Source organism: Micrasema longulum, unplaced genomic scaffold (genome assembly GCF_059751315.1).
Source record: "Micrasema longulum isolate JH-2025_06_02 unplaced genomic scaffold, ASM5975131v1 h1tg000624l, whole genome shotgun sequence".
NCBI lineage: Eukaryota > Metazoa > Arthropoda > Insecta > Trichoptera > Brachycentridae > Micrasema > Micrasema longulum.
This window is the reverse complement of record NW_028277820.1, coordinates 1-105,199: the sequence shown is the minus strand read 5'-3', so window position 1 is coordinate 105,199 and position 105,199 is coordinate 1. Positions and strand designations below refer to the sequence as shown.

General features: G+C 34.4%; 4 protein-coding genes and 1 long non-coding RNA gene across 9 annotated transcripts; 2 read left to right on the top strand and 3 right to left on the bottom strand.

Annotated features, from left to right (window-relative positions):
* Positions 1-3,352: 3,352 nt before the first annotated feature.
* Pp2C1 (protein phosphatase 2C) lies at positions 3,353-17,871 on the bottom strand. Its single transcript, XM_088228991.1, has 7 exons — positions 17,346-17,871; positions 13,746-13,880; positions 13,074-13,165; positions 11,005-11,210; positions 8,217-8,384; positions 6,385-6,509; positions 3,353-6,307 (listed from the first exon to the last, which is right to left on the bottom strand). The coding sequence occupies exons 1-7, from the start codon at positions 17,647-17,649 to the stop codon at positions 4,392-4,394; spliced, it is 2,946 nt and encodes a 981-aa protein (XP_088085117.1). The 5' UTR covers positions 17,650-17,871; the 3' UTR covers positions 3,353-4,391.
* A 79-nt stretch (positions 17,872-17,950) lies between these two features.
* Positions 17,951-33,878, top strand: Prp4k (Pre-mRNA processing factor 4 kinase). 2 transcript variants are annotated; one of them, XR_015822719.1, is made up of 12 exons: positions 17,951-18,439; positions 18,645-19,766; positions 21,100-21,240; positions 22,945-23,250; positions 23,991-24,085; positions 25,787-25,933; positions 26,255-26,523; positions 29,044-29,420; positions 31,373-31,601; positions 32,382-32,494; positions 33,022-33,159; positions 33,739-33,878. XR_015822719.1 is itself a non-coding variant. In XM_088228992.1 (9 exons), exons 2-9 carry the CDS (start codon positions 18,669-18,671, stop codon positions 31,586-31,588), a joined length of 2,649 nt encoding a protein of 882 aa, XP_088085118.1. In that variant the 5' UTR covers positions 17,951-18,439; positions 18,645-18,668; the 3' UTR covers positions 31,589-32,067. The 2 variants fall into 2 exon arrangements, 1 of the variants encoding a protein (XP_088085118.1); XM_088228992.1 differs by lacking the exons at positions 32,382-32,494; positions 33,022-33,159; positions 33,739-33,878 and having other exon boundaries at positions 31,373-32,067.
* Positions 33,879-34,666: 788 nt separating this feature from the next.
* On the bottom strand, positions 34,667-36,669 carry LOC148280052 (solute carrier family 35 member G1). Its single transcript, XM_088228993.1, has 2 exons — positions 36,497-36,669; positions 34,667-36,407 (listed from the first exon to the last, which is right to left on the bottom strand). The coding sequence occupies exon 2, from the start codon at positions 36,396-36,398 to the stop codon at positions 35,352-35,354; it is 1,047 nt and encodes a 348-aa protein (XP_088085119.1). The 5' UTR covers positions 36,399-36,407; positions 36,497-36,669; the 3' UTR covers positions 34,667-35,351.
* Positions 36,670-42,697: 6,028 nt separating this feature from the next.
* On the bottom strand, positions 42,698-84,447 carry sno (Protein strawberry notch). 3 transcript variants are annotated; one of them, XM_088228984.1, is made up of 27 exons: positions 84,235-84,447; positions 80,695-80,803; positions 78,516-78,623; positions 76,895-77,002; positions 75,137-75,178; positions 69,457-69,606; positions 67,470-67,642; positions 66,426-66,504; positions 65,188-65,397; positions 63,851-64,026; positions 62,365-62,529; positions 61,035-61,276; positions 59,195-59,348; positions 58,342-58,476; positions 56,815-56,960; positions 55,664-55,824; positions 54,256-54,489; positions 51,994-52,328; positions 50,874-51,064; positions 50,017-50,093; positions 49,594-49,770; positions 48,286-48,470; positions 47,110-47,364; positions 46,636-46,817; positions 43,552-43,735; positions 43,172-43,319; positions 42,698-42,942 (listed from the first exon to the last, which is right to left on the bottom strand). In XM_088228984.1, the coding sequence occupies exons 1-27, from the start codon at positions 84,235-84,237 to the stop codon at positions 42,839-42,841; spliced, it is 4,233 nt and encodes a 1,410-aa protein (XP_088085110.1). In that variant the 5' UTR covers positions 84,238-84,447; the 3' UTR covers positions 42,698-42,838. The 3 variants fall into 3 exon arrangements, with proteins under 3 accessions (XP_088085110.1, XP_088085111.1, XP_088085112.1); XM_088228985.1 differs by lacking the exon at positions 75,137-75,178; XM_088228986.1 differs by lacking the exons at positions 69,457-69,606; positions 75,137-75,178.
* Positions 84,448-93,450: 9,003 nt separating this feature from the next.
* Positions 93,451-102,692, top strand: LOC148280050 (uncharacterized). 2 transcript variants are annotated; one of them, XR_015822713.1, is made up of 4 exons: positions 93,451-93,755; positions 101,035-101,242; positions 101,479-101,545; positions 101,667-102,692. It is a non-coding gene; the product is annotated as an uncharacterized LOC148280050 (long non-coding RNA). The 2 variants fall into 2 exon arrangements; XR_015822714.1 differs by having other exon boundaries at positions 93,491-94,141.
* The last annotated feature ends 2,507 nt before the right edge of the window (positions 102,693-105,199 follow it).

The following is a 105,199-nucleotide window of genomic DNA, read 5'->3' as shown; positions in this document are numbered from 1 at the left end:
TTAACAATCTTCATTCGATACACGCAATACAGGGTCGCAATTTTCAGTAGCAAAACCAGTGGCGTAGGATATTTTTGCCTATTTTATATCACAAGATTTTGATGATAAATTATATTTTAAATTCTTTAAAAAAGCACATGTTCTAAAGAGGACACACCCCATTCATACTGATGAAATTGTGTAGTTTTAGTGCTACGAAATATACCGTATTTCCTAGATTATAAGACCTACCCTTATTTTTAGAAACCAATAAAAATGCCATCTAAAAAAAAAGTTTATTATTAACAAAGTCATACAATCATAATGAAAGGATTTAAAAATAGGCATATTATTTATGTACTAGCTAAAATTTCTTCAGATTCAGTATTGGTTTTTCAATATCACTTTTCAGTGAGTCATTGTTCGTATCTTCCCACAAAATGTCATAGAATATTCAAATTTATGTCCTGCAGCTCTGTGTTGGTGCCTTTTCTTATGCACAATAACTTTTCTTTTCAATGAAACATCAGAATGTAGTCTTCTTGCCAACATTTTTAACGGTAATTAGAGACAATTATTTGTACAGAATTTTACAGCGATTATAAGACGCCATCGATTATAAGATACGCCCCGAATTCAATGTATTATAATCGAGGAAATACGGTATATATTAAAAACAAATACAGGACAATACTAGCTTATTTATATCTGTTTTTTAACGCTCAATATCATGTGCATCTATTCAAGATTATTCGACTCGTGTTTTTTTACAATGTTATATGTGAAAAATATGCAAAAACTAGTTCTGTTATTAAAAATTCAGGCCCAAATAATTGTGGTTTTTCATATATACTTCCAAATTAAATTTGCCGAATAAAAAGGTTACAAACCACATTACATATTCAGTTAATAATACGCATAACACAGTGAAATGCATTCATAAATATCTCTTTTTAACATTCAAAATATTGTAGAGGAATATATTGATTAAATATTTTAATTTTTAAACATAATTAAAACACCAGCCATATTCGATATAAGAATGCGACGCAATATTTTTTTTCTATAAGGCAAAAGGGGGTAATTAAAATACGTATATTTACTTCGAGAAATATTTTAAAAATATTATTTCAATTTGTTCTCTGGTTGAATCAACGATGGATTAGAATTTATCCTCTCCTGACATAGAAGTAAGTATCATAACCTACTCGGCTTTTAATCTTTATAAAAATGTTTGGTATAATCGAGGTCTTAAGTTTAATAAGATATACAAATCGTACTGCTTGAATAAAAAAGTTAAGAAATGTGTATTTATGTATAATAAAATGTTTGGTCCATGATCAACGATCATCTTAAAAATCATTACAAATTTAAATAACATCAAAATAATTTTGGAAGGATTTTGTGATTGAGAATGTGTCGAATAAAAAACATGCACTTTTTGATCAACTTTTACATTTATGTATGTATTATACATTGCGGTTGACTCCAGGTCATCAAATCATCATTCAAACAAGGCATTATTGACAATATGGCGATTTAACACGTTCGCGGTTACGCTGGTTCTTTCATTTAGGAAATGGCAGCAATAGCTGTCAGTCCAAGACATTGGTAGTGAAAAGACAGTTATAGCCTTTGGAAACTAAAGTAATTATGTGTTAAGAGATATTGTGTCCCTATAAAAAATAAAAAAACACTCGGTGTAATGGTCAGTGCATTTGCCTTAAGACAGCGGTGCCCGTATTTTAACGGCCGTAGTGAACGGTGATGCGGTGGACAGCCGTCGTAACGATGACTAGAGTGTGGTTTCCTAGGAAAACGGTGTTATCAACACCATTTAACACCATTTCCCTATGAAACCACTCTCTAGACGACGTTACGACGGCTTCCCACCGCATCACCGTTCACTACGGCCGTTAAGATACGGGCACCGCTGTCCTAGGAAACCCTAGCTTTACATGCAAAAGGTCATGGGTTCGATTCCCGGCATACGACACATATCCAGAAAGTAAGAGTATTGTTTGGCTCTCGTGCTGCGAGAATGTTTTTTGTTGGCAACACTGATTAGTAGTGGGGGGTCTCCTGAACACAACGAGCATCGGCGACCCTCGTTAGTACAAAACTTGCCTCGTAGTGTCCATTTCTGTGAAAGATGTCAAGAAATCCCGCCAAGTGTGAGGTGCGCGATGTCATAAGGTTCCTTCTTGCGGAAGGAAAAACTCCGACTGAAATTTTTGCACGGATCAAAACTGTTTAAGGCGAAGGTGCTATGAACCGAACAAACGTATTTAAGTGGTGTCGTGAGTTATGAAGGAAGAACAAATATTCATGACAAGCAAAGGAGTGGAAGACCTTTAATTGTGACGGATGAGCTGGTGCAAAAATTCGACAAAACTGTTCGTGAAGACTGCCGATTGACGGTAAATGAAATTTCTGTGACTGTTCTCGATAACACCACACGGCTAACGCCACCAAGGAGCGTTTGAATTCGTTTGATCGGGACATTTTGAACCCCCTGCATACCCCCTGACTTTGAGCACCTTCAGATTTTCATCTTTTCACCTTCCTGAAGACTCACATGGGTGGAAAAAAATTCTAACCGCTGAGGAGGTGAAACAAGGGGTCTTGAAGTGGACGAAGGAGATGACGGGAGTTCTATGAGAGCATCAAAAAACTTGCGCCACGACTTACAACCTGCATAGAACGAGAAGGCGACTATGTGGAAAAATAAGTAATATCAATACAAACAATGTACTGTAATTTTTTTGAAAATGCAAAAATTGAGTACTCTTACTTTCTGGATATGCCTCGAAGAATATAGACATAAAATATTTATTTAAAAGTGTTTTTACACTAGAATATTTGATAGTCCCTGGACTGGCACCTGGAATGTAAGACTGATCATTTTACCTTCAAGTAACAAAAAATATGACTAAGATTCGCTGTGATTGGTGTACCAATGCAGTGCCCTTTGCACCTTCGGGTGCAGAAAGGGGATGATGATAAAAACACAGTCAGCAATAAGTGTCCCAGTATGCTAGTCAAATAAGATTTACTTGAAACCATCAATTATGGTCCAATCGGAAGTGAAATATCAACAACAAAAAAAACAAATATGATGAGTCCATATGGGCGGATCCTATGAGAATGGTGTCCACGAACGTGTTACAAGTTAAATAAGGTAATAACTGACTAATTTGATACATATTCTCTATGCTAAAAAAAATTATTTGTCAATACCTACAACAAAAAGTAACTATTTAAATGAATGTCAAATGGGCCATCATTTTGAAAGTCAAGCTGATTTATTGAATGTTGATTCAGATAAAACATACATAATGTAATAATGTGCAGTTGGAGATTTTGTATTTAATTTTTGGTTACAACAATGAAATAATAGTAAAAACTAGCCAAGTTATTCAAAACAAGATTAACAATTAAAATAAAATACAAAACAGGTAGTTATCTCATCACTAAGACTTTGAAAGCCTTTACAATATTAACAAATAACTATTTTACGAGTGAAAGAAAATAATATGAATCGCCAAAAAAGAGGGCTAAATAATGTATATATATTAAATTGGACAGTAGCGTATTGCGATGTTTTATTTATAAAATATATGATTATAAAACAATTAATTTCCATTTCATTATTGTGACCTATCGTAATGTTAAATTAAAAGTATATTTGTTAAAAAATATGCATGTTCCGATTTTTGCTACGCCAATTCCTGCAGCTTCTAGAACACGCTACCGTCCTATTCTTAGCTCTAATTAATTAACGAAGTTGAACAGAAACGTATAATTATGAAATAAAATGGAATAGTTTCCAAAACGCTCAGAACCGCCTCTCCAGAAAACGCCCCATTAACATCGCGCTAAAAGAACTCTTAGTATAAAAGGTAAATATGTAAACTCTCGTAATAATAGTGCTATCTAAACACAACTGCAATAGTCCATGGTCAAAATATTAAATAATTTATCTCGCCTTTATATGAAAATAATCTCTCTTTCTCCCCCTTTCTCTAGCCAATAAAGGTACACATATTCATTTTGACACAAAGTCACAAGACACTTGAAGAAATTCATTTTTTTAATCCGTTTCTCGGACAATTCCCTACGTAAATGCGTACGCGTTCTCCACGAGGTTACTGCAACTCTACTGTTGCGAGGACACAACGGTACAAATAGAATATTATTAAAAACTCTACCGAACGTCTATATTTTTCCAAAGCTATTTGTATATAAATTAATAAGGCGACAAATTTGCGCAAGGTGTTCGGATTTGATTCTAGGTGAAATGTCAGGTCGAGAAGATGAGTGCGCAGTTTAATTTCTCGTACTATTAAGTGGAGGTATTTCACTTATTTAACACGAAAAAAACAGTACGAACTAATTTTAGCGTTCGGTGGTTACTTGGTATAACGCTTGCGTAGGCTAGGGCGCTGGGCGGCACCCCAAGGGGCTCTCACCCGACGCGGTGTGATCCGGGGAGTGAGGGCCGTCACGCTATTCCTCGATCGCAAAACGGGCCGAGTTTCTTTGTCTCCGACACTACCTTCATTCGCGCGTTCCCCTCCGCAGTTTGTGGACCTCAGCGACCTCTTGTCCGTCGTCCCGTCGTCTGTCTTCTTGTTCTGAGAATTGTCTTGCGTGGAGCGCAGGGCTCTGGAGGTTAAGGCGGCGTTTACTTTTGGTCGTAGAGGTTCATTTTCGAGGTTTACAGTGGTGGAGTGGACTTCCCCGGGTGCCCCATCATCAGGAGTCAGCCCGGGGGTCTTTTTATCCTTTTTGTTTCGCAACTTGGATTTAGGAGAGTCGTTTCCGTCTACGGGATCCTCTGCGCTCCGCAGTCCCCTTCTGGCGGGAGTTTCGGAGTGGGAATGCAACTCGGCACTGGAGATCCGCAGGCCGAGCATGAATGCGGCGTCTTTGAACTGCTGAGTAGAAGACACATCTTGATGCTGTTCCTCCACCGGTTTACTGGTATCCACTTTCTTCTTGTCGTCGAGCCGCGTCCGGCGTTTTTCTTTGGGTTCTAGATCGTTTAGGCCTCCCCCGCTGTTGCGTCTCTTGGCCGACTTTAAAGGGGCGGCGGGGCTGGAGCGGATGTTCTCCTTGGAGCTCTCTTGATGGCGGAGGGGGGCGGGAGGGCGCGGGGGGCGCGCAGGCCCCGCGGCCCGGCCCCCCTCCCCTTCCCCCTGCCCCTTCCTGGCCGCTGTGTCCCTGACGGCCTTCAGCAAAATATCTGCACTAGTGGGAGGATTATCCTTAGACCTGGTGACCCTGATGTTCGCGGGTTCCTGATCGCCATCCACTTTCGGGGCGGCGACTTTTGGTTTTGACTCTCCTGATTTCACTTTGGAGATGACCGGGTGTTTTAGAATTTTGGAAACACTAGGTTTCGGTTCCTCCGGACGCTCGATGGGTCTGAGCGCAGAGGGAGATACGGACAACTTGGGCCTGTGGAGGATGACGACTTTCTCAAAATGCGGGTTGGTTTTCACAGGCTGCACCGGGACTGGGACTTTGGAGTCGGGGGGGCGGAGGCGGGGCTGGGGCGGCGCGGGGGCGGGGCGCGCCTGGCGGGCCAGCCGGGTCTGGGGACGCGGGGGGGCGGCCGGGGCGGAGGGGGCGGCGAGGGCGGGCGCGTCGTGCGAGCGCAGGTTGCGCGGGGGCGCCTGCCCTCCCACCGCTCCTTTAGACTTTCGATTCCTTTTAGGTGGAGAATCTACGGGAGAACTAGAAGACACCTCGTTGATTTGTATTCGTTCTTCGGATACCGATGTATCGGCAACATTTTCACTATCATCAGAGGAAGGGGAATCCTCCGGCTCTGACGCTTGATCTTCGGCAGTGGGAAGTGGTTCCTCGGGAGAGGGTATCGCTTCTACGTGCGGTGAGGGTGCCGGCGGTCGCTGAAGAATAGTCTTCCTAAACGGGTTTTCTTCTATATTATTATTAGTGACGCTGAAAACTTCCTGATCCTCTGACTGAGTGTTTTCTATGGTTAAGATTTCCTCATACACCGTCTGCAAGCTGTTGCGTATCTGCGTTTTGTTGAGCAGGCGAGCGATGAAGTAGGACTCGGCCGGGTTCCCATAGTTGGTGATGAAGGCCTCCTCCTCACGGTGGGGGGTGTAGGCGTAGAGGCCCGGTGGGGCAGGAGGCGGGGGCGGCGGGGGAGGGCGTGGATCGGGGAAGCGCGTCACGATGGAGAGCCCCCGCGAGGGGGCGGCGGCGGCGGCCGGTGGCGCTGGGGACGGACGCCGGGGGGAGGATGGAGGGGCGGGAGATGTCGGGCAAGGTTCTTCCGCTTCGGGCAATCCTAAAATAACATTTATGAGTGATAATAATGAAGTGACATAATATCATAAATATGTAGGATTTTTAATAATGTTATACCGATTGGAGGAGAGCACGGGTGAGGAGCGGGAGGTTCTGAAGCGCGGTGTCGTGGGGGCCCAGGGGGATCCATCATGAGGGTCACTACGGATGTGTTGTCAGCTCTCATCTTTGTGGATGACCATCTGACAAAAAAAAACAAAAATTTAATTGATAAAAGAGTTGAAAACTACAACATATAACACATGTTTTGGACAAGCGCAAATAGAAACCCTAGTTAGGAACCCCGGTATTTGTAAGCTAAGTGCTAGACCATGGGTGGCCAACCTTTCCAGCGGCCGGGCCAGATTTTGGAAATGAGATTTCCTACCGGGCCGTACAACAAAATTTCTTCTATTATTCAATGCAAATAAGAAATATGTACATTTTTTAAGAAGATATAAAAAAAATGAGAGTCAAACATATTTATTAGATTAGAGTTACAATACAAAAAATAGCAATCCAAAAAATTATCATAAAAAATAAACAAAATATAATAAATTTTATATACCGTAGGTATGTAAGATTATAGCAAATGGAGACAGATTAAAGCAGGTTGAAGAATATTTATAATTGGGAAGTATGTTTACAAGAGACGGAAATGTGGATAAGTACATTGAGAGAAGGGTTAGTGCCGGAAACATAGTTAATGGTGCCTTAAAATCAATAGTGGCAAATAAGAACTTATCGAAAGAAGCAAAATTGGCAGTACATAACGGAGTTCTGGTACCAACCCTTATGAATGGTAGTGAAGCGTGGTGTTGAAAAAAGAAGGATGAAAGTAGACTGAATGTTGTCGAAATGCGATCTCTCAGGCGAATGTGTGGTAAGATTATGATAGGTGTACAAATGTCGAAATTAGAGCAGAGTGCAAGGCTGAGATAAGCATTATCGACAAAATTAAGAAAAGGCTCTTACGATAATTTGGTCGTGCGGAGCGGATGAGTGATGAGAGAACGGTTAAAAGATGTTATAGTACAAGTGTGCCTGGATGTAGAAGCCGAGGGAGGCCGAGAAAGATACTTCCATAATATGGGATATGATACAAACTATGCACGATGGAATGTTCTTATGGTGGTTTTATGTACACCATTAAATCGCCCTTGGTGTATATTTATGCCAAAACGGTGCTTCATACATTATCCATAGTAATAACATTTTTTTTTTTTTTGCATAATATGCCCCGCGGGCAATTAGCAGACACCCAGGTTGCCGCAGGTTGCGCGTTGGCCACCCTTGTGCTAGACCCTCTGTTGCTATAAATGTTCATTGTGCACTATTTACCAGCCCTCCCCTTTGTCTCACTTGGCGCTGAGTACGGAGCGTTGTGCATTAAACCCCGGTAATAAATCAATCGAGGGAACATTATCTTTATTAGAAAAACGAAATACATAAATTGTAAAAGAATAAATAAATAAATAAATTGAGCTGTGATCTCCGACAAGTCAACATCGCCTTTTATTCTGTATCCGCCCTGGGTGCTTTCTGCTCTTCCGTTTTTCGTCTTCGCTCTGTCCGCCGACTGCCTTCGCCTTTCAACACGACTCGGACCGGGTAGAAAGTCCTTTTCAGGGCTATCGATTTGACTCGTAGTCAGTATAGTCGCGCTCCCACCTTTCCTTATGGCCCTGGCCGGGAGGGAGGCCTCCTGTTTACCTGTTAGGAAGGAACCAGCGCACACTCGTGGTTACGCGTATTTTACAACACAGATAAACATAATAAGAAATGTGTTAAACAATGAACAAGCTTCTGCTCTAAATTGGTAGCGTACAATGATGAACAGTAAAATTACTAATGAGGCTGACAGATTTACCTATTATTTAACATTATTACAGAGATCTTTGTATGTATACCTTTGAAGAGCACTATCTACTAATATTTTAGAGGGGTTGAGCCAAGCGTCGGGGGGCGGAGCGCCCGGTGGGGCTCTTTCGTTGTGTTTCTCCGCGGTCTGCACGAGCTGAACAGCCGCCTCAGCTGATACCATGTTCCAGAGGCCATCGGTGCCAAATATCAGACATCTGGAATCAAGCGTTCGTATTAGAGATTATAGTCCAAGTACCCACTGACAAAATCCCAATACAAAAATCTCTAAATATGTAAATACTTGCAGATACATGACACATATTTTATTAAACATTATGAATTTGTGTGGTTCAAGAGCCTCTTATCTGATGCCAATGTATTTGTACATAATTAATTTTTCTCAAGTTGGTTGCAGGTATGGCATTTCAATCTCTAGATTTTTGCCTTCATCCTCTAACGGACTATTGTCGAGATCAGACGTGAGGTACGTATCGTCACTGAAACTGTGAAAGACAGAACTACAGATAATCCAATTTATTGAATAAGTAGATACATTGGACATAACATTATCACCAAACACCTCCTTCAACATTTGTGGACAACGGCAATTGATTTTATAAATTTCAGGTTAATTCGCTGCCGGATTATTACGTCAACCGACGCTCGGAGCAGACAGAAAGACTAAACTACGGGTCGTTGCTTCGGAAGTATCAAGATCAACAACATTCCAATTACAACCTCGCCTAATGTGGCTGCACAGTGGAAGGTGCACAGCATAATAATAATAATAGTTTATAACAAAAATAACAATTACTTTATCTACTACATACACACTTAGGTAATAGATTTATCTGGATCATGTCTAGTCTGCCCAACTAGGTACAACCTGTTTTAAGGCAGACATTTTTATGCAAAAATAAACATTAACATTACTACCTACTGGTTAATTTGCTATACAGTTATAATATTAATTGATTATTTAAGAATGTATTGTATCGTTATTTAATTGCCACACTTCATATAACAAAATTAAATGTCTTTCTATTATACACAATTGCTTGAAGCCAACATGTTAATTGGCTTATAATTCTACCAGTAAAGCAATAAATAAAATATAACGCAACAATTTTTAAGTTATAAAATAATTATTAAGGGGTGAATTCAAAATGGGTGGAGTTTATAAGTGTTGATTTTATACCCTCCTTTACAGTCCATTTGCAATTTAGTATGTCGATTGCAATCAGGTATTGCATAGTGCTGTGGATGTAGATGATCGAAGTGTGGGATGTCTTCGACCAATGAGTAAGTTCACTGGTTTTTAAAAAAATAATAATTTGCTATATCCCCACCGAAACCTCGAACTAACACCGCTCGCGACGTCACGAGTTCAGGTCGGTAAGAGTGACATTAAAAAGTTGAACCCTGTACAATTATAAAAACAAATTATTTGCACCCGCTAAATGTTAAACCACGCTAAAATTAAAAAAAAAACATGGCACTAGAGGTGGGCATTTCAGTTTTTTTATAAAAATAGCAATAACAGTTACCGTTTCACAAATTAACTGTGTATGTGAATTCTGACATTATTGTATGGAGTTGGGATGAATGAAGCAAAAACGTTTCAACAGTTTCTTTGAAACGCAGTTGTTTGAAAGCAGTAAAAAAAACTCGCAGTTTATTTAAAATGATAAGTTGAACGCAGATAGCAGCCAGCCCACAATTTAGAATAAATGAGATATTTGTGTTATCGGGTGCAGTAAGGTCGATTCTATGTTCTGCTAAAAACAGCCAGACCGCTTTCATACAAAAACCTGTAATAATCACCTACTCAAAATAGTGTCGATCACAAAAACGGCATTTCTCGATTTGCAAAACACCTACAGCACTAAAAAGATCTTACGGTACTTTAAAAATTAATTAAACTGGTCTTGTAAATAAGATTCTTGTTTTTCATACAGTTAAAAACTAATTTATTAATTATTTATTATTTGTCAAAGTCAAAAACATTCTAACTGTTGTGTAAATTCGATTTTTGACTCTTTTCATAAAAGTGCTATTATCTCAGTTTCACATATCTATGGCTGGCTGCTTTCTGCATAACTACGTTCAGTTGTCCCGTTCTTTTTAAATGTCTTAAAGGTTACAACACTTTTAAGACACTGTATCAGTTTAATATGCTTCTCCGTTGTGGAAACACCTTCAGTTTTTGGTGTTATTTGTATAACGGTAACGACAAACGACTTCGTGCTGTTTAAATTTAGAATATTTTAAGAAACAGAAAAAGGATGCCCAAGGTCATGGGACTGCGTGGGTGAGGGGCGGAGTGAAGATGAGCCGGGGAGATTTCACGCGTATATGTGTATGTACTTCTTCCTTGAGATATTATGGATAAAGATTTGAAGTTAGGGAAAAGCACGGTACGGAGTGCGGCGGGGCGTTGAATTGTACGCACTAAGCGAAATGTATTTTTGTATTTACTTCTGCGCTTGGTAATTTAGTTTTTGTTTTTTTTAAACGATTTAATTTATTTTTGTGAAACTGTTTAAGTGTTTCGGAAAGGTAACTGTTTGAAAACAGCAGTTACAATTTTTTTTACCACCTCTAATGGCTACCACGGAAACTGGAAATCTGTTGCGATCTGCCAAAATGCTATAATTTATTGGCTATTTTAAACACATGATCACATGAACCTGTGATGTTGCAAAGTAATAAAACCTTTTTTATTATTTTTTTCGTACAACTTCGCCGTACAATTACCACAAGTGAGACAACATTTTTGTATCCAACATTCCGTAGCTCTGAACTTCCTCGCTGTTCCAAATGAGCGCCACCGACCTGAACTTGGCGGGGTCGATGGCCAGCACGCCGACATCGGGGTCCGGACTGACCACGAACTCGTCCGTACTCGGGTTGTAGCTCCACAGGTCCCCGAGGCTGCGCGCCACGGCGAGGAAGGGAATCTCGTCACAGCGTGCCGCACCGTTGGGGTCGATGGCTGGCCGGTTCCAAACTACGCGGTGTACTCCAGCCTTGGCTATCACCTAGAAATAAACATTTTAAAATTATGTGTCATAATATGCTAGGTATTAACATACGTTGTCCGTGTCCGTTTTTTAAAAACGAGTAAAACGAGCCCCGAACCAAAAAATCAAAAAAAGCAGATTGAAAATCAAGGTCATGCTGTTGGTTTTTTTTTATGTGCAAGGTGTTGTTCATCGTGAACTTGTTCCTCAAGGGCAAACAGTAAATGCTGCCTTCTACATCACGGTTCTCAAGCACTTGAGAGATTGCGTGCATCGTAAGCGACCAAATTTGGTTCAAGGAGATGGGTGGATTCTCCACCATAAAAACGCACTTGCCCATTCAGCATTTGGGACTATCCTTGAACATCCTCCTTATTCACCAGATCTCGCACCCTCTGTCTTTTTCCTTTTCCCGAAATACAAAATGGCGATGAGGGGACACCACTGAGAGGATGTGGAAACAATAAAACAAGAAACGACCAGAAAACTAAAAAGCCTAACCGCCCAGGACTTTCAGGGGTGCTTTGAACAGTGGAAAAGAAGGTGGGACAAGTGCCTAGTGTGGAATGGAGAGTATTTTGAAGGAGACAAAATTAATGTAGAAATATTTTATGACCCTAGTTTGCATATTTATTGGACACACCTCGTACATATCTAATTTTGGACTAAATACAATAATTGATATCAAACTTTCGATTGTGTTTATTTAATCTACATACAAGTGTGTACTCAAATCTAGCAATAGCAAAGCATTGCCGGGTTCAGCTTGTATTAAATATTTAAAAAAAGATAATTTTACATAGGTGGCAAAATATAAATTACAGCTGTACCCAAATACAAACAAAAATTGCTATTTTTACATAGTAGGAAATAACTGAGGAATAGCTATACAGAAATAATAATAATTTTGCTAAATAACATATTTTTAATGCACTATTTGCATTTTTATTTAACTACGTGTCATCAGAAAACTTACACTTCAAAAGAAAGGATATGTACAATGGCCTGTTTATAAACATGCATTTGACATTGGAAATTCACTAGAGAATCTGAATTATAATTATCGTATTCTACAGATACCCTGCTGTATGCAATAAATGGTGACTCGTATTAAACAGGTCAATTTTTCGTATGATTTCTTCCAGGTGTAGCCTTCATTTACTTACACCGCAGCTTATTACTGCTTCCAGATTTGACTCAAATAAGACCGAGGACTAGGTCAAAAAGTTTGATAGTTGTTAAGGAATTTGCTTGAGATGTTTTGACCTTTTTTACTGATTAGTCATTTTATTGTTTTTTGTATCTACCAGGCGAAGGCGGTGGACTACAATCGGTGTCTATAATCAGACTATTATTGGGATGCTGACAAAAATATATGATTTTTTTCTTACTTTTAAATGGTTTTAGATAGGTGTAAGTATGTTATAGTCCTTAAAATATGGCTTAATAAGAATGACATTTGTCAGAAAAAGTGATGATATAACTTTGTAGTAACGTCAAAAGAGTTATTTAAATTGACACACGAAAAATCGCTCACTAGCCTAACATTTTGATATACATATATAAATATTCTTCTTTATTACATTTCGAATAACAAAAAATATAATGTGGGGCCCAAAGAGTTGATATTTCCGGGTGACTGAGATCTCTCCTAACCGAGATCCGAAGGGCTGATAAAATAAGGCCCAAAGTGGCATGAACTTTCATAGATACAAACAATGTTATTACCATTTTTTACTTGCAATGATTCATTGTATTTTTGCTACAAACAACTTTAACATAAAACAAAACAAATAACATATCAAGCAAACCTATCATATATTTCAAGCTTTGAGATAATTTTCACAAAAACGGTGCGAGATAAATTATCCAAAATAATACCTTTCCACCACTGGAATGTATTCTAGACATTTCTGGTGAAGATTCGGGTTTGTGGTCCATAGTTAAGGGTTTTGCACTCCAATTTTCTTTACCTATAAATGATAAACAGCAATTTTAAATCAGTACATTAACTAATCAAATTCCCAATTTCAAGGATGTGGTTTGATTTAGAAGGGAATGAATATAATAATAAAATGAATAAAAACAACTTTGTTTTTAAACACTTATCTTTTATTTTTTCTACCGACTGGTTTCAAAGCTAAACAAGCTTCTTTATCAAGGTATACTTAACTAATTCGCTAGTATACCTTAATAAAGAAGCTTGTATAGCTTTGAAACCGGTCGGTAGAAAAAAATAAGTGGTTAAAAACAAAGTTGTTTTTACCACAAAGTTAGTGCTTCAAATATAAAATTGATGAAATATAATATTTCGTTTTAGACATACATTAAATGATTAAGTCATAGTTAGTTAATCTAACAAACTATTTTTCTGAGTTATGACATTTTGCAAGATGATGAGTGACCACCAATACGCCGAGAAGAAATAAATAAATATATATTTATGCGGTGGCTTAAGACATTACAAGCATTACGGTTGCATGGACGATACTGTAATCGCGAGTGTGGTTTGGATTAGTTTTGTTAACAAATTCGTGTGATAATATTACCCACCATCTACTTGGTAGCCTAAGACGATGGCGGAGTCGCCAACATGACCTATATATATCTTTCCTCCTCTGATGAATGCAACACTAGCGGTAGTTCCTGCCGTGCTTGGCAACCCGGACACTGTTTTAGGCCATTTATCTGCAATAAGAATCTCACATAAACAGACATGCTACAGAATAAATGGTCGAGTCTTTTTTAAAAAATAATCATAATTCGATATGTAGTATTTACAAAGGGGTAGTTTAGATTGTTTCGGATAAGTCATAACCCTTGGAAGTCCTTTGGTGGGAATCGCCTGCCCGAAATAAAAAATACACCACAGCTCCCATGGCGGGATCACCCGGGCGAGTGAATTATCATATAAGAAACGCTGTAACTTCCTTAGTTTTTGACATAAAATGATACTATTACATTAGAGAAAAAAAACTTTCATATACACAAATAAAAAAAGACTTGATAAAACAGATTTATATTTGAAAATACGGAACCAAATAAATAAAATTCTTGCAACTCTACAATTTTTTACAAATGTTTGAAAAATTGCCAGCCTGTCGGTAATCATTTTGATGACACACTTCTTAGCCAATAGAGAAAAGTGGATCCAAGGACTTGCGGTGTTCAGTGACCGAAATAAAAAGAGAGGGAGAAGAGAAACGATGTGGCTGTGCGAAACATGTTCATGGAAACCTGGTCTGCACTGACTGCACCCAGGATTGTGTTTAAAAATTACGATACAGAGAAAAAAAAAGTTTTTTTTGTAAATTGATATTCGTTCTATTCGAGCTAGCTTAAACAGCAAATGTAAAATAAATAGAGTTCAAAGGGTTAATTTTTCAAAAAACATCGCCATATAAATTAGTCAACTATAGTAGAATTCCGTTTATCCGAACTCCAGTCATCCTGATTACCAAATATCCAGATCGTTATCAGGAAAAAAGAAAAAAAAATTAGAAGTTTTTATTTTATTTTAACTGTGCCATCAGCTTTGCTGGACATGTTTAAGTGAGTTTTCAATGTGATTCCAATTCACCGTATTATTTCAAAAGCAATAAAATCTGGCACTCATTAATCCAGATAATTGGAGTTTTACTATATTTTATTATTATAATTAGAGTATTCTTTCAGTAATTCGCCACCCTAAAAACCAGCCAATTTTATGAGCATTGCATTGAGCATTTGACTATATGAGCCAGAGTTTATTGACAATTATTATCTTCATACTCAGAATCCAAGCCTCGTGATATATTTATGAGCTCGACTTTAGTAAGGAGGTTCTCAGATTTATGATTTCTGTTGTCTATTCTTTATTTATTTACTATTATTCAGTCCATGAACCGACAGTAATTACATTTTCTCTTTTTTTAAATAATATATACTGGTACAATTCAAATAAAATACAACTAAAGAAAACTAAAGCTTGGGTGAAAAAAATATATAATCATTACTACATCAAGACAAGATCTGGTCTATCTTAAAGATAGTATAAATTTAGAAAGACTTATTGCCAAAGGAGTCCAGATCCTGTCTCGAGTTTAAAATACGACACAATCAGTACATAGGTGCATGCAAGCCATAGTTTGTGCTGTGCTGACCAAAGAAAAGCACATTATTATTTCACAACTGGGGGATCGGAACATTGAACGCCACTAGTTCCAGTAATGATGGTACATCGATTAAGCCATTTAGTAAATTAAATATGAAAATGGAGCCAATGACTCAATTTCTCCGTAAGTGTAGTCTCCCCTCTCGAGGCCAATCATCCATGCTAATTTTCTTTCGCGTTAGTTCTGAGTTTTCAGTTACCCTCTGAATCAATTCTTCTATAGAAACTAAGTCAAATCTATAAGCACACATAGGACTACCGGCGTATTATATAGTCTGATTTTGTGCTTTCAACTAGTAAAAATAATGGCAGATTATAGTAGTTGTCGGATATAAGGGAGCGGCAGATTACTGAAAGGACTGTACATTTCATATTATCAACAATATAATGTCTTATAAACATAATGTGGCCTTGGTAGTGAAATAGAAAGTAGAAATTAACTACAATATCACAGTTTTGAGAAAAATGACTTTTGAATTGACTATCAAAAAATACATCTTTCTGTTTACATTCATTTAGCTTGGTTAGTGAAACCTTAAGGAAATGTTAATTACTAGATATATTAATAATTTTAAAAACAGTTTTGTCACAAGAGATATGAGGACAGGCGGGTTAGCTAGCGTTGCGGGTTCGATTCCCGCCAGTTGTAACAAAAAAAATCCAAGAATTTATTTTTCTCAATAAGGAAGTTCAGTGCTACGGGAAATTTGATGTAAAAAGATTTCTTATACGTGGTAAAAATTAGAGCATTTAATTGTACAGCAAATTTTCTTAAAAATCCAAAATTAACTACTTTGAATGATGTTATAAATTTTGTGAATCAACCAATGATAAAAGCGTTGTGATATATTTTCAGTTTACGGGAAACCATTTCACCAATCAGCAGAACTCAATATGGAGAACTTGTCGCAGGCAGAGTAATTTTAAAATTGCAAAATTTAAAAAATAATAGAGCTGATAATACGATACATAAAAATATTTTTTGAAAACCACTGAACTTCCTCATTGCTCTGGGTATTATGATGGTTTTCACAACTTCCGTCCATATTCTCCCGTCCCACCTGCTGACAAGCCTCTAAAACAGATGCTTAGCGGGTTATTCCTTTTAAAAAATGAATGTCTTTTCACCACCAAAACAATAGATACCTAATATTTTATAGTTATATTTAATAATACAGTTGACTTCCGACTCCTGTCTATCTTTGCACTAGATTTTCAAGCAAGGACTATGAAACCTAATGTCTTATTAGTTAAATAGTCGATTATATTTAACTGTGAAAAAATGTTAATTAATTAGCAGCAGGAACTAATGTTAGCATGTGGGTAACATTGATCATAAATTTCCTTAAATTAAATAATAATCCAATAAATTTAAGTAAATTGGAAAATATTACGAAAGCTCAATTTAGGCTAAAATTGGACAGACGGTATTTGCACACAAACTTATGGACATGCATTTACTGTGTGTATTATGATAATATACATATATCATAATCAAAGAAGTCAACCGTTCGTTGAATACAATCAACATGTAAACATAAATTTATATAGATCGATAGGTCACTAAAATACTGTACTTGAAACATTGATAATGCAGTTGATGCAAGATCTTTCTGCATGTGTTATACATTATTTTAATCTTTATAAACAAAAACAACTGAACATCATAATATTAAAATGTATTTTCAACCATCTATAGAAAAATACCATTTACTTTCTGTGCAGTTATAGATGGACACATTGGACTGGAGTTCAGTTGTACCAATGGGTTGATAAGTGGTCAAAGTTACAAAATATGTGACAGCGAATTGAGATTGTAAATTTGCCCAGTTTGAAAGGTAGGAAAGAGGGGGAAATTTACAATAAAGAAATGGGTGTTTTGAAAACAAACAAGTTTTGAAAGATACGGAAAACAAAAACGGCCTTTCCCCTAATCACTTCGAAGTTATCTAACCTTAAAGGTGCAAGAGGCCATAACCTAATTAAGTTTCATTGTTTACCTAGTTCCTTCCACATATGCATATGTGTCATCATGTATCCGTTGCGGATCGCCCGCAGCACATCGTCGTCATTATCAGACCAAAACTGTCTCTGTTTAACTATGGAGTCCATCAAATGTTCTTTGGCGAAATCTGCAGCCTCGCTTCCTCCGTGGCCGTCAAAAATGCCAAAGTAGGCATACTCCAAATCTCTTTCGTCCTCCGTTTGCTGATATGCTACGGAGAATTTGTCCTCCATATATTTCCTTCCGCCCTGGCTGTAATGCCCCGTCACACGCATATTCACTCCGATGGACGCGGGCATTTTTAACAGTATATTTATTAAATTCTGTTCACAATTTCACCTTTACACAGTGTCTTCTGGACATTTTAAACGACTACTTGACCGTTCTTGACTACGTAGGTATCACACGCGCTGCTGCTACGACATACTTTTAAGAGAAAGTAATATTATGACGCCCGACCGCAGTACATTTCCAAGAGATAAAAAAAGACAAAAGTAATAAAGGTTGTCCTAGCCTTTACTAACGAACGTCTAAAAACATTAATTTTTGTATTGAGTAACACTAAACATTAAATTGGACAACAGTTGATTATATCTTTCTCTTTTTATTTCAAGCAGTCGCCAGAAAAAACAATATATAACGCTTGTCTAAACAGTCTCAACACAATTGTGACGTATGGACGCCATCTTGACACCGCTTGTCAAGATACAATTTTTTATTATTTATCAGATTTATAGATTTGTTTTAGCAATCGTTTGTTAAAAATAAAAACTCTTAAAAATTAATCAGTGCAAGTTACTCAATACATTCTTTTTTAAAAGATTTGAATATTTTATTTTGATCCGAGTAGTTCCTATCTTGGCTGCATTTGTCATATAATTCTATGGATTCTATGGCAAAATATAAACGAACATAAAAACCAGGAATATACGATTTGTCAGATATATTTAATTGATAAATTATTGCGTATTCACATAAGTCAAAGTTATTTCACCTGGTTTTATCTCTGTTTATTTGTTAGAATAAAAACTAAAAACGTTTGTTGTGTTTTTTGGAGGTTAACTTTTGAGTGATTAATTCCTTGAAAACGTAAGTATACGACCACTTATTAATATATCTTTTTCTCGGATTATTTATGCATTCATTAAACATTTTCGCAATCTAATATCACATTAGTGATATTTTTCTGAACAGGCATCTTACCCGCGAGTGTAATCAAAAATCAATCGTTTTGTCAACTTGTACGTTTTTAAATCAAATCATTATAATAATTGAGAATGCTCGGTTGTTTCAGAATAATTATCAAATAATCCGCAAAATGCCAGAAGTTTTGTACGAAAATGGAGACAAAAAGAAAAAACGACACAAACATAAGAAGCACTCTACCAAATCCGATCATACGGAAAAGGCAAAAAAGCACAAGAAACACAAACATAAGAAAAAGGAAAGTAGTTCAAGATCCTCCTCCCCGGAATCGGTCAAAGTGTCGCAACCCAGAGAGAGGGACGTGCAGGCTGAATCAGGAACACTTCTTATTAAATGCAATAATTCAGAACCCAAGATGCAAACATACACGAGGCAAGTCCACATCACACCCCTTGCAGAAGAGAAAAGCAGGAGGACAATGTCCACTCACACTCTGGAAGTTGTTTCCTCAGAGTCAGAAAGCGAGCCGGCGCAAGAAGACTGCCCCAGTCCGGATGTTACTATATTAGATGACGAAATGAATCTCGACGAGTTAATGAAACAAAAAGAACTTCTACAGGCCCATTTAGGAGCTTACTTATCAGAATCTAGCGATGACGCCACCACCCCGCCTATTAATGTCGACTCCGTCAAAAGCTCCCCAGACGTAATAATGCTAGATGACTTCAGCAATGACGAATCAAAAAAACAAAAACGCCAACTCTCTCACGGGAGCACTGACCGCCGAGATTCAAAACGGAAACACCACGAATCCAGTCGACAATCCATCCGGAAATCCAGCGAAGACGACAAGTCCAGGCTCTCCTCCAAAAAATCAAAAAGAGAAAATGAGGACCTGCGCTCTGTTTTGGATAGGGAGGACCGGAGAAAACAAGTCGAAAGAGAGAAGCGGCTCATGGAGCGAGAAAAGGAACAGCGCGAAAAGAGGGAACTAGAGAGAAAGCGGCAGAGAGAGCAAGAGCGGGAACGGGAAAAGGAGAGAGAGAGGGAACGGGCCAGAGACAGAGATAGGCGTAGGTCCAGAGAGCGAAGGATAGAGAGAGAGCGAGATAATAGACATTCCCAAAGTAGAAATAACAGAGACAACGATAGGCGTAGAGAATCATCCAGGGATAGATCTAATAGACACGGAAATAATCTAGATAGAAATAGCAAAAGTTATAGTTCTAGAAGTTATCGACAAGGAAAGAAAGATTCTGATCAGTACAAGGTATGTAAATAGTTTTTTTTTCTTCTGATTTTTAATAATTTTATAGTAAAATATACATATATTTCATGCCAACCATGCCGGGAATCGAACTCGAGACCTTTTGCATGGCAGGCAAACGCTCTGACTGCGATGCGGATTGGCACCTGAAGCGAAAGAGTGATCATCTTACCTTCATGTAACAAAAATGGTCATGATAAGCTGTAGTTGGTATACCAATGTAATGTCCTATACACCATTAGGTGCGGAAAGGGAATATGTATATTTGATAAAATATGAATGTTTGCTTTCTTATGGTTTACCCAAGTATTTAAATATTGGGGGCCATTTTCAACGAGTCGTAAATAACTCACTATTAGGAAATAAGAACCAAATTGTGGTAGAGTGGGGTTCGAACCTGGACCTATATCCGTGAGTCCACAACACTAGCCACGAGCTTTCGACCCGGTTCAAATCTTTTGTTTACAAATTTAAAAAAAAATGTTACTGGTGTAACGGGTAACCATCAGGGGCGAATCGTCCATATAAGCGATTATGCCCAGCTTACCATCGTATTTAACTATCGATAATGATGTTTTATAGTAATTGAATTTATGAAAGAATAAATAAAATAACTATCATTTATTGTCAAGCACCGCCACCATTTATATGTTCCTCCAAAAATAAATACAAATATTGATAAAGCACGCCCAGCGCCAACCCGTTCCCAGTGAATGAAGAATCTAGCCAATTATTCAAGCTTATTCCGTCATACAAATATATAAGCTTTATTTTGTATCTTAACTCAGTTGCGGTATTTTTGTACAAAACAAACTTGCAGATTACAAATATTATTTGAAGATTCTCTTTTTGGAAAACAGTAATGATAATTATTCTTGATAATTATTTCTTTCCAGTCTTGATAATTATTTCTTAAAGACTATTTTCCGTTGATATGATACAGTTACATAATGATAATCTTATAATAGTCAAAGGATAGGAAATTTATAAGAGTTAAAATGGATCTGCATTTTAATAGGAAAGGGAATATGTTTAGATGAGTCAGATAAAAAAGAAGGGAATTTTTTAATTGTAGCGCTTTAAGTAGGCAAATATGTTATATTATTATAATATTTAAAGTAGCTTAAAACTGATATGCTTTAATCTATTTTAACCTTTTCCGAAACAAATTGGGCCATTTTTCAACCCGTTAAGACTACAGATTGAGATCAGCTCCTGTGGCAGCTTATTCCAACCATCAACAACCCTTTTGCTCAGAAAATGCTTGCGTGGATTTAGATTGAATCTCTTTCGATGTATGCAGTTATGTTTACTTAAAATCTTTTTATTTTTTAAGGATTCCTTGAGTGAGGGTATCAAACCATATGCAGAAAGTTCCAGCGATAATGAAATAGATATAACATATGATACTGACGATGAAGAAACTGAAGAGCAAATTATTGAGAGAAGGAGAAAACAGAGGGAACAGCTTCTAAAGGTTTGTAGAACGTTCACAAATTATTATAAAGCACCCTTAATAATACTTACTTATCAGGTCCGGACTTCAGACCTTGCCACTCCAATGTGCAGCGATATATAGATATCGCCTTGTCAGTGGCCATCCTCAAATTAGCCTCTCCACAAGGTAGCCGCATGTGTGGGCACCGCAGCAGACAGGGATTATCCGGCACCTCTCCACAATCGCGGCTCGTGTCATCTCCCTTGAGAAAACCTCACCTCTGTTGATTATATTTGCATCTAGTTACCCTTAGTTTGTTGAGAACTTTCCATATACGGATGTCCAAACCGTGGGCCGTGTTTGTGCTTCGGCCTATCGCCGAGTTCCCCTCTCCACAGATCCTCACTCCTTTTTTCTGCATAGGTTTCCAAGTCAGCTGTGACTTTGAGTAAACTCCTCGATCCCAGTCTCTGAGAAGGCATTCGATGGTCATATGAAGGGGGTGTCTAGGGTCATGGATCTGTTTGTGTCTCTCGGTGTCCGCTGTTACATTTCTCCTGATGTTGGGTGGAGCGATTCCTATTATGGCACCCTTATTTGGCTGATTCATACAGCACTATTTTCATGAAAAATCCCCTCAAGGCACTACAATTCTATTCTTACATTCTAACTAAGCTAACACTGCACATTAAACTTTATGTTTTTAAATTTGACGGTATGGAAAACGAAAGAAGTGAGATTTCAGTTGATCTGAACTGACTAGGACTGTCAATAATTCGCAAGAGTGAAAGCAAATGGTTCCAGACAGAGGGACCGGCTACGGCAAAAGCACTTCTCCGAACATAGTGTTTGGGCAACGCCGAAGTTCGACATGTTTCCTCTTCCTGAATCAAATGCTGACCTAAGAGTAGATTTTTTTGACATGTATTTTCCCTAATATAGAAGTCCAATAGGTACTTGTAGCCATTTGATAAAGGGATTTGAATACTGTCCAGTATTTTTAAAATGATTATTGATAATCATAATGGCAAATTCTAAACTTGGAGAAATTGCAAATAATTCTAATCTAATTTTGTGTAACTTAATAAAGCAAAAATAAAAATTATGTTTCAAAACTTGTGTTTATAACTAGATGTAATTAACTATTACACCTAAATAAATGAACTAAAAAAAATGGTCATCAAACATTTTAATATTGATACTGTGGTGCCTCAGAGCAGGTACTGACCAGAGACAAGGGACCCGCAAAGTTGCTAGCCCTGAAGACCATTGACGTAAACCAAACTATATACAGGCCTACGCACTGGTCCCGCTCTCTCTTTTCTTCAAATCTCTTCCCGACTCATCGGGATCCACGATCCTCGTTACAGAACTTTTATTGTAACAATTATAGCGTATATTTGTAAATCTAGTTTTTGTGTAATTTTATTAATTTTAAAATTTAGTTAGATTATAATTTGTTTGCATGTATATATTCATGGAAGTACTGTCTTTGTATTTCTTTATTACTGATATTTTGTTTAGCAACTTTCTGAAGTGTATGCAGTGGGAATACGCGCTAGATATAGATAAGAGATTTTGATTGAACTATTGTATCGAGTTCAATAAAATCGACTAAACGTTTCTGCGCGTGTATGTAACACACACAACAAATGGTGTACCTACAAAATGTGCGGTATCCCCGCAAAACAGGTGACACCACAATACTAATTGAGTGACCTCACTCATCATTATAAATTTCAGCGTTTGGGAGGACCGAGTGATGACAGTGGCACCCAACCTGATAAAGAAAAGAGCTCACCCTCCATTCAAATCGACGACGAATCTACCACACCACCTCGCTCCATGAAAAATGCGGAACTGTTGCCAGAAGCGCCCAGTAGCAAGCAACCCGATGGCGATCTTACTCCCGTGCTGCCAACCAAAACAATACCCGACCCCGCAAATAGTAAAGAGGTCCCTACCTCAAAGGCCCCAAAGAAAGAACCCACCAAACCGAATGATATGGATATGTTTGCCGAACAGGATAACTTTGATGAAAATTATGATGTAAGTATTAAAAACTCTGAACTCTGTCCCGTGGATGAAGAATACAGTTTTGTGTGTGAAATATAACCAAAACCCTGGACGAGTGTTTTTGACTCATTAACTGCACTTCGGTAAAAATCCTGAATAAGGTAATCGAGTGGAGTTAAGTTCACCTCTATGTGTAGTGGTTGGTGCGTTTGCCTACCATTCTTGAGGTTCCGGGTTCTATTCCTGGCAGGGTAAATTTGAAATATTTATTTCGAGGGTTGTTTAAACTACAATATTTCATTATTCTGGATGTGAAGCATACGACTGATTACCTTATCTTCATGTAAAAGATTATCAAGATACGCAGCATTTGGTTTACCAATGCAGTCCACCATTTACCACGGGTGCGGAAAGGGAAGTTCAATGCCTTTTTATTTGTTATTAGACTATCAAACTAAGCCGCAAGTCTAGTTTGACACAAAATATTTACGAGTAATTAAATGGTTTTAATTCACATTACTATTTCATACTCTTCGAGCTAAGATTTTAATTCACAACACTATTTCATATTCTTTGAGCTAGCATATAGGGTGTAAAACTCATCACCTAGTCTTTGTTTAGGAATCAATCGATATATGCTGCAATAATTATGTGTGAGAAAGGATAAAGAGGATCAAAATGTATGTGTACTTAATTATTGACTTGCTGTCATTAATTAAAACTAGTTTTAATGAGCCCTAATTTTCCCACTTAAAATATGATTTTCTTTACAGTCACCTGCGAGTGGCGTAGTTGCTGATTCTAAAAAGAACCAATCGGAAAATCCCGCCCTTACAGATAACTGGGATGATGCTGAAGGGTATTACAGGTAAATTTTATTATTTTAAAAAGGTCCTAGCTAGAGACACGAAAAATCTTAACCCTCACTCATTAGCCAAGTTCTTTCTTTCCTTTAAGGCCGTAGTCTGATAAAAAGTATCGAAATCATACCAGTTGGCCATTTTAAAACGCGTTTCAAAATCGCACAATCAAAAAAATATAATAAGTAAACCTTAGATAAATAAAACTGTGTTTTATGTTAAGTTTTTAAAAAATTTACTTAAAAGATTTATGTAATTGTAATTGAAATATAATTACTGCCTTTTGAAATTTAGAGTAAACTTAAGTGCATTGGTACTCATAAAAAAATAAACATTGTAGCAAAATTTTATTAAATATAATTTATAAATAGATTGGACAAGAAAGTTGTGGAAAAAAGAACTTAAATTCAGGTATTTAAAAAGAAATACAACCACACAAATTTTGTGCTATTTTTTTCTTAAATTTTGGGTTAAACTATAATAACTGTTTTAAAAAAATAAAACATTTAAAATATTTTAGTTCATACCCTTTTTTATTTATTAATTTATTTATTAATGAAATCATAGTCTTTATATAAAACAAGGTACAAAAGAACAATTTTAAAAAGTAAGACCAATTACAGATTTCACACTAATGAATGCAGGAGGAGAGGGGAAAAATAATTTAATTCTAAAAAAGTAAAAATAAAAATATTACATAAAAAGTTCCTAAAATGGAATTATGTATTTATATATTTTTTTTAAGTAGAAAGTTTTGGTTGTAAATATTTATTTTCTACAGTACGCCATTCGATGACCAACATGAGCGTTAATATTTTGCTAAAACATGCTGTAGAAATTAAAACTTTCTGCCAAAATAGTTTTCTTAAAATTTGTTTATATTTCTGTGAGAAAATGTATGAACTTAAATATTTTAGCTGTTTTGTTTTTTTAAAACGATTATTGAAGGTATAATTCAACGCAGAATTTAAGAAAAATAGGCACACAATTTGTGTGGTTTTAAATGCTAGTATTTCTTTTAAAATCTATAAATTATTAAACAGATTTAACCTCAATATAATTTTTTTACGACTACCAATTTACTCCTAGCCTAGTATGATTAATCCTTCAGCTTTAAACTAAATTAATTTATTCTTTATAGTTTGAAAATTTTTAAATTTTATTTTATTTATTCGTGTAACTCATTGTGCAATTTTGAGCCTTTAGACAGTGAATTTTCAGTCTCTGTTTTTCTCATTTTGGTAGTCTTTTCTTTTTTTTATTTCTGGTTTTAATATGTATGCCGTTGTTTGTTAAATTTCTATTTAATTTAACCTTCAAATAATTTTACAAATGCAAATTGCAACATTATATTTTATTTGTTGTTTTTCTCTGAGAAAGCCATTTTTTACATTTATGCATATTCTGCGGCTTTGAAAATTATCTTAATTGCCGTATTCTGTAGGATTAGAATGTTTTTGATTTTCCGTTTAGATTTATAATATGAGCCAAACAATCGGCTTTGACTTCAACCAAAAATTAATCTTATGAATATTTGTCATTTAAAAAGAGAAGATTAAAATATACATTGTTTTAGTTATTTAATCCCATTTATAAAAAAAACCTCCTGCAATCATCACTTCAACTGTAAATAAGGAATAGAACTCCAGCAAAACAACGCTACTTAAATTATCCTAACCTTTATTATGAACGTCTTACCATGTTTACAGAGTACGCATCGGTGAGGTACTAGACACAAGATACATTGTATACGGCTACACAGGACAAGGAGTGTTTTCCAATGTAATACGTGCTCGAGATCAAGCCAGATCTAATCAAGATGTGGCCATAAAAATTATCCGTAACAATGAAGTCATGTAAGTTTATTATTTTGTCATTTAGAAACCTATCAAAATATTTTTAGTTCCTTCGCATGGTGCTGACCAGGTACTATTCACCAGAGCATTACTCTCTGCTTCCTGGCCCATGACCTAAGTTCGTTACGAGGAGGACATTTGGACAATCCATAGTAGGGCTCAGGGCATATCGGGGCTGTCTTAGCTCCCAGCCTTGCCAATTCGTCAGCTGCCTCGTTACTGTCGATGTTTGAGTGTCCTGGTACCCAAATTAATGTCGCACTGTTACTTGATTTACTGTAAGTCTGAAAATATAGTTTATCTGTAATTTTTCCGATCCAGGCACAAGACGGGCCTGCGCGAGCTGGAGACTCTTCGGGTGCTGAACGACGCGGACCCCGAGGACCGCATGCACTGCGTCCGTCTGCGGCGACAGTTCTTCCACCGCCAGCACCTGTGCCTGGTGCTGGAGCCGCTGTCCATGAACTTGCGCGAGGTGCTCAAGAAGTACGGCGGCGGCTGCGGGCTGCACATCAAGGCCGTGCAGAGTTATGCGCAGCAGCTGCTGCTCGCCCTCAAGCTGATGAAGAAGACCGGCATTTTGCACGCAGGTGAATATTTACTTGCAGTACTTATGATACGACCTATCTATAGAATTTTAATTTTTTCATGAAAACAGCGCATATCGAGATACAGGACTCTTGAAAACTACCAAAAACGAGCACTGGTTTTGGCGACATCTATAGACATTTCCCAAATTCAGAAGGATAACTTATAGTAATCTTATTCCAAAACATAATTTCAAAAGTTCAGTTTCGATATTATAATTTGTTTTAGTAATATTTTTACCCTTAAGTGTCGGAGTTCTTTAACTCTCCCTTCCCGGTGATGTGTAGCCAGTACACTAGAGATTTTACGGTATTCCTTCGTTATACATTTACATATCGGTAAAAATGTTTTTTTTATTAAATAATTCATGCTTATTGGGAACATAAAAAGCGTTTTATCAAAAATCTGAGATATTATCGATATAATAAAAAGTTTACCAATGTGTCGCATGTTGCGTTCGTAGTAAAAAAGTAATCCTAATATATAATTGTCTCGCACACTCTTTACGTCTCACTCTTGATAATACGGGTATATTTGGGAGCGAGAGAGACATTTTGTATACGTCACATGCCCGAACAGCAAATTTTTTTGTACTTCTCCCAGACGCCCGTTAGCTGCGTTAGTAGTTCCCCAGCTTTCGTTGGGGGCGATTCTTTTGCGCGCATTGAGAGCATGAATTAATGTTTTTAGCAATTAGATTAAAAATATCATCACTTTTGACTTCAACTATAAATAATTGATGAATATTACACTTTTACGATTTAAAATCTCTCATTTTTTGCATGCGTAGTGACTACACAGCACCGTAATGCGCCGATGTTTAACAGTAAGGGAAAGGTTAAAGTGTAAGCTCTTTCACAGTTTATTTCACAAGAATGTAAGTAGCTTTGTATTGTCAGTAGGCTAATCATAGAGTGACTCCTAACATGTCTGATGTGAGAGACAGTGCTCGCAAAAGCAAGGTTGCTCATAGTAGAGAATAATTCTTAAGGTGGGCCGACTTAAAATCTTACAGTTATGTAACATAATTTTGTGGTGGTCAGCGCATTTGTGTACCATGCAAGAGGCCTCGGGTTTGATTCCCGACATGGGTGGCATGAAATATTATATATTTTATTTTATATTTCATAATCCCTGGACTGGCACCTGAAGCGTAAGACTGATCTTCTTACCTTCATATAACAAAAATTATCAAGGTACGCTGCGATTGGTATACCGATGCAGTGCCCTATGCACCATTAGATACGGAAAGAGAATGATGATGATGAATGTACCATAATGTATGATTGAACTTTTTTAAATATTTTTTTTTTATGGGGTTAAATAAATTTGAATTAATTTAAATATATTATGTACATTATTGTACTTAGCCAATAAACTACAGTAATTATTTATTTTTTCGAAGTAAAGTGGCCAGGCGCTTTTAGGGGTGACTTAATGGATCACTAAGTTTTCTTCTTACAAGAATTTGTTATTTTCAATAAATAATAAAATGATTAGGAACTTTACTATTTACAAGCGAAACATGGTTTTTATATCCTCTAAATAAATATGACTTTTTGCTTCACTAGCAACACTGTATGTCAACTTTCGCAGTGTTATAAGACAGTCCTGTAATCGCAATAAAAGCCTTTATGACGGTTCGGTAGATAGAGGTAGTATAAAAGTTAAGAACAGCATTTCTGTACCCACCGATGAAACTAGCGATTGCAATCAGGACCCAGTTTTAATCTTTTAACCAAAATATTTCACATTTATGTTTTTGCATATTTGTTGTTTCGACATTGATCCAATGATATGTAATTTGTTACATTTTAGTATCATTATAGTATTACGACATAACATCGGCAGCACCAACTTTCAAGGTAAGAACTGAAAAATTGTCAAGGCATTTTAATGTTTTCACGGGCATCATGTAAAAGTTACAATCTACTTTTTTTATGCCATTTAAATATCATTATTGTTTCTTTGCTGACTCTTTATTTAGATAATAAAACATCATAATTTTTGGTAGAATTTCAGATATGATAAATAATATAAAGAAGAAATGCATACTTGCTTATGTATTTTTTTTTGCTTGATACGTATCACGTGGTATTACGATCGACGTGTAGGTGTAATGGAGATTATTTTTCTGTATGTTCCTAATGACTACCTTTGACATCGGCGGCTTAAGCTGTTTTATCTTCCTGCTTACAGAACCAGCCTGCTGATGGTAATGCCAGTAGGAAGAGCAATGTCTTTACTCAACCGTATATTTTCAGATATCGACATCTTTCATGTTACTTAAAGAAAGTTCAGAGAATATACGATAATAACTGAGTATTTTTATTTTACCATATTCACATTCGATTGGTATTGTTCTATTTTCTCGTGTTTAAAATATGAAAATTAAATCAGAAACATTGGTTTAAATAAAATTTAAAATTTTCACAGTTCTTACTTTATTAGTTGGGGGTGTCGTCGAGGTATTGGATATTAGGTTATTATGATTATAAACAAATTGATTTTGAATGATACAGACATAAAGCCTGACAACATTCTGGTGAACGAGAGTAAAGTAAACCTGAAACTGTGCGATTTCGGGTCCTCCATAAACGTAAACGACCAGGACTTGACGCCGTACCTCGTGTCGCGCTTCTACCGTGCGCCCGAGATCATCCTCGGTATCCCGTACGACCACGGTATAGACATGTGGTCTGCCGCCTGCACTATATACGAGATCTCCACCGGCAAGATCCTGTTCAGCGGCCAGTCCAACAACCAGATGCTCAAGTACTTCATGGACGTCAAGGGCAAGATGCCCAATAAGTTGATAAGGAAGAGCCAATTTAGGGACCAGCACTTTGATCAGAATTGCAATTTCCTCTATCACGAGGTAGACAAGGTCACAGAGAGGGTGAGTCACATTTTTATATTTATTTTTTATTTATAGTCTAAGGTTAATTTTAAAGGAAATAATATAAAAATATAATTCCTATGTATAAAAAACACTTTTGAAGAAAATAAACATTCAGTACCAAAAAAGAAGCAAGCTCTTGCGTTCAAATGCGCTTCAAAATGTGTATATGTATATGAAGCAGTGATTATTACTACTTTGAAGGGCAGTTTTTTTTTTATTTAACTTTTTTACTACTGTCTCAGAAAATGTTGTCATAGAAATATGTTTAATTTGCCATTTTGGATTTACAAAAAAATGTTTAAATATCTTGCGAAATTAATTTCCAGAACAATGATATAGTACATCTCCAATAATGTGCAATCTCAATAACTTTTGGCTGGACATAACAATATCATGCATACATCATAGCAGTGATAAAAGGCACCCATATGTTACTGATTTTTTTTTTAAAAATCAATAAAATAAAGTACATATTGTGTACATGCTTTAATAGCACATTTGGCTCAAATCAATTTATTTTTTTAGATGCATTTATAGTATGTATATATTACCTTAAAGGCACTGTTTTTATAGTTCTTTACGTGTAAATAATTGAATTATCCACTTACCATGTGTTTTAGTTGATTGTTACGTGGGAAGTGAGGTTGCGCGTTTATATGAACAAAAGATATCACTAACATAATCAAATATTTAAGTCTATTAAATCTAATGTTTAAATATTGAATGTACTAATATATTGAACTTAGAATTAAATAGTTAGACAGTTTTGTTAAATAAGTTTAGCCACAGGAAAGGGAATTTAAATGTGCGTGCGCAACCAACAGAGATCGTAAGAGTTCTGTGGTGTTGACTGCCTGTGCGTTGGTCCACGTTTTTCTCTGGTTTGCCTGGTGGTTGTTTGAGATTTCAAGTTACTGGCCAGGCAGTCTCATAGCACTTTACGGCATACTAATGTGTGCATTTCAAGCTACGCATACTTACACAAACTAACTTACTAAATTAACCTACTCTTAGATTCCATTAGCCAGACATCTCTACATCATCTCTACAGTAAAAAAACTAATTTGTCTTTCGTTATTACTGCGTTTTTCGGATCGTAAGATGCAATTTTTTGCTCCGAAAATTCAACCAAAAATTGGGGTGCGTCTTATGGTCCATGTATGTTAATTTTAAGTTTGAACAAATACATATAAATCTTACGACAATTTTTGAAATACTGGAAAATAGTTTCAATTCATTTCTCATCAACCTATGTGTTATTGAATACGAGTAACATGTTATAAAACAGTCCACAGCTACATAAAAGTAGTGGAGTACCTACTGGAAAAGTAATGTCGTCTACAATGTTTGTATTTATCAAATCTTTTACCAGTTAGAATGCAGGACTTAAAGAAATGTGTATTAGTTAGTAGCAGGAAGAATGACTATAATTTTTCAGTACTCGGCTGCCTTGTATCCTCATGGTGCTGATATTAAGGAAAATGTTAACATTTCATCCAGAGGTAAATATCGTGTGCATTATATTCACCTCAACTTAACTCTTTACAAGTACCATAAATAAAAAACTGGAAGTCCTAAAGAACATAATAGTTAGTGATCAATAATTCTCTTTACTATATCCCACACCAGCATAATATATTTTTCTCGCATGTATTTTTTTTTTAGAAAAGTAATTGCCCTACCAATCATAAATATTTAGTTTTAATGATACATAAACTACATACCAATTGCATTACAAATTACATTTCGAGTTGAGTTTTAAAATATTATCAACTGCCTTTATTATTGTATTAGTACCGTTTTACTTCATTGTTATGCCATATTATACGTCAATGGCACTTCGTAACAACCCAAAAACTCTACTCGTTTCCATTCGGTGGATACTCAATCAAGTCCTTGCTGAGTTTGAATCCACAGGATATAAAGTAATTAATACTTAATAATTTTAGGAAAAAGTAGTGGTTATCTCGAGTGTGGTAGTGAGCCGCGACCTCGGCGCGGAGCTGACCGGGCGAGGAAGTGTTCCGCCGGCGCACGCTCGCAAGGCCACCCAGCTCAAACAACTCCTGGAGAGGATGTTGGCTTTGGACACCACCAAGAGGGCCACCCTCAACCAGACCCTGCAACATCCCTTCCTAAGGGAGCCCATGCCAAGCACTACCTAATCTACGATGATGTGTAACATACATTTTTTCAATCCGCTTAATATGGTTTACCCCCCTTTATCGATAAGATTCACTAATGTTTCGAGGCCTACTTTTAGTAATTTTGAGAAGTCGGAGTAGACGTAAATAAAATAAGACAAATTTAGGGTCAATTATAAAATAATACACGGGCATTGTGGTGCCTTTGTTTTCCACAATTTGCTAAATTATAACATTTCTTTTTTTATGAAGCTATTAGATTATTAGATAGTTGATTCTACGACATTTTTCTTTTATATTTATTTGAATACTAACTTTTTTGACTCCCAAGATATTAAATTTAATGTAAATTTTGATGAATTTATTACATTTACAGCTAAGCGATTAAAGCACTTAATTTAACTCATGAAATAAAGTACAATAACAACATAATGTTCCATCTAATATGCACCTATGTTAATGGTGCTTGGTGTGAGTGAATTCATAGCAATAAAAAGAAATACAAATTGACTTTAAATATATTTTTATTGTTAATGTAATATATTATAAAATTATGTTATTTACATTAAATTAAAACGAGTGTCTCACTCTTATTTACTAGATCGAGCTCTCTTTAACAAAACCAAACCTTTTGTTTATTTTTCCTAGAATAATTTTGTTATAATCCTTCATTTGTAATGAATGTATTCATTTATTTGGTCCCTTCTAAAGAAACCATTTCTTAATTAATTTACATTGAATATTTGCATTGTATGTGTATTTTACTTGTGACTTTTACTGATTCATAAAAACTAATTGAATTTGATCATACAAGACGTAAAATCCTGCTTGGAATATATTGAAGTGGAAGCCACAAATGGACAGAATGGAGTCGCCAATTCTGACTGCAACAAATCAGAATTCCCGCTGTTGTCGCATCCTTTTAAGGTAATAAACATTTACTTGTTCTGACTAATATTGTTATTTTCTTTAAGACAATTTATGAACCTCATAATGAACGTTTCACCCCCTTCCTAATGTATGTGCATTATAATATTTCCAAACTAAAAATTCTTACTCTCTAAATTATTACTATTTCAGAAGAGCAGCTTAAAACTGACATGCTTAAATCTGTTTTAGTGAAAATAAGTTGTTGGCATATTTTAACTTTTCCAAAACAAATCTAGCCCATTTTTTAAGTTATTGAGACCAGCTCTTGTGGCAACTTATTCCAACCATCAACCTTATTGCTCAGGAAATGTTTGTGTTTATTAGTTTCAATTCAATTCATTTTTATGATATTACATAATATAATATCATTGTTTTCCCAAATAACATGTCAATTTGGAGTCGACGCATCATGGATTCTTCCATTCATCTAATATTTTCTTTAACGTTGAGTTTAAAATTATGATATCTTAACAAAATAAACTATCTTTCCATATTTGAATATGAATCTTTTCTTTTGTCCGCAGACGTCTGCTTGGAAAGCGTTGGATATGGACTAAGTGGTCTCTGAATGATACAGAAATAGAGCTCTGTGATAAATGTCTTAACCAAAGCATTGACAAACCTGCAGATCCGTATACGAAAACTGCAGTATTATTTTATATGTATGCGTAAGAATTTTTTATAAAATAAGGTTACAGGGAAAAATTTCATGCCTATTTTGAAAGTAAAATTATATTGAAGTTTAGTTTTTAAACTACAAAGAATGTATTGTGAGAACACACAAATATTTACGACTGTTTTGTGGAAATTTTAAATGGATCTTTCTCATTTGAATACCTCGCAACATATTTTTTAACAATTAAAACACCGGTTGTGACCCCTAACAATTCTCATACGCGGCGTACAAAAAATAATTGTAGAGCTGTAGTTTGTTATTTAAAAAACATTAATATTATTTTGATTTAATTTGTGTAGCTTATTTTTGATGAATTCATTTATTTCAACATCATTTCTCTTTAAAAAAGAACAATATTGTTCATATTATAGTGATTCTGGTAATCTTAAGGATTAAATAAATAAATATGTTTTTTGTCACAGTAAAATCCGATTATAAACAAGCATGTTTTCCTCTAATCTTAAGGCTATATTTTATAATTACCATGTAAATGTAGTTTAATGCAAAGTAATTTACATTTCTAAGGTATAGATTAATTATCACTTTCTGTTTTGTGATATTTCAGATATCGTTTTTAAGAAAGGATAATGTTGAGAATATTATGCTGAGTTATGATGGAGTAAACGGACGAGAGGCAAGAAGATGAGAAATGTATCGATACATGTCATGTTTATACATTATGTGATCATTAAAGATTTAAGTTTATAGCCCTGTTTTTATTATTACTAAATTCCTATTCTTAATTTTAAAACCTGTATCACGTAATGACATCACTTGAAATAAGAAACATTTGTGGTTTCATGATAGACAATTTTGTTGCCATTTTCAATTTGTAAATAACTACGTTAGAAAACAGGAATCGAGTTGTGCTTGAATGGGGTTAGAACCTCGAACCTGTGAGTCAGCGATACTACCACGGTACCACACCCCGTTCAGAAACTAATTAAAACCCAAGTGTTTGAAAATACATTAGGTTTTAAAGGGTGTTTTTTTATTAATATGAGAAATAAATACCATTTGCTGAAATCCATTTTATTAAATTAAAAATAATAATTATAATGAAAACATTTATAAAAAATCCATAAACCAAAAGTATATTAGGTTACAGGCCAGTTATTATTTGACCTTAAATAATGCGAATAATAACCGAATCAAACTCAAATGTGAATGCCATTTTAGGTGGAGTTACGGATTTCAACCTAGGGGACAAAAATAGATCCGTTAGACAAGATTGCCAGGAATTAGAAAATAAAAGCCTGACTTTATTATTTGATTTATTAGGGGAAAAATTAAATTGCAAAGTTAATGTTCGTTTAAACATACATATGGTCTCAAATAGTTAGAAAAACTCCGGATTTAACAAATACTTGTTTAATTATCAAACTCGTAAAACCTCCACTTCCACCAATTTTCATTGAATGACGAGTTAAGACTTATGAAATTGATAATTATGAAAAATATGATCAACAGTTGTAACATAAAAGTCCATAATATTGATAATGTGTTTATTTCATATTCACTTAACAATAAACAAGTACACAATGATATAAATATGCGAGATCATTAATGGCAACAATATATTATCACACGGCAAATTAAAATAAATATTTAATGACTAGAAAACTTTCATCACAATCTCTTAATATTATGTAATATATAAAACACAAAAGATGTTTCATAATACATGTATAAATATTTGAACTACGCAAAATTTAACAACAGTAAAAATTTTACTAAAATGTAAAATCTTAACAAAACATTCTTATATCGAAATGTGAGAATACAAAGGATATTATGACCAAACACTAATTCTATCAAATCGGTTATACCGATTAATAAGTGCTTCATATGAAAAAATTCTCATATCACAAAAATGACTAGTCTCAGCATTCATTAGAAATAACGTAAACTTTAACGAAGCATTCGATGTTGAATTAAAATACATTGTCGCAAAATGAGCATCCGTGAATAATACTATAATGGTATATGGATGTGATTCAATGTGGTATAAATGTGACTAGGTTACGATTTAATTGTTCAAGGTAAACCTAATAATGTAAATGGACAGTATTCGAAGATGCTTTCACTAATATTACAGTTTAAAAATTTATAAAACGCTTACAATATGGATGAATTGGTGAACCTCAAAATGACTTGGGAATGAATTATACAATTATTTTATCTAGCCAAAACACCGAGAGATGCTTTAGTGGTAGAATCATCCGGTAAAGACAGTGCCCATTTACGCAATCCGACCAGAAGTACCGAAGATAAAACCAGAATGGCTCCCAGTACAGAATACTTGTTGGGAACCTCATCGAAAAACATTATTTGCCAAATGAAAGCGAACACAATGTCCGCAGAACGAGCTATGGCTATCGGTCCGGCCTGCTCTAACTGCAGCGACATGGTGAGGAGAATCTGCCCACTGAAACTAAAGAGAGCCAAACACACGACCAGCAGTCTGTCCAACCCACACGCCGGTATGCACAGAGCGCCGATCAGCCAACTCACAAACACCGTCTGCACGAGCGCCAGGCATCCGAAGTTGGTCATTATAACGGAGAAGTGCAGGCCTTTTAGGGCGCGGAGAAGAATATAAACATTCGCCCCGAACAGTGTGGACCCAAAAGCCGCAGCCGCCCCCCACGGATTCGAACTGCCCTCTTCTATGTTAAGTAAACTCTTGGCCACGCTGCCAAAAATAAAAGCGGGACGGGTAATCAGTATAACGCCGATTAAAGTCAAAATTATAGAAATAACGTTGAATATTCCGCAGGGCTCTTTTAGAAATATTCTTGCGAATATCGAAACAAATACGGGAACTGAAAATACTATCACCGAAGCATCAGCCAATGGCATATTCCGGAAAGCGTAAAAACTTAACATAAGGCCGCTGGTCCCGACGAAGGAACGAACCATTAGCATAATTCTCCTCCCCTCGGGAAATATGGGTTCTCCTTTCCATATTACAACTGGTATAGCGGGTAGAAGTACCCCCACGAACCGGAAAGCCGCCAACTCCATAGGATCTACATTTACCAAACCTTTTACGATAACAGAACAGAGAGAGAAAAATAAAGACGAAAGTGTGGCAAGCATGAGGCCCAAAAATGGACATCTTTTAAGTAAAGGTCTTCTGTTTTCATATAGATTGGGAGAGGCTTCATCGCCACTTCCCGTAGAAAGCTCGACGAGATGTTGAAGTTCTAAATGTTCAGGCATAGCGAATACCTAAAAAAATATATCGACTTAACTAAACTGGTTAAAAGGTAAATGTGCGTTATATAAATAGATAATGTAGAAAAATAATCAATACATGCCTTATTTAGATAGAAATTGCAAAACACGTTTCAAAGTTTGCATTTGGTCTGTTACATTTTTCCACCAAAACACAACATCATACCTATTGCACTAATAACAATATTATTATTTTACGAAATTTGACAGGCTAGACCTTTTCCTGTCATTAAACCATTTTACCATAAACAACGGGAAAGAACACATTTGTTTACTATTTGCGTGGCAAGCCATAGACTGAAAAAATATTTTGAAGTACTTACCTACTTTTTTGTATTCTTCTTCATCTTTTTCAATGGCTTCACCCCCGAGATTTATGACAATAAATACAGGTATTTTTAGTCAAATAATTATTTCCTTTCGTCTATCAACCGCACAAATTATGCATATGGCACTGCACTCGCTAACGAATTGTTGCTTATAATATTTGGACCCCGATCACAATATAAAGTAACACATTCATCTTCAATTTTATCTACTAAGATTTAGTTTTCTCTATGAAAAGCAGAATATGCATACAATTGTTTCTTCTAAACATGTTCAATTATTGGTTACCAACGAAGATACTAAAATGTTCATGCAAATATACTAATTTTTACACAAATATCGGTTTTTCTTTATAGACAGTCGAAGATAGCTCTGTTAACTTCCCATTGTAATTGGGACCCCGAAGTCAACATAAAAACAGTCGCAATTTATCGTCAATGAAATATTGTAGCAAAATACGTATCACTTATAAATAACATATTTCCTGTCAGCGATGAAATGAAGCCGGACCCTTAGGCATGATAGTCAAATACTCACCACCGACACGGGAAAAAATATGGCTCGATTCACACAGCAACTGCATTATTAAAATCTTACTTAAACCTTTTTTAACGACTTCCAAAATTAGGAAATTAATGAAAAGACAAAGTTTCATTATGTTAAGGAATTACGATTTATTTCAAGACACGGTATTTACAGATGCTCAGTTCATATTTAAAAAAAAATTATATCAAGCAATCAAAGTGTAGTGTACAAGTTCTTATTTTTTGGTGCATACATTTTATAGATTTTGTTACATTGCAACACGTTATGCTCATATTATACAAAGTATTCATTATACCCTCGACTGACTGCGTAATACAAAAATACGATCAATTCTGATTTCTAAACATAAGATTTTAACATACATAATATAGAGATCATAAAGCCAGAGTTTGCTGCCGATATGATTGTATTATACAGTCCTGCTCCTGTAATAGTTTGCAAGTAAAACTAAGTAAAAGAAATGCCGGAGTTCAGAATATACTTTCTTGTTATTAAAGAAAACTTCCAAATTAATATTGTGTTTCGGAGAACACTGTACTGCACACTCATACTTTATTGTAACCAGCATTTTCTTTCTTTATGCAATCTCAATATAACGTTCCCCTAACTGCAAAATATCATAACCCGCAATTTTACTAAACACATTTTGTTTTTTATTCCGATGGGAAAATTGTAAATTTTATAATTTGCAGATTACATCTTGCAGTCAGGCAAAGGTAAATTTTAAAGTATACAGAATGTTTTTAATATAAATTATAATATTGTAATTTAAGAATAAAACACAAAATTGGACATAAATAAATATTTTTATATTTGTTTTTTTTTAAATATTTAAATAACTTCTTAAAAAAACTAATTGAATTACAAGCTAAGTGAATATTTCAACAATGATTTAAATGGGGAAAATAATATATTTGTGCAATATTTTAATTGAATTTGTTTGTTATTGCGAAGCTTGGTTTTGTTTTTATTCATTAAGAGATATAATTTCTAACAAATTGAAGAGATATGAATTACACATCTTCAGTACAGTTAAAAAGAGCCACTGAGGACCATGTAAGACACTGGCAGACTGTAAGAATAAATTTGAATATATATAAACTTCAAAAACTAAAAATTGAAAATAAATTTCAACACTTGAATTTAAAACATAGGTTTTTTGTACACCGAGGAAATTTTAGTAATAACTGTTTTTGACAATTTATTATAATATGCACGACATCTCTTTTTACTACTCTATGTGCAGTTCAAATATATTATTTTCAAAACTAGCAGGCTCTTGGTACAGATGCCGGGGGCGATTACAAACGCTACCTTCATTGCTATGTATCGAGACAGTATACTAACTTTTCTACTATCCCTGTCTACTTCGGTATTACAAAGCCGGCTCTACTGACATGTATGTTCGATACGGCTGTAGAAACGTCGGAAAGAATTTAACCTACACGGGACCACTCAAAAAGAACATACACATTAAAAGCAGTGACTGACGCACTTATGTCGATACGTGTTTTCGGGAAGATATAGATATCGATGAATAAGAACTAAATGGTTATATGTATTTATTTTTCATAGGGCCACATTTCTTCGGAAGTGTTGCCATTGCACTTGACAATGTATGCACATTATGTAAATCTCAAACGTTATCTGATGCGTGCGCTGTAACTACTTCAAATTTTAAAATCTTAACCGCTAGGCGGCACTGTCACTGCTGTCTTAACTGCAAAAACCTTACTCAATGTCAAATTTAAGTTTACTTATTCCTCTTTCGTATTTTAGGTAGGTTTCTGTGATAAGAAGTATCCACCTCAAAATGATTTTTTTTTTAAATTGCTATTAAAGCAAAAACACTCACATAAACATGATTTTTGTCACTTTAAGTGTGTAGATAAGTGTACCGTGGGGCACAGGTGAACTCGATGGCCATGAATATATTTACCTCAAAACTCGAGGATACCGAGTCAATAGTGTATCTTTGTAATTGCCAAGGAGAAATGATCTTAAACTATACCGTCATAGTGAAGGTATGGCTTCCGTACCTTGCAATTGTAATCGCCCCCCAGGAACAGTATTTTCTGCTGTAATTGTTCGAGATAATAGAATGCTATGAGTCATAGAAAATAGTTTTATATGCTGAAATAAAAATAATTTTAAAGCTAAAGATGACAAACATGATACAAGAGATCTCAAACACTCAATATTTAAGTGAATCGGACAAGTAATATTATTTGACCCAACGTCATAAATACAGAGTAAAGTATGCATATTCTGCCAATAAGATTAAGTTTTATGATTTAAAAATACAATAACCTTCCTTCTTTCATTTTTGAACAAATGACATTTAGAAAAGTATAAAATCTACTGTTCAAAGAACCATTTGATTCCATTAAATTGATTAGTAGAAATAATAGTGAAATTCTTTAAAATAATAACCAACTCGACGATGTAAATTCAGTAATTTTTTTAAAATTATTTATTTCATTATTTTCTTCAATTACTGACACATGTAATGTTAAATCTAATGCTTAAATTAAAATTATAAACAGCCAATAAACTTTTATCACACAGCCAAAATAGTCGACACATACTTTCGGTCAAAATTATAAAATTTATAATATTTTCATTTTTCGATACCATGTTGCGACTTGAACCAGACAGTTTTAAAACCAAACTGAACATAAAAATGCAGAAAACAATACAACTGTTATTTTTTATTAGCCACAGAGATGCATAGTATATTTTATATGTTCAACAGCAAATAGGACATAATTAATATCAATACGCCGTGCTTAAGAAATAATTATTTTTCGAGGAATACACTGCTAAGACTATTTTGGAGGCTTGTCAGCAGGTGAAAGAGAGGATATTGAAGGTACAAAGTTATAAAAATTCACCATAATACCCAGACCACACCTCTGCCACTCGATATACCCAGGTGGTTTACTCCCCACTCCTCTCTCTACTCCCTAGAGGAGTGGGGGGAATAATTCCCATAATTATTTCAAATTGGCGCTGCTGTAGCCAGAATTTTCAGATTAGAACTGTCATGGCACCTTCTTTTTGTTTCTAGAACAACGACCAAACAATTGTGTCAAATTTTCATCATTTTGCGTGAGTTTTGCCATTGAAATGTCTAAAAATCTAACACATCTAAGCGAGAAATTTTGAGTGTGCGCTAAAAAAAAGGACTTAATTTTGATAGTGAACTTCTATAAGTGTGGACATTTTGCTAAAAAAATAATGAGTCTTTTTAAAAACTAAAATATACTGTATTTCTACTAAAATATGTGTTGTTTTCAAGTTAAAATATAGTTTTATAAATTATTGTCACCTTAACATGATATTATTTTGTATTGTGCTTGGACAAACAACAACAAAAGATGCCATGACAGCTCGCTCGTTAGTGTTTATTTTTATTTTTAATAATCTATATATAAACTACATGATTAAAAAAGCATGTTCTACCTGAATAGTGTCTTTTTTATTTTGTCTCGTTTATATCAGATTTATATCCGTAGCGAAAAGGAACATACATGTAATTTATTATTAAAAGCCTCTTCACCATTAATGATTTGTGTTAGGACGATTTTAATTTGACTTCAAAAGTTCGTTGTTCAAAGTGGTAAATTCGATTTTAAAAAAAGTTGACTAATTTTTTTTATTAGATTTCATGTGTTTGCACAATCAATTACCAAAAGTTATATTTCTGTATTTTCAAAATGCAACATCATTAATGGATAGAGAAGCTTAAATTCTTTCATAATAAAAACTTGTGGTTTAATCAGTAGTAATGTTTTAAAAAAAGTGGTAAAAGTAACAATTCAAAAAAAAGTCAATTAAATTTAAAATATTACTTAAAACTGATTTTTAATTATTGCTAATGATTAATGAAAAGGCGTAAAAAACTTTAAATGAAAGTTTTGAATCTCCCACGGCTTTTTGTTTCGACCGATATTAGCGCCAACGCGAAATGTCGCAAACTAAAAGTGTTGATGTTTAGGTATATATTATTACATACCTAAATGTCAAAATTTCGAAATGGCACCGTCATTCTGAGCGGCACTTGTTATAGTTCTGCATTACCTCTGACCCAGACCGGTTGAGTTAAAATCTCTCTTGGATTATTTTCTTGCAACTGGCGTGTATCAAACGCGTGTTTCACGGTTGGCCACCTAACCAACTGTGCCACGGCGCCTGCCATTTTCATATTTCAGATAGAATTCTACAGTGGCAGTATGTGTTCATTTAATCTTAGCACCATGTCCGCATTTGACTGTCATTTGTTTACCCTTGTTTACATGTAACAAATGTGCAAAAAAAACTTCATTTTAATTTGAAAACCCTCAGAAGTGTGGCCACGATTATAAAAATATTTAAAACTTTAATAAATGTCGGTAATTAACACTACCGTCTTTAATAATAATTCAGAACATGATTCGATTTACTGTTGGTACATACACCGGGACACGCATTTTGCGCGAATAAGCAAAAAGCTATTTTAAAAAAATTATAGTAATTTTAAAAAGTTTCGAGGATTAATGACTTTTCTGATTCTTTGAAAACAATATATTTACATTATGTATCATATTAAGCGTTCAAATAAATAAATAAAAAATGAGTGCACAAATGTACATATACAAAACAGACAAAATACAGATTTACAAGATCTATTTATGAATTTTTACTATCGAGTGGTTTGGGCATTTTTCGCTGATTTAATGATGTAATTATCATGTCCTTTTGTGCATGCCGAGTTCCGCATATCTAAAACTTACTTTCCGTATTAAAGTAGGCCGAATATTTTTTCATTAATCTAATTAAAATAATAGACAATATCACTAGGCTCAAAGTTAAGCATAAATAAATTGATATTGATTTTCATGAGATGCGATTTTAAAACTATCAAACAATATTTTGAATATAAAATAATCTAAATTATTTACACACAAATAAGATAAACTTAAACATAAATTATTCATTGTGTAGGCTGGGTGTTATTTGCTTATAAACTACATGTAGTAAAAAACACAGTTATTTAAATTAAGCATTCGTAAGAACATTAACGGTCGAGAGAGAATATTCCACTATAGCGATCAGGTCACAGGATTGTAAGAAATTCACATTGGAATTCTTACACAATGCGTATCACGCACACGCATGTAATCAAAAATCTTCATTTCTAAAATGAGGAATTTCTCCATCCGAGATTGTCAAAATAAGAGCGGAATGATCTTATTTCACTTTCAGAGGTATAAATTTTGACACGTAATCAAAAAGAAAATCTCAAATAAACAAAAGTTTATGATACTTTTACATAATATTATAAAAATATCAGAGTTCGATATGTCACTTTGTAAATAAATCCGTAAGATTTTTTCCAATTTGAAAGAATTGTACTGCAGTCATACCGTCTAATTTTAATGGGAAAACTAGTCATCGCTCCGGCAATATAAAAAAGCACTATTATTAGGAGGAACTTTTCTACATTCTTTAGTGAAGAATGCGCCCATCGGGATGGGGAGAGCTGGGGCCGAGTGAGGGGACTCGGAGGCTCACTTCAGGTCGGTCACTTCGAACGACTCCTCGTCGACTTTCTCCGCGTCGGATGAGAGCGCTTCCCTCAGGGGGTCAACACAGTTTTTGGGTATGAGGGTTCCTGTAAGAAATTGAGATGAACAAGTTTACGAACTACAACTCTAAATACAGAAGTCTCTATAATTTGAACAATGACAAACCTTGCCTGTTTGGTTTAATGAATTTTCAGATTCCCGAATTTGACTGAAATTTGACTGAATTTGACCAGAAATGATTGGTGGACACAAGGTAAAAAGATTTAAGGTAAGTTTTTTAAATGTATAAAATTATAAATAAAATAATATACTCACCGACAATCTTGAGTCCTTCGGTTGTCTTGAGCCTGATAACTTGCATCTTGTTGAGAGAAGATCGTGAGCTGAGAACATGTTCCACGCGCGCCCATACCGACAGTACTGAACCAGACAATACGTGATAACTACGGCGCCTTAAACCAACCTGAAACAGAAACAGAAACATCAGTTCACAAATAAATACATTTGCTATTTTTGTTTCATTTTGTGTTTTGACATTTCACTTTGAGAGACAAAATAAAAGGCAGAAATGAATGAAAAGTTAACTATTGTTTTAAAATCCAAAAAAACAGTTTTGAAATCCAATTTTGGGAAAGGGCAAACTTCCTCATTTGAAGGAAAAAAGCATTTACTTTTCGGACTCCTTCATTCCTTACCTCACAGTCTTGTCCCATGGCAACATTCCTACAGTTGGCGCGCCAGTACGCGTGTGAGCACGTTGTCACACTGGCTGCGTGCTGTGCACTCCACGGCTGCTCAGCCTCTGTGGATGAGGCCTTCTTGTATTTCTTCTCTATCTCAGCGAGGGATTCGTTTCGCACCTGCAGACCCGTGTTTGGTCTGTAAAAATAAAACAATTGTATTATTGATTGAATTTGCATTAACTTTCTGGAATAAAATGATTAAATATATAATTAATAAAACACTTGAGTTTAAGAAATAATAGTTTTGGAAAGCACAGATCAGTAGATGGAAGGATCTGTGTTTTTCGAAACTAGCAGTGCTTCAAAATAAACTGAAGTGGTGTTCCGGACGCGCGGGCAAATGATTAAGATTTATAAATGTAAATTAATTATGTATTTTATAAAGATTTAACTAAGTATGGGGCCTCGGTGTATGTAAGAAAGTCAAGTGCCAAATCCCCAATAAAGACGAGTTGTTTCACTTTCGGATTCGGCCTTGACAAACACCGAGGGCAAAATATAGCTTAGAAAAGGAATTTATTTGTATCATATAAAATATTGGATAGTTTTATGTTGAATGTATGTATTTTGTATGTTTATTATATTGTATATTCATTGTTCATTCTTGTATGTTGCTCGCCGCGCGGCATACGAGGCCGTCCGTCGGGCAGAGTGAGTGGGGGAGGCCGGGCGAGTGGTCGCCGGTACCCCCACTCCCCGGCGGTGGCTCGCGTACACGGCGGCGGCCGCGCGCTCGGGCGTCGGGCGGTTCGCCGCGAGGGCCTTATAATGGGTGCACTTTAAAATAAACGTGAGTTCGCTCAAGGCAGTTGTATTGTGTTTTACTCTCCGCCTCCTCGCCCTCTGCTTTCCGCTGGACTTCGTGCTTCGCTGCTGGCTTCCGCCGTGACTGCCCAGACTGCGCTCGCCTCTTTACATCAACAGGGCCCGTTGGAAAGCCCTTTTCAGGGCTACTGAGGTTGACTTAGCGGTCAGTGCTTTCTCACGGTGCTCATTTACGCCAGGTGGGCCGATTGAGTGGAACCGGGGAGACGAAGCCGCCACCCCCCCCTGTAACGGGTCGGTTACAAGAGGTATAAGAGCAAAGTGTTTTATTAACCTAGCCGTACCGAAGGGGGGGATTTTAATCTTCCATAGACCGATTTGGTCAATTTCACTTTATGTACATAAGCATTCGGCAAACAAACAAAAAAGAATAAAATACACAGATGAGTAAAATATGTGTACGCGAAAACATGAATAAATTATTGCACGATCATAAACACTTCCAACGTTTTATTCTCCTGATTTTATTAGCTGGAGTCATTTGGTCCCCCCGTTCGGATGATGTGTAATTTTTGGATGCTTAGTGGGGGAAAGGTTCATTATATATAGCAATTACTTGCAATAGTCACATAATATAGTCCAGTAAATAGTTAAATAAGTATTTGATGTAATTGTGGCGTACAACATGCTCAACAAAATACACACACAGGTCAATTGAAAAATTACAAATCTTAACACGTTCGAGGTTATGCCAGCTATAACCGTCGGTCCTAAAGATATTGTTAGTGAATAGGGGGCTATAACGAATAATAGAGGAGATAGAAAGGGGTGACCTGATAGAGACATACAAGATACTCAACAGTCACTATAGCTGCCCAAATTTGGATCCCATGTTCGAGCTTAAACAAGATGCTCGTCTTCGAGGCCACAGTCTTAGGCTGGAGAAAACGAGATTCAATCTAAATCCCCGGAAGCATTTTCTGAGCAATAGAGCTGTTGATGGTTGGAATAAGCTGCCACAAGAGCTGATCTCAATGTGTAGTCTCAATGGGTTCAAAAATGGACTAGATTTGTTTTCGGAAAAGTTTAAGTGCGCCAACAACTAACTTTCGTTTAAATAGATTTAAGCATATCAGCTTTAAGCTGCTCACTTAAAATTAATAATAATAATAATAAAAAAATTAAAAAAAATATTGTGTCTATAAAAAACAGTCGGCAACGAGTGTCTCAGTACATTAGTCAAATAAGATTTACACATTTTATGTTTGAAGCAGTAACGTTGTGATTATTCATTATAGTAAAATAAATGTATATATTTTAAATTCTGTAGTGTCCTGCCGGCAAAACAACTTTGTGACTACAAATTGATTGTAGATCACTTTGTTGATCCTGAATATAAAAAAAGAGTTTCCCACACTCACAACACTAGATTAAAAACTAAGGGCTCCCTGTTTGTTCCCCGAATTACAAATTACTTCGGAGAGCGAACATTAAATTGCGTTGTTCCAAGATTGTTCAATGATCTCCCATAAACCATCATTGATATGAAAGATCTTCAAATGAAAAAAAAAGAGCTGAAGAAATATCTTCTAGATACTTTATAGTGCCTGTTTATAAATAAATTTGTAAAATATAAATAAAATAAATGTAATATAAACCTGTCATAAAAAAAAAATGTGTCCCACCGAAAAGTCTTTAGACTTAGTTGGTAACAAATTCTTGTAAGTATTTTTTTTTAATTATAAAATAAACGCTGCTCTGCAGCACTGGAACTGAAATAAAAACAACTTTGTTTTTAGCCACAATTTTTTTCTACCGAGCGGTTTCAAAGCTATAAAAGCTTCTTTATCAAGGTATACTAGGGCATTAGTTAAGTCAAAAATAAGTGGTTAAAAACAAAGTTGTTTTTATTTATTTAATTAAATAAAATTTACTTCAAATTTTCAACTATAGTAGGAAGTGAAATATTCCAAAAATAAAAAAGTTATGTGTCCATACGAGTGGATCCTATGATAAAAAAAGGGCCTGCTGAGTGGATCGTATGAGAAAAAAGTGTCCGCGAATGTGTTAATAAAAATCTTAAATTATTCTGCCTAACAACATGATCAATAAACACAGGTAAATTGTAAAATTACAAATCTCTAAAATCATCATCTTGAGAAATTAAAGAGATAATATAAACCTACAATATTCAAATAAACCCGCCAATGTGACAAATGTAATAAAATTGACAGTTAGTATAGGCAAATAAACCAAAAGGGCAATTCTGACCTGTAGATGTGGTACATCTGGTCCTTCTTGGAGACCTTCTCCCCCTTGTGAGGTGCCTCCAGTCCAACAGCCAGCATGGCGGTCTGCTTCCCGTTGCGGACCTGGTGCGAGAGGTAGAATCCCTCCTTGGCCCCTATCAGCCCCGACCACTTGTCCAGAGCGTCCTGCCAGCTCATGCCGCGCTGAAATTACCGATTTGTCAATTTAATTCCCAGTCAAAAAAAGTTCCCGTGAGGTCAGTTATTGTCCTTCTGGTGGTGGACATCGGGCATCAAAGTTTGGAAGCAAATTTCATGTAAAGGTGAATGCACATTTCTTCTGAAAATTCAGGGTTCTAAACACACTTTTTGCACCACAGTAAGGGGCCCAATCAGAGTGATGAATCATGGCATCGAACACCCAGGCTTGAGAAAAATAATGTTAAATTATTGTGATCTTACGGTGAATGGATACTACTGGAGAATATCTTCTTACCTCTACGTGTACGAGGTGCAGCTCAGTGGGTGCGACACCCGTGGCGTGCTTCCTCATGAAGCGAACCCGTTTGACGCGCCTCACGCTCTCCCCGTGCGCCCCCAAGTCCAGAATGCCGAGGTCGAAGCGCCCGGACCTTCGCGCCGAAGCGATGATGGCTTGCAGCGTGTCCGTGAAGTACTTGAACAGACGGTTCTGGAGCTCCACCGGCATGCCCAGTATGCGATTCAGGAATTTCGACATGTTGTTGTAGTCCTATGGGAAGATAAGCTGGCTTATATTCGTATTTCTTTTACATATTTAAACAATCATCATCATTCCATGTCCGCTCCCTAGTTGGAGCATATGGTGTCCACAGAGATCCTTCAAGCATCTCTGTCAGCTGCCAGCTCCTGTGAATCCTCCCAAGTCAGGTTCGAATCCCGTAGTTCTGACACGAACTGCCGACAAACAGTCAGCAGTGGACGTCCAGGACATCGAGAACCTGATACCTTGTAAAGTAGGCAAGTGTGGTTAAGGCTCTCGGGAGGCATCCGCAGGACATAGCCAAGCCGACTGTATCGCCTCTGCTTAGTGACAGTTGTCACCGGAGTTTGCTGCGTCCGTCCTCTTATTGCTTCATTCCTTACGAAGTCAAATCACCACACACCTAAGATTCTTCTGAGACACCTAATCTTAAAACTCAGAATTTTGCTGTTTCGGGCCCTAGTGAGGTGCCACGATTTGCATCCGTAGAGGAGCATTGATGTTATGCAGGCGTTATGTAGGCAGCATTTGGTTTTCAATGAGTAAATATCCGATCTCCAGACAGCCTTCATACTGTTGAATGTGGCGCCTGCTATTCCTAGCCGCACTCCTAGTTCTTTTGAAAGCTGTCATTTTCCGTAACATATACTCCCAGGTATTTGAAACTCTCGACCCTTTCGATGACATGGTTTGACGAAGTCAGGAAATTTTGGGCATCGAGGCATTTAAAACAAACAAATCAAAGCAAACACAAATGCCGTTTCTCCGTAGAAGTAGGCAGAAAGGATAGAACGCCATATCACTCTGTCTTCCTAAACATTCATATTTTCACATGTTTATTCCGACATTTGACATGTCAATTTGTATCAATACCTTTGGACACAGTTCAACCGTGATATGTCCCGAGTCGCATTCACATAGTGTTCTCACCTTATCTAGCGACAGCACCCCTGGCATGGCCTCGCTGTTGACGATGATGCCCACCCCCACGAGGGCGCTGGCCACGTCCTGGAAGAAGTCCCCCCTGTAGTCTTGCGGGGGCGGCACCAGCGGCGGCTCGTACTTCATTATGGTTTTCATGGTCGCCTCCAGAGCACTGCGGCCGTATTTGTTATCTATGAAAAATCACACAACATCCGTCAGGAAAAGTGCGCAGAAGGGTGACAAATACATTATTATTGTCAAACCATTATCCGCACCAGATGGAGCATAGGGCACTGTATTGTTAATGTAATGTATATGAAGGTAAGGAATGTCAGTCTTATGCTTCAGGTGCTAGTCCAGGGACAATGAAATATTTCATCTTTAAGCAACAACATTAAGTAGGCTAAAACTAAAGAAAAAAAATATTTTTTCACAGTGAAATTATATTTTTTTTTTTTTTAAGAAAAAAAAATATTAGCGTTCTTATGATTTACCCAAATATTTAATTTTGAGGGCCATTTTCAACGAGTTGCAAATAACTCGCTATTAGAAAATGGAATCAAGTTGGGGTAGAGTGAGATTCGAACCGCAGACCTTTGGTCCGTGAGTCCGAGACACTAGCCACAGGACCACAACCCGAATTTAAGAAAAAAGTTTTTTTTACATGAAATATAATTTCAATAATTTGTTTTTGAACGGTTTCTAAAGGCTTGATTTGATTATTATAGGCTCCACCCCATCCAATTATTCCATAAGAGAAGACTGCAAGAAAATGAAAAAGCATTTTGCCATAGTGATGAACATACCTTGTTTGAGAACATAGATCAAATATCTCAGTGTGTTAACAAGTTTTTTCAATATGATCATCAGCTCACCTCCTTGATTAGACTGATTACGAAACCTTCACAATATGCTTCCAACACAAACCTGACATAAATTTCCTAGATTTTCACAGTCCTTCAGATGCACAATGAGTTTTTATGGATTATTATGACGTGTTGTTCGCCCTCTTTTCCGACGTTTCAAATCGCATTAACTCAGGGTTGAAATTATTTGTGTCAATATAATATGTAATGTTATGTAGTTGTAATGTGATCCGAAACGTCAAAAGAGAGTAAAAAAGAGTGCAAACAACCCAGAAAAACTCACTAAGCTGACTCGTTATGTTCTAAAAGAACCTTGAGAGAATTTGTAGATACCATAATATGCATTGTGGAGCATAAATGGAACTATGCGATAACTTAAGGTAGTTTTTACATATTAAATGTGGGCATTACTGTATATCAGTTTTTTTCACTGAAGATTAATCCTTACCAATATTAAACTGCGAGAGATCTCTGGTCTCCGTGGCTCTCCTGTCACCGTGGGTGAGGGCACCGAGTGACTCGAGTCGCTTGGCAACAGTAGAGGCGAACCTCCTCTCTCCAGCAAGGTCGGATATGAGGAACATGTATTCGGGAGCGTTCACCTGGTTAGATCTGTGGGTTCGACCTGTAAAACAACACATGTTTAGTTGATCATTCATCAAGAACCTAACTTCTGTTACTGAAAAGAAAATGTGTAAAAATGTACAATTTTTCTCTACGGCGTTTTAAAGATTTTTATTGAAAGTGCATTTCATGAGAAAAATATAGTAACAGTGGCCATTCCATACAATTTATTATCAAAATGGTGACTTCTCCTACTACGTAGTTAGTTGGTCGTGGAGTATATAAAACTATAATAGAAAATATTTACCAAACTGTTGTACAGCTCTGTCAGCGGACCAAGGTAATTCTAGTGTAATGTGTACCCTTCTCCTTTGATTTCTCACTCTGTAAAAAAAAAAATATATATTATTAATTCAACAAACAATAATAAAATATTTGTCTGGTTTTGCTGTCGTTGGAGACACATCCAATAATTACACGATCATTTATAGCTATTCACAGTTGAAAATAACAAAAAGTGTCTTAAGCATTTTGTTTCAGATATGGAATCTCCATTTCCCAGAAAGAGTCCAGAGGTGAGCCACAGAGCTATCGCCAAGCCTGAAACGACTTCCTTATGAGCAGACTGGAGATTTAGGGTCTCACAACGCTGCAGGTACGATAAGAAAGGGGTGACTTGATATGTATTAAAGTCAACAGTTGCCCAAATTTGCCGTCTCAGGGTGGAGAATAACAGACTTAACTTAAACTCACTGAAGCAGTTTTACAAGAGCTGGTCTCAATGACTTCACGGCTATATCTGTTTTGGATAAAAAACCCACCAACTACTATTCAATAAAATAGCTGCTTGCTTAAAACTTAATAATAATAATAATAAAATCGGTATTGGTTGACCACAGTGGAATCAACAAATACGTTAAGATTACATAAACTAAGAAATTGCATGTGTTGAGGAAACTTTTTGTAATATAAGTTTACCAAAAACAATACACAGAACTTGTTAAAAAATGATGCTGCGGGAGTTTGTAAAATTGAGTTTGCCCAATGACCATCCATTTCATTTCTACCTATTTCCATGATCCATCTTTTCATATTTTTGTTAGTGATTTCTTTAAAAGTTATAGGTTTTTAATGATGTATTTTTATACATGTCCGAGTTTATACCTTCGATCGCTCTGTAGGGAGATACCACTGCTAGCTGCTTCAGAAATGATAGCCACATCCTTGTCTCCGTCCATGAACCTCTTTTTCTCCGTAAGGTTGAGGGTCTCCAGTGGAACATCAGCCTCAGATCGACTCTCGTACATGATCTGTCCATCTTCAGTCTGAATAACTCGTCCTTTCCTACCCGTCATCTGAACACAAAAATAATATAAATCTTTATCAAGCTCTATCGGATGGAACTATAATCCCACCCTTACTGTTGGATTTTTAATTATCGTATCTTTTGCAATCCTCAGTACTTAATGAAATGTACATCATTTATTTTTTAATATTTATTTATTATGTATACGGCCTAAGCCAGTTGTTTTTAATTAACACCTAGTTGTTTTTAATATTTATAAAAACCACATATTATTCACATTAATTATTGAAAAAGAAGTAAAACATTTATATTTAACTTGTTCACTTTTTCAATGAGATAGTTCAGTGCTACAAGAAATTATTTATAAAAAATGTTTTCATACACGTGGTAAAAATAGAGCATTTAATTGTACAGCAGAGTTTCTCAAAAATGTGTAAAAACATTAAAAAAATGGACTGCTTCGCAATGTCGCGGGTTTGTGTGACCTTGTGTTTGCAGTAGCCAATAAATTATAGTGTTTTTGTGGCAACCATGGGCGATCATGATTGCAACTGGCAAAATATTCTGGTTCCCGGGGTAGCAGTTTTTTTTACATTTAGCGTGTTTGGGGTAAAAATTATAACTGAACATAGGTCAACTTTTAAATGTCAGAAAAATAAAAAATAAAACTGTCATTCCTACAAAGTAATCCGATCATGTCAAACAATGTCGTAGAATGCCCGCAGGTTAGTGGTTTATACAGCGAACGACAGTTAAACCCATGTTTTCTTTGCTTCTTGTCAGTTATGTTTTACCATTCAGATGTGTGTTTTGATCACTCACTGACCAGAACTTGTGACGTTGCGGGCGGTGTGATTTCGATGTTTTAGTGGGGATTTTCAAAATTACTAAAACATTGCGATCGTCTATTGATGAAAAAAAAATTAAAAACCACTAAACATCCTCATCACTGGTTCTAGTAAATAAAGATTCACTCACCTCCGCAACATTCTCGGGCCCGCCCAGCTCGTCGATGAGCTGGTCCAGGGTGTTGGCGGGCAGCCGCTCCCCGAGACGCTCGATGGCCTCCAGCAGCTGCTCCTTCATGGTGCAGGCGCGCTCGATGGCGTCGCGCGGCGGCCCGAGGTGCAGCCCGTTGGTTCCCACGCCCATCCCACCCACACCGTGCACGACAGCCGCGTCATTGCTCTTCCTCTGTATCAGCTCTTGGATCTTGTCCTGTGTTGAAGTGGGTTTTTTCTTTGGTGGGGTCACTTTTTTAGGTTTCTTCTTTTCTATTGTCGTTTGCTTTTTCTTTCTTCCTACCCATGGATCTGAAAATTTTTAAGCATTATTTATTTATTTTACATGTTTTTTTGTTATGTACACCTTACTGGGCACAACCCGTGTCGAGGCATTCATTTATTGTGTTCCTAGTTATAATGTATGCATAAACATAATAAATAAATGGAAAAAAAAAAAAAACCGTAATAAAAATATTACATCTAAATTATGTTATTTTATTAACCCTTTCCAGCCCAAGTTATCAAAAAAACTTAGTTCCATGAGTTTTGTTAATTAATAAGGTTTAGTTAGGGGCCAATTAAGACAACAATATTTTCTTTTTTTTGTATATATTTTATTAATGTTTTATGAGAGTGGGACTCACAGGTCCCTTCAGGCAGCAAGTACATAAAAAAATAAGCAATATTATGATATTTATTCATGCAATTCTTCCTATTATTGCAACACAGGCACACTTTACAATGTGAACACAGAGTATGGCCTCGACTCTATTTTTTAAAGTAAACATTTTACATCGACCTCTTTTCTTCTCAAAAATAGGCTGATGTATGCCTCTGTTCCCTAGGCGAACGGTTCGTATTTGTATGAATGCCGCCATTTTTAAAATGAACACAAAAAACAGCTTCTTTATTTTGCCGCTAGGTGTGTAAGTTAACCTATAAGTCCCATCAGGCAGAAAAGGTTAAAAAATGCTAACTTAGATATAGGGCTGATCAGTTGCGTACACAGAGATTTCAACTAGGGTAGGCAGTAAAAAAAAAAGTACATTTTATATAGTATAAGTACCTAATCAATCTTACCAAACAGTTTCCTTCACTAGTCACATTAGTTTGAATCACTATGCTGTAGGTAGTTAATATAGAAATTACCTAAGCTACATCAAATATCCAAATAAATGCTAAATTTATATGATAAATTTCTTATTTTTAATATAATTTATTTAATATATTGCTACGAAATCCTTCTTTTAAATATTTTTATATCTTCATTTATTACGGTTGCTACACTCGAAATTAAATCATTTTGGGCTCTATTTGATATTCTAGTAAATGCACTACTAGATAATTGCAAGTGATTTTCCAAGATACCGACATATTTAGCTAGCAAATCAATAATTTCCAAAAAATTACCTTTTTTTTTTAAATGAACGCGAAACAAAAATACTCTCGATGGTATAATTTTAAATCAGATACCAATTTGAGGTTATTTATTCGACATGACTGTCTTTTATTAAATAATAATTGAAAAAAACGCTAGATGTTAGTAATGTATTTGTTTGTTCTTTCTAAAACAATGTACCTACCAACGTTCAAAAAGCACAGCCTACTAGCTTACATACACGCGTAATTACAAAAGAAATAAAACCCACACACATATCGTTTCCGCATCGCGTTATGTTCATATGGAAGAAAAAGGCATTTGTAGTTCGTGCTTCTCCCGACCCAGGCCGATAGCGGCGCGCTGATCGGTACAATATATTACTTAACCGAATTATCTCGGGCGCGTTTTTCAAATTTTAAAAATAGTTACTAATATTTTTGATATTATTTTAATGAAATTCTAGTAGGGTAGGCACTGCTTATATGCCTTTATGGAACGCACGCCACTGGGGCTGATAACTTGGCAGGACTCACAAGTCCCGTCAGACGGGAAAGGCTTAAAACATCAGTGAACAGAGCCTGAAATCTTGAAAAACAATATCAGTATCCAAAGGCTGTGAAATCATACTAGTCCTGAAATAATAATTGATTCGGGTCAATCATGGCAACGCGTATATTACAGATGTCACGTTCTATTAAAAATATTAAATTTGGATTACAAACCATTACAGGTGGCTGGTTAGTAAGTGATTTTTGTGTAAAGAATATGCATTTAGTAGTCCCACAAATCGACAATGAAACAGTCGTGTCCTGAGACCGGTTAATATTATTATTTAATGATGCAAAATAATCTTACCATCATCGCTGTCACTGCCACTGTAGAAAGGATTGAAATCGCTACTTCTGTCCGTTCCCGAAGCGTTTTCCTCATCGTCCATCTCCAGGGTGCTGTTGTTGCCTTCGTCGGAGTCACTGATGGCCACAGGCGGGGGAGGGGAGGGGGAGCGTTCGGAGCCCGAGGACGAGGAGTACCGCCGCGGCCGCTTGACAGCTCGGCCAGATGACCGGCTGCTGGCCATAGTGGCTGGGGCTGGAATTACAATAATCAAATAAATTACCTTAAGGGCCAAGACACAAACTAGCCGGCCACCGACGCTAGATATTTTAAGTATTTAGTTACACATCCTGCCTAATATTGTCTAAAATATTTACAATTCAAACAGAGCTCAAAGTTGTAACTGACAAATAAATGCATGCATTGATAGAATTGATCGGGTTGTGGTCCTGTGGCTAGTGTCTCGGACTCACGGACCAAAGGTCTGTGGTTCGAATCCCACTATACTCCAACTTGATTCCATTTTCTAATAGTGAGTTATTTACAACTCGTTGAAAATGGCTCTCAAAATTAAATATTTGGGTAAATCATAAGAACGCAAATATTTCTTTTTTTTTTTTAAAAAAAAAATTATTTTCAAACACCATGGCGCGCTGTAAGTAAAAACTTGCAATATAAATTTGTATGGAGAAAGGCGGCTTGGGTATTTTAAAATATTCCCAAAGTCTGATTGAATCACAGAGAAAATGTAATTACTTTGCAGTGGTTTTAATGCATTTAATAAAAAATCCTTTCATAATCTCTCATAAAAGAAAATAAATAATACTTTAATGGTACAATGTTTTGAGTATGTCCAAATGCTTACAGACTGGCTGGATTTTCTCCCTAAGGAGTTGTTCATATTTAAATTTGTTGCAACAGAGAGGGAAAACATTTTTGAGAAGGGAATATGGGAATCTAGGTATTTACAGGGCTTATGACCTGTCGTTGGCTGGTTTATTTCCCTCTCTGTTGCAACAAATTTAAATATGAACAACTCCTTAGGGAGAAAATCCAGCCAGTCTGAAAGCATTTAGACATACTCAAAACATTGTACCATTAAAGTATTATTTATTTTCTTTTATGAGAGATTATGAAAGGAATTTTTAATAAAATATCTGTTACAGAAGCACGGAGTATGACAAAGACATTTTGATTTAAGATTTCCATCCTATATACCTTAGATATTAACCTAACTATCCGCATAGAATTAACAATTCAATAATCAGTTATTATTTCTGTTGGAATGAAGCCAATTGTTCCAACGAAAGAATTATAAGTGTAGTAGAAAAACAGAGGTAAAGATCTTCTTAACTTGGCACTACAATGCAGTTAGAAGAACAAATAACAGACATCATATTTAAATCAGATTTTTTCAAAGGCAACTCACGTGCTTTCCTCTTCGGCACAGTATGCTTTCCATTCTTGGGCTTTTCTATGGCGGGAACGGTAGAACTGGCCTTCTTGGGAGGCTCCAGACCTAACAATCGGTGTATCCGATTCCGATCTGGAGCTGGGAAATGTTTTTCTACCAGTGTCTGCATTACGCCCCTGGAAATCAATCATTTTATTTAGGAACACATTCAAATTAGTTGTGTAATTTATTTGCGGATGTTTGTTGTAATCAACTATCAAATAAAAAAATTAACCAACTGGTTACACTTTAAACTTACTCTTATTTTATTTATTTATTGAAACCAACACAGCCATACAAGCTGTATCAGTCCTTTAAATGATGTTCAGTGAGTTTTTTAAAATATCAATTTGTTATTGGACTATCAAACTAAGTCATAAAATTATGTATCTTATTATCATAACTACGATTTTTTAAAGTTTTTTAATTTTGAAAATGCCCACTGAAACATCAAAATTACACCACCCAAGATGTCAGGAGTTCAAGTCAGTGAATTTTTATGACATTTAAAAGTAGAACCCCATACCATAAAAACAAATTATCTGTACCCGCTAAATGTCAAAAAACGTGGCAACTCCGGAAACCGAAAATCTGTTGTCGGTTGCCACAAAAACATAACAACCGACGGCATGGAATGCTCTCCCAGCAGAAGTCCGAAACTGTGAGAGTGAAGTGATGTTTCGGAAGAAACTTAAAACCCACTTGTTCTCTAAATCATTTGAATAAATTCTTAGCATGTGGTGACAAAGTAAATTATTTTTCTTAAATTAAAAAGTTAAAATTACATTTATATATTTATATAATCACTTTGTAAAGCGCCCTTGAGGTATTATATTACGAAAATGGCGCTATATAAGTTATCCATAATTATTATTATTATTACGATGTTTCAAAGAAGTTAGAAACTTGGCCCAACAACTAAATGCTCCAATTTTTACTGCGAGAAAAAAAACATTTTTTATGTCCAATTTCCCTTAGCACAAAACAAATGTTTTTATAAATATTTTTTTTTTATTATGACATTTTTTTTTGACCAGTCTCTTTTTTGGTTGGCTGGAAGATATTCCTTTTACCAATAGCCCGATAAAGTGGATAAATTTTTGTAATTAAAAAAAGAATAAACTAACTTGGCTGTTGATACGAAATCATTGAGTTCCCCATCATCCCTCTCCAACTGCTCCAGAGTACGTGCCTCTCCTGTGCTCTGTAGACCGATGACTACACACTTGCCACACTTCACAGCCTCTCGCGCCACTACCACTGCGTGATTTACCTGCAAGCGACAATCAAATCTAATTTCACTAACCCCTAAAGAAGATAGGAAATACTATGAAAAATCTATGCATTTCGTTGCCTTAATTTGAATACAATATAAGTCACTAATATCCGTATGCAGAGACAAAACTTAAGGCGAGGAAAGTACATTCTAATTTCAAATACAGAGAATAACCCGAAGGTGAAGACAATAGAATGTACTTTCCTCACCTTAAGGTTTGTCCCTGCATACGGGTATAAATGATCCTTTACAGGAGACAACACAAACTTCATAAATCAGTAATTTTGTATGAAACATTAGTGGTTTTTTTTTTAACCAAATATTTTGTTTTTAAGGTATACATGATTTTTAATTGTTTTATCTATTTAAAAAAAAACAAGTAAACTACTGTGCTACTGACCACCAACTGACTTAAGCTGTATTTCAATGAATATGTATACATCTTTTTTGAGATATGCATTATTTTATTATTAATTGAATTGACATTCACTTTGTAACACTTCATTGTAAATTATTATGAAAATAAAACTTTGTTTTACACAATTTTTATTCGTTAACAATCATATTACAGATTTAATATTGAATCTTAGGCTTAATTATTGTAACTTCTACTTATGTGCTAAATTTTAAGAAATAAATTCTACTTAACGTTCTTTCCCTCATTGATCATGTTTTCATATCTGTACTTTAGATAACTATCCATATATATGCTAACACCTTAGATAAGTGGAATAAACCCCCTTGCTTTAAGTTTCACTGATTAATTTGTTTAAATTCTATGACATTGTGAACAATGTTCTGTGTTTACTTTATTAGTTTTATATCATCCGTCAATGGAAGGAGTTCTCTCCCGAAACTGTAGTAGTGTTCTTGTAAAGGAATAAAAATTGTGTAACACTAATAACAAAGTTTTATTTTCATAATAATTTATGCGTTATTACATTACCCACTACAACATTTTTCGCGCCGTATTTCACGAATAATTGCCACTTTTTCTTATTACTTATTAGTAGACATCACCCATTCGTCGCGTTCATTATGCATTGAACATAGAACATGAATAAATATGAAAAAACATAGTAAAAATCCCCAAAACAAGGATGTAATCTGATCCTAGTGCCCTTCAGCATCAGTCCTTTACGTTAGCCACCTATTTGGATTTTATTACTTAAGTTCTTATTTCAAAAACAATATTTTTCATGATTGAAGAGTTTTTGCCCAATTGTTGACAATATTTTTGTTCGGTATGTCCAAAAAATAGCTCGTTATAAAAGTGAATAAATGTATGGGGAAAACCATAAACTAAAATGTCAACAAATGTTTCCTCACTACATCCGAGAAATGTGTCACTTTTGAGAAAGAGAAGCCATTATGTTACCTTTGAAGCGATGCAGAGGTACTTAAAGAATCGCTGATGAGCCGACCAGAACTGTCCCCACATGGTTTTTTTCATTCTGTTCTCCGCGTCTATTAGTTCTGCAGCTTCTGTGAATTTTTGCATAGCTTCGACCCACTGCAAATAATTTAATAAAAATAACAATTAACAGGTAGGTAGCCTAGAAAACACAATTCATTTAAAAACCTCGACAAATTTGATTATTATTTATCCATCCACATCATATACAAATATAATGACTTCAGATTATTCTAATCAATTAATAAAAGAGAATACACGATAGTAAAAAAGACCAATAAATAATATGAGCCGATTTTTTGTTCAGTGCAATGTATGCATATGTAATTCATCGAATATAAGCAAATATTTTTTTTTGTTTGTTTTCAGTTGACTATGCTCTATATTATAAACTATACTTTAAACCAACACTAAGTACGCTATTCTAGAAAGTATGAATATTTTTTTTAAAGACTTAGAAGCTTTGTATATCAGGTAAGAATTGCATAAATTAAGCATATTATTTATTAAATACTTAGTATAAAAAATACTTAATTTTTACTCTCTTATTAATATTTAAAAAATATTTAATTTAAACTCTTTTATTTCCATAATTATATAAAATCATGATTTACAACCCCTGCTTGCACTCGTATATAACATAGGAATTAGTTTAGTCTCCCACCAGTCTGACGATGTCGGTCACGACGAAACTCGGTCGCTGGTAAAAATTTATAAATAAAAGTGGAATAAAACTATCTACGTATTTTTATTATTACAAGTATAAAAGATACATGAAAATTTAAAACAAATTCCCGATGAATATAGGAACACTTACCAAAGCAACAGATCTATCGTATGTCTCTTTGAATTCCTTAGTAAGAGGCACTTCTTCAATTTTAAAAGCCACTCCGTGAAATGATAACTGTCGGGCGATGTACATTCCTCTGAGCTTCATGTCCATGGCCACGATCTCCATAGCACCAACGCCTCTGAAATTATTTATAGAGATTAGAGAGATTAAATTATTAGAGAGTTCATAAGGATCATAAAAATTACTAATTTAAAAATACTTTTTTGACGAGATTTTTGTCATTTTGAACAAAACAATGAAGAATTCTACGATACATGAAACAATTTGTTTCAAAACAATAGTATAAAAATTTTGACGCTTGTGGTAGGAAAAATAAACATTTGACTCAAATGCTTGTAAAATACTCCGCTGACTTTTCTTGAACAGAATACGTCAAGTCAACCGGATATTTTGAATAAACAAATTGCATAATAAAGCTTCAGCACTATACTGTTGCTCAACAGCTATGCAGACGTATTGAAGAAAGGCTATTTTATTTACAGAACTAAAAAAGTGTGAAATGTTAAGTTGGCTAGAATGCTGCGGATACCATGAACATCCCATAGGACTAATGTTTCTATAATCCGAGAATTGGGTATTGAACAGCGTCTTTCTTCCATTATGCATATCTGTGTTCTCAGATACTTTTGCCGCATTACGAGGCGAAGATTCGGATACATGGAAAAATTGGCGGTGCACGAACAAGTAGCTGGAAGTTGATTTTGCGGAAGAAGTCCTACAAGACGGATAGACTTGGTGACAGAAACTGGTGGAGGCGGACCCTAATGACATGCCTCCCTCCTGTCAACTCTGACAAGAGCGAAGGACTAAAAAGAAGAAGAGTTGCGGGAAAATTTACATAAATGTTGAGAGACAAAAAACTACACACTCATCTTAAAGTGAAATCATTAATATTTCAAATGAATGAAGAAATTCAGTGCTCCAGGAAATTGGATACAAAAAATGATTTTTTACAAGCGGTAAAAAATGGAACATTTAATTGTACGGCAAATTTAATTAATTTTATTTATTTTAATAGTATAATTATACATTTTTACAATTTAAAAAAAAAATTCACTTGTTATATTTTTAGTAAAACTAAAATCCCACCAAGCCACTTTCTGTAGCTTGTTATCTAAAGTATCTCAAAATAGTGTGAAAAAGTTAATAAAAATGAACTACTTTGAATTACATCACAAGTTCTTCCGAATCAGCCAATGATGGTGTTGTGATAGATTTCCGGGAAGCCAACTCACCAATCAGCAGAACTCACTGACTAAGATTGGTTACGTCACTGGCGGAGTAATTACAAAACTTGAAAAAATTAAAGCGCTGATAAAATAATAGATAAAAATATTTTTAGCTTAGTTTGATAACAAATATTAAAAAAAAAAATTAAAAAAAACACTGAATTTCCTCATTGCATTTACAATAAGGACCTATATTACAAAACACCAAGGTGACTCTAGCGGTCAATGGCATATTTTAGTTTTACAATGATAAATAAAATTTAACATTATAGACTATATAAAAATATTTGAGCACTTGAGAACTCTCAAAAGAGTGGATCGCTTTGATGTCACCTCTTGAAGTGCTGTTTATGAGTGTCATACCCTGCCTATACCCCACACATCATACAACTTGTATCTATCTTGGAAAGGGTTTATCTACGGAGATAGAATGTATAAAAACAAACATGGAAAAACATAGTTTATTATATTATTTAAAGTAACAGATAAATATGAAAAAATGTAATATGTGTATATATTATGTAAATGTGACCTTTTTTAAAGCAAATAAAGATATTATATTTATTATTACTAACCTCTTTTCTACCGCAGATATGAAGTCATTGAATGTAGGGAAAGGAGTGCCCTCCCCCCACATGCCGAGCCTGACCATGTACGCCATGTTTCTGGGCTCCGACGCCCCTGTGGCTGATGCGTAAACGACTCTGGCATTGGGGAGCCTCTTCTGGAGCTCCAAGGCTGTGAGGCCGGTCTTGGTGGGCTTGGAAGACCCCACAGGGCATAAGTTCTTAGCTTTGTGGCACTCGTCAAAAACAATCTGTATTTTATTTGGTCAAGGTAGAATATCGGTGTTTTTCGTGGACGTTAAGAAATAGCATTTTAACCATACCAATACAAAGTTAAATTAATTTTAAAACACAATTAATCGCTGATATCTTAAAAAGTAAATTAACGGAGGTCATAATCGGGTGTACATTTTTCTGTGCGGGTAATGTGATGTCTTAATTTTAGCGCAATATTGTTATTCTTCAGATTGCAAATCACTAACTAATACAAAGAAATAATTTCAGTAATTATCTCAAAACTGGTTATTTTACCTAAGCTATCTAGCAACTTTATTGCTTCTTAACGAGCCCGTTTTCTCCGTGCAGTGGCAACGAAGCGTGGATTGGCACCTGGCGTGGTTTTCAAATGAGCACCTTTTGAAATAAAACAACAAATACTTACTCAACGTGCTTACGCGACTTTATTTTACTAAAATATTCAATAACATGGTCAAAGTTGACCTTTCTTTCCCTTTCAATTGACAAAACAGAGATCGGATAGCTGCGCTTGGCTCATAGATGATCTTAAATACGATTTAATTAACTTTAATTTTGAAAAGCCTCTTTCACACGAAGCCACCGAAACGCAAATAGTTAGGAAGAATCTGAGACACAGCGCTAGATTCGGAACGGAAGAATAGTCCCATTTTACAATGAATCTCAGAACCTGCGGGGTAGTCTACTGGACTGCCACTTGGCAAGAAATGCCGGCAGATATTGATATATTTAATGGTTTCTAAAACATAACAAACAAAGAACATATTCACGTTATTAGCTTTATTAACAATTTCCTGCGTGTTAACATACGACAATTACTTACAATCGCGCTTCAAAATATACAAATTTGTGTCTTATATGGATAGGTGAATGAAGAATTCGCTCGCCCCCCGCGCTCACCCCACTTGTCGCGCGTGCTCGTGATTGTGAGAGTATTTTTTCTGCGCTGCACTGCGGACGGTGTCACCCCGTGGTCACGCTGCCACTGTCCCCATGTACCCCCTTTAAATCTTTGATTAAGACAAATTGTCACCGGCCTTAGAATAGACGTCCATCTAGTAATAAACACATTATTTAAGGATACACATCCGTCGAAGTCTTCACCACACCACTGAAGCAGTTGCTTCAGTCTGGATTTATATTTCCCTATTGAAGATTGGGATTCCCCAATGAGGGCCGAGTAGGTGGAGAACACGACTCCCTTCTTCACATTTCCATTCACCGCAGATGATATTTTAGCATACTTAAACTGAAACAGATGAGAGATATTTTGAGTACTTTTTTAAATATTATTTATTTCTTTTTTTATTAATTTATTATCATATTATATACGTATATGTTAGTTTGCCTTAGCACGGGTCTTCCCCTACTAGGCTTTATATATAGTTATATAGTTGGATAATTTATATAGCGCCATTTTTGTGAAAATCACCTCAAGGGCACTGACTGCTTTATAATATTATTAATAAAAATTAACAAACTTGAAAATAGACGAACTATATCTGAATTATGCTATTTATATAAATTATTAAATAATAAAGTAGACTCTTTTAATCTACTCTCCAAAATTAATCTTAGTGTCCCCTTTCGCGTGACAAGAAATAAGCTTTTATTCCATCTGCCCGTCTGTAGGACTAACTATGCACAACACTCTTTCCTCTATCGTTCTTGCTCTAACTATGAGGTTTTTTTTTCATCTATTGATATATTTAACACGCCCCTTTATTTATTTAAAAATAAATTAAGACTGACTTTTTCTGGCTGCGATAAGGTCCCACTTGCTATTTACTGATGTTCACACTTACACACACCTGAACACTTACTCCCATATACACACCTATACACATAAACACACACTTATTTTGTACCACAATTTAGTATGTATGATTTTTATTTCGAAACTTCGCTGGTCTGTCCTTAAACCGTATCTTTTTTATCTTTATATATATAATTCCTCTGTACGTGTGTGTGATGTCACCGTACTCCTCCTAAACCGCTTAACCGATTTACGTGCGGTTTTCAGATAAATATAGATCTTTGCGCTATGCATGTTTGTAGATATTAAAATCTTCAATCGAATATGTAAAAAAGAAGTTAGGAGCATAAATGTTTTATTCATCGATCTACCAGGGTTGCATTCGAGGAGAATGCATTTGCAAACAAGATGGAAAGATGTTGTTTTTTTGTGTATAAAAAAAGTTTGTTTTTGAATGTTTACAAACAGCATTTGTTTTTTTTTTTTTAAATATAAATTTTATATTTGAAGCACTAACTTTGTGGTTATTCATTATAATAAAATAAATAAAACGACTTTGTTTTAACCACAATTTTTTTTAGCACTAGGTTTTTAGCTTTGAAACCGGTCGGTGGAAAAAATTTAGTGGTTAAAAACAAAATTGTTTTATTTATTTTGTTTAGAATATTTTTTTTTTTTTAATTTTGCCGAGATAAGGCTCAACTAGATAGTGCGAAACTTCTAACGAGTGGAGACGATTCCTACTTATCACCCTGGCCAACTTCACGAGGAGCGATCATGGATCAAGTATTTTTAATTTAGTAATATAATGTACCTTATTGAGTGGATGTACATCTATTTTAGAGGCGCCTATGTCTTTGAGATCTCTCTCTGCATCATACTTGAGATCATTAGATACGGATACCCAGATGGCTCTCTTCCTTCCCTTCAGATAATTTTCAAATATTATTCCGGCTATCGTTCTGCCTTTTCCCACTCCGGCACCATCGCCTGTAACCATAAGATTTATTGTATATAATATAAACTAAATTGCAAGAACGAAGAACATCGATCGATCTTACGACTTTATATAAAATAATAAAACCAATGTTTGATACCCCTGATCTACTGAAATTGATTTCATTCTATGTACCACCTAGATTAAGCAGAACATCTACAATATTTTATTGTCAAAATTCTCGAACGGTAGCTCAATATAACTCACCTATTGTTAGATTACAGAATACCGGGAATGAATATGCATCACATTTTGATATATTTAGTTTATCCCTGCCTAACTTAAAAAATAAAATGACCAACATATTTTTATCAAAAAGAGCAAATCATCTTCAGAAGATTGGGTTGGAATAGTTATAATTTGATTGATTAATGTATTTTGTTATTGTATAATTTCTTTAAAATATATATGTATTTCAAGTAATTCATAATGTGTACAGTACGAGTATATTAATATTTCATACTCAATTATTTTTTTTTAATATTTTTATTTTTAAGCACTCTTTATACCACACTTATGTAAATGGCAGAAATGCCATATCTAAATAAATAAATAAATAAATAATATATAATAACAAATTTTAGCAATCTCGCCTCATTAAAAACCTTCCAGATACAATAATATGCACCATGAAGAAAGAGTGAGTAATAAAATTAATTCAAAAGACGTTAAGGAATAATGTTGTGTACATAAAACCTCCAAAATACAAAAGTTTGATTTTTCCTTGTTCTTCAAAATTCCAAATCGTTTTTTTGGGTTAGTGACTTTTGCCTGAACGGCGACAATGTGAACCTATGTCCCAAAAGATAATAATATTGTTGAGTTTCCGACGCAAGTTGGCAACTACAAATTTTCAAAAAATGGGATTTCTTCATAAATGGCATCAAATAATCTTTATCTAAAAAATAAATATCTCAAATTATATAGATACAAAAAAGAATATTTTATAATATTCAGCTTGCAATTTTATTTGAATCGCTGATTTGGGATGAGCTTTTAACTTTAAAAGTGCAATATCTCACAACTAGAAAAACATCGTTTTTGCAAAAAACTAGACGATTATGTAACTGCTGAAACTGATCGGTTTATTGAAAACATACTATGTTTTGTTTAAATTTATTTTAAGATTATAGAGCCTTTAGTAGTGCACTTACCAATGAGGAAGCCAGCTCTGGATTTGTCAGGGAGCAGATGTGAGTGCGCTTGTGCCGCGTACACTACGGCCTCCAGCTGCAGAGCGCTGAGCCTACCCGTGTTGATCGTGTCATCGGGGAGGACCGTTCGGTACCAAACATCGGCGGCCTCGACTGAAGACAGCGACGCCGTCTCTACCACGGGATCGGGGTGCTTCTTGCCCAGTTTTACTGGAATATTATACATCCATATATAAATAATTGACCGTCAATACTTTTTCTATGCAAAGGTAAATCAAAAGCATTTAAATTCTACAGAATGATAGTGATAAGGATGTCAAAGTCAACATGTATTAAAATGTACAAAAATGCATAAATAAATTTGTTTTCTCACAGTTGAGTAACAAAATGAAATGTTTTTGTTTTGAAACTAGACATAGGAAAATATAGAATGTGGAGAAAAACAGTCTTAATACTCCTACTATACAAGAATTGTAAAATGAGTTACTCGAGGAACAAAAGAAATAACCTAGGAATATTTCATTCCAATCTTAAAAAATATATTATCGGTGAATTTTGATATGACACGATAGCATAAATAAATCAATTCTTATTACCAAACATATCATTCAGCAAGCAAGAAAAGAATTTTAGTTTAACCGTACTTTTTTACTGTCTGTTTCATATAAAATAATGATAAAAAAATATTATTCAAATATATGTATCCGACCTCTCACTCGCTATATTAGAGACCCAATATTTGTTTGTAAATAAGGTCACATCCTGTCAGTCATTAGTGATGAGAATTCTAAAGAAATATTGTATGATTTTCATAAATAGACACAAGGTAAGAATGAAAGAATCAGAATTTTTCCATTCATAAATTAATCATTTATTCATATTTCCTCTGAATCTTGAATCGATAATTTAGTTTGAGAAAGGTTCGTAAGTTATACTTGTATCTATTATTGTAATAATAAGCTACTCTTCCTTAAGAGAATTTTCAATGAAAAGTTAAAACAAAACGTCTTGACTTAGTCCAGTGATTGGATTAAGAAATTGTATCTGTTTATCTGGTAAATTTTTAGTTGATTTACGATACAAAGCACCTATCAATCAAGTTCAGGAATGGAAACTAAACTAAGGCATTAGTACGGAAAAAAGTATTTACAATAATTTTTTTTTTTAAATACCAATTTTATTTACAATTCAATAACTATTTATTGAACGGTAAGCAAAATAAAAACGGAAAAACTAACATTTTGAAGGCATGTAGTCGGCGTAGGTTTCCGCTACACCCATTTCTTCATCATCTACCTCTTCTTCTTCACCGACCATCTGAGGGAAAAAAAAGACATAATTTTAATCAACACTGCTTTGAGTATGTCAAAATCTTTACTTGGTAGTTAATAAAACTCTCGGGGGATTTTATGAAGACATATAAATACATGGCAACAGAGGAAACATTGGTCTCAAATTTTTCAGGCATTTTCTGGTAATTAAGTGGAAGAATTTTACCTGCATCAAAAACTCTTTTTCTTCCTATACTTCAGGTGCCAGTTAAGAAACAGTGAAATATAGACCTCCCGGGAATCAAACATGGTGGGCTAACACGCCAACCGCTAAACTATGAGGTTGACTTATCTCCACTATATTTCTTTTCCGGAATTTCCACCCGAATAATCATCAAATCAAAAACGCTCGTCCAGGATTCTGGTTCTATTCCACACACGAAACTGTATTATTCATCCGCCCGGACACAAATAAAAACACTATTGAACTAGCCAATATCATGTCAGCCCCGAAAATAGCAATATTTATTTTAATTGACATAAATGGAATAAATAAAAGACCACACAAAATTCAAAATTATTATTTTAAAAATACAATTGTGTAACTATAACAATAGTAAGCAAGTAAATACACATGAGTTCTTTTTTAAATATATAATAAAACATTTTCAAACATTAAGAAATGTCTAAGAATTATATTGTAAGTTAAAAATGAGATTCAACTCGATTTATAATTGGTCCAGAACCAAATATATTAGCCTTATCTTCATACTCATTACCATATCTATGGAGTCCGGGGATAGGCGAGTACATGTGATAGTTGGTTTTAGAGCTCGTGAAATAAAAAGGAGATCTACGGTGGGTATGTCAGCCGGGTACATGGATACACACCAACTCCAGTAAATCTTGACAGTCAATAAATGTGTTGATTACTTTATAAGGAGTAAAAGGTATGTTAAACTTTGTCTATCTTAAGATTGTAAAACAATATTTTCCCAAGTTGTAAGTTACCTTTTGCTGTTCTCCCCACATACTGGAGACCGGCATCCCCCCCTGGCCTCCCCAGCCCGCCCCCATTCCCCCCAGCATGCCCGCCAGGGGTCCTCCCATGCCCCCGGCCAGGATCTGGTTCAAGTTCTGCAGCAAGAAAGGGTTCATTGTAAGCCCCATTCCCGCCATCTCCACTGGAAGGGAAATAAGACGATAAGATAACTGGCATATTTGATGAGATTAAATCGTAGATAACCATGAAAAAATGCATAGATCAACCAGAGAAAGTACTAATACATAAACATCACTAAAATGTTCCAATAATGAAGAGGAAACTCTTTCTCTTAGATGCAATTTGACACACATATATAACAAGCACTAATCTACGCGCATAAAACTAATGTGGAAACACTAATATTTTTCATTATTTATTGTGTAAAATAACATACACAGTATGCCTCGTTTTATACTAAAATTTTATAATATTACTAATCATGTACACTATTTGATTTACAAATAAAACGAGACAAAAATTCAATCAGGCTGTCAATAAAATTTTTATGTTTGAGCATGCAGTGAATGAATTAAATGTGAAAATAAGCACATAAAACACAGTGATATGTTAGAAACACAATATTTAACAACACAGAATTTTATTTTGACTAACAAAAGCATACAAAAAAAATGCATCAAGCAAAAAATAAATAGATGTGTGCGAACACTAAAATGTGTGGAATGTAAATTAAACAGTTGATACAACTAGTCAAGCAACAATTAATGAGTAATAAATAACAGTCTTTCTTTAAATGTCACACTTCTCAATGCTCTAAGCACTACATTACAATCAGACACAAATATCTCATCACCTCAATACTAAAAAATAGTAAACGAACTGTAATACTGTGTACTGAGTGTAAATTAAAAAAATTGTGTTTTAAAAATGCATATGTTTATTCAGATTAAGTATTTCATACTACATTGTACAATTCGTACAATGCTTCAATCAAATTTCCAAACATTTCGCACATTATATAATAAATAAATGATATAAAAAATATTTTAAGCAAAACTTGCAGCATACGTATTGTTACAAGTTAAAAATTTGTGTTAAACTTCAAAAGCATGTATATTATCAAAACTTTTACAGCTACTGTATTCGTCGAACTGGGCTGAAAAAACTATATTACAAAATAGAGGTGAAAGTTTGAGTTTTGCTAATTAAAAAATGAGATATTATAGGAATTAGCGGAGCATCAGTATTGGCAAAATGTGTGAATCATTTAGATACGAAATTTCAAAACTATTCACATATTTTACACATTTAACTTATCGTTTTAATTTAATTTTCTTTGTTGACCATAGGGCATTTTCTCCTAAGGATGCATCTTCAAAAACAGATGCCTTGACTGAGTATATTTTAGATTTGTAACTTAATAATAATTAACAAAAAATAAGTACCTTAGAGTCGAAACTCACATTTGGAAATTTTGCATAAATATAAAATAATGTGTAACCTATTCTATGTAACTTTTCATCTACCAACCTTTTTTGGAGTCGAAACTCAACTCAAATTCCTTATATTTTTAATGAACTCGACGTAACACTTATTTTTTAGTGAGAGGGTTGTCTTAAGTGTTACTTCACCTTATTTATTTAAAATATTATATTTGAGTTCTAATAAATAATTAGGCTTTGACTTTATATTTTAATCGTTTATTGTATTTTTACCTCTATTTGTGTTAATGTAAGAACATTTTTTATGCCAATTTGTACCTTGTATGATTTTGAAATAAATTAATGAATGAGAAAAGGCAGAGGTATTTGCAATTTTTCTACACTTATTTTTTTTTAATAAAATGCGCATTTTCATTCTAGGTTTAATCAAAAGACATCTTCCAAAAAATGGATTTTTAACAGCTACGGAAACTAAGGATAAATATAATTCTATAAAACTGACTACACGAATACGGCTTTGTAGTAAGGTAAAAGCTCAGCGTGCGTAACTCACTCTGGGCGAGCAGAGAGGCGGCGTTGTACGCAGCGGCGGTGGGGCTCGGCTGCATGGAGGCTGCGCCCTTGTGCATCATAGTGCCCCGCATGGAGGGCGGGACTCCGCTGGTCGGAGGCAGGTAGCCCATCATGCCGGCTCCCATAGCGGCTGACACATACACACATTGTTACATCCCTATCCGCATTTTCCACTACTCGACACTATTCGAAGGACGAGTCTAAAAATATTTTATCTGAAGAGACGGAGAAATTTTAGACAAAGAATCTTATGTACTTATATTCGAGTATATGTTTCATCATCATAATGATCATTCCCTTTCCGAACCTAATGGTGCATAGGACACTGCATTGGTACACCGGTCGCAGTGTATCTTTATCATTTTTGTTGCATGAAGGTAAGATGATCAGTCTTACGCTTCAGGTACCAACCAGTCCAGGGACTATGAAATATTCTATGTATATATGTTTACGGGTTTTTTTTCACCACAACAGGCCAGGTGGCCCCAGGCTTGAGAAAAATCACATTCTAATTTTTGTTCTCACCGGGAATCGAACCCGGACTTAACCACTACACCACGGGGGCCACGTGTTATAGTAGGTTAAATAATATAGAAGAATTCATCAACATTAATTAAAATTTCCTTCACAAAAATCAATAGAATTATAATATTTAAAGGGTACGCGACTAAAACAGGCGCATTATTGCATTTTCAAAATTTTTGAGATATTCAAAAAAGGAGTTTATTTTTTAATATAAAGTACACGATTTTTATTATTTTTTTCTGTGATTGTATGTAAAAATATATATTACATTAATCGAAAACCTATTTTATTAAATCCGTGAACCCGGTGTATCACAAATCAGGTTTTTATTCTATTTTTTGTTTTCTCCTGTAAACTTAGTTATTTGTTAAATTACCCTTTATTTGAATTCCAAACATTAAACTGAATATAGTTGTTTCATCATGAGCAGAAAAATGAATGGAGCAAAGTGTATATACTTCTATATCCCTTTCTCAGAAAAACTGTCTGTCTCTTATAGATTGTCTCTTATAGATACATAATTTTCTTAGCTATAGCACTATTGAAAAAAAAAACTTAAGAATTACAAAACTTTAAATATATATACAGGGTGTTCTTTAAACCCTGTCACATCCGAAACCACGATGATCAGTATGAGCAAGAAGACATATTGGCACATTAATATAAATTTTCAGAATGAATAAAGTTTAAAAAAATTAAATATTAAAAAAAACAAATAGTTGCTAACTTCTGCAGAAGAGAAACGAGGGGGAAGAGGGGAGTCTGACACACCGTTATCCGCGCGTCCGCGCCCCCCTCGCTTCTCCCCTGCAGAAGTTAGCAACCATTTGTTCTTTTTGATATTTAATTTTTACAAATTTTCTTCGTTCTAAATATTTTTTCAAATATGCCAATATGTATTGTTGCCCATACTGATCATCGTGGTTTCGGATGTGACAGGGTTTAAAGAACACTCTGTATATATATTTAACTTAAGGACCATTTTTTATTTATTTTATATAAAATTTAACTGTATAACATTGTTCACATGTTTCAACTCCATTTTATTTAAATGTATAGAAAATAAAAATATCTTTAAATGTGTTAAAATACGTACAATTGAACACAACTTGAGATCCCAAAAAGGTTACTTTAAAATTTGCTGCTAAAAACAGAAGTTGTGATTTCATATAACTAATAATATGCCTAAAGTGTCATGTTACATTAAAATAAATTGTTTTTAGGGATGATTGTAATTGTTATACTTTTTAGAGAATAAATGTGTTTTTTGTTGGCATGTTGTGATGTTGTGGATTCTGCACCGAATTTGACGTCAATAAGATATTTATTTTAAACTTTTTGTCCAAAAATGTACATTAGTGGGCTTACTGCCATAATCAATATCTTCCAACAAACCGGCATAACTAGGTCAAAATTTGTAATTTACAAGGCAAGATTTAGAGGCAGTACGCCCGTATTATGGCAATACTCTGTATCTTTAGATACCGCATTTTGGCTTAACAACGCTCAATCAATTTCATTTGTTGACTTATATCATGTTTACTAACTCATATTTTTAAAATTTATTTACTTCCCAAGGAATTGCCGAAAAACATTTTTTTTAAATGCTCCGCGAGAACGTTTTTTACTAAATTTTATTAAAAATACAAAATATTTTTTTTATTCCTTTATTTTAAAAATAATGTTTTGAACCATGGGTCAATCTAACTACTTAATAAATTTACAATTATTTCTACCATTAGTTTGCGAAGAACATAACAAAATGTCTTAAGAACTTTAAAAACATTTACCTCAATCAAAACCAGCTTTTTTAAGATACAGCATATTGCCATAACACGGGAGAGTAGAATCTATTATAACTCGTTTTACATATTTAGTAATTGGTTTGAGTCAGCAGTGAATGTGTTAGAATAAGATTGATTAGTATAACGTTTTAATCAGAATCTCATCTAAGATATCTAAGAGGTATACATATAATTATAAATAAGGTAAATTAATAAAGAACACAGATTTTTTTATATAATATATGAAACACCACCAGATATTGTTTTATATTACGAGAAGCTTATTTTGCATATGAAAAAAAAATATATTAACAAGGGTAAGCAATAAGATACATGTAAATATTCCTCAAAAGGCGGAAGAATTATTTCTCCGCTAAATTGTTAAATATTCTTCCCTAAAACATAAATTAAGTATAGCAAAAAAAACTTTTTAAAAAAGAAATAAAAATATGTTTTGAATTAGTTTGTGGTCGCGTGGACTCGCGGATCAAAGGTCCGAGTTTCAAATCTGACTCTACCACAACTCGGTTCCTATGTTCCAGCACACATTTTATATTCGCTGCTTTTATAATATATATTTGGGTGAAAAATGATAACTAAAATATTTCTTTGTTAAAAAAAAAAAGAGGCTGCATTTACAAGTGACATGTGAACAAAAAAATAACACTACAGTAAAAACGTCTAAATCACAAGTAACATATTTATTCATGAACAAAACAAAAAAAAAATAACACAGTACATTCCTCTAAGAACAGTTTATCATAGTGAGAAGGGATTTTAAAATCGATTATTTTATATATATTTTAAAACATAATTATTATAATGATGTACATCGAGTGTTTAGGATCTAATTAAAATATTGTTAAATCATAGGAGGATGCCGAATGGATATTGACGTTAGTGAGCGGAACAAATTCAGAGCCCTGGAAAAGCAAGTGATTATTTAATGACATGATACTTATTTTATCAGACCCACCTTCACCCGTTTAAAGCCACTACTTCATATACAATAAATAATAATTTACCATTTAAGATTGGAATAAATAACATGAAAAACGTTATTTAGTTCTAAGTATCAAGAAGTAGCAATTTGTTAATAAAATGAGAATACACTAAAGAGTAAAATTTACACCTAGTTAATCGATAATACCTTTTTACTTTACAGTATCAAAATTTTTACTAAACTAGAAAATACACCTTATAATATTATTATTTATGTTATTGGAAATTTTCATCTAAGCTATACATAAACAATAGGGTATTTTCACAAATCATGAATAACATAAAAAATATGTTAAATATTTAGAGTGGATTTTAATGATTCTAATGATATAGCTATCAATGTATAAAAATCGAGTTTTCATGAATAATTTTCGGGTTTAAAAACGAATACATGCAAAACAGCTGGCAGTTGACATCACACGTGATGCCCGCCGAGTGCACTCACAAACATTTTGTACAAGTATGACGAGGCAGTGTAATACGTGTAGTTTGTCATATAGGCTGAGAAACGTCTCATTTTCAGGTAATTTAAAATATGCATATTTTAATCCATTGTACGAAATTTATCCGATGTCACACGGAAAAAATAATACCATCACTATTGTAATTTTTTTGTTTATTTAAAAATAATAATACTAAAAATATATGAAAAGACCTTATATTTTTCAATTTTCCACCCAATTAAATATAAGATTTTTCATAACAATTAATACAATTATTAAAAAAACATTATATTCATTTAATATTTTTTTATACATCAAATGATTTGAACGGGCATATTCAGCTTTTAAATCCAATTATGAGCTAAACATTTATTTTACAACCCATATATAAAACATCCGCATGCAAAAGATCCATTAGTGGTTAATAATATTATTTTTGTCACCAAATAGTAATGGCTGAAGATAGTAACATGAATATGAGAGATGAAATTGCGTTCATAATACAAATACATAGTAAGCATAGTTATAAAAATAAATGTTTGTGGACAGGCTGGATTTTCTCCCTAAGGAGTTGAGGAAATGTGGATGTTTAAATATATGCAGAATGATGAATGTTACACAGTGTATGAAATGGCCACTTAAACCAGCCAATGACAGATCATAAGCCCTGTAAATGCCTAGACTTCCATGGTCCCTTCTCAAAGATGTTTTCCCTCCCTGTTATAACTAATTTAGGTTATAACAATGGTTGATTATTTGTAAATTATTTAAATTTAATTATTAAATATATTTACAATGGCAAATCAGCTAATGAGTCATAGTGTTAAAATTAACCAATGAAGTTGTAACAAATAATTTAGATTGGGTACTTTCCTACATTATTGTAAAATAATATACTTTGAATATTTTTTTTAAATGGCGCTGTTTAACATATTTTAGTTTTTTAATCAGTGCAACAAAATTTTACCATATTTTAACTATTACAAAACTACAGTTTCAGGAGAGTACTCTCCGTCAAAGGTGTTACAAGTGCTGAATGCAAATTCAATTAATAAAACAAGAATTTCAGAACATTAAGAATTTTAGAACATTAAAACCAGACAGTGATCCCGTGGTAGTCACGAGGACTCGCGGATCAGAGATCCGAGGTTCGAACCCCGCTTGAATCCCGTTTTCTGGCAGTTATTTACAACTCTTTAAAATTGGCCCCGAAAATAAAATATTTAGTGACCGCTGTGGATAAATCTTCTGTCAAAAATAAATAAAAAATATTTAGAATATGCATTTAGGCTACCCATTTAGTGTAATGGCTAAGACTTTTTGGTTTTAATTTTAACTTTTGATTTCAACTCTTAATTTATACTTATTCATATGTACATCTACTACCTGCATCTAATGAATTATTGTTGGTTGTGAATTTTTACAAAGAAATATAAATGTTCATGGAAGCAGAGAGAGAGGGAGGAAAGTAGAGTTGGAGCTATACAATGTCTTCTCCCTTTTATGTACTTTTTATTTAATATTCATATTTTTACTTTTTTAGAATTTAATTATTTTTCCCCTCTCCTCCTGCATTCATAATAAATTAGTGTGAAATCTGTAATTGGTCTTACTTTTTTTAATTGTTCTTTTGTACCTTGTTTTATATAAAGACTGTATGATTTCCTTAATAAATAAAATAAAATTAATAAGATGCTTGCTTCAAGCACATGTATTCCGAGTTCGATTCCCAGTGTAACTACAATATTATTTTCTCTAGTCTGGGTGTTTTGTGTTATGTATAATTTATTGCTGTTATTGTGGACCTCGTGGTCTGTTATGAGGAAATGAAAAAATCCACAAACATCAGCTTAGTGAGAGGCCATAAGGGTAATAATTTCTGAGAGGAAGTTGATAAAATACATACCGGACTTCCATTTCACCATGTTTTTTAACACAGGGAAAAAAACTGAAAACAATTTTTCATACATTAATTGAACAATGCGTAAGAGTAATCCTATTTGTCCTATTTTAACTATAACCTCCGGTTCGCGCGTAACTGTGCTGGAGAAAGGTTGCGCGTGGGATTTGCCATAATGTATTAATGAATGAATATCAAACCAATCGCAAATCACTTCAATTAACAATATATATGTATATTTTTTTTCATTTGTTTTTAATTCATTATTAAAAAGATCAGTTAACTTATAGCTGATTTCATAAAATAAAAAATTAGGGACAGATTATGTAGATTGGTCGCAGGATTCAAATGGCTAAAGAAGCAATGAACCATTTGGAGAAGATTTGGCTAGATCGAGGTATATCAATAAACACAAAAAAGCGGTTGATGGAAGCCCTGGTATTTTCCGTTTTCCTATATGGGGCTGAAACGTGGACAATACATGCATACGAGAAGTAGAGGATCGATGCATTCGAGATGTGGTGTTGGAGAAGGCTGCTGCATGTGCCTTGGACAGCCAGAAGGACGAATGCATCGATACTGGAAGAGCTCCATATTACAACTCGTCTGTCAGTGGTGTGTTTGAGAAGGATACTGTCTTTCTTTGGGTATATTGCTAGACGTGAGCCAGACAATCTAGAAAGGGAAATAATGTCTGGCCGAGTTGAAGGTAGGAGAAGCCGGGGTATAATCCCATATAGATGGACTGACATACTGACAATAAAGGTGGCTACGGGGCTAAAATTTGATGAGTCAGTTCGTCGGGCTGAGGACAGACTGGAGTGAAACAGACTAATCAGAAGTGTTCATGGTGATCAGGATCCTCAGCATTAAGGGACCGATTTGGAAGAGAGATGTAGCAAAATTTTTAGGAAAGCATTGATACCATCAAATCTATGGGCCAGAATGGTTTTTTTTTTCAAATTGGAGTTGTTTATTATGTACAAGGCTTTTACCAAAATCCAAAAGAAGTTTCTGAGATATCTCTGCATGAGAGAGTACGAGTATTATCCTCGGCTCTACCCGACTGAGTTTCTTCAGGGTATGCTTGGCTACAACAGCTTAGAGACTAGAAGGAATGTGTATTTGACTGGAATTTTTATCAATTATTGCGCGGTATGGTCGATAATTCTGAGATTATGGTGAGCATTGGTTTGTATGTTCCTGATAATTATCTAAGACAGCGTCAGCATAGATTGTTTCATATTCCATAGGACCAACCTACCGATGATTATGCCTGTTGGAAGGGCTACTGCTATGCTGAACAACATCGCTCTGGATGTTGATCTGTTTCATGTATCCAAACGGATTTTCCAGAGCAGGCTTCTCCTACTATTTTTAAGAGTTTCTTTATGTATTTTTTTATTTTTATAATATGTATGTCTTGAACTTTAGTTTGTAAAGTATATGTTATTTTAAATAAATTAGTTGAATTGAATACTGAATTTTTTTATTTTTTTAATACTGCTAAAGTTCCTTCTAACTGCTCTAACAATTGTGTGAGGGTCTGTCGGGATAGTTGGCTGTGGCCTTGTTAAGGAAACTATGAGCAAACTGTGCATGCTATCCACCATTATTCGTTATTTTAGCATATTTTTTACTGTTCTTTTTTGCATGGAACGTGTTCGCAAAACATTTTTTTTTTTTAAACAGATACATATTACTTATTGTTAGTTGTGATTTTATAAGAGGACTTAAATAAATAATTATAATGAAATGACTTACCTTGATTCATTCTGACCATTTCATATCCGGGAGTGACATTTCCCTTAGTGACAAGTCCTCCCGGTATTTTAAAGTTTTTATTTATTGGCATACCAACTGGTAAGTTACCTAAAAAAATAATTCAGGATATGAGGCATGAAAAAGACAATGTCGGTGATCCAATCACAAAGTATTTCTATAATTTATTTGTTAGGTGAAGGGAAGAGGAAGTCCTCTTAAGCTCTGGGAATTAAGAAATATTTAAATTAACAAACAAACATTTGATTATATTTTAATCGATTCCGAGACCTCTTTGCAGGGTAGGCAAATGCGCTGACCAACTAGGCCACAGAGTAGATAACAACATTAATTTGTCATAAATAGTAGGATTCTTGTTTTGTTGAACTTATAGCACATCCGATAAGATAGTCATAACTCGAAAAGGTACAATTTCCAAGAGAACGTGTCTTAATGCCATGTTTTTTCACTGAGGTTTTTTGTTTTTCTTTTCACCCTTTAAAGCAATGCTAGTTTGTCTTAAAAAATGCTGTTACATTTTTAACTCTGCCTTCCCGTTGATGTGTAACTAGTACACATTGCATTTAATAACTTTAATATCTCTATAAATATAATAAAAACTAGGTTAAGATTTTTTATACGCATCGATGGATATAATTTATTATTAAATAATTATTGGGTGCAGAAAAAGCATTATGTAACAAATCAGAGATAAATCACTAATACATTCTAATGTTTAACAATGTGTCGTATGTTGCATAATAATAATACCGAATATACGGTTGTCTCAAACACTCCTTACGTCTCACTCTCGATGCTATATATATATTTGTGAAAGAGAGACAAATCCACGCCTCACGCAGGCCAGTAGCAAAGTAACATGTACCACTGCTTCAGTACGCCAATTGAGCAGTTACTTTCGAACCTTTGTTAAAGGCGGTCTCTTCATAGAGCTGTGAACGTCAGCGAATGATTTTTTTTATGTTTTTAGCAATTAGATTGAAAATATTATCGTTTTTGACTTCTTGACATATGATGCCAACATCACATTTCAAAAGCATCAATTCTAGCACGGTCACGGGATTTTGTTTCAGAGTACTTAATGTAGGAATACGATTTTCAAAAATGCATTAAATGTTATTTTAGTACTATCGGAAATCCAGTAAAAAGAAACAAATGGGTAGAAATTATAAGGAAATTGATGAAAACATCTGATTGGGAGCCATAGAAAACTAATGTTGTTTGTAAACATTCAAATACAAACTTTTTCCAAAAATAACAACTACTCAATTTTTTAGTATATACATTCTCCTCAAATGCAGCCCTAGTTAATGAAGAATAAAACATTTACGCTCCTAACTTTTTTTTTACAAAACCGATTAAAGATTTTAAGAGTTATAAATATACCCAAGGCAAAGCCTATCATTTTGATAAAAACCACATGTAAATCAGGGTCCAGTAGTTATTTAGTCTATCAAGGACACACATATGAACATTGCCTTTTATATATATAGATTCTAATACAACCCAAAATCGGATTTTTTGAGTTATGACTATTTCATCAGAGGTGTGTTATGTTGAAATGGTACCGTGCAGAGAAAAAAAAATGTGAAAGAATAAATACCAGTTGACAGTAATGAATTAGGATTTTTAGGTTTAGTCTCCACTATGACGGGTTCCTTCTTGGGTTTCTCAGGAAGTCCAGCTGCGGCAGCGAGAGTCTTCCCTCCTCCTAAAAAAAATTAACAAAATATATCTACATATCGTCAATTCAATTCTGAACTATCCTAAATGTGTAAGAGAGGAATTTTTCCGACTTCACAAACAGTACGTTCAAGAGTTATTGTAAACTAGAGATATAGAGTTATTGTAAACGCCACGTAAAATTGTTAAAAGCGAGAAAATCCTGTGAAGAATTCAAATTAAAATTCCCGTTCACGAGTATTCTAGGGGTTTAGGATAGTTAAAAAGTATGATCTCGAGTGTTCGGCGTTTAGGATAAACGGAAATTATTTAATCATTTTAAAAGTACTGCATTTTTGGCATTTAAGATTACACAGAAAGGAAGAGAATTTCAGAGAATTATATTCAGTAAAAAGAAGCGTTTTGAAAAATTGGCATCGAGGACAGAATTGAATAGACGATATACAGATTAGCATTATATTTAAAGGAAAAGTTAAAGAGATCATAAACAACAGATATGTTACAAAATTAATACGGCAACATTTTTTTATTTATTTATTTTCTTTAAACTTTCTATTATATTCAAATATTTACGTACTTCAATTCAAATAAAGGAAGGTTTAATCGCTGTTGGCTTTGCTAATAAATTTACTTATTATAATAAAAGAAAAATTATAGAAACATAAATTGGAATAACCCTACAATAATAAATATTTAATACCTACCTTTTAAGGAAATTAATACATAGGATACATCAAAAGTATTTTTTTATTATTTTTTTTTTTTACTTTAATAATATAATTATACATTTTAACAATTTAAAAAAAAAATCACTTTTTATATTTTTACTAAAACTAAAATCCCACCAAGCCACTTTTTGTAGCTTGTTGGTGAAATTACAATGCAAATTGCAGTAAAACCCCTGTTTTACGTTTTTCTAAGGAGCAATAACAAAAAAGTGTAAAACTGAGTAAACTGCTAGTGAGGAAATAAAAAATTGTATGGAAAAAATTAAATTACATCAAAATATATTTATTGTACTAGACTATACTAAATATACTGCAGAAAAATTGTAAAAAGTGCCATAATTAGGGATCAAAAATATTTTGTATTTTTTCAATCAATACTAGTAGTTTTTTTTTATTGAATTGAAAAAAAACATGTTTAAATAATTTTACATAGGTAATTAACCTTAAAAACATAAAAATACAAATTTGAATTTGCATAAAATGTTTTTTCATTTTACCATTGAGAAATTTTATTTGTATGGTATCACTTTTTTAGTGTGGTACCACAGAATTTCAACCGTCATTTACATCGCGGCAAAAATGGTTCACACTTTTATGATAACTGTTTAAATATCTTATTTTCACATTATGTTTATAACTTAAAATAATATATCTATTGCCAAATTTAAAAACTTTCTCCATCGTAATTTTTTGATGTAAGGATTTTATTCTTCCTAAACATGCGTCAACTGCATGTCACAATTTAGTAAAATGTCAAAATTAGACACTTAAACAAAATGGTCAATTACACTGCACTTGCTTCAAATTTAGTTTGCGACAATAATTTCCGCATTTTTTTATTTGCCTCGATTTTATTCTCCATCCACGCGACGGCGTGCGGCTCAATTTATTTTGACAGATTGAATGAGTTTCGAAAAATTTTCAACGTAAAACCGGGGTTATGAAAAACACAAAAACGTTAATTGGGGGGATATTTGAATGCGAATGTATAAAATGGGACCTTAACATTTCGGCGTAAAAAGAGGGAAAATGTTAAATTAAGAAACGTAAAAATGAGGTGTTACTGTAATACCGATTCAGCAATTCTCGACAAACTGTGGCTATTTTTGTAATTGATAATCCTAGAATGATTTTTGTCCGTATGAGCAGCTCTATAAGTGACAGCGAATTATTACCCCGAGAGTGTATCAAAATATGTTATTTATACAAGCTGTCCCAACATTTTCCCGACAAAAGTAGGTTCACGGAACTAAAATTGATGTATGATGGATTCAATTTCAGAGTCAGCACATTCCTAAGAAGAACTGTCAGGCGGCCATTCCTAGAAAAATTGTACTGTTTTAGTTTAAAATACATATATAAATAATTTACCGGGGACTTCCAAGTTATCGGGATCATCATCTTCATCGAAGTCGGAATCATCATCAGATGCTGAAGGAGGACTATCTTCTCCTTCCGAATTGTAACTCGCCTTTTTTGACTGAAAAAAAAACACCAAAATTATCGTTTATACTATAAAGCCCTTCATTTATTACCAGTCAAGTCTTTCCTTTGACAACAATTTAAGTATATTGTTAAGTGTCCTCAGCACGGGTAACCCTAGTGAGGTCACATTATCTTTATTATTAATCATAGTTTATAATGGAAAAAAATATGAATAAATAAATCATTTAGTGGTGTCAAAGTATAAGATTAAAATGTCTCAAGACCGATGTGTGGTGGAAGACTGGCTGTCCTAAAATACAATAACAAATATGGACAGTAAATCCGTCACTTGGTTGCAACGACAATTATTATCGCATAAATGCCCAGATGGCTCTTAGAATAAATGTACATAATATATTATAACTAGCTGACCCGACAGACGTCGTCCTGTCCGAACGTTGGCTTGCTTTAGAAAAAGACTTTTTATTGGTAAGTAGGTACCTAGGTACTTGTTTGTGATTAAATTCCAAAACTGAAAATTGTTGATACTCAAATATTGAATTTAAGTAGGTACTTGTTTATGGTTGAATTCCAAAACGTAAAACAAATATTTTTTTTCAAATGTGGCATTCTTTTTGCAAAAGTCAAACTCCGGTCTTCTCACCAACAGAGGGGTGTACTTTTGAATAGATATGATTTTTAAAAACGTATTTTTTTATTTATTAATTTACACGCTCTATGGGCTTTTACATATATTAGAAATTACATTCAAGTGCAGCAGTGAAACATAAGTATGTAAATTTAGTTAAAATTAAAGATAACATAAGAAAAGCTAAAAGATACAATAATAAGTCAAAATCAGGAAATGTACCAACATAGGTATAGGGTACATAGAAAAATATTTAATAAATTTACATATGAAAACATACACACATACATATACGTACATATAAGTTTAAACATTATGATGGAGATACATGAGAAAACAAAATAGTAAATAAAGAACAATATTAAGAAATTTTATACAATTTAATATATAAACTTTTGAAAACTTAACCTGTAATTATATAAAGACTGACGAAATATATCAACTTCACCATACTCGTTACCTAGCCGCCAGCCGCTGGCCGGTGTAGTCTAGGTATTGGTGAATTGTAATAATAATTGTGACTGCCAGGAGATTAAAAAAATAACGTTAGCTGCCGAGTATTTCGAACAGGTACTTTATCCTGATAACACATTGATTACAGCGCGTTTGAATATTTAATAGGCCTATAATGATGTGTTAGTGTTGATGTATCAGTGAACCAAGTAAACATACAAATTTCATTTGTGCTAGTAAAAACACTAGAATATTTTATTTGTTAACATTATGTCACGTACACATAAGCAAGTTTATTAAAGATTTGCATGGACTGTGTGTGAAGGTAAGGTGATCAGCCTTACGCTTCAGGGGCCAGTCCAGGAAAGTGAAACCCCACCTTTCTAATCAATATTTCATGTCGAGGCCTCACGCATGATAAACGAAGACACCAACCACTGCACTAAGAGTTGGTATCAAGGGGTTAAAATTTGAATGGTAAAAAGCCAAAAAAGACGTCATTTCTATTTTGAAATGTACAACTTTTAAATAATCAACAAAAGATGTAGCTATTTATACATATCTGTACCTTAAAGCTGAAAGGCTGGAATTAACATTTTTTGTAAAATTGAATTATGAATGTCATTTTGTTCATATATTAGGATTCTATTAATGCTAAAAACATTGGAGTGTTCCGGTATACCACTACTGAAATAGCTTGTTCTAAAACACCAGTAGCGCAGTAATATTACTCATGCCTTCAACAAAATTCAACGTTTGCTGGTATTAAAGCAGTGGATACCGAATAAATTCCACAATTTTTTTAACAAACTATCTCTGATGAGAGATTTTGCGCAAGATTAAGTGTTATTATCTTAATCAAAAATTATGTCATTTCTTTTGCCATTAATTTCATTATTTTACTTTGCTTTTTTCTCACATGCTGTTTGCTTTCAATTACTGTTTTATTGCTATTAATATCATGTCATTAAATTTAAATTTACCTGTTATTTTCATAAATTATTAATGTTTCAATTAATGGCACGTAATTTAATGTTTTTGCCGAAAAAAAGTTCTATAAATACATTTTTTTCATTCAATATTTTACATTACCCCCAATGTCCAGAATGTGTAGATTAGTCAATTTATCACACGACTTGGAATTCTTTGGGATAGATCTTCCGGCTTTTCGTAGATTTCTTCGTGACTAAACAATGTGGGATGTAGTTGGATTTGCATGGTTTGGCTCAAAGTCTTAGGTCTTTCGTTTTTTTTTAAATATATTGTAGACAATGATTGTTTTGCCCTTGTTTGTCTTTGCTAAATGGTTTTATGTTCTTTTTGTTCAGTTTCTTTCATTTATGTTTCTTCATTTAACTGTTGTAATTGGCTTAGGTCGTATATATAATAAATAAATAAATTACTTTTTGTACTAAAGTCCGAGGAGGAATTGGGGCGCGGGCCAGGCGGTTAACAGAAAAAAATAAAATCCCATAGTTATTTGATAGTCCATACTTAAAATGTTTTTTTCTTAAATATTATTATCAAAAGCCTATAAATCCAAAAAAACAACAATAAATTGTGTCTTTACTTCGAGAGATGCATTTGAAACAGTTTTACAACTTCAAACCGCTCTCCTGAATAATTTACCAAATGTGACTTCCAGCATTTCAGCTTTAAGGTACAGATATAAAGATTTAGTTTATGATGCAATAAAATAATATATGCTTATTAATGTTCATATTTAACTCAAATATTAACTCCAAACAGTGTTTGCTCACAACCCACAATGAAATAAATCAATTTAAGAAGAAATTGTTTGACCGAAATAAGTGGGAACTTTTTTTCAGAGGTTATGTTTAAGACATTGTTTTGATTTTATCTTCGTAAATTTTACATATTGCAAATAAATTTTGTTCAAAAGATATAATTTCATAAAAACATTGCAACCGATTACCATTAATCTGTTCAAAACCTTCGTTTAACTTTATAAACGTCTGAAGGACTTGTCATAAATTTAGAGTTCTTCTTGGTTTACTAAGATATTCTTCCAAGCTATGTACGCCAATTTCAAGAAAATCAATAGAGCCACACCCTAAGGACTTCAGAATTAAATTAACTCAATAAACTTTCAATCACTTAACCCCATCTAAAGTAATAATTAATAAGAGGTGATGTTTTGAGCTGGACAAACAATGCTTTTTTTGACACTTTATATGGTTATATTTTTTCGACACCCAACATTTTTTAAATGATGTTTTAATGAAAAACTAGAATATATAAACATAAAATGTTATTCGTTACATACCTAAGTTACATAAGTTAAATTAGTACACCAATAATTTAAGGAGAAAGAAGAAAAAAAGTGTTTAAAAATATCAAAACAAAAAAAAAACGACACTTACCATTTTTCTTTTTAAAATCCGCCGGATTTTAAATTACACGCACTGCGTAAACAAAATTTATGGAATTCGTTTATAATTTTGATGGTTTTAAGTTAACAATTTAACAAAACACGGAAATCTTTGTTATATTATATAAAAATAATGACGAACAGTTTTTCTACACTTTCAGACAGCAAACGCTCCCGCCATGTTGGAAGTACGAGAAGCGCTCTCGCGCATGTTCCGTAATCGATTTCAGGTTATGTAAGAAAATGAATTTTAAGAAATATTTTTTTGATTAGTGTTGCTATAGTAGATTGGTGTCTCTTTCTAGTCTGTGGGTAAATCGGCACAAAATATGAAACAAAATACAACCATAAACAAAATCAATTTTAGGGTTTTATAAGATTATGGCCGTATACATAATAATAAAGTTATAGTCATAATTTCGACATTTTTTTCTAAATAAATGTCATCGGTGTGGATTGTATTTCACAATAATAAATTATTAACTAGATTCTTCACCCTAATTGCATTGTTCTTTCATTTTATTTTCTAAAAATCATCGCGAATACTATGTATGGATAATGGTTGTTTTACAATACGGATTAAGAGTTGAGCAATAGTCCTGAATAGATTCCTGAAGCGTAAGAATGATCATGAAAATTCATAAATTATAATTTATAAGTCAAATCCAGAAAATGCGTCTTTATTTTACTAAAAACAAAAATGTTACAAATCTTCAAAATGATTTATGTACTTAAATTTTTAATGATACTTACTCTGTTAGATCTTTTAAAACAAATATTTAAAAATAGAAGTAATTGATGTGCTGTTTTAGTAATTAGTTTTAAATATTAGTTTTACTAAATGAGTCACGCTAATTAGAGCAAATAAGTTAATTAGATTCAAACACAGCAAAAATGAACAAAGCGAATTTAACATCATGTTAAAAATGTACATATTATAAAAAAATGTACGTTACTTTGTTTACAAGTCGTACAATAACATATTTACGGTATCTATAATATGAATAGCCCAAAAATGATTGATTGTGTCTGCCAAGTACGGGCCCGTTTCACATGTATCGCACCTATCTACTCAGTCCGGTAAAATTAGGGGGAGGTGGATACTTATTTACTATTTTCTTTGATTTTATTTATTTCGTTTCCTCTCACGGGACAAAATTTTGCTAACAGAAATCTAGTGGAGATAAGTCGGCCTCATGGTGTACTGTTTTGTGTGTTTACTTACCAATTGATAAATGAAATATATTTTTTCAAATGTATTAATCAGTTCACCCAATTGTTCTTTTATCTTGTCTGGTGATTTTCAGTATTATTTTCAAGTAAATAAGAGTATATAATTTTTAATCGTAGAAATTTGGATGTTCCAATCAATGATCCGAAAGGAACGATAATATACAAAAAGACAATCCCTTAAGCTAGTGTTTCCTAGGACAGCGGTGCCCGTATCTTAACGGCCGTGGTGAACGGTGATGCGGTGGACAGCCGTCGTAACGGTGACTAAAGAGTGGTTTCCTAAGAAAGCGGTGTTGATACAACCGTTAAAAATAAAACCACTCTCTTGTCACCTCTACGACGGCTGTCCACCGCATCGCCGTTCACTACGGCCGTTAAGATGCGGGCACCGCTGTCCTAGGAAACCCTAGCTTTACTTTGACTGCCTAATTTTGGCAGCTAAAAAGTTCACCGCTTCGCTAGAAAAACCGTTCGAATACAGTTCGCACCGCTGTGACAACCATCCTGCAAATGGCGGCACCGTTGTTTTTTATTTATTTATTTATTTGGATAACCAACAGCTATAATTATGTTAGTTATATATAACAAAATAAGTAAAAACTAAGCCAATTACAGGTTTTCACAAGTAGCATCACAGTAAGTTAAAAAATATTCTCGAACACAAAATTAATAGTAACATAATGTAAATCCAAAAGAAAAGAAAAAAATACTACGAATTATTTCGAAAGCAAATACCGTACGTCATTAAGATTATTTGAAAGTAAATCTATATTTAATGATTTATTTATTACATTAAAATTATCAAAAGTTCGCCATCAATATGAATTTTGCCAATAATTAGATGAAACACTTTGACGTGACACTCACACTCAACGCTCTCTAGGGAACCAGCGCCATTGATTTATACAGTCAACATTTTAATGACGTCATCCGCCGTTCCATGACAATCGCTCCGTGACGGTACCGTTACCGTTGGGAAACCTTAAGCTAGGGTTTCCTAGGACAGCGGTGCCCGTATCTTAACGGCCGTAGTGAACGGTGATGCGGTGGACAGCCGTCGTAGTGGTGACTAGAGAGTGGTTTTATTTTTTAACAGTGTTATCAACACCATTTTTATAGGAAACCACTCTCTAGTCACCGTTACGACCGCTGTCAACCGCAGCAATGTTCACTACGGCCGTTAAAATACGGGCACCGCTGTCCTAGGAAACCCGAGCTTTAGCTTTATTCGCTTTGCATAGCGCCATTTTTGTCATTCATACACTCATTCTACACTGGATGCGTGCGACAGAGACGACGTTCTACAAAATCGACAGTATCTTTCGTTTCTTACGTAATTCAATTACTATAAACATACAGAACGCGCTGTCAAATATTTTTAGATTATATTTATGCACCTAAAATAGCGGTTAAAATTGGGTTATAAATAATGTGAAATCAAAAAATCCGTAAACGCGCTGTGATTGCTAGATTACTTTGTGTTACTTTGTTTATGACTTGAAAATATAGCTGTTCCAGACGCGTATTATAAAATATGGAACTGTATAAAGTGATCTGCTGACATTCCATATAATAAAATAGAAACTGGAAAATTATGAAGAGAAATGACATAATTTTTTTTTTATTTATTTAATTTTACAATACGCCCAAGGGGCATTTACAAAAAATATACAGGTAAGTACAAACATAGTGAGTAAAAATTTAAAAGATAAACAACGCTTTTTTGTATACATGTAGAAACAATAAAAAGCATACTGCCATGCAAAATAAAAAGTGAAACTTTAAATAGTAAAAAAGAAAAGAAAAAAAAACATTTACATGTACTTATAAGTATAAAAAAAAATGGTATCAACAAATTATTGTTAAAAACAAATAATAAAAATTAGTTAACAGTAAGTATATCTAAGATAATAACATAATATCTGGTTCACAAACATATTTGATACATCAATTTCAGAAAAAGATAATAATAAATAATAATTCACATCAAAAACAGAGAAAGAATTGTATGAAAAAGAAAGTTTTATTACGGCATAAAAAATTAGTTTCAAACAGTGCATTTAAGAACGTTTTAAAATTGATAATTGTCGTATTAAAAATGTCTATTTCACAAGTAAATTTGTTAGCTAAGGAATGTAAACGCGGAATCGGAGAGTGTCGTGCATAGTTAGTATATTGTATATGTAATCGTAATTGCAAACAACTCCTTACTTCTAGTGACTCTAGTGAATCTAGTATTTTGAAGTTAATGAGATTCAGGAGTTCACAACAATCGAGCTCCGAATTAAAAATTTTAAATAAAAAAAGGAGGTCATTCATTTTTCTACGATTTTCTAATAAAATTAAATTTAAAGTGTCTAATAAATACGTGTAATTTATGTTATCTAAGGGAATTTAAGTAGTTAAGTAAGTGTAATTTATGTTACCTAAAGGAATTTAAGTACTTAATCAACGTATCTATTATGTACGACCGAGGGATAAGTAGAATTCAGAATAATATTTATAAGTGTAATATTTATAACATAAAAGGCGGCCTCTGTGGTGTAGTTGTTAAGACGCTTGAATCACGAACGGAAGGTTCCTGGTTTGATTCCCGAAGAGAATATGAAAATTCAAAGTATGATTTTTTCTCAAGCTTGAGTATTCTGTGCTACGATTTACCACTGTAATTTGGCCTCCTGACCTATTGTGGTGTGTAGGTAAAAAAAAACAAATAAAAAGTAGATTTATGGGCAAACAAAAAAAAGTGAATGTTTGGTTTATTGATTTATAAGTGGATTGTCTATTTTGGGGACGAATAAGTAGTAGAAAAAAATATTCGGAAAGAATATAAATGTTTTAAAATTAGTAGAATTTTGATCGAATTCGGTAAATCGGTAGATTTTACCCAAAATCGGTAGATCTCGGGAGTATCGGGTTAGCATCCTACCGATTGATAAGTTTTTTGAGAAAAATTACATTAAATTTTTTTGTTCTCACCAGGAATCGAACCCGGAACCTTCCGTGCGTGAGTTATTTATAATAAATCATATCTGTGTGATTTTGATAGCGTTATTCTTATGAGTAACAGATTATTCTTGATTTGCCTAAATACGTAAGTTTTTGGGGGGCATTTTTAACGAGTTATAAATAACTCACTATTAGTAACTGGGAACCAAGTTGTGGTAGAGCGAGGTGCGAAGCTCGAACCTCTGATCCGTGGGTCCGCGACACAATAGCAACTGGACCACAACCCGGTTCATTATTATATTTAGATTTACCCTGACAGCATAAAAAAATGTGAGGCTCAAAGGGGTGGAGTAATAGTTTACGAGATTATGCATCTGAAAAATGGTATATTTAAATCCCCCCCCCCCCCCCGGGGACTTTTGACACATATCAACCCAAGTCTAATGAAAGCTTTTAAGACCGTTTCCAAAACTATGGGATTTTTCCCACCGATTGCCCTTTTTGCGTAATTTAACTGGGCTAAAATATGAGGACGGTGTAAAGTAAAAGCGATATTTATTTATCGGTAACCCGTAATTGAAGATTTAAAAAAAAAAGTAATATTTTGTTTTTCATACAGAAAATTAAATTTCACTTAGATAAAACTTAAAATTTCAATACGGGCAATGGTTTTAGCTGAAGTTTCCTTTTTCATAAGTACCCACCGGTAATGTTGATGTTAAAGTCAGCTTCTATTTTTATCCTCTATGGCACCATGGCACGGTCAGTTTGATGTTTGGCAACTGGCAACATCTGTTGTCTGATACTCCGCTATTGGCTGCGACTCCCGACTCCCGACAGATATCTGTAATCCACCTGTAATCTGTAGTCTGTGCTCCCGACTTATATGGGAAATTTCCAAATGATAAATGAAGGAATGTGTGGGCGGAACAAAACATTCTTGTTTTCGCTGCTGTAGCACGGAATATTTTTGATTTACTCGTGGATAATTTTAAAATCATTTAATCGGTATAGTGTAGTTTGCTGTTATTTTACATAATAAATTGCAATTGCCTTCCTAACGTATTGTTTTCTCGTCGAAATAATTACATCTTCATTAAACCTACAAATATAGTATTTGTCGCCATTAGATCAAATTTTTTTAAGACCGAAGTGTTTTTTATGATGTTCGAAATAAAAAAAGTGAAATTTGAAGTTCTTCCGAATAGTGAATCCAGAAATATATTTTCAAATGTCATTTTTATTAGTGGTGACACCAACCTCTTTTTTTTTTTAATTGCCTATTGAATCAGTATTTTTATAATAATAAAAAAACTCCAAATGGGAAATAGGAATCAACTGAATCTGCGTTATTCCTTCTGGTAAACCAGTAAAATAAAATAAAAACTCTAGAAACATTTCATCTGTTCCTTTTTAGTTTTGAAGAATTTTGCTTATTTTTTTCATTGACCGACGAACACTTAGGTCCTGTAACCAGTTTTGGTCACTGTAGTATAATCAGTTATAGTTCTACATTATCTCTGAGTATAACTATATTGAGATGATGCTTCATAGAACAAAAATTTGAAATTACGTTCCGAAAAATGAGCGTTGTCGCGTTAACATTGCCGTGCAAAACGCTTAGTAGAGTAAAAAAGACTTAACTGTATATGCCAGTTTGCTGTGAATTCGAAGCCGTATGTCGCGCCTTTTTACGCTGCTTCACGTTTGCTGACAAGCTAGATTCTGGAACTTAGGTAGGGTGGAATGCAGGACGAGTGCTTAGTGCTGTATCTAGTGTATCCATATAATATATCAATGGTTTTCTTCCAATATTTAGCCATATATAGCAGGTCAAGTATAATATAATGTTCTTTTATTGGGATAAATAGAAGTGAAACACTAAATTCTCGTAGTATTAAAAAATAAATATTGTCATTATGGTAATTGTTTTTTTTTCTACAGTCCTGCAATTTTATGGATACAAAAAAAAGAAAAAACATTCCTTGAAATCTTAAATTACTTCCTATATTTTTTAATGTGGGTTATTTAACTAGATGGCTTAAAAATAAATTGGAATTATGGAAAATGTTTATTTATTTTACAATAAGAGTTTAAATTGGCCATGTTAGACTCAATCCGGTTGAAGTCTCTGACCTCGGTGGCCGTGGGTCATACAAATGGATCTTGACTATTCGGGAGTGGTGTACATGTTCTATTTCCCTAATCACAAGTTGACAATTGTGTCCGTGAATCAAATAAAGATATCAACAATGTACTCATTAAACTGACTAATAAGATGAGAAGTCAGTATCTTCCGCACATCACGTAATGCGCGTCGTCATTTATTAATTTTTACAGAGTTCCGCATTTAATGTTCCGTCAAATTGTTTTGTCTCATTGTTCCGCCCTACACGGTTAAGACTTCACCTCGTGAACCAACATTGTCCTCGTGTGAATGCTGCTTTACCCATATGAATAGTAGTATTTGTTATTTGATGATTGTAGTTTCATAAAAAATAAATGTTTGGTAAAAATAATTAACAATAATTCAATTTATGTTATTTATTGACAATTCTTGATGGAATTCCATTATAAAAAAATAATAATTTTAATCTTAATAAAACTTAAAGTACTCAGAACACTTCTACTTATAAAATCAGCGCATTCACCCTCGAACAGGCATTTTCATACGTGTAAATATTTATCAGTCTAAAGATACAGGGTGAAAGCGCTAATTGGTCAAAAACATACAATTATGACTGTTTATCCTAGCATTATGATACCCTAGTTCCATAGGGAAATAACGCAAAATAGCTCATTTTGAGTAACATGCACTTATTTTATTTATTTGTTCATTTACAATTTATGTATTACTTTTTTACATTAATGACAGTGTTCCCTAGTCAAATTTGACGGATTTTTAAATTGAAATATGGAAAGGGAGTGTTTATTTACCGTCTAGCATCATTAACTCAAAATTTTTAGATTTTGAGTTATTTCCCTACAGAACCGGGGTATCGATTAGGTCACATTCATACATTTGTGCGTGAGAGGCAAATATAAAAATTTTTGGTAGTTTAAAAAAAAATGGATTGACATTCTAAACACATCTTGGCTGTCCGAATTCTTTTATACAATGTCAATTATCATTTTATTCAATGGCTTTTGGAACAGCAGTAAAAAAAGTGATTAAATTATTTTTAGATTCGGTTTTACCCTTAGAGCAGCAGTATGATTCTGAAAGCCCAGATAATAAAAGTGTATTGTGTAGTTTTACCCTATCATACTAACAAACTATTTTATTTACTTATGTCACTGATGAAAAGTATTTACTATTATTTACCTTTGGTTACTGTAGTTAGCAAAAATGTTGAAGCATACCCAGGGTTGTCATATTTGGCCAGTCTCGTCGGGAAAGGCAATTTTATATCGAATAAAAAAGATATTATATAAATATTTTCCCTACATTTTATGTTTCTTGCGGAGCATACTTCTGGTAATTTTACTAGTTAGAGCAGTTATTTTTGCACTTTTATGTATCTATAGAACTCAGTGCAAGTCATCTTAAAATTAACCTAATACTGCAATGTACGATTCTGCAGTCCCTGGAAGCAGACGTATCGGTCCACTAGGCTCTTTCTACTGTGGCGTCATTGGGAGGAATTGAAAATAGATACTTGCATAATTTCAACAATTGACAAAAATTAATCCACTTCTCTTCCACAGAATCAATCTATTTCTACTCTTCCGAGGCGAGTTCAGCTTCTATGAAGTTCTTTAGATACACAAATTGCTGAAAGCATTTGCCGCCTATCTACAGCTGGGCTGCGGAAGGTTTTTGTTCGTTAACAGCGTTGCTGTATTGCGCACATTTAAATCAAAACATTATAGGTTTTGTCAGGGCAGAGGGCTCAATAACGGTAACAGTCCTGACATATCGGAATGGATGGGAACCTTAAGCATATCCCACAGCCATATTGTAAGCTTAAAGCATACTCGACAGCTTCTCGGATTGCGATACATTCCGCTGTAAATACAGATGCATTATTGTGCAATTTTTAGAATCTTTGAGTCATCGTCTTCACAATATATGGCCGCACCTGTGTGGGTTGGCGAATCTGACCGAGATCCATCAGCGTAGATAATTCTTCAACCTATCCATCTTGACGACCAAATACGGTTCAATGTACACCAGGGCTGTAGGTGGCTTTCAACTCCAAATGTGAGTTCAATATTTGGGGCGTATATAGAAACATTAAATGAAAAAGGATAAAGGGGAAGAAAATCTTTAGGGTTAATGTTAAATTCAAAAGATCTGTAAAGGAAGTGGTATCCATTAAATATTGTCTTCTCATTCAAAGCGGGGCTAGGGCATGTATCCGACAGTAGGTGCAATTTATAATCACGGTCATCAATGTCAATAATATTTTCAGGTTATTTTCTCATTGTGATAATGGAACGAAATCAACTAACCAATAAAGTATACTGTAGTTTTAATAATAATGTTATTAGGTAAGTATGTATAAATAAAAAATCATTTATATGTTAAAAAATGTCGGGAAAGTTAACTAAGATCGAATTTTCCTATTGCAATCTTGGAGCGTTTCGTGAATACAAAGAATAGAGCAAGCGCACCGGAGACGACCTGTACGGATTTATGCAATTCACACAGATATTTAAAAAATATAATACACTGTGCATCAAAATGCATTACATAGCGATAAACACGATCGGGGGTCAACCGCAACAGTGACATGACAATGAGGCACTCGGTATGCGTATTTACCTTTTCCATTATTTGTCTAAAAATATTGGGACTTTAAAACCCCTTTTCCAACCTGCGTTGCTGTTACAGATCACAGGCAGCAAATTGAAGACACGGCCTTTCCATTTCGGACGTATAATAAATTCTCTGATTGTCAGGTCCTTCACTCCACAGATTATAAATATAGTTACTTCACTCCTATCGTACCCACGACCCGTCCCAACCCTGTCCGCTCTCCTGTACCTGTCACCCGCTATCCTCTGCAACTTCATGTTCCTTAGCACAAACACAGGACCGCATAAGTTCTCCAGTCTGCCGCATATGTCCGATGTACCTGCAGCTGTGAAAACGTGTAAAAGCTAAAACAAAACAAAGCGTCGCAATTTTGTTTTAACAACTCACGGTTATTATTTAGAACTTATTATAAAGAACTTGTGTAGTCCGTTTCACATTTTCAATTATACGCGAGTAAAAGTGATGTGATCTAGACTTTGCTTTTGTCAAAATGATTTGTCCGTTGATTCTAAAAACGACAATAAATATGACAAAATACTAACGTCTGAGTTAGGTTCGCGTTGTTGTGGGTAAGTACGTAGAACTAGAATATTGAGGTATAACATCAATGCGTAAAACAAGGTTTGTTTGTAGGTTCTACAAGTAGATACGTGTAGAAATATGCAATATGCAGCCGCTTTACCTAATGTTTTAGTAGGTTTTTAGGAACAAAAAGTCCTGTCAAACAATAGTTTATTTCATTATATACAGGCTTTGGAGCGCATGTTACATTATTCTTCGAAATAAGTCAAATTACAGAGAGAAGCCATGTTTCAGATTTATATTACAGTAGCATAGCGACGTGAAGTTAGCTTCTGACGGAAAGCAGCAGTTCATTTGTCCGCGGTCGCTAGATGTGGAGGCAAGGCGTGTCTGCGCTCCGAGTTCCGTTTAAAACATTGTAATAAATAGTCAGGTTTGTGTTTCTTCACAGCTAGTTTTTCTTATTTATAATACCGAAATATTGTAATCTAATAATATTAATGAACTGAGTGATGAGTGCAGAGTATTTCGATACGTTATTATGCAAGAGTTGTGCATCTACGTATGTGTGGCGCAAGTCCGCTTTTAGGGACAGGTCGCCATTTTGTAATGACTATTGATCTTCATGGTGCTTATAATACAATTGAATTTCAAATTATAATTTGAACTCGAAATTAACTCGTTAAGTGTATAAAAATATAAAGTATTTCCAATTCTTTATTCCTCGTTGTGATCATATTCCGCTGGGGGTTTCGATACTAGGTACATAAGTAGATCGCAGTTTCGGCTCTTGAGACGTGTGCATTTGACGTTATTTCCAGTTACTTTTACACCCGTTTGTATACTAAACCAAACGAAAACCCCACGGACATATTATTTTACATTTTAACCTTTTTTTAGTAACTAATGCATGTATAATATGAAACTGTTGGCACTAGAACAATGTAATACGAATAGTAAACTATTGAAATTTATTGGGTATTCAAAAGTATTTTTTCATACTTAAAACATAATATTATACCTACCTACACATTTAATAGTCATTCGACTGATACTAGCACCACTACCTACGTTTCTACCGTCATAGTTTTTTCTCGGTAGGATTTTATGTAAAAAAAATAATAATTTATGCTTTGCTATGATAATATCAAGGGCTTAGATTAAATTTAAACTGAATAAAAAAGTCAAATGACACGATAATTTTTTTTCACGAATAGTTTTTAAGGGATTCTGTCACTTTTTTACAGTCATTAACCACCCAATCCAGTAAGTTATTTTTTAAAAAGACACGCTTAATCCTACGTGTAATCGTTTTTAAAATAGGAAATTAGATTACACCCGAATTTAAGTTGTTTAGTGCTGATGCGAATAATCGTTTATTGAGGTTTCAAATGAGTTATTCTATTATTTTGACAAAGTGATTCTTTGGTTATTTTGATATTAGATTATTTATTTATGTTCGATTATTTATTTATTCGGAAAGTATTCGATTACCAAATTGATAATCAATTAAACTCCGCAATTATTTGAAGTTATATCCTATTGTGGAATATGGTTGTTGTAAAAATATAAAGAAAGGTGAGGTATTCATATAGAAAAGAAAAGAAAAAAAGTTTTATGTGAAATAAATAAATAAAATAAATAAATCTATGATTTTTTTCTTTACTGAGAACTTTTACCAATTGATTCCGAATTCAAGTATTTTTTGCTTTAAAGTCATGTTATTGTTTTGAAAATTAGTCCTTTGTTATTCCTCAGATATTTTCATCAATTTAATTGTAGAAAAGCTAAAAATTCGTATGTTTTTTTAAATACGAATTCCGTTTTGGTAATAACGCGGCGTAGACGGCATACAATGAAGTGTGAAACTGTGAGAGTGAAGTGATGTTTCGGAAAAATTTAAAACCGATAACAGAGTAAATTGTTTTACTTAAATTACAAATTCAAAAAGTTAAAATTAAATTTATTTAATCGCTTTGTAAAGCGCCCTTGAGGTATTACATTACTAAAATGGCGCTGTGTAAGTTATTTATTATAATAATAATATCAATGAAGTGCACGTGCTAAACATCGCAAGCGAACGCATTGCACGTTTTTGGTTCAATCACTTCCACTCGGGAAATTTCTAAAGACTAATGTTGGATGAGAAATTGTCAGAGATAATGGAAGCCAAACCCATTTCAAACTAAGACTGAGCTAGCAGCAGCTTTCGACGTAAGTGACAAAACAAAAAGTTTATTTCGAAACATCATTCACAGTGTCGTACCTCTGCCGGAAGAGCATTCCATGCCATAAAACTGGGAAACATACAAGACTATGACATAATATTAGTCGAAAATGCTGACATACACAAATATAACACCAGACAACAACAACACTATCATATTGAAAAAGCAAAGACAAACACAGGACAGTAAAAAATACTACATAATGGACTTAAACACTACGACAACTTACATTACTACTTGAAAACTTTTACTGGAGACACATTTAAAATCAATCTGAAAAAGCACATGATGACTGAACTAACTAGACTAGACGAGACATAAAATGACCAGACAATATAAAATTTCTAATGTAACCCTAACGGGTTTTTTAAAATTGTAAATAAATAAAATAAATTAAAAAAATAAGGCCTGCTACCGCAAATCCGCGTTCACCGGATTTAGTGCGCTGGTTGTGTACATGCATAATAATCTTTCCTATTGCCGTAGATGTAGCTGGTCTAAGCGTAAGACGTCTTTCAGCTAGTTCATCTGGAATGCATAGTTCTTTAAGAGAATCCGGAGCAGGGTTGTGCAGTGACTTACACAACTTCATGAGCCAACATAGTTTGTATTCCACTCTCTGTGGAAAACATCTGTAGAAGGATTAATCAAGTACTATTTAAATAGCAATACAGTATAGCTGCATCAATTAACAACTCTTTAAAAGGAAATACTTTAAGAACCATCCAAAAAGTTCGGTGAAAGAAGAGTAAGACGACACAAAATCCCCTAAACTATTTACTCGAGCTCTGGAAGTTGTCTTTACTAGAACGATAAAGGTATCAACATCAACGGCAAACTTATAATCAATCTCTGGTTCGCAGACGATATAGTCCTTTTTGTCAAAGATAAAAAGGATCTTGAAAACCTTAATGAAGTTAATACAGCATACCCGAAAATAGGCTTGAAAATTACTGTTTCAAAAACAAGTAACGAGAAATGAAAACCAATAACATCTTGGTAAATGGACGAGCTATAGAAAATGTTGATAGTTATATATACCTAGGGCATGAAATACAGCTCGGGAAAGAGAATCAATAGATGGAAATCGAAAAAAAGCGAGGTCTAGCAGGGGCAGCCTTTGGTAAACTGTCATATTATATCCTGAAGTCTCCGAAGTATTCACATGACTTTAAAAAGAATCTTGATGATGCTTGTGTTCTCCCTATACATACGGCTGTGAAACTGTGTGTACACTAACAATTTTTTACACAAATTATCAGTGACACAAAAGGCTATGAAAAGGAGAATGCTGGATATTTAATAAAGAGACAGAAGAACTGATACATGGATAAGAGCGTGATCCAGGGCTGACGACGTAGTCCACAGGGCTGTTAACCAAAAATGGAGCGGGGCTGGTCATATAGCTAGAACCACAGACGAAGTAAAACAGTCCTGGAATAGCGACATAGAACAGGTAGAAAAAATATCGGCAGGCCTCAGGCAAGGTGGTCTGATGATATATGACGGGTTACAGGAAGTGGTTGGATGCGGATCACTTAGGATATGGAGATCTAAGGGGGAGGTCTATGTTCACCATTGGACACAAGAGGGCTGGTGATGGTCATGCCGGGCTTTCTCGGTATTCCTCGTTTTCTGCATCCATCAACCTTTGGATCGTAGATCTTTTTAGCCGTTCTTTTAGTGTCTATTCGCTCTACATGTCCAAACCATCGCAGCAACCCCTTCTTAATTTTGTTGATCTCAGTCTAACATAATGCATGGATCTCGACATTTGTGCACCTATCATACATCGTTTTCCCATACATTCGCCTGAGAGCATTTTGACAGCATTTCGACGGTATTCAGTCTACTTTCATAATTGTTTTTCCAATTCCATATTTATGGGAATACATAAGGGCTGGCACCAGAATCCCATTGTGAACGGTTAGTTTGGCCACCTGCTACACATATTTGTTTGCCAAGGTAGATTTAAGATCATCGTTTACCCTGTTCCCGGCATTCACCCTCCTTTCAATATCTTTATTGATCTCTCCGTCACTAGTAAACATATTCACCAGATACACAAATTGTTCTAATTGATTTAGAACCTCTCCGTTCACACTGATCTCACATTTAGTTATACTTTGATCCTTCTCAAAAACCATCACTTTCAGACACACAGCAAGTAGCTTTTCTTGCATACATCGTGGACTAAGAATTGCAAAACACAATAGACAGTTAAATGACCCATTTTTACTCCCATTCTTAAATCTTTTAGCTCTTTCATATGGTTATCGGTGTATTAGTTAACAACCACGGCGACATAACACATCTCTGTTTGACTCCTTTAAGAATGTCAATCCACGATTTGAATGTCCCATTTACCCTCACACATGCTGTGCTATCCTAATACTGCGATGCAATAGCCCGTATTAGGTTACCATTCACTCCGTACTCAGATAAAATCTTCCACAATTTTTCTCTGTCAACTCTATCAAACGCTTTTTACAGATCGACGAATGCACAGTAAAGGCTCTGGTGCTTAGCCAAAAAAATATCTGTTAAATTTCGCAGAGCAAATATTTGATCCATACATCCTCTTCCATTCATAAAGCCACCCACATTCTATCTTTAGTCACTTTTCTTACTCTCACAATCAGTATTCTACCATATATTATGCCAACTGCGCTTAAAATGCTGATATATCTATAGTTTCAGCATTACACCTAAGAGTATTTTCCCTTGCATGGAGACATAACAAAAGCCTTTCTTCGATCTTACTCTACCTTTCTTACTCTAAACTTCGGTTAAAAAGCTATACAAAAAATATTTCACCACCTGCCTTTTTAAACTCTGTGGCAACGTTATCAGAATATTTTGCTTTCCCATTCTTCATATACTTCACAGCATTTTTTATTTCTTCCGTTCTTATCTCTCTCACATCGTCACCTGCATTTATATTTACTTGAGAAGATGAAGCACTGGCTATATTTCCTGTGTGCGTTTCGTACACCTCAAAATATCCCTTCCATCTTGTTTTAACTCCACTATTTTTCGTCACCATTTTTCCATCTTTCACTGCTGTCATACATTCGCTATCACTACTGTTTCGGGATTTTTTACCGTTTCCCAAAATTTTTCTTCAAATATTTTTTTCATTTTCATTCCCTCACTTTCCTTCAGCTATTTTTTTCATTCACACATACCCTGTTTCTCTTTTTTCTGACATTGAATTCATAAAAAAAAAATTGCGGCATACTTGCTGGAATCCGTTGTCAACAAGATTAACCACCCTTCCTTCTTTTCTTAAACGAGCTTTTTTATTTCATCGTCCCACCATGCTTAATCTTTCTATCTTCTTTGCCATACCGCGTACTTCTGTTGCTGATTTACACATACTTTTTTTTTAAAACACTTCCACATATTATTAATGCTCATACTTTCTTCACACTCTACTATCAGTCTACGTCTAACCGCCCTTTCAAAATAATCATTTGTACCAACATTTTTAAGTTTTTAAACTTTCACTCTAGAAGGTGCCTGTATTATACGGGTTTTGGAACAAGATTATTCTTGATATTCCTTATTATCAAAGAAAGTGTTTATCAAAGAAAGTGTGGCGGCCTTGTCTTACTGGTTGTTCGCAATCGGCTTACCCGGCGTTAACGGGAGGCCTGGGAGTCTGGCGATCCGAGAAAGCACTGACCGCTAAGTCAACCTCAAAGGTCTTTCAACGGGCCGTGTTGGTTCATAGAGGCGAGCGTAATAAAAAAGTCAAGGTGGCGACCAACAGCGTATACCTTAGTTCAGAGCGGGGAGCGGAGTGGGCGAAGGACGTCAGATAAGTGACAACACACAAAACACACAAGTCAAATGCCAAGAGCGAACTGATTCACTATCGTTTAGTTTTTCTTTCTAAGAAAGCGATTAAAATTAGCTACTGAAGAATCTGTAATTTAAAATAATAACAGTGAACTGTTGGCGGCTGTTACAAACTATAGTAGGATTCACGACCATAGTCGTCTGGTTCTGAGAATTACAAATGGTTTACTGTCCTTTTTAAGCCTGAAGAATATAGTCAAGCTACATAATTAAATCGGGCATTTGAGAAACCTCAACAGTGTACAATTTTCAGAAATCACAGAAATGCATTTAAAAAATATTTTTTTAATTAAATTTTTATGTCTAACTAAGGTAGCGAATAGCGTATTTTGTTATTATTATCCTTTATTTTTTTTATAAAACGCTGGTTTATCAACAGAATGAAGAGCGTTTCAAATCAGAGTCACAGTTCTCAAATGACCGATTATTTTTTTATCGAATCCCAGGAAGGACAGTAATTAGTATAGGGTAGCCAGCCGCCAGATTTGGTGAATCCGTGTATATCAGTAGCAATATAAGCTTAATATAGGCTTAGACTGGCATGACTTATATAATATTATATAACGAATGTAATAATCCGTAAGGGTTAATAAATAAATTTTCAAATAAAAAAAAAGTATAAGCCGCGGCACCAGATAATGTAAGCTATTACTAGATTTTTAAAATGACCCTTTGAATACGTTTCAACATTGGATGGAATAATTATACTGATAGTCAAAAATATAATATTGGGTTTGTCCAAATGTTTGTTAACATTCTGGATTTTCTCACCAGGGAGTTATTTATTTATACATTTTGTTATATTTAAGTCTTTTTTGCAAAAAAAATATATCTGAATTTGTCGCAATAAAGAGAGGGAAAACATTTTTGCAGCTCTTTTACTTAACAAAAGTCAAAAGATGGAAGAGTTGTGGAAATGTTAATGTTTAAACATAGGCAAAATTGTGAATGTTACACGGTGTGTAATGTGGCCACTTAAACCAGCCGATTGACAGGTCATAAGCTCTGTAAATGCCTAGAATTTCATGTTCCCTCCTCAAAAATGTTTTTCTCCTCTGTTGCGACAAATTTAGAATGAAAAAGGTGCCAAATACTACCCACTTATATGTCTTTTCTAGTTTAAGTTATTATTTTTTACAATTTACGAAATTCCAATCATTAAAAAAATAAAATAATTGACATTTATTTTTATTATCCTTTAATAATAAACACTATCCATGCTGGCTATTTTCAGATAGTATTATATAAGTATACTAAAAAGCAGACAAATCAACGATGGACCCAGAAGATATTGCATATGATAGAAAGCTGGCAGAAATGAAGGAGTATTTGCCATTTTTAGATACCATGGAAAATAGATTAAAGACTGCTACAGGAGATGGCATTGGAATACAATTTTCTAAAATACAAGGATTAAAAAACTTACTTTTAAGTAATAAAAGGTGAACACAAGTTTTTTAAAATTTTAAATATAAACAGCTAATATAAAAGTAAATTTTTAAATAATAATACAATTATAGCGGGTCCTATAATTTACTGATCTTGAATGAACCCCTTCGCCTAGTCAAATTTGTTTCAAAATTAGTCATTTAAGTATATATATAAATAAAAGGCATGCGGCAATAGTCTTTTTTTTATTATGAAAAAATAAAATTGTCTAAAAGTTAAGTTCTTTTAGGATGAAGATGGATAATCTCAAGAAATGCGAACTAGTTTTAATGAAGTTGCGCCAAAAAGTTCAAGAGGTAAAATAATGTCATTTATTAAAAATATTTTTAAAAAAACTTTAAAGAACGCCGCCTTTAATTGTATAATATCTAACCATGTATTTTTTTCTTATTCATTTGATGTATTTTCACATTGTAGAAACAAATAATCGGTTTCGCACCTACACTTATTGGTAATAATTCTCCCCTGGAAAACGTAGACATTCCGTCTGTCACAGTCATAAGTTCAATGAATATGAACTTTTACAAGGAAATTCCGGATTCTGTACCAAACTCCTCGATTAAAGTGAAGGAACAGAGTCCATTAAGAATCGAAACACCCAGTACTCCAAAAAAACAGCTTGATGATTCGCGAGCAAAATTAAAAGACATAGTATCTATGTCTCATTTTAGTGCTTCTGTTGAAGATTCTTCACAGGCTGTGGGAGAGCCACCGAGAAACCACGATTCACTAAATCAAATAGGAAATATTTTTGAGAAAGAGATTGAGTTCGTGACGACTCATTTTGTGTCGAATAAAGGAACACCGAATTCTGTAATGGATAGCACAGTTCACATATCCGAGTGTGAAGCATTTATAAAAAAATGCTGTTCTGGAAATCGTTCGCCTAAAACAGTTGATACAAACCCAAAAAATAAATCGACCTTCAGCAATCGAAACTATACACGCATTCTAATATCACCGGTTAGATTTCCAAGTGAAAAATATTCAGGCAAATCTAAGAGATCTGAGAGTAAGTCACCAACCTCGATTAAATCCGCGATAAATCAACCGAAAGATTTTAAGTTATTTACTCGCCGGGAATCATGTAGTGTTGTAAAACACCGTTCTCAATCGAAATCCAGTTATTCGTCCAGTTCAGAAAGAAGAAACGTTTGTAAATCACCTACTCGTTACAAATGCAAAGAATTTGATGTCGAGCGAAAATCTCGAACCGTTGGCTCAAAGGCATACACTACAGAAAGAAATAAAGTAACAAATGATAAATTAAAAAAACTCAGTAAACGCGAGTCGTCTGAAGAAAAGAAAAGAGAACTGAGTGAATTACGCAAAAAGAGGGAAAAAATTGTACAAGCAATTGAAGAAGAAAATCTTTTTGAAGCTCTATCTAGTACAAATGAAATGTCTTCTGTTGAAGCTGTAAAACATAAAAAGAATGAAAAAGACAAAGAAGAAGGCGAAATTGGTGAAAGCGAAGAAGAGGAAGAAGAAAATATTAAATTACTGTACGGTAATTTAGTGACACCTAAAGATCAACATTTAGATATAAGTTCAATAAATTGTTTCAACCGTGACAACCAATTTGGCAATAAAACCAATAACGTCAAAATTGATTTTGAGAAACTCGGCAAACAAGATCTTCCGAAACAGTCAGATAAAAATACTGATTTAAAAAAGCAAATTCGTTTTAGTATAAAAGATCGTAAAGTACATTTAGTTCCTAAAAATGTCGATGTAATTGAGAAGTTAAGAGACGATTGTACATTAAAAAGTAAAGAGGATTTATTTAAATCTAAAAACGATGGGGGCTTCGACAGTAAAAGTGCTCTTATTGAAAGTAAAATTGAAAATATTTCGTCAAAAAAACAAACATCATTGATAGAAAAGATGGTCGACATTATAAATTCTGAAATCTCACCTATTAAAAACAAAACACCTCTTGAAAAATGTGCTGTAAAAACTATAGCAAATGCAAGCAAATCCGAAGCCGAACAGCCTCCGATTTTAAATAATACTCTTTCAATAGATACTGTTAAGAGTAGTTTTGAAGAAGATATACTAAAAGCATTAGCTGACGATTCTCGGTTACCAGAAAGTGAAGAAAATTTAGACTCTAATAAATTTTTTGCTGAAAGTAGTTTACAAAATGTGTGCAGTCAAAAAGCGCGGCGTATAAGCTTGGAGAAGTATAAAGAAAAAAAAGCTTTCTTAGCATCAAATTCATTAAACATGGACGTAAAACCAACAACACAAAGTGTGGAAAATTACGTTGATATAATAAATCGCGTATTCACGCCTAAAGAACTTGAGCGCTTTAATCCTATTATAAGGAAGACAGTGGAATCGGTGTCCCAAAATCCCAGTTGCAGATCAAATATTGATTCAAGTGCTGATAAACCCGACGCGCTCACAAAATTTATGAATTCAGAAAACCCGAATTTTACTAAACCAGCCTTACAATCGCCTAATCCAATTCAACATTTTCCCGAATTCAATAAAATAATTCCCAGTTTACGTGAAAAATCCAATAATTTTATCTCACCACCTTACGAAACGAATTGCGTACCACCTTGGGCAACACCAACACATAGAACATATGAGATAATTCAACCAAGAAAACATGTTTATGCTGGACAAATAACATACTGTCCCAGTGTTGACATTTTAAGTCCTAAATCTGATGAAAGGATCAGTATGGAAATGAATACGCCTTCTATTTCGCTTCCAGGAATTATTCCTCCAAATATGATGACGCCATGCTCCGATATGCGCATTCCAGGAATTATTCCTCCAAATATGATGACGCCATGCTCCGATATGCGCATAGTAAATAACACGAACAGTATGTTAAGTGAAAGAGATTTAAAAACCACGATGCCATATGCTCCCGTTGATTTTCCCGTCAGTGCTAACTATAGAGGAAAAAAACCAAAACCTTTGTTGGGTTATTCGATGGGTAATTTAAACATAATGCGTGGATCACTTTTACCTGCACCCATGAGGGATGAGAGTCATATCATGTCTACTAATTTTGGATTTCAAAACAACGGGTTTTTGTCCTACGGTTCGACCTTTTTCCCTATGAAAAACGATTCCATTGCTCATGTAAACAGAAATAATCATATGGGAAATACGTTCACAGGACAACAAGAACCTCAAATTTCACGTTTAGATAGTAGAAAAGAATATTCCAATCCAAACTCGAAAATGAACAGAGGGTATATGAATTCTAGTGAGCAAAACTTTGCTCTCAAAAGAGACCAGCAGGAACTCAATACTGGAAGACCAGTTCAAATAGAGGCAGGCAGTAATTGGTCCTTTCAAAGGGGACAGAGTGTTACTCGCTTAGTACAGAGAGAAGAAGGTCCTGGAGACTATTTTCAAATGGACGGTAATTTGCGAAACTCAAAGAATTCCAATGAAAATTTGCAAATGAACAATTTCGAATCAAACGTGAAAAGATTCTACTCTTTGAACGAATGTATGAATAATACTCAAAACATAAACATGAATCGACTGACCAGGGGATTAAGTGTTGGGCGTTCTTATGATAACGATTCAATCACGCTTACCAAATCCAATCCTAGTTCACGATTTTTACGAGCTCAAAGTGTTGGCCGTTTTGTGGGAGACAATGATAGAAGTATAAGAAGGCCAGATTTTCAAAAGGAGCGAAGCGTAGGCCGCGAAAGGAGTGTTGGACGTACAGATATTAGAGAAAAAAATGTTGGGCGTTTTCCCAATGACAATCGCTTCCAAAGAAGTAAGAGTGTTGGACGATCTAATACCGAATTTCAACATGGTAATTCTTATTGTGAAAATAAAAACACCCAAATACGTTTCCAAAGACAACCCAGCATGGGAAGAATGGAAAATATTGACAGTCATAATTACAGAAAAAATCCCTCTGCAAACTTAATCTACCGTGATGTCGACGATAGAAATAAGTT

What these genes read in the sequence shown, in the direction of transcription:
- Pp2C1 (XM_088228991.1), bottom strand. Translation starts at nt 17,649, where the DNA reads ATGCCCGCGTCCATCGGAGTGAATATGCGTGTGACGGGGCATTACAGC. An exon ending in GCATATGTGGAAGGAACTAG is followed by an intron (nt 13,881 to 17,345) that starts GTAAACAATGAA and finishes TTCTTATTGCAG; the next exon opens with ATAAATGGCCTAAAACAGTG. An exon ending in GTAGATAGTGCTCTTCAAAG is followed by an intron (nt 6,510 to 8,216) that starts GTATACATACAA and finishes TTTTTTTGTCAG; the next exon opens with ATGGTCATCCACAAAGATGA.
- LOC148280052 (XM_088228993.1), bottom strand. Translation starts at nt 36,398, where the DNA reads ATGCCTGAACATTTAGAACTTCAACATCTCGTCGAGCTTTCTACGGGA.
- Prp4k (XM_088228992.1), top strand. Translation starts at nt 18,669, where the DNA reads ATGCCAGAAGTTTTGTACGAAAATGGAGACAAAAAGAAAAAACGACAC. An exon ending in AAGATTCTGATCAGTACAAG is followed by an intron (nt 19,767 to 21,099) that starts GTATGTAAATAG and finishes TTATTTTTTAAG; the next exon opens with GATTCCTTGAGTGAGGGTAT. An exon ending in TAGACAAGGTCACAGAGAGG is followed by an intron (nt 29,421 to 31,372) that starts GTGAGTCACATT and finishes TAATAATTTTAG; the next exon opens with GAAAAAGTAGTGGTTATCTC.
- sno (XM_088228984.1), bottom strand. An exon ending in CAGAGCTGTACAACAGTTTG is followed by an intron (nt 49,771 to 50,016) that starts GTAAATATTTTC and finishes GTTGTTTTACAG; the next exon opens with GTCGAACCCACAGATCTAAC. An exon ending in TCTCTCGCAGTTTAATATTG is followed by an intron (nt 48,471 to 49,593) that starts GTAAGGATTAAT and finishes GATTTTTCATAG; the next exon opens with ATAACAAATACGGCCGCAGT.